This window comes from Oryctolagus cuniculus, chromosome 6 (assembly GCF_051225735.1).
Source record: "Oryctolagus cuniculus isolate XC-2025 breed Fujian yellow rabbit chromosome 6, ASM5122573v1, whole genome shotgun sequence".
NCBI lineage: Eukaryota > Metazoa > Chordata > Mammalia > Lagomorpha > Leporidae > Oryctolagus > Oryctolagus cuniculus.
In genome coordinates, this window is record NC_142872.1 from 21,953,498 (window position 1) to 22,095,297 (window position 141,800).

General features: G+C 46.3%; 1 protein-coding gene and 2 long non-coding RNA genes across 7 annotated transcripts; 1 reads left to right on the forward strand and 2 right to left on the reverse strand.

Moving 5' to 3' along the window:
* Positions 1 to 29,448: 29,448 nt before the first annotated feature.
* Positions 29,449 to 66,166, reverse strand: LOC149126047 (uncharacterized). Its single transcript, XR_016236072.1, has 2 exons — positions 66,042 to 66,166; positions 29,449 to 29,662 (listed from the first exon to the last, which is right to left on the reverse strand). It is a non-coding gene; the product is annotated as an uncharacterized LOC149126047 (long non-coding RNA).
* A 14,115-nt stretch (positions 66,167 to 80,281) lies between these two features.
* P4HA2 (prolyl 4-hydroxylase subunit alpha 2) lies at positions 80,282 to 114,334 on the reverse strand. Of its 5 annotated transcripts, XM_002710196.5 has the most exons (16): positions 114,204 to 114,334; positions 104,155 to 104,253; positions 103,402 to 103,498; positions 102,853 to 103,004; positions 99,665 to 99,802; positions 96,282 to 96,521; positions 93,685 to 93,878; positions 92,544 to 92,720; positions 89,551 to 89,621; positions 89,218 to 89,317; positions 85,456 to 85,509; positions 84,976 to 85,035; positions 84,852 to 84,917; positions 82,827 to 82,895; positions 82,403 to 82,499; positions 80,282 to 80,764 (listed from the first exon to the last, which is right to left on the reverse strand). In XM_002710196.5, the coding sequence occupies exons 2-16, from the start codon at positions 104,234 to 104,236 to the stop codon at positions 80,694 to 80,696; spliced, it is 1,668 nt and encodes a 555-aa protein (XP_002710242.3). In that variant the 5' UTR covers positions 104,237 to 104,253; positions 114,204 to 114,334; the 3' UTR covers positions 80,282 to 80,693. The 5 variants fall into 5 exon arrangements, with proteins under 5 accessions (XP_002710242.3, XP_002710243.3, XP_069932185.2 ...); XM_002710197.6 differs by lacking the exon at positions 84,976 to 85,035 and having other exon boundaries at positions 114,268 to 114,334; XM_070076084.2 differs by lacking the exon at positions 84,852 to 84,917 and having other exon boundaries at positions 114,268 to 114,334.
* A 2,394-nt stretch (positions 114,335 to 116,728) lies between these two features.
* On the forward strand, positions 116,729 to 118,063 carry LOC149126048 (uncharacterized). Its single transcript, XR_016236073.1, has 2 exons — positions 116,729 to 117,139; positions 117,837 to 118,063. It is a non-coding gene; the product is annotated as an uncharacterized LOC149126048 (long non-coding RNA).
* The last annotated feature ends 23,737 nt before the right edge of the window (positions 118,064 to 141,800 follow it).

Sequence of the window (141,800 nt, forward strand, 5' to 3'; positions counted from 1 at the left end):
CAACAGTTGCACAGCAATCTTAGGGGCCAAGGAGAGAGATAAATTTGTGTGTGTTTGTGTCTGTGTCAGTGTGTAGCCAATCTCTGTTCCACTGCTATGATGATGTTATGGCTCCTGCTCATCTGACATCTGCAGAGTGACATGGAAAGGATTAGCACACAGAGGGGTCTGCCTGCCTGGTAATGCTACTGACACAGAAACTCATCATCACATCAGTCTGTCATCTTCACTAAGAAATCTTTGATAAATCTAAAGACCCTGTTAGCAACAGTGAAAGTTTCCTGAAGGGTGAGAAAACCACTGTGAGGAAACTGTTTTGGCATTGATTGGCTCATTATTACTACATAAAGGCAATTGGTGATATTGGCTCAGAGACCCCTAATTGTTCATGCTTTACGAGCCTATATGGGAGAGTGAAACAGAAAGTGACACTTCCTGAGAGCCAGCTATGTGCTGATGGTAAGCACTTTCACATATTATAGTGTTTGAGTCTCACTAGAGCCTGTGAAGTACTGTTATCCCATTTTACATGTTCTCATGAACTCTTGACCTTCCCCTTCACTAGTGTAACATCTGCAGCTTCCTTATCTCAGTTGATGCCATGTCTTTTTTTTTTCAACTACTCAGAGCAAGCCCTTGAAGTCACCCTTGATTCAGCCCTCTCTCATGTTCTGCATAAAATCCATCAGCAACGCATGATGGCTTTTCTCTCAAAATATATCAAGAATCCATTATTTCTCACCATCTCCATCATAGCATCCATAATGGTTTAAGCCACTATTATCTTCTGCTTAGAATATACTGCAGTGGGTCCTATGTTACCTCCCCTGCTTCTACCCATGCCTTGTTCTGCCTTTTGTTCTCACTTTGATCTTGTGATCTTGTTACAATATAGAGTGTATCTTGTTACAGTGTAGCTCAGATCATGCTAATATATTCAAAATTTGGGGCAGGTGCTGTGGCACAGTGGGTTAACACCCTGGCCTGAAATGCCAGCATCCCATATGGACGCCGGTTTGAGACCCGGCTGCTCCACTTCCTGTCCAGCTCTCTGCTATGGCCTGGGAAAGCAGTAGAAGATGGCCCAAGTCCTTGGGCCCCTGCACCCAGATGGGAGACCAGGAAGAAGCTCCTGGCTCTTTGCTTCGGGTTGGCACAGCTTTGGCCGTTGCAGCCATCTGGGGAGTGAACAATTGGATGGAAAACTTCTCTCTCTCTCTCTCTCTCTCTCTCTCTCTCTCTCTCTCCCCTCTCTCCTCTCTCTGTGTAACTCTGAATTTCAAATAAATAAATAAATCTTTAAAAAATATATTCAAAGTTTTCCTGTGGCTCAGTGTTTTACCAGAGCAAAAGCCATAGTTTCCACAATGGCACAAGGTCCAACACCTCCCCCTCCATATTTCCCTCGCCTCCCTGACTTCTTTTCCTGTGGCCCTCCCCCTTCACTCACTCTGCTCCAGCCCCACTGGCCTCCTTGCTGCTCCTTGAACACACCAGTCTTAAGGCCTTTGCACTGGCTTTCCCTTCTGCCCGGAATGGTCTAATCCCTTCATCACCTTCAAGTCTCTGCTTGGATGTAATTTTCTCCAACAGCTATGCCTTGCCTATCCTACTTACGATTATAGCCTGTTCTATCACCACTCTGAACATCCCAAATCTCCCTTCTTTTGCTATTTTCCCATAGTGGTTACAACCTTTCAACATGTTATCAGGTTTGTCATTTATTTTGTACCTCTCATGCTATAATATACATTTCTGAAAGCAGAAATACTTACTGGTTCTTTTTTAAAAAGATTTATTTTATTTATTTGAAAGGCAGAGTTACAGAGAAGGAAAGACAAAGAGAATCGTTCATCCACTGGTTCACTCCCCAGCAGGCACAACAGCTTGGGCTTTGGCAGGCTGGAGGCAGGCATGTAGAACTCCATCCAGGTCTCATCTGTGCATGTCAGGAGTCCAAATACTTGGGCCACCTTCTGCTGTTTTCCCCAGGTGCATTGGCTGTCAGAACTGGAGTAGCCAGGACTTGAACCAGCACTCACACGGAATGCCAGTGTCACACACAGTGGCTTAACCTGTTGCACCACAATGCTGGGCCCATCTGATTCTTTAATGACTACCCCCAAGTGCTTAAACTGGCACCTGGCACATAGAAGATTCCCAAGTAATATATGCTGAAGGAATAAAGTATTAAACTAGGGTTCAGGAAACTTTCCAAGGTCTGGTAACTAGCAGGAAGCAGAATTGGGAATTGGAGTCAGGTCATTTAAGGGTATTTTTACCACATGCCTCTCAGAAAGAAGGAGGCAAAAGCTATAAAAAGCAAGACAACTTGTGAGACTTTTGCCTAAGTGGCAGACAGGGGACTCTCCTGAGGTTGATGCCCATTCAGGCTTGGACCACATCCAGCTGCACCTGTATCCTTGGGTGAATTCAGTGCACAATGGCAGCCTGAGCTGTGCCCCTGAGTCACCCAGAAAGGTATCGGTTGTGGTCAGTACTGTTGATCAAGGTGGGGAAATGTGAGAAACATTGTGAAGAGCCAGCCTACAAAAGGTTTCAGTAATGTCTGGCCTTACACACCTGTGAGACTTAAGAGTCACTATCATATGAACTCAGATCCCTGTTTTTTTTTTGTTTGTTTGTTTTTGTTTTGTTTTGTTTTTATTGAACAGGTAGAATAAAATTGGCTGCGCCGATCCGAAGCCAGGAGCCAGGTGCTTCTTCCTGATCTCCCATGTGGGTGCAGGGGCCCAAGCACTTGGGCCATCCTCCACTGCCCTCCCAGGACACAGCAGAGAGCTGGATTGGGAGAGGAGCAACCGGGACTAGAACTGGCGCCCATATGGGATGCCAGCACCACAGGCGGAGGATTAACCAAGTGAGCCATGGTGCCGGCCCCCAGACCCCTATTTTTCTAAGGACAGAGTAGCCACCTCACCCAGACCCAACTATCCTTCAATTTCTTGGTTTTTGTTTGTATGAAAACCATCATGCATTAAACAACTGACCCTCTAACCCTGTCCTGGACATAGCACTTGCTATAGCATTTGCTACTCCTGTTTCTCCAAGTATGGCAAGCTAGCCTCTTCTTGAATTCTCTGTCCTGAGAATACTGCATGCCCCAGGAAGATGGTACAATATTTGGAGGCTGAGTTCTTTCTCAGCCCTTCTTCTGACCCACAATTGCACCAGGCACCTCGGGAGGGTAGGTGGGTGACCTGTCTTCACAGGCATGAAAAGGGCCCTTGGATGCTCTCAAATATTTGAGACAGTGTCCACACTTTCAGAGAAAGAGGGGTTACTTTCAAACAAACGATTGGAAACAACAAATATTCCTAATGTTCCTAAATAAACATTTAGGAAAATACCACAAGCTGACAAGGCAGGCACGTGACTACCCCTATGGCTTTAGTGACGAGCTCAGGGACCAGCTCTCCCTGTATTCTCAGCTTGGCAGTGCTCTGCCAACTCTAGTAGCAGGGATGTGCCTCAGAGGCATACAGTTGAGCTCAGGAGCTGAGATGAGACAGCCCAGAGCTCGGATGAATGGGCTAACCAGGTGGGATTCTCAGAGAGCTGCACTGCACGTAATTCTCTCTGCCTGTGGGAAGCACGTCCTGGGGAGCCAAGAGTGAATCCACACAGGCTGCACAGCTCCATCTTTCTCATGGGCGAGGGGCCTAAAGCCCTCTCTGATGTTCCTCAAAGCGCTTCATGAACTACCACCATTGTTTGTGTATTCCTTCATTTTAGGATTTTCTTCTTAAAATGAAAGTATCCCAAAAGTGTTACAGATTGGGCTCTCCCAGTTATCAATAACTCAGGGTACACAGGTCTTCTGTTGAAGAGACTTTTTGGAAACTCCTCTACCTACATCCCTCCACTTAAGGGAGGGATCTTAAGGATTTCTTGTCCCCTGGCTAAGTCTCTTAGGTAGGACAAAGTACTCAGGATTTGGGAACAGAGTTGTGAGGCTCCATAAACAAGGCAGACAGAGAGCACCCACCAGCAGTGCTCAGGCCACCACGGCTTCTTGCCCATTGCTGAGGAGGCAGAACGTAGCACCGGAGTGGCACCTCTGTCAGCCTCCTACAGCACAGGGGCTGGGAACCGGGGGTAGGGATCATTTTCATGATTAATAACCTAATCATGGAAAATTACAACTTCCTGAGCTAAGTCTTTTGAAGATGGCCACAAAACTCTTTATGATGTAGCTAAAAATCCCTCCTGCCACCACAGCCTCTGAAAATGGGTCAAAGACACCTTCTATGGAACTCTCAAAGCAGAGGTTAGCTCACACAATCTACTGCTAAGTCACTACTCTGTAAACACTGGAGCTTGTGTGAGAATGCTCTCCTCCTCTTTGATCTGAGCTCAGCCTTGGCTCTGAGGCAGTCATCAGTCTTGTATTGCTCAGTCCTCCTCAGGGTATTGACTGGTCCCTGAAAATGTTCACTTATAACCTCTCTAGGGCAGAAGTGTTTCCTCTCATGCACCAATGAATACCTATATTCCTAGTCTGATCTCTCAAGCCACATCTCACTCCAAAACAGGGCAAGATAGATAAGCTACTGGAGAAGAATTGAATTATGCTTTAACTGGCTTTCCAGAGGCACCAGTGTTTTGTTGCTACCTCAATCACACATGGAAAATGCTTTCTCTAAATACTGGGCATCCCTAAATTCTGGGTAGCACAGTACAAAAGTCAGTGCCTCGGGGCCGGCACTGTGGCACAGTGGGTTAAAGCCCTGGCCTAAAGCGCCAGCATGCCATATGGGTGCCAGTTCTAGTCCCAGCTGCTCCTTTTCTGATTCAGCTCCTGCTATGGCCTGGGATAGCAGCAGAAGATGGCCCAAGGACTTGGGCCCCTGCACCCACGTGGGAAACCCGGAAGAAGCTCCTGGCTCCTGGCTTCGGGTTGGCACAGCTCTGGCCGTTGCGGCCAACTGGGGAGTGAACCAGCAGATGGAAGACCTCTCTCTGCCTCTACCTCTCTCTGTAACTTTTTTTTATTTGAAAGACAAAGAAGTCAGTGCCTTGCCTGGCTCTTATGCTGCCTGTATTAGCTGTGTAACTTTTGGTCATCGCTCTCAGTATGCTGGGGATAGAATTTTCTGCTGCAGGGGTTGCGGTGGAAACCCTATGAGAGGGGACAGTAGATTAAAATAGGCTTTGAAGACTTGTGGAGGTGAGCAGGGAGCCTCACATCCTATCTGCTATACCAAAGCCTTCGCAGAGACAGAAACTACTTGGCTCTTGGGCATCCAAATACGGTGCTTCTGCATCTAGATGACGAGGCTCTCTGAGAATTCTGTGCCTTTTCCTCGGCTTCTTTTATGTCTGCGGCTACCAGCATGAGTTCCAGTCTCCAGAGCTGAAGCTTGGATGGAACCTCTAATGTGCCCATCCTGAGTCAGACAGTTCTCCCTTCTATGAGGCTCAGGACACTGATGACTGGGAGAACATATTCCACCTAAGTGGCTGCCATCCAAAATCATATTTCCTTTAACCCAAAAGCTTCATCTGATCTCTGACCCAGGCCTCACACAGGGTGAAGGTCCTATGCTATCGTGACCTTAGGGAGCCTAAAGGCAGTCAAGCAGCCAGGGAAAAGAGGCTCTGTGTCTGGCCTACAGCCAGGCTTGTTCTGAGTCATAGGATTCTGCCTGGAGCTCCAGGCCAATAACAATGACTCAGCCAGCCTGGAATTCAGGGAAAACCAGCCCCGGCTTTCCACCCAAGCACCCTGTCCAACTGGACATGAGCTCAGTCAGACAGTGACAGGGACAGTGAGAAACTGTCCATCCCTTGTAGGAAAAAGTAGCAGGGGGCTGCGCCTTGAGCCTGAAACATTGCTTGAAAACCCCACAACAACTAATCTAAAATTAGCTTTCAGCATCGAAATCACTTCCTGCTACAGAAACCACAGGCTTGATGCTTCAGTCATCACTCTGCCTGCTTCTAAGGGCAATAGGGGTGCTGCTCAAAGAAAACTGTGACAATGTAAAAGAGATATTGCAGTCAGGAGCCCCTCCTCCACCATTGCAGAAGGGAAGGCTAAGTAAGGCTCCATAAGCCTGTCACTGCAGCAATGAGAACCAGTGTGTGTATGCATGCATGTGCACACACATACATCCCCATATGTATTCTTGTACACACCACCTGTTGCCTTGTCCATTGCTACAGAGAAACTATCACATGGGCAGCCCAAGCATAGGACTCACAAAGAAAAAAAGTCAGGGGTCTGTCCTACCTGGAACACTTGCAGCTCTGACTACTTCTCTTGGAGCTAGTGAGCTATGAATAAGTTTATCTCATAGCTCAGCAGTTGGCCCAATCTCATGGTCTCAGACAACACTTTGTTTGTTTCCTGTGTGTGAAACCAGGTGGGGACTAGGTTAGTGGTATAGAGCAAGACAGAGGCCATTCTTGCACACCAGAGGCTGAAATTGAGGGAACCATCTGAATCTCTTAACCATCCAAAGAGCTCTGTTCCTCCTGCCTGAGGCTGAGCCATGATCCCTACCCTAGACCTGAGCTGAAGGATGCCAGCAGCTATGCACAGAGAAGCAGCAGAAAGAGAAGGAAGACACTGACCACCTGTTACAAACCTGGTGAGTCCAGGATGAAGCTATTCAAACCATGAGAGAATATGGGGTAAAAAAAAAAAAAAGGTAGATGGGGCAGGCATGGTGACATAGTGGGTAAAGCCACTGCCTGCAGCGCAGGCAGCCCAAATGGGTGCTGGTTTGAGTACTGGCTGCTCCACTTCTGATCCAGCTCTCTGCTATGGCCTGGGAAAGCAGCAGAAAGATGGCCCAAGTCCTTGGGTCCCTGCACCTGCATGGGAGACCTGGAAGAAGCTCCTGGTTCCAGGCTTCAGATCAGCACAGCTCTGGCCGTTGCGGCCAACTGGGGAGTGAACCAGCGGATGTAAGACTTTCTTTCTTTCTCTCTCTCTCTCTCTCTCTCTCTCTCTCTCTCTCCTTTTCTCCCTGTGTAACTCTGACTTTCAAGTAAATAAATAAATCTTTAAAAAAAAAAATCAGGTAGATTACACCCTAGAAGCTCCACAAGAGCATGTCCATTTTTGATTCAAAGTTTGCTGTTGTCCCAGTACTTTCAATAGCACTTGGAATGTAGAAGATTTTCGGTCAATACCTGGTAGGTAATAAAATGGAAATAAAAGATTCCACTGCTGAGCACACTGGCACTGATTAGCATGGAATGTCTGCCAGTCCTGGAACAGTGCTGTGCTGTGTGCATCCAGCATATGGTTACCAGATCTCAGTGTACTGGGAATCCCTCAGTTTTCACAGATCAGCTCTAAACCTAGCAAAGAAGGCACTGTACCCTTGAGGAGAGCTCCTGATATGGGGCTGTTGGGACAGAAGGTATCTGCCTGCTCCAAAAGGCAGGGTCCAAATGCTCTCCAGTGGCATCAGCTTCAGAGAGATAAAGGCCTTGCATGAAAGTGTGGGAGTCGGGTGGCTGTGTATGTCTGTAATGATGCTATAGTAGTGGCCATAACTATAATGCCTAGTGACCACTCCGGCCACCATTAACTTCCTGCCAATGTGTCGGAGAACACAGTGGAAGCTAGCTAAAGTACTTGGGCCCCTGCCACCAATATGGGAGACCTGGTTGGAGCCTTAGGCTCCTGGCTTCAGCCTGGCCCAGCCCTGGCTGTTGTGGCCATTTGATAAATGAACCAGTAGATAAAAATCAATCATTCTTTCTCTCTCTGCATTTCAAATAAATACTTTCTTAAAGATTTTATTTATTTATTTCAGAGGTAGAGTTACAGACATAGTTAGGGAGAGATGGAGAGAAAGGTCTACTATCCACTGGTTCACTCCCTAAATGGCCACAATGGTCAGAGCTGAGCCTATCTGAAACCAGGAGCCAGGAGCTTCCTCCAGGTCTCCCACGCAGGTTCAGGAGCCCAAGCATTTGGGTCATCTTCTGCTGCTTTCACGGGCACATTCACAGGGAGCTGGATCAGAAGGGGCAGTCGGGATTCGAACTGGCACCCTGATGGGATGCTGGTGTCCCAGGTGGTGGCTTTATCTGCTACTCTACAGCACCAGCCTTCAATAAATAAATCTGAAAGAGAGAAAGGAAATAATAGAGCATGATTAAGCAAGTATGTCTCAGGAATGCAAAGAAATTTGACTATGAAAAAAATTACTAATGAAGCTCTTTACAAGACTAGATTAATTAAAAGATGATCATCTTAACAGACTAATCTGTTTACAAAAAAAAAAAAAAAAATCCCTTGGCAAGCTAGGACCATCAAAGTGCATCCACAACAATATAAGGCATTGTACCAGTAATCAGTAGCAAGTACTTTTGGCTTGCCCAGCCCTGGCTTTTGGGGTCATCAGGGAAGTTAAAATAAGCAGATAGAAGTTTTCTATCTCTGTCTCATCCTCTTTCTTTGTAACTCTGACTTTCGAATAAATAATACTTTAAAAGAAATACTGAAACATTGAAGAAATTTCATTAAAGTGAGGAACAAGATAGCAATATCAATCATAAATTCTACCTTTCAAATTTGACAACTGAAGGAAAACAGATACAAGAATTAAAAAGAAAAAAACAGATAAACTTATTTTAAAATAAATGATGATAATTATTACTACCACTTACTTTATATGAAATGCTTTGACTCATTTGATCTTTAAAGTCACCTTATGGGCCGGCGTGGTGGCTCACTTGGTTGATCCTCCACCTGCGGTGCCAGCATTCCATATGGGTACTGGGTTCTAGTCCCGGTTGCTCCTCTTCCAGTCCAGCTCTCTGCTGTGGCCCAGGAAGGCAGTGGAGGATGGCCCAAGTGTTTGGGTCCTGCACCTGCATGGGAGATCAGGAAGAAGTACCTGGCCCCTGGCTTCAGATCGGCGCAGTGCCAGCTGTAGCGGTCATTTGGAGGGTGAACCAACGGAAGGAAGACCTTTCTCTTTGTCTCTCTCTGTCTATAACTCTACCTGTCAAATAAAAAAATTTTTTTAAAAAATAAAGTCACCTTACAAAGTAGGCATTAGTATCAGATTTATTTTTTTTTAAAGATTTTATTTATTTATTTGGAAGGCGGAGTTTCAGAAAGGCAGAGGCACAGACAGAGAGAGAGGTCTTTCATCTGCTGGCTCACTCCCCAATTGTCTGCAAGGGCTGGAACTGTGCAGATCTGATCCGAAGCAAGGAGCCAGGAGCCAGGAGCTTTTCCCAGGTCTCCCAGGCAGGTGCAGGGACCTAAGGTCTTGGGCCATCCTCTACTGCTTTCCCAGGCCATAGCAGAGAGCTGGATCGGAAGAGGGGCAGCCAGGACTCAAACTGGTGCCCATATGGGATGGCAGTACTGCAGGTGGTAGCTTTACCTGCTACACTACAGTGCTGGACCCCAGATCTATCCTTAAAGATGAGATGAAATAATAGAGGTGTTGAGTTACTTGGCTAGTAAATGGTAGATCCAGAAAATAAACCCAAGCAGTCTGATTTCAGAGTATGACTTTTTAATCATTATATATATATTATAGTATATAATCATTATATATATATATAGATAAAATCTTGGTGATATGAGAATCTACACATAAAATCCAGAAGTTAAGTGATATGGTCAGATTTAAGATCAACAAACAAGAAATAAGCAACTTTCCCAAATACCACAAGTCAGTTCTCTAGTTATCCTATAAATTCTTTTCCAATTCTACCAAAAACCAAAATATCTATAGAACTCCTCATAGTCTGACAGCTTGTTTCTAAAATTTATGGCAGCACATTCTAGATTGTTTTGAAGAAGAATGAAGTGGGAGATTAGCCCAATATTCTATCAAAATATAAGGCAACAAGAAATAAAACAGCATAAGGCTGATAAAGGGATAAAAATGTTAATATGCTAGAATGAAGAATCCAAAAACAGACCTACATATATATGGAATTTATATATGGAATTTATGGAGTGAGATAAACTCTAGGTTGAGAGGTGGATGAAAATGTTGATAGGGACTCTATTTAAGGTTCCAATTATTTTAGTTGACTCCTGAGAATTTTTTTTTTTTTTTTTTTTTTTTTTGGACAGGCAGAATGGAAAGTGAGAGAGAGAGACAGAGAGAAAGGTATTCCTTTTGCCGTTGGTTCACCCTCCAGACTCCTGAGAAATTTAGCAGTTAGGATACATAGGATGTTAGTGAGGTGAGGATGCATGTGGGTGAGGATCCCCATTGCCTTTCTTACATTCTCATAAAGGCATCCCCCAAGTTCATCAGTTTTGGCAACCTGTACAGAATGAAATATCCACCAGATTTGAGTGCTCACTGCCTTGTACAGCCTTGCCTATTTCTGCACCAGAAACAGATTCACCACTAAATAAAGCATTATCACTGCTTTTCAGTAAACCATGTCACTCAGGCCTAATACACAAGTTCTAGGCCTTGAAAATTCATATTGCCAGTATTTTGGGCAATCTAGTTTTACCTAGTTATAACATCTTAGAGTTTTCCTTTTTATTTTTAAGATTTATTTTATTTATTTGTAAGGCAGACTTACACAGAGAGAGGAACAGGTAGAGAGAGAGAGATTTCTTCCACCCACTGGTTCACTCCCCAAATGGCTACAACAGCTGGAGCTGAGCTGATCCAAAGCCAAGAGCTTCTTTTGAGTCTCTCATATGGGTTCAAAGGTCAAGCACTTGGGCCATCTTCCACTGCTTTCCCAGGAACATTAGCAGGGATGCTGGACTGGAAGTGGAATAGCCAGGACTCAAATCTTTCCTCAGAGAGGACGCTGGCTCCACAGGCAACAGCTTTACCTGCTATGCCACAGTGCAGGGCCTTGGAGTTTTATATTCATGTTTACTTCAGGTCTTTCAGTAATCAAGACTAGACATGGTCTACCACAAGGGGCATTTCATTTCAGTGTAAAATAGATGAATTTTTCAATTAATAGTATTGAGATAATTGTTAAATAGGCTAGGAATATTTTCAGTTTATTAAAAAAGAGTTATTTATTGGAAAGGAAGACTGGCAGAGAGAGAGAGGGAGAGGCAGGAAGAGATTTTCCATCTGCTTATTCACTCCTCAATGCCCACAATAGCCAGGGCAAAGCCAGGAGCCAGAAACTCCAAGTCTTCCAAGAGGGTGGCACAAACCCAAGTACTTGGGCCATCATCTGCTGCTTCCCAGACACACTAGTAGGAACCTGGATCAGAAGTGGAGTAGCTGGGACACAATCCCAGGTACTCTGATAGAAGATGTGGGCACTCCAAGGAGAGGCTTATCCTACTGTGCCACAATACCCATCCCTACTTTCAGTTTTAATTAAGACAAAATTAAGGGCTGGCGCCGCGGCTCAGTAGGCTAATCCTCCGTCTTGCGGCGCCGGCACACCGGGTTCTAGTCCCAGTTGGGGCGCCGGATTCTGTCCCGGTTGCCCTCTTCCAGGCCAGCTCTCTGCTGTGGCCCGGGAAGGCAATGGAGGATGGCCCAAGTGCTTGGGCCCTGCACCCCATGGGAGACCAGGAGAAGCACCTGGCTCCTGCCATTGGATCAGTGCGGTGCGCCGGCCGCAGCGCGCCAGCCGTGGCTGCCATTGGAGGGTGAACCAACGGCAAAAGGAAGACCTTTCTCTCTGTCTCTCACTGTCCACTCTGTCAGAAAAAAAAAAAAAAGACAAAATTAAACTCAAACTGACTTAAAACAATAAAATAAATATACCATTTCACGTGAAAGTGTCTAGAAGTAGGTTATATTTCTGAACAGGATTGATCCAGCTGATTAATGAGAACAGCCAGAAACTGGGTTCACTCCTTCTTCCTTACTGCCTTCCACTCTGTTCATGCATCCCTAAAACCACCTTCTTTTTTTTTTTTTTTTTTTTTTTTTTTGACAGGCAGAGTGGATAGTGAGAGAGACAGACAGAAAGAAAGGTCTTCCTTTGCCGTTGGTTCACCCTCCAATAGCCGCCTTGGCCGGCACGCTGCGGCCGGCGCACCGCGCTGATCTGATGGCAGGAGCCAGGTACTTCTCCTGGTCTCCTATGGGGTGCAGGGCCCAAGGACTTGGGCCATCCTCCACTACACTCCTGGGCCACAGCAGAGATCTGGCCTGGAAGAGGGACAACCAGGACAAGAACCCAGTGTGCTAGCGCCGCAAGGCGGAGGATTAGCCTGTTGAGCCACGGCGCCGGCCAAAACCACCTTCTCTTGTCAGAAATGACCGTCAGTAGTAACTGAGCCAGTGGTTAAAAGAAAGCCTCCTTCTCAAAAGCTACCAGCAAACATTGCTTCATGCATCATTGCCTTCAAAAGGGTCATACCCTTCTGATCTCTTCAGATATAAGAGGCAGGAAATGCTCCTCCTCTAATCATTCTTCCCGGGAATGCACCTGGGGAGGCAGCAGAAGATGGCCCAAATACTTGGGCTCTTGCCAACGACATGAGAGACCCAGAAGTTTTAGGCACCTTGCTTCAGTCTGGCTCAATCGTGAATGCCACGGCCACTTGGGGAGTGAACCAGCAGATGCAAGAACTCTCCCTCGCTCTCTCTCTGCTTCTCTGTAACTTTGCTTTTCAAAGACAAGAAACAAATAAATATTTTAAAAAGAGATACACTGGGATACACTGACTGGTTTAAACCAATTAGCTTCCTGTCTAATAAGTTAGGGTGAAATCAATTCCAAACAAACCAAACAGCTTTAAAATTCTTGATAATGTTAACAAAGAAACACAGAAGAATAGATATTATGGAGATACAAATAAAGCCTCCCTTGAAGTTTTCCCTTAAGAAAAAAATAAAGCTAGACAGCTGCTCATACCATTAACAAAAACAACATCAGATATCTTAATGCCCTAAAAATAAATAAACATATCAGAAAAATAGAAGAAAATATATTCATGATATTTTGGGAGAGGAGAAGCCTATTTATTTATTTATTGTGGAGGAAGCTTTATTTTTTTTCCCCAAAGAAACTGCTTATTTAATGAGTTCAAATTTCATAAGTTTAACTTTACGAATATAGTGATTCTTCCCATCATACCCGCCCTCCCACCCCAGCTCCTCCTCCCTCTCCCATTCCCAGTCCCATTCACCACTAAGAAAAAAAAAAAAAAACTGTTCCTTGACAGTTAATACAAGGACTATTGCTTCTCAATTTCACTTTTACAGACTTCCTTTTAGGTGCTCTATTAGTTATCACAGATCAAGGAAAACATGGTATTTGTCCCTTTGGGACTCGTTTATTTCACTAAGTATGATGCTTTCCAGATTCATCCATTTTGTTACAAATGACCAGATGTCATTTTTTTTTTTTACCACTGTGTAGTATTCTAGAGTACACATCCCATCATTTCTTTATCCAGTCTTCCCTTGACGGGCATTTAGGTTGATTCCCTGTCTTAGTTATTGTGAATTGAGCTGCAATAAACATGGGGGTGCAGATAACTCTTTCATATGCTGATTTCATTTCCCTTGGGTAAATTCCCAGGAGTGGGATGAAGATAATAGGTCTATATTCATATTTCTGCAGTATCTCCAAACTGATTTCCATAGTGGTTTTACCAGTTTACATTCCCACCAACAGTGGATTAGGGTACCTTTTCCCCCACATCCTCAATAGCATTTGTTGTTTGTTGATTTCTATATGAAAGCCATTCTAACTGGGGTGAGGTGAAACCTCATTGTAGTTTTGATTTGGATTTCCCTGATGGCTAGTGATCCTACACATTTTTTCATGTGTCAGTTGGCCATTTGGATTTCCTCTTTTGAAAAATGTCTGTTTAAGTCCTTTGTCCATTTCTTAACTGGACTGTTTTTTGTTGTTGTTGAGGAGTTTCTTGATCTCTTTTTATATTCTGGTTATTAATCCTTTATCAGTTGCATAGTTTGCAAATAATTTCTCCCATTCTCTCAGTTGCCTCTTCACTTTCCTGACTGTTTATTTCAAAGTACAGAAGCTTCTCAATTTGATGTAACCCCATTTCTTGATTTTGGCTTTGATTGCCTGTGTCTCTAGGGTCTTTTCCAAGAACTCTTTGCCTGTGCCAATGTCTTGCAGGGTTTCCCCAATGTTCTCTAGTAATTTGATGGTATCAGGTTGTAGATTTAAGTCTTTAATTCATTTTGAATGGATTTTGTGTAAAGTGTAAGGTAGGGGTCCTGCTTCATACTTCTGCATGCAGAAATCTAGTTTTCCCAGCACCATTTGTTAAAGAAAGTGTCCCTGCTCCAGGGAATGGTTTTAGCTCCTTGGACAAATAAAGTTAGTTGTAGAGGCTTGGATTGATTTCTGGAGTTTCTATTCTGTTCCATTGGTCTATCCATCTGTTTTTATACCAGTACCAGGCTGTTTTGATTATAACTGCCTTGTAGTATGTCTTGAAATCTGGTATTGTGATGTCGCCAGTTTTGTTTTGGTTGTGTAAGATTGCTTTAGCTATTTGACATCTCCCATGTTTCCATAGGAATTTCAGTACCACTTTTCCTAGATCTAAGAAGAATGTCTCTTACTTTGATTGGTTCCACATTGAATCTGTACACTGATTTCAGGAGAATGGACATGTTGATGATACTGATTCTTCCAATCCATGAACATGGAAAATTTTTCTATTTTTTGGATCTTCTATTTCTTTCTTTAATGTTTTGTAATTCTCATCGTAGAGATCTTTGACATCATTGGTTAAATTTATTCCAAGATATTTGATTTTTTTTGTAGCTATTGTGAATGGGATAACCTTAGACGTTTTTTCACAGTGGTATTCCTTTGTATACAAAGGCTGTTGATTTTTGTGTACTGATTTTTATCTCCCACTACTTTACCAAACTATTCTGTGAGTTCCAATAGTCTCTTGGTGAAGTCTTTTGGATCCCATCTATATAGAAGCATGTCATCTGCAAATAGGGATAGTTTGACTTCCTCATAGGGAAGCCCTTTTAAAGAAGAAACAAATCAAAGTCATCTAAAAGCTGATAATTCAATTTATCAAAAATGAAACACTGTGGTATGATACTACACAATAAAAGAAAGGTAAGAGACTGGGAGAAAACATTTTCCACACTTGTAATAGATAAAGAATCTAGAGTATACTTGTTTAAGTAACTTCTAGAGAAAAAGGAGAGGAAGAAGCAAAAATGCCCAATAAATGTATAGAGAGATTCTTAGCACCATTAAAGAACTTGAGAAGCACAACAGCAAGAAATTCTGTAAGAAATATCTGATAACCACAAGACAGTAATTTCCACAAGGTATTAGTTAGCAGGTCCAACTGTTTTATATATATACACACACACACACACACATGTCTCTTTGTGTGTGTAGAGATATGATATAGGTACCTATCTTATGAGTCTGTAATTTCTTATGTTGTGTCCACCCAAGAAAGATAGCTGCTCATGTACATAGTAAGTCATATGCAAGAATATTCATTTAAAGCTATTTGTAATAGCAAAAATTGGGCAAAACTGAATGCCCATCAACTAGGGAATGAATAAACAGACTTAAGCAGGTTCACGCCAGAAGATACTGTGAAGCAATTAAAAAAATGTACATGATCTTTCTGAACCAATATGGAGAAATTTCTAAGATGTCACTGATTGACCACTGTGGGTGATACATACAGTACATTATTTTTTAAAAATGCTGAAAATCACAAAACAGTCCTACCCTCTATGTATTTTCTATAGATATACAGGGTCAGCAAGCAAATCCACAGAAAAATATCTGAACGGTTATATACACTTAGTTAAGAACTAGAATCCACCTTTATTTTCTTCTCTTATGGAATAATTTTTTCTTTTCATAATTTTTATTTATTTGAAAGGCAGAATGACAGACAGAAAGGGAGAGAAAGAAATCATCTATCTGCTGGTTCACTCCCCAGATGGCCACAACAGCCAGAGTTGGGCCAGGCTTAGGCCAGGAGCCTGAAACTCCATCCAGATCACCCACACACATGGGTGGCATGGGCCCAACTACTGGGGTCATCGTCTGCTGCCTTCCCAGGTATATTAACAGGGAACTGCACAGGAAGCAGAGCAACCATAACTGGAACAAGTTCTCTGATAGGAGATGCTGGTGTCACAGGTGGCAGTTTATTTACTTATTTTAAAAGTCAGAGTTACAGAGAGAGAGGAAGAGAATCTTCCAACTGCTAGTTATTCACTCCCCAGAAGGCCATAACAGCCAGCGCTAGGTCAGGCTGAAGTCAGGAGCCAAGAGCTCCATCTGAGTCTCCCACACAGGTGGCAGGGCCCCAAGCACTCGGGCGATCTTCTGCTGCTTTTCCCAGGCCATTTTTAGGGAACTTGATGGGAAACAGAGCAGCTGGAACCTGAATTGGTGTCCACATGAGATGCCAGTGTTGCAGGTGGTAGCTTTACTTGATAACCACAATGCTGGCCTCTAAGATAACTTTTCTTATTTATTTGAGAGGCAGAGTTACAGAGAGTGAGAGGGAGAGGCCGAGAGAAAGGTCTTCCCTCCGCTGGTCCACTCCCTAGATGGCTGCAAAGGCCGGAATTGCGTCAATCCAAAGCCAGGAACCAGGTGCCTCCTCCTGGTCTCCTACGTGGGTGCAGGTGCCCAAGGACTTGGCTCATCATCCTCCACTACCTTCCTAGGCCATAGCAGAGAGCTGGATGGGAAGAGGAGCAGCCGGGACTAGAACCAGCGCAAGAGGCAAAGGATTAACCTACTGCATCACAGTGCTGACCCCTCTAAGATAACTTTTTTAAGGAAAGATTTGTCTTTCCCCAATACCTATTCTTTTACCTTTCTTCTTCTTCCTCTTTTAAGATTTATTTATTTATTTGAAAGGCAGTATTACAGAGATTGGGGGAGAAACAGATCTTCCAGCTACTGGTTCACTCCCCAGGCTGCCCAATGGCTGGGCTGAGCCAGGCAGAAGCTAGGAGCTGGAAGTTTCCTCCAGGTCTCCCACATACGTGGAGGGGCCCAAGCACTTGGGTCATCCTCTGCTGTCTTCCCAGGCACATCAGCAGGGAGCTGGATTGGAAGTGGAGCAGCCAGGATTCAAACTGGTGCCTATATGGGATGCTGGCACTGCAGGCTGTGGCTTAACTCCCTGTGCCACAGCATTGGCTCTTCTTACCTCTTTCTTTGCTATCAGCATTCAGATGGCAGCCAAAATGCATTTATTTAATTTTATAGTCTTAAAGTGCAATAACATAGTTTTACAAATAATGAATATATCCATGCATCATTTGGATAATTAAAAACCAAACTACTTTTTATTAAATTATGAAAAGTCAGTCAAGCAACTTTTAAAGGAGCAGACTTCCAGGGGGCCTGCTGATATGGATGCCTCTCTGTTCTCCCATTACGTCTCTGTCTCTGCCTAAGCATCGTTGCCATGCTCATGGGCCTTCCTGGCTCCTGAGAGTTGGCACAGATCAACTTTCTTCACAGCACTGCTGAATACCCACAATGGGATACGAGGCAAGCACAGGTACTGAATAGCTAGGAGGGCAAGTTATATACTGTTGAAAGCATTTCAACAACAAAAGGAGGGCAGGTTAAGGAAGGTCCAGTCCTGGCAGGCAGTGACCAACATTCAGAGTCCAGATGTCTCTCCCCATGTCCTCTCCTATCCTCTCAGCAGCAGCCTCCTTCTGAGGCTCTGTCCAGAATTGGAGAGATTGTCCCTCAGCTCAAATGAGTCTGTTACAGTGCATACAACAAATGTTAGGGTGCAAAAGAATGATCTGGGATAATTGCAGGGTTAGAAAAATGTGAATATAAGTCAAACAGAATGGGACCTGGGAAAGGATGAGACAGTGCATCAGGAACAGGAGTTTTGTTCACATCTACAAGTATGAGTGAAACCATTTCCTACCTCTTTTTCCAAGGTGAGGCAAAAATGTCTTACCCACAGGGACAGTGACCCTAATTCTCACCTCAATCAAGTAAGAGAAGAAAGAGGCTGCCCTGATCTCCCACCCCACCCCAAGCAAGGGCAAAGACAATCATTCTTTCCATTGGAGATGTAACAAGGCCCTTAGACAGAGAGCAGCATCCTCCCAAAGCATAGTCCAAAGGCCTGACTGAGATGGCTAAAGCTGTTGCTGCCACATCTACAGGAAATGGAATCCCGGGGGTGGTGTGGTTAGGAAAAAAACCCTTTGGTTTTCAAAGATCCACTTAAAAGTTTACCAAGAAAGTTCAGACCAAAGCATCCCCCTCACCTACCTCCACCTACTCTAAAATGACTTCAGAGAACAGTTGTGGAACTCAACTGCTCCATCCCAGGAAAAAGAAGGACTTCCTTTGAGGTGAAGGTGTGAAACGGCAACACTACAGCATCTAAGAAGGCCTTCCCAATGCTGAGACTTCCTATTTCTACCTCCAGAGCTTCAGCAGAAACTGGGAAAAAGGTGAGAACTTAAGTAGGCTCTTAAAAGGAATAGATTAAAACAACTTTTATTGCATGCTTTTGTAGTGGAGTGACCAACTATAAAATGACAAGTTCAGAAATGGGTTTATTGTCTTATGTATGAGAGGCCCAAGGGGGAGTAATCTGAAACAGAGAGATTGTCTACACAATAATTTGAGGTATTAGCTTTGTTATGGATAGGAAAAATTAAGAACAACAAGGAAAATATTTTTCTTTTTCTTCGGGGGTTTAGACTACCCAATTTACAACAGTAAGTGACGGTGTGTATGTCTGTGTGATTGCACATGTGTGTGTGTGACAGAGAGAGACAGACACAGAGACAGAGACAGAGACAGGTATCTAACAGTTATCAGGTAGATAGCTGGAATGACAAATAATTATATGAATAATAACAATGCTTTACACAATAGCAATGGGAGAGCTTCAATGGAATGTTCCTTGGAGTACCTATATCTGCTGGACAACCTGGCTGGAACTTGGCAGTATTATTCTAGATTAGCATTACCCAGCAGAACTTTCTGTAATGATAGGAATGTTGTCTATCTGCAAACTCTAATAGAGAAGCACTAGCCAGATGTGATTACTGTGCCCTTGAAGAATGGGTAAGGCAACTGAGAGTTTTTAAGTTCTAATTTAAGTTGAGTTTATTAGTCATATTTCATTAAAAGCCATATGTGGCGGCTGGTGCCACGGCTCAATAGGCTAATCCTCCACCTAGCGGTGCCGGCACACCGAGTTCTAGTCCCGGTTGGGGCGCCAGATTCTGTCCCGGTTGCTCCTCTTCCAGTCCAGCTCTCTGCTGTGGTCCAGGAAGGCAATGGAGGATGGCCCAAGTCCTTGGGCCCTGCACCTGCATGGGAGACCAGGAGGAAGCACCTGGCTCCTGGCTTCGGATGGGCACAGCGCCCCGGCCATAGTGGCCATTTGGGGGGTGAACCAATGGAAGGAAGATCTTTTTCTCTGTCTCTGTCTGTCTGTCTGTCTCTCTCTCTCTCTCACTGTCTATAACTCTTTCTCTGTCTCTCCCTCTCACTAACTCTGTATGGCAAAAAAAAAAAAAAAAGCCATATGTGGCTACTGTACTGAACAGTACAGTTCTAGATTGAATATTTTTTATCTGGGGTAGGGTATGCCAAAGGCAGGAGAGGATGCATGGTAGAACTCGGCAAAATAAAACACTATTGTGAGAAACAAAGCCCTTACAACAGATGGTGCTAGGAGTAAGCACCACAGCAACAGAAAATGCTTTTGGCATCTTAAATCTTCTTCAGCAACTGCTATACATACAAAAATCTTTTATGAGTTATGCTTTCAGAGAAGCCTGACGAAAGGGATTATTTTAGCCAAAGTGAATGATATGAAACAAGTGCAGCAAACTCAGAATAGTGGAACAGTACACTCCTGCTACCCTCTGGGTGAAACCTTCATCTTCACTCCCACTAGTGAGAAGTGCCATTTTGGCAAGTGGCCAAAAGCAGGTATAGGCTGTGACCACAGCACATAGTGTAGGGATTTGCCTCCCCTGTCTTCCACAGACTGACTCAGGAAGGCATTGATGGTTTGAGAAAGGCCCTCAACTTACTGACCATTAGACTATTCATATATATAAATGTCTCTTGGGTTGTTTAGGCAAGATGGCTCTTGAGAAGAGGTATAAAATTTTCTTGTTTAGGGGTGGGCAATGTAGTACAGTGGACCTGAACAACACCAGAACCTCATATTGAAATGCTGGTTTGAATTCCTGATGTTCTGCATCTGATCCAACTCCCTGCTAATGTACCTGGGAAGGCCACAGGTAATGGCTCAAATAATTGGGTCCCTGTTACTCATACAGGACCTGGATGGAGCTCCTGGCTCCTGGCTTCAGCCTGGTTCAGCCTTCACCACTGAAGATAAATTTTAGGAGTGAACTAGCAGACAGAAGATCTTTCTGTCTCCCCTTCTCTTTCCCTGTTACTCTGCCTTTCAAACAAATAATCCTTCAAAAAAAGAATTTTTCTTGGGGCTGGCACTGTGGCATAGTGGGTTAAACCTTCAAGTGCAAAACTGTTGTCCCATATGGGCAACAGTTCTTGTCCTGGCTGTTCATCTTGTGATCCAGGTCTCTGCTATGGCCTGGAAAAGCAATGGATGGCTCAAGTGCTTGGGCCCCTGCACCCACGTGGGAGACCTGGAAAAAGCTCCTGACTCCTGGCTTTGGATTGGCCTACCTCTGGCCATTGTGGCCATCTGAGGAGTGAACCAACGAGTGGAGGACCCCTCTCTCTCTCTCTCTCTCTCTCTCTCTCTTTCTCTCTCTGCCTCTGTCTCTCTGTAACTCTACCTTTCAAATAAATTCTACTTCAAGTAAATAAAATCTTTCAAACTCTTTTAAAAAATTGCATTTTTCAAAAAAAAAATCGTTTAGATAATTAGTGAGCCCAGTACTCCAGAGAGAGAGAGAGGGAGAGAGAGGTCTTCCATCCACTGGTTTACTCCCCAAATGGCCACAATTGCCAAGGCTGGGCCAGGTAGAAGCCAGAAGCTTCATTTGGATCTCTCACATGGGTCCAGGAGACCAAGCACTTGGGCCATCCTCTGCTGCTTTCCTAGGCACAGTAGCAGGGAGCTGGATCAGAAGTGGAGCTTTACCCGCTGTATCAGAACACTGACCCCCACCCACTCATTTCTAAGGAGGAGGTGACAATGTAATATTCCTTCCATTTGTCACTTATTTTGTTAAGGCCAATTTTCATAAGCCATATGACAAGAATTTTGTCATCCACATTCACCTTGTAGGCCCCAGAACGCAAAATTCCCTTTTGGAAAACTCCAATATGTGCTATATCTGGCATCTTGCAGGCTCAGATTTTAGTAGTTACTAGCAAGTAAATTATCTGATGCTGATCTTGTTACTGCTTTGGGGATAGTAAGAATAGGAAGCCATTCCAGGGAATATCCTAGGAAGCTACTCAATGGTCGGGGAAAGAGAAAAAGCAAAACAAAACAAAACAGAGAAAAGGCAGATGAGGAGAAAAAGACAAGGGAGGTATCTTGTTCCATTATCCAACTCACAGCAACAGAAATGCACCAAAGGAGCTTTCTGAAGAAGTTCCAACCACAGTTCTCTTCTTCCTGGATCAGAGGACACCAGAAGCTTCCTACAGCTTCCTAAGCTTAACCACCAAGATGAACACTTATATAAACTTATATAAACTTATATAAACCACATGTCATGTCTGTCACTAATAAGCTGATCCTTTTATTTCTCCCACATACAGAAAGCTGATTAAGGCCTCCACATCATAATTATCAATTTCTCCTACCACTTTATCTACCCTAACCACATCCTTCCTTTTTCCAACCACTGCCTTAAAAACTAGGTAATATTGACCCCTTCTGAAAGCCTCTCTACCTTCCAGTTTAGAGGAAGCCCTCTCTTCTTTTAGTATATCTAAAATCTTCCTTTATTACTTAATTCTTCAAATGGCTAATATACACTTATAGATGTAGCCTTTTATAGAAATGGACTACGCTTTTATTATCTCCACATTTCCCATAGCACTTATGTCAGAGTCAGGCATATAACAGTTACTCAGTGTGCTTTGGTTCATTTCAAGAAATGTAAATGTATACATTCAGTACCAACTTTTTATCAGAAACTACACTAAGGGTTCCTGCGGAAGTTGGTACTGATAACTAAGAAGTCCCTCTAGTTAATTAGTACACAGCTTCATCTTTAGGGGTGAGCAGCTGGCCTAGCAGCAGACACTGGTTAAGAAGCCCATATCGCATATCAGGGTACCTGGATTTGAGTCTTGGCTCCCTCCACTCCTGATTCAAGCTTCCTGCTAATGTCCACCTTGGGGAGCAGCAGGCTAACATGGGAGACCTATATTGAGTTCCTGTCTTCTGGCTTTGGCGTGGCCTCAGCCACAGCTATGAGTATGTACCAGCAGACAGGAGCTCTCTGTCTCTCTTTATTTCCCTGTTTTTTTGTTTGTTTGTTTTTTGTTTTTTTTTTGTTTTTTTTTTTTTTTGCCTTTCAAATAAACAAAAGAAAATAAAACTATTTAGAAAAGAGAAAAATTTGTAAAGAAAAATATTTACTGTATAACTGCAGTTTTAAAATCCCAAAAGAGGGGCTGACGCCGTGGCTCACCTGGTTAATCCTCCACTTGCAGCGCCGGTTTCCCATATGGGCGCCTGGTTCTAGTCCTAGTTGTTCCTCTTCCAATCCAGCTCACTCCTCTTCCAGTCCAGCTCTCTGCTGTGGCCCAGGAGGGCAGTGGAGGATGGCCCAAGTGCTTGGGCCCCTGCACCCGCATGGGAGACCAGGAGGAGGCACCTGGTTCCTGGCTTTGAATTGGTGCAGCGCCAGCCGTAGCGGTCATTTGGGGACTGAACCAATGGAAGGAAGACCTTTCTCTCTGTCCTCTCTGCCTTTTTCTGTCTATAACTCTACCTGTCAAATAAAAAAAAAAAATCCCAATGGAAACAGTATATAGCAAACTACGAACTACAGAAAACAGAATCAGTGAATTAGTGAGCAAAGTTGAAATTCTCTGACAAATTGAGAGAAAACTATGAAAAGCAGAAAAATATGCAATCTAAAAAATTAAAAAAAAAAAACCCTCCCATAAGGTAAGATGAGAATAAAAGAAATTTTGGGGTGCCAGCGCTGTGGCGTAGTGGGTAAAGCTTCTGCCTGTGGTGCCGGTATCCCATCTGGATGCCGGTTCTAGTCTCAGCTGCTCCACTTCCAATCCAGCTCTCTGCTATGGCCCAGGAAAACAGCAGAAGATGGCCCAAGTCCTTGGGCTCCTGCACCCACATGGGAGACCCGGAAGAAGCTCCTGGCTTCGGATTGGCACAGCTCTGGCCATTGCGGCCAATCGGAGAATGAACCAGCGGATGGAAGACCTCCTTCTCTCTCTCTCTCGCTTGCTCTCGCTCTCACTCTGCCTCTCCTCTCCCTCTGTATGACTTTCAAATAAATAAATGAATCTTTAAAAAATGAAATTTTGAAAGATAATCTAGGCTGGCGCCTAGGCTCAATAGGCTAATCTTCTACCTAGCAGCGCCGGCACACCGGGTTCTAGTCTTGGTCGGGGCACCAGATTCTTTCCCGGTTGCCCCTCTTCCAGGCCAGCTCTCTGCTGCGGCCCGGAAGGCAGTGGAGGATGGCCCAAGTGCTTGGGCCCTGCACCCCATGGGAGACCAGGAGAAGCACCTGGCTCCTGCCTTTGGATCAGCGCGGTGCGCCGGCCACAGCGCGCCAGCCATGGCGGCCGTTGGAGGGTGAACCAACGGCAAAAGGAAGAGCTTTCTCTCTGTCTCTCTCTCTCACTATCCACTCTGCCTGTCCAAAAAAAAAAAAAAAAAATCTAACAAATAAATACCTGAAGAAAACTTCCTTGAAATCTACAGAGTTGGGGGCCAGTGCCGTGGTCTAGTGGGTTAATCCTCCGCCTGTGGAACCAGCATCCCCTATGGGTGCTGGTTCTAGTCCCGGCTGCTCCTCTTCCAATCCAGCTCTCTGCTGTGGCCTGGGAAAGCAGTGGAAGATGGCTCAAGTCCTTGGGCCCCTGCACCCACACGGATACCCGGAAGAAGCACCTGGCTCCTGGCTTCGGATCGGCGCCGTTACAGCCATTTGGGGAGTGAACCAATGGACAGAAGACCTTTCTGTCTCTCCCTCTCACTATAACTCTATCTCTCAAATAAATAAATAAAATCTTAAGCAAGAAAGAGAGAGAGAGAGAGAGAAAGAAATCTACAGGATTATAGATGCCAGCAATACAGCAGTCAACAACTCATAAAACATACCCTAAAAAGTTTGTGGAAAATTTAGTTAAGTAAGTTTGTTTTAGTGTAAGAAATTTTGAGATTCATATATAGTTTTTTTTGTAATATGTTTTTTTCACATTTTGAAGAGCTCTTAAAGTACTCACTTTTGTGGTGTAAACAATAATGAACATTTCATATATTAGTAAATACTTTGAAGAAAAAAATAACACAATGGAGTGACTTGGAGATGGAATGGCTACTCTAGATAGTCAGGAAAGAATTCTCTAAGGTAATAAATGTACTTAATCCTAAATGAAAAGCAGGTATCAGTCATTAAAAGAAGCCTTCTCAGAAAGAAAATATCTAGTGCAGAGGCCCTAAGGTAAAAGCATGACATGGTTAAGAAAAATGAAAAATGGTGAACACAGAGAACAAGGAGAGAGGGTAGGAAATGAGTGAGTAGTAATGTAAGGCATCAGAGGAAGTCTGAGAGAAGCCATGGGAGAGCTTCTAAGTGGACAGTGTTCACTCTGTTGAATGGAAAACAGATCATGATAAAGTAAATGAAGCAAGGAGGTAAACTTAAGGATCTGTTTCAAAAGTCTAGGTAAGCAATGACAATAAACTTGGATTTGAGTTTTATTGGTGACACAAGCAAATGAATTAGACATAGGGAAAAATACATAAAACAAAGAGAAATCAGAAGGAAGTAGTAATAGATTAAAATGGCTAAAAGAAATCAGAGGGCTATTTTTATGACAATCCAAAATAAAGACAAAGATTCATAAATGTGTCCAGGTTGAAAAACAGCTTATAAAGTAACTAGAACAAAAAAGAGGGAAGGAAGAAAGGAAATTTTAGAAAAAAATTGTTAAAACTACAATCATAATGGATACCTTCAATATATTTCGTTCAGTCTTTTTTTTTTTTTTTTTTTTTTTTTGGACAGGCAGAGTGGACAGTGAGAGAGAGAGAGACAGAGAGAAAAGTCTTCCTTTTGCCATTGGTTCACCCTCCAATGGCCGCCGCGGTTGCGCACCGCACTGATCCAATGGTAGGAGCCAGGTGCTTCTCCTGGTCTCCCATGGGGTGCAGGGCCCAAGCACTTGGGCCATCCTCCACTGCACTCCCTGGCCACAGCAGAGAGCTGGCCTGGAAGAGGGGCAACCGGGAAAGAATCTGGCGCCCCCACCGGGACTAGAACCCGGTGTGCCGGTGCCGCAAGGCAGAGGATTAGCTTAGTGAGCCGCGGCGCCGGCCCTCGTTCAGTCTTTAACAGATCAAGCAGACAGGTAAGGACATAGAGAAATTTACTGTTACTGATAATTAAGAGCTTTATTAAATACTATATTAACTATACATTCTCAAAAAGTCATAAAAACATCCTCAACAAATTTCCCAAAGCAGAAATTTTATTACCAACGTTCTTGGACCATAGTGTTATAACAATAGAAATAAAGAACAAAAGGTTAAATATGAATCTGAATGACTGAAATTTCTGAAAAGTCACTATATAAATAACTTTGAATCAAACAGGAAATCAAAACTACAAATAAATAAAAACAAAAAGCAGTAGCATCGCACTTACTAGAAACATTTGGGGTAGATTACAGGAAAAATTTCCAGGATGTAAAAATATGGGGAAGTATTACACCCTAAAAACAATAGCAACAACAACAGCCAGATAAACTACAAAATAATAGCTTTTCCTGAATCCATCAGAGAGCAGAGGTCAAGGGCAATCAGAAATTCTAAAATATCACAGGCATGGAAAGCCAAGACACTGTGGCAAAAACAACCTGAATGAAAGATCTCGGTGAACAAGACCCCAGCAGAAAGAACGGGCCATCAAGAAAGGAGGCACCTTTCTCTGAAGGGAGGAAGGAACCTCCACTGTGATATGGCCTTGACTAAACAAGTTCAGAGTTGGTGAACTCAAGGGGCTTCCACAGCCTCGACAGCTCATGGCAAGAGCCTCGGGTGATTACTGACGTCATAAAAAAGAGTGTCAATTGTTAAATCAACAACGGGAGTCACTGTGCGCATGCTCCCCAAGTAGGATCTCTGTCCTTAATGTGTTTTACTATGAGAGTTAACGATAACAATACTAGTTGAACAGTACTCTGTATCTTGTACGGTTGTGTGGGTGCAATCTGTTGAAATCTTTGTTTAGTATATACTAAGTTGATCTTCTGTATATAAAGATAATTGAAAATGAAAATTGATGAAGATTGGGATGGGAGAGAGAGTGGGAGATGGGATGGTTGCGGGAGGGAGGGAGGTTGGGGGGGAAGCCACAACAATGCAAAAGTTGCACTTTGTAAATTCACATTTATTAAATTAAAAAAAAGAAATTCTAAAATATAAGGAAAGACAGGTGCCACCAGTAAGAGATGGGACATGAGCACTGATTCTCCTGTGGCAGAATACAAAAGGAACTAAGCAGTAACCACTGGGCATCACAAAAGCAGGAAGAAATAATTTACACAAAAAATTTAAAGCACTAAAGGTAAATCATGGGCTAATGTGAGAGTACAGAAGAGGGAAATAACAGACCCAAGGGAAATACACCCATCTCAGATGCTCTTTCCCACAGACTGTCACTGGGTATTCACAACAAAGACTGCCCTTCCGTCCCTGGGGATTTCTCAGTGATCCTGACCCTCTTCTCCATGACACACAAAAGCTTCTTGGGCAGAAGAGAGTAATTTATTCCTCCCATACCAGTAGAAGAACCACTGGTGAGCTGGGACCAGCTAATTGCCTACCCTTTTCATACAATCAGATTTTACATTCTTAAAAATGAGACCAAATCAAGACAACAGAGAACCCTCACTGTTCCCCACCACTGGGCAAGCAAGTATAAATAACAAACAGAAGATCATTCCTTCTTCTGTATAGAAATATAATTTAAAATGAATCTTAATGAAGAATGGGATGGGAGAGGGAGTAGGAGGTGGGATGGTTTGGGGTGGGAGAGGGCAAGTATGTGGGGAAGAACTGCTATATTCCAAAAGTTGTACTTATGAAATTTATATTTATTAAATAAAAGCTTTCAAAAAAAAGATCACTGCTGGAGAAGGGGCAAGAGTACATCAAGAAACATCCCTCTCAAGTACAGGTGTGCAGGTGTACAGGGAAGTCTGAAAGCTACATGTAGCACAGGAACATAGAAAAACAAAATAAAACATCAAGAAAAGAAAAAATATATAGGAAACTCACTCTACAATGTTTTGACAATGGAGTTATGCTGAAAGTAACTACCGCTACAACAAAATCTCAAACCAAGGTCACACACTAATTTTCTGAACTTCCACCATTAATGACTTGGAAGAACCACGCACATTTTCCAAAAACAAAATTTTATTTTCATAATTATATTCCACTCTGTATTATGGCAACATACAATAAAAATTATGAGAAACACAAAAAAGACTAAATTATTATAGAAACAAAGCAATCATCTGAAATAGACTCAGATCCAGATATTGATCCAGATATAGAAACTGTCCAAAGAGAATTTAATATATATATGTAATATGATTAATAAGGTAAATTATCAAGTGAAGAAAATGGATGACATATGAACAGAAGGAGATTTCAACAGAAGTTTGAAAATCATAACTCAAATGAGGATGAAAGCAATTAAAAACAGTAGCTCAAAATGCCTTTGATAGGTTCCTTGTAAAGTCAGCACACTTACAATGATCTGAATGTGTCCCCAAAAATTCATATGTTGGAACCTAGTGTCTACTGTGATAGTATTAAGAGATAGTCAATGATGAAGTCATGAGAGCGAGGTTTTGTGAATAGAATTAGTGACCCTAGTTAGACCCTTTTTGCCCTTTTGTGCTTTCTGACATGGGAGAACACAGCCTCACAAAGTGCCACTGTAGAAACAGAGACTGGGCCTCCACCAGACACTGAATCTGTAGGTACTTTGATTTTGGACTTTTAGCGTTTAGTAATTTTTTTCATTCTTTATAAATTACCTAGGCTCAAATATTTTGATACGGCAGCACAAATAGACTAAGATGAAAGCCAACAAAAGAATCCAGGAACTATGAGACAGTATCAAATGGTCTAACACATAAGTAATCAGAATCCCAGAAGAAAATACATATTTAAAAAATTAAAAAAGAAAAATTTAAAAATATATTACTCAAGAATTTTGATGAAATAATAAAACACAAACTATAAAACCAAGCACCTCAGAGATCACATGGAAAAATACTATCCTCCAACCCCTATACACACACACACACACACACACACACTCAAAGTGCTGGAAACCAAAGAAAAAGGTAAAAATCTTGAAGGCTGGCCGGCGCCGTGGCTCAACAGGCTAATCCTCCGCCTTGCGGCGCCAGTACACTGGGTTCTAGTCCCGGTCGGGGCGCCGGATTCTGTCCCGATTGCCCCTCTTCCAGGCCAGCTCTCTACTGTGGCCTGAGAGTACAGTGGAGGATGGCCCAAGTGCTTGGGCCCTGCACCCCATGGGAGACCAGGAGAAGCACCTGGCTCCTGCCTTCGGATCAGCGTGGTGCGCTGGCCGCAGCGCGCCGGCCACGGCGGCCATTAGAGGGTGAACCAAAGGCAAAGGAAGACCTTTCTCTCTGTCTCTCTCTCTCACTGTCCACTCTGTCAAAAAAAAAAAAAATCTTGAAGGCAGCAAGAGAAATATTACACAGAGGAACAAGAACTATAGTAGACATATTCAGAAACCACAGTCAGGCACCCTCTGTATCTCTAGGTTTTACATCCATTGACTCAATCAACTACAGGTAAAAAAATGTTCAAGAAAATAATTTCAGAAAGTTTCTAAAACCAAAATTTGATTTTGTCACATGCCAAGTGTAAAGCAGAACCTATACAAAGGAAGTGACACGTAACCTCACAGGTCCAGTTTCTATCAGCACAACTGTTTGACTTATGCCTGTGATGATTTCACTATACTGAACACCTACGCTATTTTCTTGCCATTATTCCTTCAACAGAGCAGTCTAACATTCTTTTACACAGAACTTACATTGTGTTAAGCACCATAAGTAATCTGGAGATGATTTAAAGTACATGGGAAGACTGTATAGGTTACATACAAATACTATGTGTTTTATATGATGGACCTTAGCATCCAAGGATTTTGGTATCCAAGAAGACTCCTACAACCGATCGCCAGTAGACACTGAGGGATGCTGTATGTAATCCATAAGATAATGGAGTGAAATCTTAAAATAACTGAAAAAAAAACTGCTGACACAGAATTCTTTTTTTTAAGATTTATTTATTTATTGAAAGTCAGAGTTACACAGAGAGAGAAGGAGAGGCATAGAGAGAGAGGTCTTCCATCTGCTGGTTCACTCCCTAATTGGCTGCAACGGCCGGAGCTGTGCCAATCTGAAGCCAGGAGCCAGGAGCTTCCTCCGGGTCTCCCATGCAGGTGCAGGGGACCAAGGACTTGGACCATCGTCTACTGCTTTCCTAGACCAGAGCAGAGAGCTGGATCAGAAGTGACAACAGAATTCTACACTGATAAAATCTTTAAAATTGAAGGAAAAAACTTTTAAAAATAACTTTTTAGAGCAGTGTTAGGTTGACAGCAAATCTAGTGGAAAGTATGGAGTTCCCATTTAACCTCTGCCCCCACACATGCACAACCTCCTCCACTGACTTCCCGCACAACAGGGAAGTTAAATTTAACAGGTGTTAAATCAACAAATCGACACGGACATGTAAGTACCACCCACAGTGTGTATTTTATATTAGGGTCCATTTTTGGTATTAGACATTCTAGAGATTGACAAATACACAATGACATGCACTGTACCTCTGTAGTACCAAACAGAACAGTTTTACTGCCCTGAAAAATTCTCTGTGCTCTGCTTATTTATCTCTCCTTCCCACTAAGTATTGGCAGCATCTTTTTTCCTGTCTCTATATGAGGTTATTTCAAAAAGTTTAAGAAAATGGAATTAAAAGAAAAATTTATTTTGGTAAAAAATAACTGAAATCTACAGTGTTTTATTAAAAAGCCTTTGGAAAATAAGTAGTATGAGAAAACTATGCACAGATTTCAAAATTTTTGCACCAAAATACTTATTCTTTAATTCTATTTTCCTAGAACTTTTTGAAGAACTTTCATAATTTTTCCTCTTCCAGAGTACAGTGTCATGTAGAGTCATAGATTATGTAACCTTCAGATTGGCTTCTTCACTTAGCAATATGATACATCTCATTCGTTTGTGGTGAATAATCTCTTTAATGTATTATTGGGTTCATTTTGGGAATATTTTGCTGAGGATTTTGCATCTGTATTCAACAAAGAGATTAACTTACAGCTTTATTTTTTTCATTCTGTCTCTGGTTTTGGTATCAAAGTAAAGCTGGCCTCATAGAATGAGTTTGAAAAAAGAATTCTCTCCTTTCTATATTTGAGAATAATTTAAGAAGAATTGTTGTTAATTCTTCTTTAATTGTCTGGTTCAGTTCAACTGTAAAGCCATCTGATTCTGAGCTTTGCTCTTATGGAAAGACTTTTAGTTAGTGATTCAATTTTGCTTATTATTGATCTGTTTAACTACTGTTTCTTCATGATCCAATCTTGGTAATATTTATGTGATCAGGAATTTGTTCTTGAGATTATCAAATCTGTTACCACAGAATTATTCTAGTAATTTTTAAAAATTTTTGTATTTCTCTGTTCCATCAGTCTTAACATCCCCAATTTCATCTCTTATTTCATATATTTGAATCCTCTCCTCTTTTGTCTTAGTCTAGTTAAAGGTTTCTCAATTATTTTTACCTTTTCAAAATACCAGTTCTGTATTCACTAATATTTTTTGCATTTTTTTTGGTATCTATGTCATTGATTTGCACTCATATTTTTTTCCTTCTACTAATTTTGGATTTGACTTGCTCTTATTTTTCTAATATTTATTATTTTCATTGATTTGGTTTTCGGTCTTCATATTAAATGTATGCATGGATTATGTACCATGTTTATAATATTAAAGCACTCTGAATTTGTATAGTCACTTTTGCAGAGTTCAATTATAATAGTTCCTGGGGTAGACTTGGTTGGGTTGAATCTGATTGGTGACCTTTGACCTTTCTGTCTAGATATATTGAACATTTTCTCTTTTCATGCTAAAGCTCCCATAAGCTTTTTTCATTCCTTGATTCATTTTTCCTTTTTTCTCCTATAACTGTGTATTTTTTTAAAAGATTTTGTTTATTTGAGAGGTAGAGTTACAGAGAGAGAGAGAAACAGAAAGGTCTTCCACCCACAGGTTCACTCCCCAAATGGCCTCAAAGGCAGGAGCTGGGCCAATCTGAAGCCAGAAGCCAGGAGCTTCCTCCAGGTCTCCCACGCAGGTGCAGGGGCCCAAGCACTTGGGCGATCTACACTGCTTTTCCAGGCCACAAGCAGGAAGCTGGACTGGAAGAGGAGCAGCTGGGACAAAAACCAACACCCAGATGGGATTGCCAGCACCCACAAGCAGAGGTTCCACCTACTACACGACAGCACCGGCCCCACAACTGTGTATTTTCAAATAGCCCATCTTCAAGTTCACTGATTCTTCTGTTTTATCTATTCTGCAATTCATGCCTTCTATCATGTTTTCTATTTCACTTAGTGTCCTTTTTGGTTGAAATATTTGATTTTTTAAAAATTACTTCCACCTCTTTTTCAAGTCTCTTGTTACAGTACTAAATCATTTCTCTGTGTTCTCTTACAATTTCTTATGTTTCCTTAAAATACATATTTTGAAACCCTATTGAACATTTGACAATTTCAGTTTCCTCGGTGGTTGGTTTCTGGAACATTGAACAGGTGAGGTCATGGTTCCATAGAAGTTTTTGATGCTTGTTGGTATACAACACTGTTCATGTGTTGAAGTATTAATTATAACACTCTGCTTCATTTGTGGCTGTCCTTCCAGAAATTCTAAGCAGTCTGTTTATTCTATAGATGCTCCTGTTATTTTAGCACTTAATGGCATCTAAAATTGGAGCTTGTTGGAGGTTCAGTTAGTGTTTTTTCACTGTTTCAGTACTCTAAAATATCCCCAAGCTCAGAATTACCTCAAATCCTCAGTAGATGTGTTGTTCATAACTAACTAGGGAATTATTTAAAAAGGGGTATACAAGCCTCTTCTGGGGGCCTGGCAGACCCAGATACTGGGTGCTGTAGCCACCAATGCTATTGATGCTAGATTATTCCCAGAGCCCACCACCCACTGAGATTAGCCTGGAGTCAGGACCAAAGCCCACCCTCCTTTGGTTTGTTTGCTACTGAGGTAGACTTATCGCCCAAGGATGCTTCTCCTAGTCATGAATAATGTCAGCTGTGAATAAGACTGACCAGCTGGGGTCATGGGACTCTACTTGGTATCAGAGCAGGAATAGACTTTCCATCTTCAGGCACTAGCACAGGGAAAGGCACAATTAGGTTCTGCTCAATCTGGGATTTTACCAGCCTTCACTGAGTGCCCAGTATAGTCCTGTGGTTCCTTGCTGTCTGTCCAAGGTTGGAAGAGGATGATAGAGGTAGCCTCTCAGCTGCCAGACAGGCACTAGATGGGTCTCACAATTACTGAACCCTTTGAAATTTTAGGGGCACAAGATGGGCTCACATGAGGCTGGTGACAAGACATGATGAAATATGTTTGCACCACCAATGCACAGATCTTCACCTGTACATGGACAAGTCTAGAACCTCCATTCACAGGCACTGGCCTAGGGATAGGGACCATTAGGATCTGCCCAGTATTGGGCTTTACCAGTCTGGCACTGAGTTCTAAGACATGTTTCTTGCTGTCTGCTAAAGGCTGGGGGATGTATGACAAAGGAAGCCCCTTGGCTGTCCAGCCTGGCACTAAGCTGGGTCATACCTAGGTCACACTGTCACCAGGCCCTACAAAGTCTTGGGGGTGCACACCCAGCCCACTTGAGGCTGGTGGTAATACACACTAAAATGATGCTCTCCCATTGGAGCCCAAGTCTCTACCTGCTGCTGGAGCAAGCCTACAGGCTCAGTATGTGAACTTTATCAGGTGCTGGGTCTCATGGTGGGCAGGTCTAAGCTCTAAGGCAGGGTCCTGATCTTCCTGCCCTACCCTTTTTCCCCAGGAGCTGCAGTCTTGCTCTGCTGTCTGCTTGGAGGTTGGGAGAGAGTGGCAGAGGCAGTCTCCTGGCCACCTGGAAATGGAAAGTCCAAACAGTCCACAGATACATACCATGGGGCCCTGTATGACTGAATTTTATTAGAATAGAACTGAAAAATGTCTTTTGAAAAATGCCTGTTGAAGTCCCTCGCTCATTTCTTAACTGGGTTCTTTGCTTTGTTGGTGTAGAGTTCACTGAGGTCATCACAGATTCTGGATATTAATCCTTTATCAGTTGCATAGTTTGCATCTCTGAAGACTGGACTGAATGCCCTCTCCCTCTTGCATCAAGCAGGAGGTAAGGTGCCTCTCTTCATGCTTTATTACTTGGAGCTGGGGAAAGAATGACCTAAGCAACTCTCTCCTTCTTGCCTTCTTCAATGGATTTTCCTTATTATTATACTAAAACTAGGCACTGAGGTCTTTCACCTGGCTGCTATAGTTTTTGTGAAGGTGATCTGGTGCATGAATAGCTATTCAAACTGGTGTCTCCATTGGGAGATGGTCACTGGCGCTTATTACTCAGTAGACATCTTGCTCTAGCTCCTCCTATTCACTTTTGAAGGATAAACTTTTTTTTACAAAAGTATTAATAATATTGTACTTCTGCACCTGAAGGCAATTCAAAGAATTTTAAGAAACATTCCCAGTTGTGAGTGTATCAATGGAAAATTACATGAATAGGTAACATAAACAGTTTTCAACACAATAGTAGAGTAAAAACCTCTTGGTAAATTATTTATAATATAGGAATGATAAGAAATAATGAAAGTAGGACCCTTTCTTCTGTTTGAGAAAGCTAGAGGAATGTTAGCAAGGTTTTAATTTAATCAACCTATGTTGCTTGTAATGCATAACACATTTTTTTGTTAAAAATTTATTTTATTTATTTGAAAGAGTTACAGAAAAACGCAGAGACAGAGAGGGCTTCCACCCACTGGTTCACTCCTCAAATGGCCACAATAAATGGAGCTGAGCCAATCCAAAGGCAAGAGCCAGGAGCTTCTTCTGGGTCTCCCACTCGGGTGCAGGGGCCCAAGGACTTGGGCCATCTTCTAATGCTTTCTCAGGTCATAGCAGGGAGCTGGATCAGAGGTGGAGCAGCTGGGACTCGAACCAGTGCCCATATGAGATGCTGGCACTGCAGACTGGGGCTTCAACCCGCTGCACTACAGCACCGGCCCAACATAACACATTTTTTCCTACGGCATCATCCCCCCAAAAAAACACTTTTATTTAAGATATACAAACTTTATGTATTCCATAAATACAACTTTAGGAACACAGTGATTCTTCTCACCCTATCTGCCATCCCTCCTGCACTCCCACACTTTTTCCTCTTCTCTCTGCTATTCCCTTCTTATTTTTTTGCTAATATCTATTTTCAATTAATTTTATACATATAAGATTAACTCTATACTAAGTAAAGAGTTCAATAAATAGCAGGGAAAAAAAAAAACCTGTTCCTCAACAATTGACACAAGAGTTGTTCAAAGTCTCCACATCTCAAAGCCTCAATTTCATCTATAGATTACCTTTTAGGTGTTCTATTTGTTACCACAGATCACAGAGAACATATGGTATTTGTTCTTTTAGGACTGGCTCATTTCACTAAGTATAATGTTTTCCAGTTGCATCCATTTTGTTGCAAATGACAGGATTTCATTACTTTTAACCACTATTTAATATTCCATGGTGCATAAATCCCATAATTTCTTTATCCAGTCTTCAGTTCATGGACATTTGGGTTGATTTCGTATCTTAGCTATTGTGAATTGAGCTGCAATAAACATGGGGGTACAGATCACTCTTTCATATGCTGATTTCATTTCCTTTGGGTAAATTCCTAGGAGCAGGATGGCTGGGTCATATGGTAGGTTTATATTCAGATTTCTCAGATATCTCCATACTGTCTTCCACAGTGGCTGTATCAGTTTACATTCCTACCAACAGTGGATTAGGGTACTTTTTTCCCCACTTCCTCACCAGCATTTGTTGCTTGCTGATTTCTGTGTGAAAGCCATTCTAACTGGGGTGAGGTGAAACCTCATTGTGGTTTTGATTTGCATTTCCCTGATGGCAAGTGATCCTGAGCACTTTTTCATGTGTCTGTTTGCCATTTGAATTTCCTCTTTTAAATGCCTGTTGAAGTCCTTTGCTCATTTCTTAATTGGGTTCTTTGCTTTGTTGGTGTAGAGTTCACTGAGGTCATCACAGATTCTGGATATTAATCCTTTATCAGTTGCATAGTTTGCAAATAATTTCTCCTATTCTGTCGGTTGCCTCTTCACTTTGAGTGTTTCTTTTAGAGTGCAGAAGCTTCTCAATTTGATGTAATCCTATTTGTCAATTTTGGCTTTGATTGCCTATACCTCTGGGATCTTTTCCAAGAACTCTTTGCCTATGCCAATGTCTTTCAGAGTTTCCCCAGTATTTTCAAATAAATATCTGTTATTCCTGTTATTCAGAACCCTAAGCTGGTGGGTCTTCTTCCTTTCAACAGTTTAAATACTTCACTCTACTCTTCTTATTTATATGGTTTCTTAGGAAAAGTTGGATTTAATTCTTATCTTTGCTACTTTAGGTAAGTTTCTACCCACCCACCATTGGCCTATTTCAAGACTTTTTCTTTCTCTTTGATTTTCTGAAGTTTGAGCAAGATATGCCTAGTTATAATTTTATTTTGCATCCTCTTGGGTGCTCTCTGAGCTTCCTGAATATGTAGTTTGGTGTCTGGCATTAACTTAGGAGAAATTCTGTCACTAATGCTTCATCTGTTGTTTCTGTTCTTTTCTACGTGTCTTCTTTTGGTATTCCTATTAAATACATGCTACATCTTTCACAATTGTTCCAAAGTTCTTGGATAGACTTTTTAAAAAGTCTTTCTCCTCTTTGCTTTTCCTGTTGGGAAATTTCTCCTGATATATCTTCAAGCTTACTGTTTGTTTCCTCATCTGCATCCATCATGGTGAGGCATCAAAGGCATTCTTCATCTTCATTATAGTATCTCTTATTTCTATCATTTTCTTTTGAAAGATTTTTATAGTTTACATTCTGCTACCTACATGACCCATATTAATATCAGTTGTTTTAAATTAAAGAACTAATCATTAATTCCAACATTCCTGCCATATCTAGGTCTGATTCTGATGCCATTTATTCAAGCCGTGTTTTCTGCCATTAGATGGAAGAAGTGAGAAGGCAGGATGTACACTCCAGTGTTATGATTATATCTCAGCCTTTGGCTGAGCGTGAGTCCTTGGATGTGAATTTCACCACTCCTTCTGTTTTATTGCCCCATTAGGTGTGACAGGATGGCTACAGGTGGCTGAAGTTGAGTATTTCCCACATAAGTTAGACTCTGAAAACAGTTTCTCCTTATGGAAGGCTTTCTTAAGAATAAAATGTTAAGAACAGCCATTTCAAAATGGCTCTCTCTTCTTCCTCTCTCTGCCCCTATTTCCCTTACTAGAAGTGTAAGGAAATTTTTCTTTGCTCTTTACTCTGAGAATTGGTAGAGCTTCTGAAGGTCAATCTCACAAAGTGTGAAGTCCTCTCTACAACTCCCCATCCCAGTGACTATGATTATCCCTAGTTTTTGATCTCTTGGGCTTATACAGAGAGAGATGTCAGCAACTTGTCAAACAATTCAGATTTTTCCATCCTAGTGCTGGATCCCAGGAAATGGATTTCTACTCTGATAATCTGTGATTTTTCTCTATCTGCCTCTTTGTCTCTCCAATTTTGGAGGCAGCAGCTTACCCTGTAATCTCAGTTCTCTGACTAATCTAAGAAAAGTTGATGATTCAGTCTGTTCAGCTTTTTATTTGTTGCTAGGATAGAATGGCAACTTCTAAGCTCCCCACTTCTGAGACTAGGAACCAGAAGTCCTAAATATTTTATCAGAGAAATAAAAACTGAAAGAATTAATTACTCATAGACCTGCCATAAAAATGTTAGAGGAATACAAAGAAATAAAAGTATCTGTGAATGAAGAAAATCAAAGATATTTTTTCCTTATTTTTAATCATCTGAAATATAACTAACCAGACTAAAAATAGTAGCAATGACTTGTGATAAAGTAAAATGTATGACTATTGCACAAAATTGGGAGAAACTGGAGTATTATCATAAGGTTCTTAAATTACCCATGAAGTAGTATATTATTTGAAGGCTGACTGTTAACTAATAGAGGTGCTTATATGGGTGCTTCAAAAATTTGTGGAAACATTGAATTAAAAGATTATTTTAGTGCATAAAAACCCCTGAAATCTATGCACAATTTTTCATGCATTTTCCATGAATTTTTTGAAGGACCCTCACATTATAAACTATAGGACATCCACTAAAATTTGTTTAAAAGAGGCGATAAAAACGGAATTATAAAAAAGTCAAAGTACGCAGAAAAAGAAAAAAGAAAAACAAAGAACAGATGGAATCAGTAGGAAAAAACAGAAAATGATATTTTAATCTGGCTGTTTTAATAATTATATTAAATATAAGTTGCCTAAATAAAAGATACAGATTGTCAAACTGGATGAAAAGTCAAGACACAATTATATGCTGTCTACAAGAAAACCACTCTAAGCAAAAAGTCACAGGTTAACAAGACACAGACTATAAGAAAACATTTATTTGCAAGATACATATTTTATAAAGGACTGTTTCCCAAAATATGCACAGAACTCCTAAAATTCAGTAAAAGAAAAAAAACAATTACAAATAAGCTAAATATCTGAACAGACACTTCATCAAAGAAGATATATAGATGGGATAAGAATATAAAAAGATGCTAGAGGATGGCATTGTGGCATAGTGGGTTAAGCTGCCACCTGTGATGCTAGCATCCCACGTGGGCATGGGTTCATGTCCCAGCTGCTCCACTTCCTATCCAGTTCCATGCTCATGCTTCTGGGAAAGCAGCAGATGTCCCAAGTATTCATTCAAGAGACCTGGAAGAAGCTCCTGGCTCTTGGCTTTAGCCTGGCCCATCCCTGGCTATTGCAGCCATTTGGGGAGCCAACCTGTGAATGGAAAATCTATCCCTCTCTGTTTCTCCCTCTCACTCTGTAACTCTGCCTTTCAAATAAATTTTTTAAAATTATTTTAAATATGCTAAAGACCATATGTCATTAAGGTACTGCAAATTAAAATAACAGTAGAATATCACTAAACATTTATTAGAATGGTGGAAAAAAAACAAAGCATGTGCAACGCCAAATGCTGGTGGGCACATGGAACCACAGGAACTCTCATTTATTGCCAGTAGGAGTGAAAAATACTACAACCATTTTGGAAGGTACTTTGGTAGTTACTTACAAAGTTAAACATAATCTTATTCTATGGTTTGGCAATCATGCTGCTTGCTATTTACCCAAATTAGTTAAAAAACCTACATTCACACAAAAACCTGCACAAACATGTTTTTGGCAGCTTTATTCATAACTGCCAAAATCTGCTTACAATCACGATGCCCTCCAAGAGGTGAACAGATAAACTGTGATATTCTATACAATGAACTATCCTTCAGTAATATAAAGCAATGAACCACAAAAATACATGAAGGAAATTTAAGTGCATATTGCTAAGTAAAAAAAGCCAAACAGAAAAGACTACATAATGTATGACTCTAACTACATGACATTCTGGAAAAGGCCAAAGTATTGAAACAGTAAAAAGATCAGTGGATGCCAAGATCTGCGAGTGTGCGGATGGTAGTCATCAACAGATAGCACACACAGAATTTTCAGGGCATTAAAACTATTCTATGATATTGTAATGGTGGATACATGACATTATATTTTTGTCAGAACCAACAGAAACATACAACACAGTGAACTCTAATATAAACAGTGAACTTTAGATAATAATAATGGATCAATTTTGTTCATCAATTATAACAAATATATCACAGGAATGCCAGATGTTAGTAACAGGGAAAACTGGGGAAGCAGGAGACATAAATGTGAATAATCTGTACTGTCTGCCCAACTGTTCTGTAAAACAATTTTTTCTAGAAAGTCATTCAACTTAATAAAAGCAAAATTATGCATTTTATATCACAGAAATACCAACTTAACAGAGCAGTAATGCCTATATTAATACCAGAGAAATTTGACTTCTAAACCAAAAAATGGCCATCTGTAACACTGGTATTACATGATGATAAAGTGGTAAATTAACCAAGAAGGCAAAAGTATATACATTTAACAGAGCTCCAAAATGTATGTAGCAAAAACTAATAGAACTGAGTAGAAATAGACAAACCTACAACTACAGACGTCAACACTCATCAATAATTAATAAGACAAAGTAAATAAGGATATAGAAGACCTAAATAACACTGCTGACCAATCTGATCTAGCTGGCATTTAAAGAACAGTCAACCCAACAATGGCACAATACATATTCCTTTCAAATACATATCAAACATTCACCAATGTATACCATATTCTTAGCCAAAACATAAACCTCAATAATTTAAATGAACTGAAATCTACAAAATCTGTTCTTTGATCAGAACCAAATAAAATCAGAATGATAAAGAAATCTGGGAATTCCCAAATATTTGACAATTAAGCAACATGTTTTGAAATAACTCATGAGTCAAAGTGGAAGTCATAAAGGAAATTAGATAATATTTTCAGTTAAATTTAAATAAAAACACAACATATCAAAATCTGTTGGTGACCTTGACCATTTACTTAACTAGCAATGTCACAGTGATATCATGTGCTTCTCAATGATGCAACAATAAGGGCACATCCTTCCCCCAAATCCATATTGGTAGTCTAATAATAAGAAAACATCTAAGTGAATCTCAGATGATGGTCCTCCTATAAAATATCTGACAAGTACCCTTTATAATAGCTAAGGCCACAGAAACGAAGGAAACAATAGAGACATGATGCTAACAGAAAAAGGGTATCAGAAGAAAAGTTCATGAAATATAAATAAAGTATAGATGACAGGGTAACATTAATAATAAATATTAATTTCTTAATTTTAAAAATGTAATGTGGTTATATAAGTTGTTAACATTAGGGTAAACTGGGAAAAATACAATGTTTATTACTATTACATAAATCTAAAAGTATCCCAATATAATTTTTTAAATGTCCCATGGTATATAGCCAAGATAGTACTTACAAGAAAGTGTAAATCATTAAATGATTTTTTTAAAGATTTATTTTATTTATTTGAAAGAGCCACAGAAAGAGGTAGAGACAGAGAGAGGTCTTCCATCCGCTGGTTCACCACCCAGATGGCCGCAACAGCCAGAGCTTCCCCAATCTGAAGCCAGGAGCCAGGAACCTCCTCCGGGTCTCCCACATGGGTGCAGGGACCCAAGCACTTGGGCCATCCTCCACTGCTCTCCCAGGCCACAGCAGAGAGCTGGATTGTAAGAGGAGCAGCTGGGACTAGAATCGGCACCCCATAGGGATGCCGGTGCCCCAGGCCAGGGCCTTAACCCACTGTGCCACAGCGCCAGCCCCCTCATTAAATGATTTTAAGTTTAGTAAATAACCTAACCTTCTACACTAAAAGAAAATTCTATATAAGGCAAAGAGAAGGAAGGAATTTAATAATAGCAGAATCAATGAAAACTGAAACAGAGAAACAATAGAAAAATGCATGAAACCAGAAGTTAATTATTTGAAAATTTAATAAAATTAAATTGCTGGTCAGACTTACATTGAAAAGAAGACACAAATTACCATATCAGAAATGAAAGAAAGGCCGTCACAATAGATTGTTCTGCATTAATAAATTCAACAATTGGGGCCGGTAGGAATAACTTCAGTAATCCTATACTTATCAAAAGTATATTCCAACAAAGAAAACTCCAGTATAAATGGAGCTCCCTGCTAATACGTCTGGGAAAGCAGCAGAACGGCCCCAGTATTTGGGCCCCTGAACCAACATGGTGGCCCAGAAGAAGCTCCAGGCTCCTGGCTTTGGCCTGGCCTAGCCCTGGCTGCTGCAGCCATTTGGGGAATGAATCAGTGAATGGAAGACCTCTTTTTCTATCTCTGTCTCTGTCTCTCTGTAACTCTGCCTTTCAAATAAATAAAATAAATCTTTAAAAAAAATCAATTAGGAGATGTTCTGTGGCATAGTGGGTAAAGTTGTCACCTGCAGTGCTGGCATCCCATATGGGCGCTGGTTGAAGTTCTGGCTGCTCCACTTCCAATCAAGCTCTAAGCTATGGCCTCAGAAAGCAGTGGAAGATGACCCAAGTCTTTGGGCCCCTGTAGCCATATGTGAGACCTGAAAGAAGTTCCTGGCTCCTAGCTTCAGACTGGCCCAGCTCTGCCTGCTGTGGTCATTTGGGAAGTAAACAAGCAGATAGAAGACCTCTCTCTTTACCTCTGCCTCTCTGTAACTATGACTTTCAAATAAATGAATAAATCCTTTTAAAAAATCAATTAATGTGGGGCGGGTTCTGTGGCATAGCAGGTAAAGCCACTGCCTGCAGTGCCGGCATCCAATATGGACACCGGTTTGTGTCCTGGCTGCTCCACTTCCGATCTAGCTCTCTGCTATGGCCTGGGAAAGCAGTAGAAGATGGCCCAAGACCTTGGGCCCCTGCACCCACATGGGAGACCAGGAAGAAGCTCCTGGCTCCTGGCTTTGGATGGAAACAACTCCAGCCATTGCTGCCAACTGGGGAGTGAACCAGTGGATGGAAGACCTCTCTCTCTCTACCTCTCCCTCTACCTCTCTACCTCTCATTCTCTGTGTGACTCTGACTTTCAAATAAATAAATAAATCTTTAAAAAAATCAATTAATTAATAATAGAATTAAAAAGAAGAAAACTATCTAACATGGGAAGCAGGCCACACAGTAGACTCATAGAATGACAAATGCCCTAAACAGCACTCTGGCCTCAGAATCAGCCCTTAAGGCATTTGGATCTGGCTAAAAAGCCAGCCAGCGCCGCGGCTCAATAGGCTAATCCTCCACCTAGCAGCGCCGGCACACCGGGTTCTAGTCCCGGTCGGGGCACCGGATTGTGCAGTGTGCCGGCCACAGCGCACCAGCCATGGCCATTGGAGGGTGAACCAACGGCAAAAAAAAGGAAGACCTTTCTCTCTGTCTCTCTCTCTCACTATCCACTCTGTCTGTCAAAACAAAACAAACAAAAAAAAACCCATAAGAGCATTTCGGGCATGGAAAGCAGGGACACTGTGACAAAAAATGACCTACATGAAAGATCTCTGTGAGTGAGATCCTGGTGGAAAGAAGGGACCATCAAAGAAGGAGGTACCTTTCTCTGAAGGGAGGAGAGAACTTCCACTTTGATTATGGCCTTGTCTAAATAAGGTCAGAGTTTGTGGACTCAAGAGGCTTCCATAGCCTTGGCAGCTCATGACAAGAGCCTTAGGTGATCACTGACGTCATAAATAAGAGTGTCCAATGTTTTTGTTTGTTTTTGACAGGCAGAGTTAGACAGTGAGAGAGAGAGAAAGGTCTTCCTTCCCTTAGTTCACCCCCCAAATGGCCGCTACGGCTGGTGCGCTGCACCGATCCAAAGCCAGGAGCCAGGTGCTTCTCCTGGTCTCCCACGCAGGTGCAGGACCCAAGCACTTGGGCCATCCTCCACTGCACTCCCAGACCACACCAGAGAGCTGGACTGGAAGAGGAACAACTGGGACAGAATCCGGCACCCCAACTGGAACTAGAACCCGGGGTGCCAGCGCCACAGGCGAAGGATTAGCCAAGTGAGCCGCGGCACCGGCCAGTAGTGTCCATTGTTAAATCAACAACAGGAGTCACTGTGCACTTATGCCCCATGTAGGACCTCTGTCCTTAATTTGTTGTACTATGAGAATTAACAGTAAAACTAGTCTTCAAACAGTACTTTATACTTTGTGTGTCTGTGTGGGTGCAAACTGCTGAAATCTTTTTTAGTATAGAGTCGATCTTCTATATACAAAGATAACTAAAAATGAATTTTACTGAAGAATGGGATGGGAGAGGGAGTAGGAGGTGGGACAGTTTGGGAGTGGGAGAGCAGGTATGGGGGAAGAATTGCTATAATCTCAAAGTTGTACTTATGAAATTTATATTTATTAAATAAAAGCTTTCTATAAAAAAAGAAAAAAGGCGAAATGGTAACAAAAAATCAATTAATGTAATTCACAGTATCAACAGACTAAAGATGAAAAAAATTTATTACATCAGTAAATAAAGAATATCTGATAAAATTGGGGTCAGTGCTGTGGCAAAGTGGAGTGGATAAAACCATTGCCTAAAATACCAGCATGTCTCATGGGTTTGAGACCCAGTTACTGCAATTCTAATGTGCCTGGGAAAGCAGTGGGAGATGGCCTAAGTGCTTGGGCCTCTGCACCCACACCGGAGATCTAGAAGAAGTTCTAGGCTCCTGGCTACAAAATGACCAGATCCATTGTGGCTATTTCAGGAATGAACCAGCTAATCCAAGATTCTCTCTTCTAACTATGCCTTTAAAATAATAATAATTTTAAAAATTCCTGTGAATCAGCTAAAAAAGGACTTTATTTTAAAATGATTTATTTATTTGTTTGAAAGAGTTATATATATATAGAGAGAGAGATCTTCCATCTGCTGGTTTACTCCGTAGATGACCACAATGGCCAGGGCTCAAAGCTGGGAGCCTGAATCATCATCCAGGTCTCTCATGTGGGTGGCAGGGGCTCAAATACTTGGGTCATCTTCCGCTGCTTTGCCAGGCCATTAGCAAGGAGCTGGATCAGAAGTGGAGCAGCCAGGACATTAACTACTGCTCAGGTGGGATGCTGGAGTCCCAAGTGGCAGCTTTACCTGCTATGTATGCCACCAGCCCCCCAAAAAAAGAATTAAAAAGGAATGACCAACAAACATGTGAAATTGTTCAAAATCATTAATAATCACGTTGAAACAGCTAGCATTATACAGGTACTGTGTTAGTCAAGGTAGGGCTGTATAACAAAACACTAAGTTTAAACAGTGAACTTATTTCAGTTTGTAAGGGTGAAAAGTCGAAGATCAGGCGCTAGCACTTTAATGTTTGGTGGTGGCCCACTTCCTGGTTCATAGCTACCTTCCTAATGTATCTTCATAGAGCATAAAGAAGGCTAGAGAGTTCTATGAAGTCTTTTGTAACGGTACTATCTCATTCGTGAGGAGCATTTCTGATCCTTAATATAGACCCTAAAAAAATGTATGTTTATGTGCACCAGTAGTCACCCATAAAAATGCTTATCACAGGGGCTGGTGTGGTAGCGTAACTGGGAAAGACGCCTCCTGCAGTGCCGGCAACCCATATGGCGATGGTTCAAATCCCGTCTGTTCCACTTCTGATCCAGCTCTCTGCTATGGCCTGGGAAAGCAGTGGAAGATGGCCCAAGTCCTTGGGCCTCTGTACCCACGTGGGAGACCCGGAGAAAGCTCCTGGCTCCTGGCTTCGGATCTGCACAACTCTGGCCATTGCGGCCATCTGGAGAGTGAACCAGCGAATGGAAAACATCTCTCTCTCTCTCTCTCTCTCTCTCTCTCTCTCTCTGCCTCTCTGTAACTATGTCTTTAAAATAAATAAATAAATCTTTAAAAGAAAAAAGAACATTAGACAAAATTTAACTTTCCTATGTGATAAATACTCTCAGCACACTAGGAAGGTAAGGGGAACATTCATAACCAGAAAAATCGATCTATATAAAACCTTTGGTTTATATTTAATGGTGAAAACCTCCCTAAAATTAAAAATGGACAAGAATACTTGCCCTTATCATTGCTATAAGAAAATGAAATAAAAGGCACATAGACTGGAAACAAAGAAATAAATGTCTCTTTTTGTAGAACTAGTTTTCTACATTGAAAATTATAAAGAATTTGTAACAAAGCTACTGAGATAATTAATAACTAATTAATAATTAACTACTGGGATAATTAATAACTAATAATTAAGCAAGGCCACATAATAAAAAAACTGCATTTCTGTATATTAGCTATTAACAATGAGAAACTGAAAATTTTAAAATAGTACTATTTTAAATATCACACAAAAATCATGACAGTCAGCCCTCCATACATGGTGGTACCACATCCACAGATTCAACCAACCATGGGTTGAAAATTTTTTTAAAAAATTGCTGGAGGGGCTGGCACTATGGGGCATAGAAGCACTGCAACACCAGCATCTCCTATGGCTGCCAGGTTGAATCTCTGCTGCTTCACTTGCAATCCAGTTCCCTGCTAATTCACCTAGGAAAGCAGTGGGAGATAGTCCAATTATATATGAGTAAGTAACTCAAAGATAGACCCCAAAAATGTATTATTCATTAAACAAAATACATTTAACTGCTGGAATAAATGACAGGACACTTGACCTGACATCACTGGCCCATGAAAACTTAACACAAATAAATATATTAACAATAAAAAAAAGAGAAGTCAATATCCATACATATGAACAGAAAAACATAAAAATGACAATCAGTGCTCACCAGGATCTAAAAATCCTAAGCAATCCAGCTCTAGTCAAAAACCAGAGGAAAGCTGAAATAAAATACTGCAACAAGAATTAAATGTAATTAAGCAAATAATCATTGATAAGAAAGAACACAAGTCAGAAACTGAAAAACTCAGAATGGATACAGAAAATGAAAGATGTGGAATAGGGGCTAGTGTTGTGGCACAGCAGGTAAAGCCACCACCTACAACACTGGTATCCCATATGGGCACTGGTTTGAGTCCCAGCTGCTCCATTTCTGATCCAGCTCAATGCTGGTGGCCTAGGAAACCAGAGGAAGATGACCCAAGTCCCTGTGTCCCTGCACCCCCGTGGGAGACCTGCATGAAGCTACTGGCTCGTGCCTTTGGGCAGTGGTGGGACTATGAGTGGGAGGGCAGGTATGGTAGAAAGAATAACTATATTCCTAAAGTTGTACTTAAGAAATGGGGGGGCTAGTGCTGTGGCACAGCAGATTAAAGCCCTGGCCTGAATCGCCAGCATCCCATATGGGTGCCAGTTCTAGTCCCGGCTGCTCCTCTTCCAATCCAGCTCTCTGCTATGGCCTGGGAAAGCAGTAGAAGATGGCCCAAGTCCTTCCATCCACATGGAAGACCTGGAAAAAAATCCTGGCTCCTGGCTTCGGATTGGCACAGCTCCAGCCATTGCGGCCATTTGGGGAGTAAACCAGCAGATGGAAGACCTCTCTCTCTGTCTCTACCTCTCTCTGTAACTCTTTCAAATATATAAATTTTATAAAAAAGATATGTATTCATGAAATAAAAGGTTCTCTGAAGAAAATAAAAACAATTTAAAATAAATTTTAAAAAACTTTTAAAAGCTTTTAAAAAATCCCCCATGTAGTGAGGATAAAGGAATTCCAAATCAGCTGCATCATCCTAAAATGGAAAATATCTAAATGTATGAGTCAACATTTTTATGAGAGTGACCTAACTTGCACAGGACTTTGCATAAATGAAGAATCAAAATTTTATCCCTCTGTGTCATGAACATTTTAGAATCTGTTTGCACATTACATCCAAACCCAGAGGGAGGGTAAGTTGGTAATGAGGTAAAGGGGCAGACCAATACAGAGCCAATCACTCATTCCACTTTGCTCTCCAAAGTCTTACCAAGACAAAATAGCTGATGAGTAAAGTCCTGTACAGATCTCTATGTGAAAACTTGACATTTTTGGGCCAGCGCCTAGGCTCAATAGGCTAATCCTCCACCTAGCGGCACCGGCACACCGGGTTCTAGTCCCCGTCAGGGTGCCGGATTCTGTCCCGGTTGCCCCTCTTCCAGGCCAGCTCTCTGCTGTGGCCAGGGAGTGCAGTGGAGGATGGCCCAAGTGCTTGGGCCCTGCACCCCATGGGAGACCAGGAGAAGCACCTGGCTCCTGCCTTCGGATCAGCGTGGTGCACCGGCCGCAGCACGCCAGCCATGGCGGCCATTGGAGGGTGAACCAATGGCAAAAGAAGAGCTTTCTCTCTCTCTCTCTCTCTCACTATCCACTCTGCCTGTCATAAAAAAAAAAAAAAAAAAAAAAAAAAAAAAAAAAAAAAAAAAAACACCTTGACATTTTTGAAGTAATTCAGGGCTTGGACCATGGTAATAATGCTTTGCTCCCCTGCATTCAGCTGCTTTGGCATCTGTTGCATCCAAAGAATTGAGTGGTAGTGGTTGCTGATGCTGTGGATGTGTGGCCTATTAACAATTAAGCAATTAACAATACTCAGGGTGGAGCAACACTTAGTCCAAAAAGCAATAACAATGATATTCTTAGGAAAGAACATGAAAGGTAGTATTTGGGATCTATAAAAGTCATTCACCTTCCTTCATTTCCATTCCCCAAATATATCCAGTATTTTCAGTTATTTCCTTTCATATCTTATTTCAAGTATATGCTTCAGAAAGTAGTGAGATTATCTTTAACATAAGAGGTTCAGTCTCAAAGAAGACACTGAAAATACACACATGGCCCAGCTCATTAGTGGGAAAGTAATTTATTTAAAATGCTAGGGAGAGGTGGGGAGAATTATGTGAATCAAGAGATTTGAGCAAGTTCTGATCCAAGGTAATACAAGAATGAGACACTAAGAAGCAAAGCACTAAAGCCATCTGTCACACCATTCAGTAGCAGCTATTTAATTTCTCTTCGATTTCTTAAAATTGGATTTCAGATTCCTGGAACATGGGACCTTCCTAGTTTTGATTCCATGGGTCCCCATGAAAGGTTCAGAGTTCCAAGAGCACATCACAGCTACACTTTAAATGATACAAAAAGCTTATGTAACATTTTTATCTCTGTATTTCTCAAATCCTAAAGGACAAAAAAGGTTGAGTATCCCCTATCTGAAATGCTCAGCACCAGAATTAGTTCAGATTTCAGAGGCTTTCAGATTTTGATTTGCATAGACTTTACTAGTTGCCCAGCCATAATGTAAAATCCAAAATGCTCCAAAATCCTTAAATAAATCTTTTTCTAAAAAAGAAAAAAGTTATTTACTTGAAAGTCAGAGGTACACTGAGAGAGAAGGAGAGGCGCAGAGAGAGAGGTCTTCCATCCACTGGTTCACTCCCCAGATGGCCACAACAGCCAGAGCTGTGCCAATCTGAAGCCATGGAGCCAGGAGCTTTCTCCTGGTCTCCCACGTGGGTACAGGGGCCCAAGGATTTGGGCCATTCTCCACTGCTTTCCCAGGCCATAGCACAGAGCTGGATCAGAAGTGAAGCAGACAGGACACAAATCAGCACCTACATTGGATGCTGGCACTGCAGGCAGAAGCTTTACCCACTACACCACAGCACCAGCCCCAATCCTTAACTTTTCTTTTTTTTTTTTCCACAGGCAGAGTGGACAGTGAGAGAGATAGACAGAGAGAAAGGTCTTCCTTTGCCGTTGGTTCACCCTCCAATGGCCGCTGTGGCCAGCGCGCTGTGACCAGCGCACGGCGCCGATCCGATGGCAGGAGCCAGGTGCTTATCCTGGTCTCCCATGGGGTGTAGGGCCCAAGTACTTGGGCCATCCTCCACTGCACTCCCTGGCCACAGGCGGAGAGCTGGCCTGGAAGAGGAGCAACCGGGACAGAATCTGGCGCCCTGACCGGGACTAGAACCCGGTGTGCCGGCGCTGCAAGGTGGAGGATTAGCCTAGTGAGCCGCAGCGCCAACCCCCAATCCTTAACTTTTTGAGTACTGTATTGTCACCCAAAGTTTTGGAGTTAGAAATCTCTGGATTTTGGATTTGAGGATTAGAGATTTTCCATCTGTATCAAGTTCTGAAGGCAACAAGAACAACTTTGAACATCTATGTATAAATAGAAACCCATGGATACTACTTACCCGCTAGGGGTCCCTTGAAAAAAGCCTTCAAGTTCAATCTGTAAGTAAGCAGAAGGTACAGCAGGATTTTCACAGCCCTAATCTCATTCTCTTTAGGAAAACCTGCTCAGTGATGTGAGCCTAGCAGTACAGTCCTTTATATACCAGAGAAGCAGAGAGTGAAGGGGGAGAGGGAAGAAGGTTACATGAAATTAAAAGGATATATCAAATAAAGAACAAACCAGAGGATATAATCTGACCTCAATGCAATCCACTTTCCACATAACTGAAATCACCCAAACATAGTGGAAACTGGGCCACTGGAGCAATGATTCTCTAAAACTGTTTTTTAACTACTGACCATTTTTTTAAAATTTTTTAAAGATTTATTTATTTATTTAAAGTCAGAATTAGGGGCTGGTGACATGGCACAGTAGCTTAATCCTCTGCCTGTGGTGCCAGCATCCCATATGGGCACCAGTTCAAGTTCTGGCTACTCCACTTCCAATCTAGTTCTCTGCTATGGCCTGGGAAAGCAGTAGAAGATGGCCCAAGTCCTTGGACCCCTGTACCCATGTGGGAGACTGGGAAGAACCACCTGGCTCCTGGCTTCAGACTGGCACAGCTCCAGCCGTTGCAGCCATTTGGGTAGTGAACCAACGGAAGGAAGACCTTTCTCTCTGTCTCTCCCTCTCACTGTCTGTAACTCTACCTCTCAAATAAAATAAAATAAAAAAGACAGAATTATAGATAGGCAGAGAGAGAGAGAGCCAGAGAGAGAGGTCCTTCATCCGCTGGTTCACTCCCCAGATGGCCTCAATGGCCAGAGCTGTGCCGATCCAAAACCAGGAGCCAAAAGCTTCTTCCAGGTGTCCCACGCAGCTGCAGGGGCCCAAGGACTTGGGCCATTCTCCACAGTTTTCCCAGGCCATAACAGAGAGCTGAATGGGAAGTGGAGCATCCAGGACTTGAACTGGCACCCATATGGGATGCCGATACTGCAGACAGTGGCCCTCACCTGCTACGTCACAGCGACTGCCACAGGACCACATTTTGGTTATTAAAATGTAAACTAATTCAAATTAGGTAAAATTTAAAAAACGTATCTCTCTCATACAAATCACATTTCAAACATTCGAACAGTCACATAACAGCATGTAAATGGCTACTTTGAAGTACTGGTTTTAAAACAACTTCTGGAATTAAAAAATGTGACAAAATCCTGTTATGGACTTATGAGGATCAACTTCAAATGAACCATTTGTGTAGTTCCCAGCTAGCTTACTGGCAAACTGCTTCTGGAGGAATTCTCTTTCAAGTAAATTGTACAAAGAATTGTACAGATAAAATTCCAAAGTAAGCAGTTCCCCTTTAAAAAGGGGGGGGGGGACAAGAAATTACAAAATAAATGAGAAATAAGTCATTATGAAGAAGACTGGCAGGGAAAAAAGCAGAAATAGTTCATAAAAGTTCAGATATTATAATTATCTGACACACAGTATGAAAAAAGGGTACTTAATATATATAAAAAATGAAATAGGAGCTCAAAATATGACAAAACTTCAATAACATATGGAGCAAACAATGAAAAACTACCCAAACTGAAGTATTACATAACTAAATGGAAAAATTAATAGATTGGGGCTAACAAAAAAGATGGAGAATAGGAAGGAAGTTTATTGCTCTAGTCTAGAGAAAGACTTTTTTTTTTTTTTTTTTTTTTTAAGTGAAGAGAGTGCCATCTCAGGGAAGAGTTAGGGAAAAAACTGTAGAGGAAATTCTACACGACCTAGAGAGACACTGTGGATCTATGTGGAGGGTGTGGACATACACAACTCAGGACCCCACAGCCAAGAGCCTCAGCCCTAGCTTTAAAGAATGAGTTGAGAACAGACTGCAGCAGCCCAAGCCTGGCGATAAAGCTGCAGGAAGAGCCTGTCTTGAGTCCAGGTTGCAACCCTGTGAGGGACAGTGTACTTGCCAACCTAGAGGAGAAAAAAGGGGGCATGTTTCTCTCTCCCTGACCATCTGGCACTGGCATCCTGTACCTACCAAGAGAGGGCATGCAGCATCTTAGACATCCATAACAGCTGTGCCGCTCGTGTCCATGTGCCCAGCAACCAGCTGAGAGGAGACGCCTGAGTCTGGTTGGGAGAATTGACAGGGGGTTGGGTGCTCGTGACTGTGGAGGCCTTGTGTGATGTGACTGTGAAAACACAGTGACTGCGCGGGAAGGCACAGAATGTGGCTGGGTCTTTGTGCAGTCACTGTAAACGGCCCCACACACTTGGGGTTCCTTGATGAGCACCACTGCTGTGGGATCTATGCTCACAGCAAAGATGGCATAGATCCTTTGTGTGATTCTTGTGGCAGTGCAGATAAATATTGTACCCATTAGGGCTAGTGTCCAGGCATTGGTCTCTTGGAGGAGAGGTGAGCATGAGACTATCCCAACAGAGCAGACCTCTGATTAAAAAAAAAAAAAAAAAAAAAAAAGGATATTTACCTCGTCCAACTTGGATGTTACCTTGGACACTCCCTTCACGCTGGAACACTGAACAGAACTCCCTGTCCAGACCTAGCACATGCCTCTGGGTATTCACTGAAAGAACAGACACTCTACTAAGCCACAGGGGTATAACAGTCCAAAGATAAAAGCCATCACAGGGGAAAAAAACAGTAAGAATCTCCACAAATGCCTAAAAGTAAGTGCAGCAATTCAAGAATAAGTAGAACAACATGATGTCCCCAAAAGCACACAACACTTCAATATTAGAATGTGAAGATGAAGAGACTGAAGAAACATTAAAAACAGAATTCAAAAATTGATCATAGGATTACTTAGAAGTAATCAGAAGCAAATCTACAAATTAAAGAAATCCATACATGATATGAATGAACATTTTTCTCATGAAACTGAGATTTTAAAGAGAAATAAAATGAACTACTAAAAATGAAAAATTCAATAAATCAAATAAAAAATACAGTGGAAAGCCTTAACAACAGACTCAGTGAGGGAGAAGAAAGAATATCCAAGTTAGAAGACAAATCTCTGGAAATTTCACAAAAGAAAGGCAGGAAGGCAGACAGACAGGAAGGCAGACAGACAGGAAGAAAGACAGAAAGACAGAAAGAAAGAAAGAAATTAGAAAACTAAAAACAATGTCAGAGATTTATGGGAAACTATCTAATAACCCAATATAAGGGTCTTAGCAGTTCCTGAAGGTGTGGAAAGAGAGAATGGATTAGAAGGCCTTTTTAGTGAAATAATTACAGAAAAATCCCTAATTTAGAGAAAGAAAGGGACATCTAAGTATAGAAAGCACACAGACCTGACCAAAAAAATCCTCACCACAGCACGTTGTAGTCAAACTCTCCACAGTGAAACATAAAGAAAAATTTCTAAAATGTGCATGAAGAAACACCAGCAAGACCTCTACCTTACACTTTACACAAAAATCCAAACAACATGGATTAAAGATCAAAATCTATGATCTAACACCATCACATTACTAGAGAACACTGGGGAAACCCAGCAAGACACTGGCACAGGAAAAGACTTCCTGGAAAAGACCCCAGAGGCACAGGCAGTCAAGCCAAAATTAACAAATGGGACTGCTTCAAATTGAGAAGTTCTGTATGGCAAAAGAAACAGGAAAGTAGAGCAGCAACTGACAGAATGGGAGAAATTATCTGCAAACTATGCAATTGATAAAGGATTAATAGCCAGAATATATGAAGAGATCAAGAAACTCCATAACAACAAAACAACCCTGTTAAGAGAGGGACAAAGGTCTTAGACATTTTTCAAAACAGGAAATCCGCCAGCGCCGTGGCTCACTAGGCTAATCCTCCACCTTGCAGCGCCGGCACACCGGGTTCTAGTCCCGGTCAGGGCGCCAGATTCTGTCCCGGTTGCTCCTCTTCCAGGCCAGCTCTCCGCCTGTGGCCAGGGAGTGCAGTGGAGGACGGCCCAAGTACTTGGGCCCTGCACCCCATGGGAGACCAGGATAAGTACCTGGCTCCTGCCATCGGATCAGCGCGGTGCGCCGGCTGCAGTGCGCCGGCCGCGGCGGACATTGGAGAGTGAACCAACGGCAAAGGAAGACCTTTCTCTCTGTCTCTCTCTCTCACTGTCCACTCTGCCTGTCAAAAAAAGAAAAAAAAAAAAAAGAAAGAAAACAGGAAATCCAAATGGCCAACAGACACATGAAAAAAATGTTCAGGATCACTAGCTGCCAGGGAAATACACATCAATACTACAATGAGGTTTCACCTTACCCCAGTTAGAATGGCTTTCATACAGAAATCAACAAACAACAAATGCTGGAGAGGATGTGGGGAAAAAGGTACCTTAATCCACTGTTGGTGGGAATGCAAACTGGTAAAACCACTACGGAAGACAGTTTGGAGATACCTCAGAAATCTGAATATAGTCCTACCATATGACCCAACCATCCCACTCCTCAGAATTTACCCAAGAGAAATGAAATCAGCAAATAAAAGAGTTATCTGAAACCCCATGTTTATTGAAGACATGGAATCAACCTAAATGCCCATCAATCAAAGACTGGATAAATAAATTATGAGATATGTACTCTATGGAATACTATACAACAGTAAAAACAAAACCCACAAAATCCAGTCATTTGCAACAAAATGGATGAATCTGAAAAACATCATACTTAGTAAATAAGCCAGTCCCAAACCCAAAAGAACAAATACCATATGTTCTCCCTGATCCATGACAACTAACAGAGCACCTAAAAGGAAACCTTTAAAAGTGAAACTGACACTATACAAAACAATTACTTGAACAGCCCCTGTCTTGACTGTCGACGAACAGTTTTTTTAGTTTTTTTTTTTTATTAGCTTCTTTTTCTACTTAATACCATTGGTCAAACTCTTTATTTAACATAGAATTATTCATAGGTGTATAAATTCAACTGAAAAAATTCCAATAAAAAAATAAGAGTGGGAATAAAAACTTGCCATGGGACTTCAAATCCCATTAAGCTGGGTGGTACTAAGGCCATCTTACATGTTAAAGTGATCATATTAAGTGTGTAACTGATCATGTCAATAGGATTTAGTGTCAAAGGGATCACATAATAAGATGAAGTATATGGTACTAACAATAAATAGAATTAAAAAGAAGAGAATGATCCAACATGGGAAGCAGACCACACAGCAGATTCACAGTATGACAAATGCCCTAAACAGCACTCTGGCCTCAGAATCAGCCCTTAAGGCATCCGATCTGGCTGAAAAACCCATGAGAGCATTCCAGGCATGGAAAGCCAAGACACTGTGGCAAAAAATAATCTCCATCCATGAAGGATCTCTGTGAGTGAGATCCCAGTGGAAAGAAGGGGCCATCTAAGAAGGATGTACTTTTCTCTGAAGGGAGGAGAGAACTTCCACTTCGATTATGGCCCTGTCTAAATACTGACAGCTTGTCAACTCAAAAGGTTTCCATAGTCTTGGCAGCTCATGACAAGAGACTCAAAAGATCACTGGCATCATAAATAAGAGTGCAAATTGTTAAATCAACAACAGGAGTCACTGTGTACTTACTCTCCATGTAGGAATTCTGTCATTAATGAGCTGTACTATGAGAACTAATGGTAAAACTTATCTTCAAACAGTACTTTATACTTTGTGTATCTGTGTGGGTGCAAACTGTTGAAATCTTTACTTAGCATAGAGTTTGGTTTTTTATTTATTTATTTATTTTTTCCACAGGCAGAGTGGACAGTGAGAGAGAGAGACAGAGAGAAAGGTCTTCCTTTGCCGTTGGTTCACCCTCCAATGGCCGCCACGGCCAGCGCACCACGCTGATCCGAAGGCAGGATCCAGGTGCTTCTCCTGGTCTCCCATGGGGTGCAGGCCCTAAGCACTTGGGCCATCCTCCACTGCACTCCCAGGCCACAGCAGAGAGCTGGCCTGGAAGAGGGCAGCTGGGACAGAATCCGGCGCCCCAACCGGGACTAGAACCCGGTGTGCCGGCGTTGCAGGCGGAGGATTAGCCTATTGAGCTGCGGCGCCGGCCGAGTTTGTTTTCTGTATATAAAGATAACTAAAAATGAATCTTAATGAAGAATGGGATGGGAGAGGGAGTAGAAGATGGGACAGAAGTGGGGGGGGCAGGTATTGGGAGGAAGAACCGCTATATTCCTTTTTTTAAAAAAAGATTTATTTTTATTTGAAAGTCAAAGATACACAGAGAGAGGAGAGGCAGAGAGAGAGAAAAGTCTTCCATCCGATGGTTCACTCCCTAATTGGCCGCAATGGCTGGAGCTGCGCCAATCCAAAGCCAGGAGCCAGGAGCTTCTTCTGGGTCTCCCATGTGGGTGCAGGGGCCCAAGAAGTTGAGCCATCTTCTACTGCTTTCCCAGGCCATATCAGAGATCCAAATCGGAAGTGGAGCAGCTAGAACTAGAACCATGTGCCCATATGGGATGCCGGCGCTTCAGGCAAGGGTGTTATCCTGCTGTGCCACAGTGCTGGCCCCAGAACCGCTATATTCCTAAAGCTGTACCTACGAAATTTGTATTCATTAAATAACAACTTTCTTAAAAAAATACTATTTTGAAGTCTCAAGTCCAAGGACAAAGACTCTGCATGGTTCAAGAAAAAAAAAAAAAAACACAAAAAGGTATTCTACAAAGAAACCAGAGTTGGACTGCAGTCATTACCACACCAAATTCTAGAAACAAAAAGAGTTCCTGAGGCCAAACTTTCAGTTTTGGCACACTGGAAGTAAGACAAGACTAAAGTGAATATAAGTATTTTGAACAAGCAAAAGAGGGTTTCCTAGAAAGTTTCTTAAAATAAACTCACATTAACTCACTATATTAGACTAAGAAAATGAAAATAAATGATACTTTCCTTCCACAAAATAAAATCAAAAACATAAAAAACACCCACAGGACTCATGCCTCATCATAAAAAATGCAACAAAAATTAAACAAGTTCTTTCAGAAATTGTAGAAAATATAGAGAAGGACCGATCCTTGAGAAAACAGAAAGCAAGGTGCCAGCATTGTGGTATGGTGGGTTAGGCCACCTACGAAATTGGTATCCCCTGTGAGCACCAGTTGGAGTCCCAGCTGTTCCACTTCCAATCCAGCTCCCTACTAATGCACCTGGGAAAACAGAGTACTATGGCCCAAGGGCTTGGGATCCTGCCAACCACATGGGAGACCAGGATGGAATTCCTGGCTCCTGGCTTCGGCCTGATCCAGCCCTGGCCATTGCAGGCATTTGGGAAGTAAACTGGCAGATGGAAAATCACTCTCTTCCTCTCTGTGTGTAACTCTAACTTTCAAATGAATGAATAAATATTTTTTTAAAAGAAAGAAAAGAGAAACCACGGAAGCCCTATGATAACTCCATCTTTCTGCCTGCAGACAAATTCTGGACGTCACTATACGTACAAGTAACACAAACAGGACTCAGTACTAACTAAAGGAGACATAGTCCAGGGTTTGGAAATGCCAATGAAAACTGAAGAACAGAGTAACAGGGCCAATTCATTTTTCCCATCTCAACTAAGAAAATGCAAACACCCATGATTCCAGGTCCTCTGTGAACTCCTACTAACTAGTGCTTGGTGGATGAGCCACAGGTCAGGTTTGCTGTTCCAATTTTTCATTCAATTAAACAGAAGAAACTAGAGCACAGAAATGATCTCAAACTTTTTCCACATATATGTTGGTAAGCAGGAAGAGAAGTGATAGGAACAGCAGCAGCAAAAGGTCTGTAGGAAAAAAACTTCTACTTTATATATTGGAGGCTGAAATCTTTATATATGCTACAACACAGACAGGACTTGAACAAAACATGTTTAGTGAAATAAGTGAGATACAGAAGTACAAATACTGTGTGATTCCACTTATATGAACTAAATTCATAGACTCAGAAAGCAGAACAGAAATTGCCAGGGGCTGGGGGGAAAGAATGAAGGAGAGTTACCATTTAATGGCTACACAGTACATGTTGAAGGTGATTTTTTACATTGGGTGTAGATAGGGGTGATGGGTACAAAGCATAGTCACAACAGGTAAAATAATGAATATTATGTTATGTATATTTACAATAAAGAACAGAGTAAAAATCAAAAGCTGATTCTTTAAGAGATTTTTAATGGTGAAATGATCAAGAAAAAAAGATGCAAATCAGGAAACAGTGAGCTAAAATGAGAATAATCAATACTAAAAAGAATTTATTTAACATCATAAAGGCATAAATATGAACAAATACTGGCCAATGAATTTTAACACTTAGAAAAATGGAGTGATAAAACTTGTTACAAAAAGAAACAGAATGCTTAAATAGAAAATAAAACATTAAGAAATGGAAATATATCAAATATCTATCTAAATAATTCCAAGATCTTGATATTTTTGAGACACATTAAACTTTCAAGGAATATATTCTCAAATACCTTCACAGCTCAAAAACAGAATAAGAAAAATGAGGGTCATGAACACACATGTGATACATGTATAAACATATACACACAGCACAGTTCCCCAACAGGTAGGTCCTGGAAAGCAGTACTCTTCACCACCAACCAGTCCTTATTTACTTGCTTTAGCATCTCCTTCATGTCCACTAATTCCACCAAATCTTCCTTAACTTTATGGATTACAAGGCTCAATGTATCTCTTTTCTCAGTCCAGCTAAGGGATTTGTTGGAAGGGAAAAGTGAACAGACAAAATTAATTAAATCAAAATTAAGGGATTTTATTATAGCAAAATAAAATGGCAGCTCTATGCTTAGTGTATAAAGTTAACTGAAAATAGATCTTAGTGGGCTGGCTCCATGGCTCACTTGGCTAATCCTCCGCCTGAGGCGCCGGCATCCTATATGGGTGCCGGGTTCTAGTCCCGGCTGCTCCTCTCCCAGTCCAGCTCTCTGCTGTGGCCTGGGAGGGCAGTGGAGGATGGCCCAAGTGTTTGGGCCCTGCATCCGCATGGGAGACCAGGAGGAGGCACCTGGTTCCTGGCTTCGGATCGGAGCAGCTCTGGCCGTAGCAGCCATTTGGGGGTTGAACCAATGGAAGGAAGATGGAAGGAAGACCTTTCTCTCTGTCTCTCCCTCTCCTTGTCTAACTCTATCTGTCCAAAAAAAAAAAAAATAGATCTTAGTAAAAATAAGAATAGGGGCCGGCGCCACAGCTCACTTGGCTAATCTTCCACATGTGGCACTGGCACTCCAGGTTCCAGTCCCGGTTGGGGTGCCGGATTCTGTCCCGGTTGCCTCTTCCACTCCAGCTCTCTGATGTGGCCCAGGAAGGCAGTGGAGGATGGCCCAAGTGCCTGGGCCCTGTACCCACATGGGAGACCAGGAGGAAGCACTTGGCTCCTGGCTTCGGACTGGCGCAGCGCGCCGGCCATAGCGGCCATTTGGGGGGTGAACCAATGGAAAAAGAAAGACCTTTCTCTCTCTCTCTCTCTCTCTCACTGTCTAACTCTGCCTTAAAAAAATAATAAATAAATAAATAAATAAACAAACAAACTCCTAGGCCTGGAGAAAAAGGAAGAGGAGAGAGATGCTTGTGCCTGGAGAGGGTGGAGCTGTGGCCGTGCAGGAGACCTGGAAGAAGCTCCCGGCTCCTGGCTTCGGATCATTGCAGTTCTGGCCATTGCGGCCATCTGGGGAGTGAACCAGTGGATGGAAGGCCTCTCTCTGTCTCTACCTCTCTCTGTAACTCTGTCTTTCAAATAAAATAAATCTTGAAAAAAAAAAATTCTTGGTTGACAATTCTTGGAAATTTTTTTCCAACATTCTGATACCTCATCTCCCTTTTTTCTTGCTTTGTGGTTTCTGGTGAGAAGGCAGAGCTGATAATCTTATTAAGGATTCCCTGTTGCTTTCTCTTTCTGTTTTCAAATGTCTCTCTTGATGTAGATCACTGGCTTTCAATAGTTTCACTTTGATGTGTTGATCTTTTAGGTTTACCTTCACTGTAGTTCCTGAGCTTTTTGGATATGCAGATTAGTGTTTGTTTATTTTTAATCAAGTTTGTAAAGTTTCCTGCCATTATTTCTTCAAATATTCTTTCTGTCCCTTTCTCTTTCTTCTTAAACTCTCATTCAGCATGTACTGATACACTTGATGATTTTCCCTAAGTCTATGAGGCTCCATTCATTTTTCTTCATTCTTTTTTCTTTCTGTTCCTCAAATGGGGGCAATCTCAACTGACCTGCTGCAAATCCATTATTCTTCTGTCAGTTGAAATCTGATGGTGATTTCCTTGAGTAAATTTTATATTTCAGTTTTATTATTTTTAAACTCCAGGATTTACTTTTGGTTCATTTTTTTATAATTTCTTTTTACATACACACCTTAAATTTTTGTCTCTATTGGTAAGACATTCTCATTTAATTCTTTAGACATGTCTTTAGTTCTTTGAAAACATTTATAACTAATGTCTGTTTTTCATAAGTTCAATGTCTGAGCCTCCAGATTTTTTTTCTAAAAGCCACCCTAATGTCCTGTTTTGACATCTAAAATATATGCTATGAGAACTCTGATAATCAGATTTATTGTTGTCCTGCCCCCTATGATTTGTTTTTGCTGTCTGTTGTTGATGATGATGTTTATCTAGCACTGGACTAAACCTGTAAACTACATATTCTTTGTATTATGAGGCAACTAAAGTCTCAGCTCAGGTTATCATAGGGATCAACTAATTATCGGGCAGAGGTTTTCTCAGATACATTGCACCACCAAGCTTCCCAGCCTTTGTCAAGGGGATTACGCACTAGGCAGTGGCTTCAATACTCAGACAAGCACTTTCATTTTTCAAAGGGAGTGTTGATTGAAAGGAATCTAGTTGAATTTCTTTGAAAATAGGAAGTCTTTAGCAACCTATTAACTTCACTCTTATTTTCCATCTCTATATCTCTCTGCACTATAATCTGGTTGATCTCCCCCAGGCAATCTTCTAGATTACACATTTTCTCTTTATCTATACGTAATCTGTTGCATTATTAATCATGGCCCAGTCAGAAAAGAAAAAGGCACAGCATGAAATCAAAGGAAAAAAAAAATTGAAACCACACTGTGATATCAAAGAGAATTCACCACAGGGAATGAAAAAGCCATAAGAGAACAAAAGATAACATAGAAATAGAACTATTAATAGAAAGCAGTTCCCTTTGTTACAGCTAGGGAGACAAAGGGAAGATAGGACTGCTAAATCTAGCGCCTTGATTTAAACATAGGGACCCTACAGAGTTATAACCCAGACCTCAAATGAAGTTGTTATTGTCCAAATATTTCTGGAGCTGGAAAAGGGGGCACCAGAGGTTGTGGATTCAGATTTCTGATGCAGTGGTACTGCTCTCTATGAATTGTTACAATAAAAGTGGTTCTGTAATACTAGGGAAAAACTGAAAACTGTAAACTAACACCTTGGAGTTCAAAACCATTTCTAGATCAACACTGACTAGCAAAACAGAAAAGAGCAGGTCATTTCTTCCTTCTATCACTTTTCAGTCTACCTCTAGTGTACTAGTTGACAGAAAATGACAGCAAGCTGGTTGACAAAAGAGAAATGTAGCTTACCAAATCCTAGTTCCAGAATCAAAAAGCAGAATACAGAAGTCTAAATTTCAATCTGAGAGACAACAGCTTAATAAATAGTGTATGCTGTTTATACTATTCAGTGAGTTTTTGATTTCAAGAACTGTTTACTTTTAGAAAATATATTTGGGGTGGCCGGTGCCGCGGCTCACTAGGCTAATCCTCCGCCTAGCGGCGCCGGCACACCAGGTTCTAGTCCCGGTTGGGGCACCGGATTCTGTCCCGGTTGCCCCTCTTCCAGGCCAGCTCTCTGCTGTGGACAGGGAGTGCAGTGGAGGATGGCCCAAGTCCTTGGGCCCTGCACCCCATGGGAGACCAGGAGAAGTACCTGACTCCTGCCATCGGATCAGTGCGGTGTGCCGGCCGCAGCGCGCTGGCCGCGGCGGCCATTGGAGGTTGAACCAACGGCAAAGGAAGACCTTTCTCTCTGTCTCTCTCTCTCTCACTGTCCACTCTGCCTGTCCAAAAAAAAAAAAAAAAAAAAAAAGAAAAAAAAGAAAAGAAAATATATTTGGGGGGCTGGCACCGTGGCTCACTTGGTTAATCCTCTGCCTGAGGCGCCAGCATCCTTTCTGGGTGCCGGGTTCTAGTCCCGGCTGCTCCTCTCCTAGTCCAGCTCTCTGCTGTGGCCCGGGAAGGCAGTGGAGGATGGCCCAAGTGCTTGGGCCCCCTGCACCCGCATGGGAGACCAGGAGGAGGCACCTGGTTCCTGGGTTCGGATCGGCGCAGAGCTGGCTGTGGCGGCCATTTGGGGAATGAATCAATGGAAGGAAGACCTTTCTCTGTCTCTCTCTCTCTCTCACTGTCTATAACTCTACCTGTCAAAAAAATAAAATAAAATAAAATCCAGTACTAAAAAAAAATTTTTTTGGGTCCTTATTCAAATCTTCCTGAATTTCTTTAAAGAACTGTGTTCCTTTCTTGTGTTTTCTATTTCAGGTTTGACATATTTAATCATTTAAAATGTGCATCTCTTATAAGTGTCTACTATATGAAGTTTTTGGTCTAATTTTAATTCTGCTTTCTATCATCTCTGCTATGGCCTGGGATAGCAGCGGAAGATGGCCCAACTCCTTGGGCCCCTGCACCTGCATGGGAGACCCGGAAGAAGTTCCTGGCTCCTGCTTCAGATCGGCGCAGCTCCAGCCATTGCTGCCAATTGGGGAGCAAACCAGCAGATGGAAGATCTCTTTCTCTCTGCCTCTGCCTCTTCTCTCTCTGTGTAACTCTGACTTTCAAATAAATAAATAAGTCTTAAAAAAAAAAAAGTATGATACTTCCCAACCTAGCCGCTCCAGCCTTCTTTTCACCCTCTTTCCTCCTTTCTTATTTTTCCTTTCATTTTCACAGTGGTTTCTCTACTTACTACTTGTTGAATTCTTTATTTAGTGGAGGGTTAAGCTTGCCCTAGAGATACCCTCAGCAGATGGGTTCTAGGACAACCTTCCTTGTCCTCCACCCCATGTATGCCAAAATCTGAAGATGTTCGAGTCTGTTCTATAAAATAGCATAACATTTGCCTATAACCTCTGCATATCCTATAATATACTGTAATAAATCATTTCTAGATTACTTGTACTATCTAATACAACCTAAATAGTATGCAAATAGTTGTTATACTGTGTTTAGAAATAATACGAGGCCGGCGCCACGGCTCACTAGGCTAATCCTCCGCCTAGCGGCGCCGGCACACCGGGTTCTAGTCCCGGTTGGGGCGCCGGATTCTGTCCCGGTTGCCCCTCTTCCAGGCCAGCCCTCTGCTGTGGCCCGGGAGTGCAGTGGAGGATGGCCCAGGTGCTTGGGCCCTGCACCCCATGGGAGACCAGGAAAAGCACCTGGCTCCTGGCTCCTGCCATCGGATCAGCGCGGTGCGCCGGCCGCAGCGCGCCGGCCGCGGCGGCCATTGGAGGGTGAACCAACGGCAAAGGAAGACCTTTCTCTCTGTCTCTCTCTCTCACTGTCCACTCTGCCTGTAAAAAAAAAAAAAAAAAAAAAAAAAAAAAAAAAAAAAAAGAAATAATACGAAAAAATTTCTATATTACTTCAGTACTCATGCAATTTTTTCCCCAGTATTTTCAATCTGTTGCTGATTGAATTTGTACATGTGGGAACCTGTGAACATAGAAGGCTGACTTTATAATGAGCCTCGTTTGGGCTATATTCACACAGAAGAAATTATCGGCCATTTAAGTAGAGCTGGAGCTGCAAGCTGGAAAGTGACAAAAGCTGGAATTAAAAGTTATCAAAATATAGGAAGTATGTAGAAGTCAGAGCCTTTAGAGTATGCAAGATGACCACAAAGAAACCCTGAGCCATAAATAAGGATAGAGAAAAGCGGACCAGACAGTACCGAAAAGTTATAAAAAGAGGGGAAAAAAAAACCAAACAGAGGAAGCCAAGAGAAGGGTTTACACAGTGTCTCTCTGGATTTCACATTTATAAAAAACATTAAGTAACACACTGACTAAAAAACTAAGAGACATAATGGACCTAATTCAGGAGCATGTGAGGTCAATCTCAAAGCAGCACTCACTGACCATGAAGGAAATATCAAAACTGTGAAGTCACCAGCCCAATAAATCACCAAGGGAAAAAAGTTCTTCTAGAGAAAAACCCTGGAAGCTCAGGCAGTTCTATAAAGGCTTGCTCACTCAGGGCTCCTCTTCCAAGGTACCTGACTCCACAACCTCAACTGTATCCCGTTCCTGAAAAGGAAGGGAGCAGACTACACTTTTACTAGTAAGCATTTTCTGAAAGGTCTTGATTAGTCTCTGATCTTTGAACAGGATAAAGCTGATCTCATTTGGAATTTTTGTTTTTAACATATTTTTAATTTATACTACAGTCAAAGGCTTAATGATCCATCAAATAAAAGGTTTAACAAGTAAAAAGCAAATCAGGCCCTAGTTTAGCAGGAATGTTAGGCAAGGGCTATAAACATCAATTGAATGGAAGGATGACCTATTTCACCCATATACAGCAAATTTTACAGTAACACAGATCATTAAGGCTACATTAATATAACATTCATAATTATTAGTTTGATAAATATATAAAACAAAGGCTGATAAAAACTGTATTTGTAGCAATGCAATACTGATACACATAGGCATTTTTTCTAAATTTTAGTTCCCACATTGAAAGAAAGAACCACTTTTAACTTTAAAACATGCAACCCACAAATTCAGAAATTCTCTTCATAGGGCTCCAGACTTTTCATTCTATGATGCTACTTCTAAAGCAAACCAGTGTAATAAATTAATTAAGGTTACTCTCTGGTGAAGGTCGGATTGCAATGTATTCTCACTAAAAGGTTCTAAATCTGATGGAATGCCTACAAAACCATACTTTTCCATTTTATCGTAATGAACCCAAGTTCTAACCCAAGATGTGAATTCTTTAACTGTAACAGGTTTGAGGCACTCTAAAACTATTGCCAAAAATTAGTGTGTACTTCTTAAGGGACAAAGTCCCCCAAATTTCATAAGATTCTCCAGGGATCTGTCACACCAAAGGTTAACACTCACTATAACTTTTTTTCCACATTCAGCTCTGTTATTCACTGAGTATTCTAGATATATAAGGTGTCTAGAAATGAACTCAAGGGAAAGATTTGAATGCAAAAAGACAACCTAATTAATCATGAGCATAGAAATGTTAAAGCAGTACAGAATGGTTAAGATCCTTCCTTCCAGGGTATATTCTGAATCCTGGAAGTGCACAGTAGGTGAGCAGATGAGGAGGAGCTAGCAGGGGAGGCTGGGAACACAAGAACTATGAAAACCAAAGTGCCCCCCGAAAGGAAAAAAAACATCAAAAATGTCTACTGGGGCCGGTGCTGAAGAGTAGTGAGCTAAGCCTCTGCCTGTAGCACCGGAATCCCATATGGGTGCTGGTTCAAGTCCCAGCTGCTCCTCTTCTGATCCAGCTCTCTGCTATGGCATGGGAAGGCGGTAAAGGATGGCCCAGACTTGGGTCCCTGCACCGGCGTGGGAGACCTGTAAGAGGCTCCTGGTTTCTGGCTTCTGGCTTTGGATCAGCTCAGCTCCAGCTGATGCAGCCATCTGGGGAGTGAACAAGGAGGTGGAAGACCTTTCTGTCTCTCCTTTTTTCTGTAACTCTGCCTCTCAAATAAATAAAATCTTAAAAAAAAAAAAAATGCCTACTGGATTGGTATTTGGCCACTAGGAGGACCCAGAACACTTTCCTACACAACTTCAAGGAATAAGTTCAGGTGGATTCACTCTGTCAAAAATAATGTTCCAAATGACAAGATTTCTTTCTTTTTTTTTTTTTTTTATGGCATGGATGGAACCAGGGGCCATTACGTTAAGTGAAATAAACCAAACACAGGAAGACGAGCTTATGTTAAATGAAATAAGCTAAGTACAAAAGACAAGTATCACATGATCTCGGTCATGTATGCAATCTTAAAACAGGTAATTTCAAAGAAGTGAAAAGTGTAACAGTGCTGGGGAAGGAAGAGGGGAGACAGGATCTAGGAAAGGCTACTAAGTCACAGCTAAGTAGGAATAAAAAGTTCTGGATCTACTGCACAGTAGGGTGACCACTGACCATATGAATATACCATATATTTCTCAATTTTAAAAAAACCCTTAAGATAGGATCTTAGGATGTTTTGATTCTAAAGAAACGTTATGTATTTGAGGAAATAGATACGTTAACCCTGACTGCTTACTGCACAATGTGTACATGTACTGAAACATTACAAGGTAACCCATAAATACGTATAACTTTCCTATGTATCAAAATTTTTCTTTATCAAAATTCTTTAGCATACACACATAAAAAAATAAAGAATGAGAAGAAGAAAGGAAACAGAGAGTCAGGCAAAAACACGGCAAATACAGCAAACGGTTTTAAGCACTTCGCTAGCGAAATTAAGAAAACAGCTGTGCGCCCATCAGGGCCAAGGGGTCTGTGAGGCTCTGTTGCTGCAGGTGGATGAGAAGGGTAGACTGCTTTTCAGAGTGAAATCAGGGAAGACAGCCCCTGGGAGCCTGACGCTCCTCCACACCACAGTAACATACTTTGATGCAGGCTCTGAAAAGCCCCCTTAACACCATAAAGCTTTGGGTTTGCCAAAACCCAAGGCCTTTTCCTACCATTTCCAGTCTCTTATCCCACAACTGCAGTAAAAAAAAAAAAAAAAAAAAGTTTTTGCCAAGTTTATAATTAAAAAGTCACAAACATCAAAACAACCTCTTCAAAGTCCGACCAGCCTTCGGGTCTTCCCTCAGGGCTGCCCCCCAACCCCCCACCCACCCGCGTACCTCTTCCCCGCAGCTCCTGCCCGCCCGCTCCCGCCACGCCTGGAGGGGAGGCCCAGCCACAACCGGTAAGCCAGGGCCTTCGCAGCCACAGCCTCGGCCGCCACAGCCGTGCGGTCAAGCTGAGTCGCCAGTCTCGCCGCCGTACCTCAGGGACACGCGCCAGAGGCCTTTTCCAGAGACCTTTTCCAGAGACCTCTGGCCCTGCCCCTCCCGCGAGATCCCTTAAGCTCCGCCCCCCACCTTCGGCCCCGCCCCCTGACGCCTTCCGCGGTCCCTGAGCCTTGGCCTGCCAGGTGTAGGCCAAAGCCCAGACCCTGCGGATAAAGGTGTGAAAGTACTAAGTCCCTTTCCCTCAGAGCGCTTTAGTACCAGCGGATGAGACGGCTGGAGGCCGGGTGAGGAGGAAGGGCAGGAGGGGCAGTCCCTTCCCGGCCGCCATCAAAGGTGATCTTGGCTAAGTCTTGAAGGGAATGAGGGCGTAAACTCTGGCTCCCCGAAGAAAGAACATTCCAGCAAGAAGGACCAAAAGTCACAAAGGCGCCCGGGAGGCAGCTGGCAAGGGGCTGGGGGGGCGCGGAGAACGCGCTTTCCCGTGGGCCCTTGCAGGGGTGAGGCGCGCAGTCCGCAGACCACGTGAGCCCCGTCCCCAGCGCATCTCCAGCGGCCAGAGACGAGACTCCGGGGGTGCAACAAACTGTGCGTAAGAATTGCACAGGAGGCCCAGTTAAGTGTACATTGTGGATCAACAGTAACTTTAAGTTTCACTTCGCAAAATGATTTTTGGTGTGCTGTATTTTTATTTGCTAAAGCTGAGAACTTGAATGTTCAGGTGCCATGTTATGGAACTTAGGCGCAGTGCTGTGAGAAGCCACACTGGGGCCTAAGGCAAAAGGAAGTGTGAGCCTCGTGTCCAAGTTGTTGTATATTTTTTAATGAAAGATTTTTCTCAGAAACATTAGTTGAAAATAATAAAAAATTCAAAGTTGGTATATTAAAATACAGTATTTCATATATTTTATTTATAGCAATGTCTTTAATGGAAGCAAACTCATCAATTGTAATTTTAAAAATTGTTTAACAAGTGGGGCTCCTAATTTTTAATTAACTCTAGTTTACCAGCATTTATTTTGCAGAATGCCGCTGTGACTGGTATTGTTTAAAAAAAATTATCAAGGCCACTTCCAAATTGGGTAAAACTGTACCCAGAAAAATCCACACATCAGTTTTAGAGAATCCAAACCATGCAGATTTTGTATTAGATTACTGATACTGCATGCTGCTTAGAATTACCATAGATGAAATTTCCATAGCATTTAAATTTCCATAGCTTCAGCAAATCTGAAGCTCCTTCTTGTCCATAAGATGTATTCATGGAAAATCACGTTTTTAGGGTAATAATTCAAATCCGAAGATGCTTCATTTGTTTTTCATATCTCCATTTGTAGGATGTCTATAATCTCTTTAAATTTCTTCATGTTAAACGCTTTTCCCACAGTAATTCAAAGGCATCTTCAATGATCTGTGCATTTCTTATTTCTGTTTTCAAGTATATTTAAATATCTCTTGCTAAAGTTTTACATTAATCAAACATTTTCAGAGTTACTTTCATTTGTTAAAAGCAAAGGGATAGGTCTTTATTAGTCATGCAACTTTGTATATGGTCATTTTTTAAAAGTTATATACCTTTATTAACTTTTTCTTAGTTCACAATATTACAACACAGAAGTTGCAGAGAAATTATAATCTGCACTAAGATGTTTTCTGTTTCAGGATTCTGAATTTTGTCATTTGATGTGGTTTTTTTAATATTTTACAAACATCTGCAATTTGTGTGAAGTGCCTTGTATTTGATTTCATATTGTATTAAAATGCCTTGTATTTAATTTTGTATTAAAGTGTATTGTATTTAATTTTGATGCCTCTGAGTTTTGTTTTTTTTTTTTTTTAACAGGCAGAGTGGACAGTGAGAGAGAGAGAGAGAAAGGTCTTCCTTTGCCGTTGGTTTACCCTCCAATGGCCGCCGCGGCTGGCACACTGCAGCAGGCACACCGCGCTGATCCAAAGGCAGGAGCCAGTTGCTTCTCCTGGTCTCCCATGGGGTGCAGGGCCCAAGCACTTGGGCCATCCTCCACTGCACTCCTGGGCCATAGCAGAGAGCTGGCCTGGAAGCAACCCGGACTAGAACCCGGTGTGCCGGCACCACTAGGCGGAGGATTAGCCTATTGAGCCATGGCGCCGGCAGGATTCGTGTATTTTAAATGTAGTTTTTAGAACAGTGTAACATTCCATCTGCTCACTGTACTCACAAAAAGGTATCTTTGTACAATACTAAAAATATTATATTTGAATTCATGGAAAAAGCATTTTTTGCATGTTAAGATTATGAACTTATTTGGCATAATCATTTTGACAAGGAAAATAACTTTTACATCCTACATCTATACCTGTATACACCTATATATATATACACACCTACTATATGTGTTTCATTATATTTATCGTCTCAAAGATATTTTATGGTAGCCAGTGTTGTAGTGTAGTGGGTAGGGTAGGGCAGCTGCCTGTGATGACAGCACCCCCTATGGGCGCCAGTTTGAGTCCTGGCTGTTCCACTTCTGATCTAGCTCCCTGCTAATGCTCCTGGGAAGGCAGCAGAAGATGGTCCAAGTGCTTGGGCCCCTGCACCCACCTGGGAGGCCTGGAGAAAGCTCTGGCTCCTGACTTTAGTATGGCCCAGCCCTAGCAGTTGCAGCCAAAGTGAACCAGCAAATTGAAGATCTGTCTTCCCCTCTGTATAGCTTTGCCTTTCAAAGAAAAATAAATCTTTAAAAATGTTTTATGTCAGTATTGCCTTTTTCCAGTTATTTCAAAACATAACATCATGTCCCTTTTTTCTAATTTCATTAAAGTCAGTTTCTTTTTATGTTGATGTTATTCTTATTTAAACATACTTAATAACCTGATGTAGTTGTTCATGATGGACCATATCTGTTATACAAAGAATAAGAAAATATATCTTTCTTTTTTTCCCAAAAATTTCATTGTTTTTTGAAATGCAGAGAGAAAGAGACAGAGATCTTCCATCCACCAGTTCACTCCTTAAATGCTTACAGTGGCCAAGGCTGAGCCAGACCGAAGCACAGAGCCCAGTGCTCCCATGTGAATGGCAGGCACCCAAATATTTGCGCCATCAACTGATGCCTTCCAGAGTGTGCATCAGCAGGAAACTGGATGGGAAGGAGAGGATCAGGGACTCGAACCAGGCACTCCAATATATGATGCAGACACCTCAAGGGGAGACTTAATTGCTGTGCCAAATGCCCACCCTCCTTGTATTTTTCTTCTTTCATTCCCAACAGTATTTCAGGTCTAACACAAGTATAATGCTGTGGTCTCCCCAAAATTCATTTTTAAGTCCTAACTAAACATGTGATTGTATTTAGAAAAGGACCTTAAAGATATAAGATAAAATTGACATCACATGGTGGGGCCTTAATTCAGTGTAACTGCTGTCCGCACAAGAGATTAGGACACAAAGTGGTAACAGTCTGCCAGCCAAAAAGAGAAATCTCACAAGAATCTGCTGATAACCTTGCTCTTGGACTTCCAGGCTCTGGAACTGTGAGAAAACGAATCTCTGTTGTTTAAGCCACCTGGTCTGTGGTACTTTGTATGGTAGCCTGTTTTGAATTTTATTGGACAGGGCATATGACTTTGGGTACATTTGCTTTCTCTGACCTGCAGCTTCTTGATTACCTATTCTGAAGAGTGTTTGTATGATGAAGTAACAGACTGTAACATCACTGTCACACTATGAAATGCACACTGAAATGCTCAACAGCTTTGCTGCTCATAATGAACATGTGAACGCCAAGCTAAGCAGTCCCCTGTGCCAAAGGCAGATACTATCCTGTGCTTTCCAGAATCACACAAGACAGACAGACATCAAAATGTAACAGAGTTCCTTAGTGACTGACTCCATGCTTAATGCAGGAAATCTTCAAGATCAATGTAAAACATCTTGTTATAGTAGCTAACAAAGGAAGATATTTGAGATCAGATTTTCTGTGTCTATATTTTATTCTGCATGAAGAAATTGTTTAAAAGTCAAATAGAGGCCAGTGTTGTGTAGTGGATAAAGCCATTGTATGCAATGCCAGCATCTCGTATGGATGTCTGTTTGTGTCCCAGCTGCTCCACTTTTGATCTAGTTCCTGCTAATGGCCTGGGAAAAGCAGCAGAAGATGGTTCGATTGCTTGGGCCTCTTAGTCCCACATGAGAGACCTGGAGGAAGCTCCTGGCTTCTGCCTGTTTCAGCCCTGGCTGTTGCGGCCACTTGGGGAGTGAACCAGTGAACAGAAGACCTGTCTCTCTCTGTCTCTGCCTCTCTCTAACTCTGACTTTCAAATAAATAAATAAAATTTTTTTAAACAAAAATGGAGAGGCTTATGGTAGACCATCTTTCGTGTCAAAAGGAAAAAAGGCCGTGAAAACTGGATAAAATCTGTTTGAAGGCATCACTGAATTGCTGAAACAGAAAGGGATTTGGCATCAAGATCCTAAGAAAAGGGGCCTACACTGTGACGTAGCAGGTAAAGCGGCCACCTGCAGTGCTGGCATCCCATATGGGCACCAGTTCAAGTCCCAGCGGCTCCACTTCCAATCCAGCTCTCTGCTGTGGCCTGGGAAAGCAGTGCAAGATGGCCCAACTCCTTGGGCCCCTATACCCACATGGCAGATCTGGAAGAAGCTCCTGGCTCCTGGCTTCAGATCGGCGTAGCTCCGGCCATTGAGGCCAACTGGGGAGGGAACCAGTAGATGGAAGACCTCTCTCTGGCTCTGTTTGCCTCTCCTTCTCAGTGTAATTCTGACTTTCAAATCAATCAATCAATCTTAAAAAAAAAAAAAAAAAAAGATCCTAAGGAAGGCTGAATCTTATGAGCATGAGCCAAGAATCTGCAGCCATTTTTATCCTTAAACCATTTACTGATTTTAGGCATGGGATAAGAATGAGGAACCAGATAAATGGCAAACTAAGTGCAGTGAAAAACAAAATTAGATTGTGGTTTTCAGAATGCTGAATAGGAGGGGTAGAGAAATGAGTCAATATACCTGAATTCATTCATTTTCTGAATCCTAAAGCTGTATGGAATGGGAAACTAAGAATTTTTCTGCCTAGATTCAAAAATTCAAAATTATTGAAAAAAGGGATTTTTTTTTTTAGGCAAGGTCTAGGTGCTGAGGATATAAGAATCAGAGTTGAGGAACTGCCAGTAAGAACAGATCCATGGAACACTACAGGCGCTCAATTAGAAAACTGCTGGAGGATACATCCTATATGAGGGAAAAGAATAGATGAAGGTAGAGTCTCAGAAATACTGCAGCTCAGCCTTAGAAAGTCAGCTCAGACTCTGACAACATGAAGGTGATCCATCTCCACTCTGCCTAGCAGAGGAAAGGGAAGCCCTTTTCACAGGAGGTTATCACCATCCAGAGCCTCTACAATTTGTTGTATGCAATGTTCAGCATTCAGAAAGTTAGGAAGCATACCAACAGAGTGAACTAAGTGACCAAAAAAATCAAGCGAGGAAAAGATAGAGAACCACAGGAAATCTAAATCATAGGGTCATCAGATAAGAAGTTTCAAGTAACTGAGTCATTGGTCCAAGAAAAACAGGGAGAAAACAAAAGATAAATTCCCCCAATGAATCAGAAAAATTTTTTAAAAATGAATGGGTATTTCTAAACTTGAAAAATGTATGAACTGAAATTAAGAACCCAATATATAGGTTTAGCAGAAAAGATAAATAAATTGCAAAACGTATCAGTACAAACATAGCTGGTTTGGAGCACAAAGGATAAAGGATAGAAGACACAGAGAGAGAACAGGAGATATAAGAAACACAGTAGTTCTAACACCCAGTTTATTGGAGTCTCAGAGAAGAGAGGAAGCAAATGGGACAGAAATAATACTTGAAGAAAAGATGTCTAAGAAATGTCCAAAATTAATTAAACACATCAACCTAGAAATTCAAGAAGCTCTGTAAACACCAAGCAGTAAAATAACAAAAAGAAAATCATACTATGAGCTAGGAACATCACTGTAAAACTACTGATAACCAAAATAAAGAGAAGCGGCAAGATGGCGGAATAGGAAGGGAGCACACTGATAGTCCGGGAAGAGACAGTTTAATAAAAGTAGAGATACTGCAGGTTCAAGGAAGAGTTGAGGAAGAAATAGCAGAGGAAACTCTTCCAGAACTAGTGATTCACGGTGGACCTGCATGGAGGGCATGAGAACCATGGCTCAGGACACCAGCGGCGGAATCAATGCACCAGCGCTGGAACAAGAGGTGAGCTGAACCTCAATAGCCCGAGACACCAGTGGGAAAGCAGAAGGAGGAGCCTAGAGGGAATGAGGCTTGAAGCCCCATGGGGGAAAGTTCACCAGGCTAACTAGAGGAGAGAGGGAAAAAAAAGAAAAAAAAAAGGGACCAGTAGGGACACGAGTTTCTTTCTCTCCACTCACCTCTCAAAGGCAAGCAAGACAAAGAGCAGGCACCATTTTGGACATAAGTAAAAGCTGCGTGACCTCAGGGCTGTGCCCACCCTCAGCCAAGCAGAAAAATCTGACTCTGGGGGGGTGAAATAACAGGAGATTAGGACCTAGTGAATGTGTGGAGCTAATGAACTGAGACTGTGAAAAAAGAGACAGTGGGTGAGAGAACTCACAGAGTTCACGTGAGTACTCTCCAGAGACACTACAATTCGGTAACCTTGACAACCCAGTGAGAGACTGCTGAAGAATTTCAGCCCACACTGAGGGCAGAACAGATTACCTGTGTGGTCCTTGGGAAAGAGCAGGCGATTGTTATACCCACAGGAGCCAGAGATCGGAAGCTGACTACCTTCAATTCCGCTCAGCTGTGCAGAACTACGTCCCTTCTGAATCAAAAGAAAAAAAAAAAAAGGAGAGAGGAGAGATTTACCACACCTAACCTGGGAGTTTCACCTTTGGCACACCCTTAACCCTGAGGAACCAGAGCTCTCTGGCCACACCCATCTCAAGCCTCTAAGGCTCCATCAAAAGCAGACAGTCATAGTGTAACAAGAGAAAAATCTTAAAAGCAGTTGGTAGAGGGTAGAGCGATGGACAGTGCTCAAGAGTTAGCTTTTTAACAGAAATGGTATAAGCCAGAATATACACACACACCTTTAAAGTCTTTATATATATATACCTTTATATATATATATATATATATATGTCATATATATATATAGTCCTTAAGGAAAAAGTCCTAGATTCAAGTAGCAGAACTAGTAAACCATAAAGCAGCCATAAAATTATTTGAAAATATAGGTATAAAAATATAAAGGACAGGTTAAGAGGCAAGAGACAGCATTATATGGTCTAATTTACATTTAATCAGAGTTCCACAAGGAACACAGACAATACTGAAAGAGAAAATGGTTTAACAATTTTCCAGAGGTGATTAAACACACCATCATATATATTCAAGAAGTCCAAAAATCCTGAAATAGGAATTTAAAAAAGAAAAAGAAAAAAAAAAAAAAAACCACTTGTGTGCACTATTTTTCTGTTCTCAGCTGAAGCTTTTTCTATTTTCTATTCTGTTACACGTACTGGAGCCAGGACTGTAAACTGCATTTCCAATTCCAAGTGGCTTGCTTTTAGGTTCTGCTAATAGAAGCCACTAGAGAGAAATTAGATATGTCTACAGATGGATAGCAGTTACCCTACAACCAACGGTTTTTTGCGTGAGACACAGTATTATATATTAAGCCTATAGTTTAGGGATTACTTATTACTTACTGTAGCATAAGCCTATCTGATCTTAAAATGTGCAAAAATTTGTAAAATAGACCCTTAAAATTCGCATCATCTATAAAAATAAAAGACAAACACTGTGTAGCTTTTAGAAGAGAACACAGTAAACAACTTCATAATCTTGGAGTATAGAATTTCTTAAGTAAGGGCTGGCGCCACAGCTCAATAGGCTAATCCTCCACCTGTGGTGCCGGCACACCGGGTTCTAGTCCCGGTCAGGGCGCCGGATTCTGTCCTGGTTGCCCCTCTTCCAGGCCAGCCCTCTGCTATGGCCCAGGAGTGCAGTGGAGGATGGCCCAAATCCTTGGGCCCTGCAACTGCATGGGAGACCAAGAGAAGCACCTGGCTCCTGGCTTTGGATCAGCCCGGTGCGCCGGCCGCAGCGCGCCAGCCACGGTGGCCATTGGAGGGTGAACCAACGGCAAAGGAAGACCTTTCTCTCTATCTCTCTCTCTCTCTCACTGTCCACTCTGTCTGTCAAAAAAAAAAAAAAAAAAAAAAGCATATGTTATAGGGCCGGCGGTACAGCTCACTAGGCTAATCCTCCGCCTTGCAGCACTGGCACACTGGGTTCTAGTCCCAGTCGGGGCGCCAGATTCTGTCCCGGTTGCTCCTCTTCCAGGCCAGCTCTCTGCTATGGCCAGGGAGTGCAGTGGAGGATGGCCCAAGTGCTTGGGCCCTGCACCCCATGGGAGACCAGGAGAAGCACCTGGCTCGTGCCATCGGATCAGTGCGGTGCGCCGGCCGTGGCGGCCATTGGAGGGTGAACCAATGGCAAAGGAAGACCTTTCTCTCTGTCTCTCTGTCTACTCTGCCTGTCAAAAAAAAAAAAAAAAAAGCATATGTTATAAAGGAAAAAAAGTTTGGTAAATTTGACAAAGAAAGAACTTGAGTTTATCAAGACAGAAGTAGGGGCAAACACTGTGGTGTAGCAGGTTAAGCTACCAATTGTGATGCCAGCAAACCCATATGGGAGCTCTGGTTCCAGTCTCAGATCTTCCCTTCTGATACAGCTTCCTGCTAATGAGCCAGGAAAGCAGCATTAAGATGGCCCAAGTACTTGGGACTCTTCCACCCATCTTGGAGTCCAGGATAGAATTCCTGGCTCCTGGCTTTGGTCTGGCCCAACCTTGGCTATTGCGGCCATTTGGAGAGTGGTCCAGAAGATGGAAGGTCTTTCTCTCTGTAGCTCTTCCTTTCAAATAGATGAACCTTCAAGGCAGAAACAAAGGACAGAACTAAAAAGGTGAAAATATAAGCAAAAAGAATTATATGTATTTGCAAAACTTAACCATCAAATAGCTTGTGGCCACAACATATTAAAAATTATGGAATGCACACTGGTGCTACTGATTAAGATGCCAACATCCCATATCAGACAGCCTGGGTTGGATTCACAGTTCCACTCCTAATTCTGGCTTCATGCTAATGCACATGCTAGAAGGTAGCAGGTGATAGCTAACATAGTTGGGTCCCTACCACCCATGTGGGAAAAATGGATTGAGTTAATGGCTCCTGGCTTCAGCCTAGCCCAGTCCAGGCCACTGCAACCATTTTGGAAATGAACCAGCACATAGGATCTCTTTCTGATTGTCTCTCAAATAAATATATTTTTAAAAGACTATTACAAAGGGGATAGCATTGTGACTTAGTAGGTTAAGCCTCCACCTGTGACTCTAGGATCCCATATAGGTGCCTGTTTGAAACTCAGCTATTCTACATCTGATCCAGCTCCTTGCTAATGTGTCTAGGAAAGCAGCAGAAGATAGCCCAAATTTTGGGCCCCTGCACCCACCCAGGAGACCTGGAAGAAGTTCCAGGCTCCTGGTTTCAGCCCCGCCCAACCTGAGCCATTGTGGTTATTTGGGGAGTGAACCAACAAATGCAAGATTCTCTAACTCTGCCATTAAAACAATATTTTTTTTAAAATTCCTGGGGGCCAGCGCTGTGGCACAGCAGATTAACGCCCTGGCCTGAAGTGCCAGCATCCCATATGGGCACCGGTTCAAGACCCGGCTGCTCCACTTCCAATCCAGCTCTGCTGTGGCCTGGGAAAGAAAATGGCCCAAGTCCTTGGGCCCCTGCACCCATGTGGGAGACCTGGAAGACGCTCCTGGCTCCTGACTCCGGATCAGCGCAGCTCTGGCCATTGCAGTCAACTGGGGAGTAAACCATCAGATAGATGACCTCTCTCTCTCCTCTCTCTCTCTCTCTCTCTATCTCTTGCAAATAAATAAATAAATCTTAAAAAAAAATTCATGTGAATCAGTTTTTTAAAAGACTATTTTAGGCCGGCGCCGCAGCTCACTGGCTCACTAGGCTAATCCTCTGCCTTGCGGCGCCGGCACACCGGGTTCTAGTCCCGGTCGGGGCACCGGATTCTGTCCTGGTTGCCCCTCTTCCAGGCCTGCTCCCTGCTGTGGCCAGGGAGTGCAGTGGAGGATGGCCCAAATGCTTGGGCCCTGCACCCCATGGGAGACCAGGAGAAGCACCTGGCTCCTGGCTTCAGATCAGCGCGATGTGCCGGCCGCAGCGCGCCGGCCATGGCGGCCATTGGAGGGTGAACCAACGGCAAAGGAAGACCTTTCTCTCTCTCACTGTCGACTCTGCCTGTCAAAAAAAAAAAAAAAAAAAAAAGACTATTTTAAAAAAATAATTTATTTATTTGAAAGTCAGAGTCAGAGAGAGAGAGAGAGAGAGAGACAGAGAGATCTTCCATCCACTGGTTCACTCCCTAGAAAAATGTAAAGGACAGGGCTGGATCAGGCCAAATCCAAGAGCCAGAATCATCTGGGTCTCCCATGTGGGTGGCAGAGGCCCAAACACTTAGGCCATCTTCCGCTGCTTACCAGGCCATTAGCCAGGAGCTGGATCAGAAGTGGGGCAGCCAAGACATTAACCACTGCCAAGGTGGGATGCCGGAGTTGCACATGGCAGGTTTACCTGCTATGCCACAACACCAGTCCCCAAAAAAAGAATTGAAAAAGAAATCTAATGACCAACAAACATGTAAAGTTGTTCAAAATCAATAAACATGTTGAAACAGCTAGCATTACACATGTACTGTGTTAGTCAAGGTAGGGCTGCGATAAACAGTGTACTTACTTCAGTTTGGAATGGTGGAAAGTAGAAGATCAGGTGCTAGCAGTTTAATGCCTGGTGGTGGCCCACTTCCTGGTTCACAGCTACCTTCCTAATGTATCGTCATAGAGCAGAAAGAAGGCTAGAGAGTTCTATGAAGTCTTTCGTAACAGTACTATCCCATTCATGAGAAGTATTTCTGCTCCTTAATATAGGTCCCAAGAAAACTATGTTTTGGGGCTGGCACTGTGGCATAGCAGGTAAAGGTGCCACCTGCAGTGTTGGCATCCCATGTGGGCACCAGTTCGAGACCCAGCTGCTCCAATTTTCATCCAGATCTCTGCCATGGCCTGGGAAAGCAGTAGAAGATGGCCCAAGTCCCTGGGCCCTGCACCTGCCTAAGACTCAGAGGGAACTCCTGGCTTGGGACTGGCTCAGCTCCAGCCTTTGCAGCCAACTGGGGAGTGAACCAGCAGATGGAAGACCTCTCTTAGTCTCTGCCTTTCCTTCTCTCTGTGTAACTCTTTCAAATAAATAATAAATCTTTTTTTTTCAAAAAAAAAATGTATGTTTATGTGCATGAGTAGTCATCCATTAAAAATGCTTATCACAGGAGCTGGCACTGTGGCACAGTGGGTAAAAGCCGCCACCTGTAGTGTTGGCATCCCACAGGGCACCGGTTCAAGTCCCAGCTGCTCCACTTCCAATCCAGCTCTCTGCTATGGCCTGGGAAAGCAGTGGAAGATGGCCCAAGTCCTTGGGCCCCTGCACCCATGTAGGAGACCCGGAGGAGGCTCCTGGCTCCTGGCTTTGGATTGGTGCAGCTCCAGCCTTGCAGCCATCTGGGGAGTGAAGCAGCAGATGGAAAATCTCTCTCTGTGTAACTCTTTCAAATAAATAAATAAATCTTTTTTTTTTTTTTTTTTTTTTGACAGGCAGAGTGGACAGTGAGAGAGAGAGACAGAGAGAAAGGTCTTCCTTCACCGTTGGTTCACCCTCCAACGGCCGCCGCGGCCAGCGCGCTGCAGCCGGCGCACCGCGCTGATCCGATGGCAGGAGCCAGGAGCCAGGTGCTTTTCCTGGTCTCCCATGGGGTGCAGGGCCCAAGCACTTGGGCCATCCTCTACTGCACTCCCGGGCCACAGCAGAGGGCTGGCCTGGAAGAGGGGCAACCGGGACAGAATCCGGCGCCCCAACCGGGACTAGAACCCGGTGTGCCGGCGCTGCTAGGTGGAGGATTAGCCTAGTGAGCCGCGGCGCCGGCTAAATAAATAAATCTTTAAAAAAATAAATAAAATAAAATAAATGTTTTCTTCTCCAACCCAGGCAGTGGTAACACAGGTGATTCTACTCCTCTTGTTTTTTTATTTAATTTAATTTATTTATTTGAGAGGTAGAGTTACAGACAGTGAGAGGGAGAGACAGAGAGAAAGATCTTTCTTCCGTTGGTTCACTCCCCAAATGGCCACAATGGCTGGAACTGCACCGATCCAAAGCCAGGAGCCAGGAGTTTCTTCCTGGTCTCCCATGCAGGTGCAGGGGCCCAAGGATTTGGGCCACCTTCCACTGCTTTCCCAGGCCACAGCAGAGAGCTGGATCAGAAGAGGAACAGCCAGGACTAGAACTGGCACCCATATGGGATGCTGGCGCCACAGGCGGAAGATTAACCTACTGAGCCATAGGGCTGGCCCCCTCTACTCCTCTTCCTTTTCTTTAACAGAGTATCTCAAAAAGTTTGTGGAAACTGAAATGTAAAGCTTATTTTGGTACAAGACTTTTTTTAAAAAAAGATCTGGTAATTTGAAAAGCAGACTGGGGCAGGGAGTCTCCCATCCACTGACTCCCCAAATGGTCACAACAAGGCCAGGCGGGGCCAGGCCAAAGCCAGGAGCCCAGAATTCCATCCAGGTCTTCCACATGGGTGGCAGGGGCCCAAACACTTGGACTACATTCTGCTGTTTTCCCAGGCACATTAAGAGGGAGCTGGATCAGAGGTGGAGCAGCCATGACTGAAACTAGCACTCATACGAAATGCTGGCTTTGCAGGTGGTGACTTCACCCATTATGCTACAACACTGCCCTAATGCAAGAAATTTTGAAATCTATGCATAATTTTATCAGAAAATACATTTCCTTGAAATTTTTGAAGACTCCTCATATGCACAGATTTTAAAATTTTTTGCACTAAAATAAACATCTTTCATTTAAAACTTTTTTGTCTATTTTATTTATTTGAAGGGCAGACAGACTGACAGACCAAGAACTCCCATTTGCTGGTTCACTCCCAAATGCCTACAATATCCTGGGCTGGGCCAGGCTGAAGGCAGGAGTCAGGAATTCAATCCAGGTCTCCTATATAGGTGGCAGGGACCCCAGTACTTCATATATGCCCTAAAGAAATGTTTATCTGCACCAAGAACCATGGGTGGCAGAGATCTAACTACCTAAGCCATCAAATGTTACCTCACAGGGTGCACATTTGCAGGAAGCTGGAATCACAAGCAGAGCTAAGACTTTAACCCAGACACTCTGATAAGGGATGTGAGTATCCCAAGTAGCATCTTTAAAAAAATATATATTTATTTTACTTGAAAGTTAGAGTCACACAGAGAGAGGAAAGGCAGAGAGGGAGCAAGAGAGGTCTTCCATCCGATGGTTCACTCCCCAACTGGCCACAACAGCCAAACTGTGCCAATCCGAAGCCAGGAGCTTCTTCCGGGCCTCCCACGTAGGTGCAAGAGCCCAAGGACCTGGGCCATTTTCTACTGCTATCCCAGGCCACAGTAGAGAGCTGGATGGGAAGTGTAGCAGCTGGGACTCAAACTGACGCCCAAATGGAATGCCAGCGCTTCAGGCCAGGGTGTTAACCCGCTGCACCACAGTGCCGGCCCCCAAGTAGCATCTTAACCGCTATACCAAATGCCCACCCTAAACTTATCTTTAAATTTCATTTTCCACTAACTTTTTGAAGTATTCCCATACATTTCATATATTTTAAAATGTTAAAATAAGAAATTTCAGGCTATAACAGCATCACAATTGTGATCATACATGTTCTTTACGTTCTCTAGGAGACAAGGAGAGACTATATATTCCAACTTACTTTCTAGAAAAGGACAACGAAGCTTAGAGATGACACAAGTACTGAAACCACATCTAGACCCCAAGGCCAGGCTTCTGCCACTAAAGCCTTCGTTATCTAGATTCTGCCTCCAGATAGCTAACACACGCAAAACGGTCAACTTGGGAAAAGCTTCCCATATTCAAAAAACAAAAAAACAACAACAAAAAACACTCCAAATACAGCTCTTTAAGGCTTCTGGCAGGGACAATTTATTTATTATTTTTTTTTTGTTGTTAAAGCCACAACTGATAGAAATGCCATAACAAACATGTAAACAAGGCATCAGAACTTTGGTTCACTGAAACATCTTACACCTAAAACATCTGAGGTACAAAGGCACCTTGCTTGGCGCTAGACAGTGACTCTGCTGCAGCCGCTCCGACCCTACACTTGAGGCTAGAGATAGCACAGGCTGACCACAGAGGCTGGGGACCAGGGCACCAGGACCCATCCCACTATACCCCACCACTCCAGACAAACGTTCATTCCTCCAAAGACCCACTTGATAGGATCTGGAACACATGAAGGTGTCTGTCACACTGAACTTGGAGTTGACATGGGCTGCGGGGCCAGGAAAGGGAAGGGCAGAAAAGGACATCAGTCAACTTCTGTTGATCCACAAGGTCTCAGGAACTCCTGTCCTCGTTCATGAAACCACTTGTTGGAAACTGTGAACAGAAACCAAGTATATTACCATCCTACTGGTCAGTTCAGCAACCAAAACTAACGATTCATTCATGATAACCCCTGCAATGTGTTCTGGACTCAGACTCCATTACGACATGGTCTCAGGCCTCAAGTGGCTCATGCACTGTTGAGGAAGACACATGCCAGTGACACAAGATATGTGCACGCAGGTTGCCCTGAGAACAGAGTCAAAGGAACATCAAACCATGTCAGGGAACTAGAGACCCCAGGGCTAGAGAAGGAAGCTGAACAGAAGTTATGGGGAAGAAGATGGATATACCAAGATAACTCCCACACCAACGGGGGTCCCATGAAGTGGGAGAAGGATAAGAAATTCAGCAGGCAGGAACTGCCCTGGTGTGTGTCAAGGACCTCAACAAACCTGCTACTGGGAGGTGGTGGGGGAAACTGAGAGGCAGGGGGTGAGGAAGCCCATGAGCACGGAGAAGGGCTCGGCTATCACCTCAGGCACGGTGGGCCGGCAGACCCAACCTGTGCGCTGTGTGCCCCAGAGCAGCAGAGCTGGTGCCATCACTGTCATCTAAGCCGTGTCTCAGTCAGGGATCATGATTCTGTGCCTCCAACGCAGACTCTCTCATGAGTAAAATTGTTTTACTGTACTACTGAAGTCATACAACTTTTTACATATAATTTAAAGTAATACTTGTACTTCATGGAACCACTCAAATTATCTAAAATTTTGTGATAAACAGCAATCTCCTAAAGTACTCCCTCCAAGCCCCAAGCCCCACTCAGAAGACTTCAGCTGTTTCTTCTAATATTTAACCAAATTTTTCTGAATAGCATATTTATAATGCTATTTCTTGATATTAAATTTTGAACTTATTTTCTTCTAACCCTAAACACATACTTGTCCCCATCTATCTTCCCAATATCATTAAACCACAAGCTTTAAAACTAAGATTTCGTGTGATGTTGTTTTGAGCCATGCAGTAGATTATGCTTACATTTCATTTCCTGGTTTTCCCCCTGAAATCAGTGACTACCTCCTTTTCTTTTTCACTGCTCAATGTTCCATAAACCTATCCGCCAAACTCTTGTAAGAGGGCTACAAACTCATCTCAGGCCTCTCAGTGGCTCACCACCACTGCTCCCAGGATGAGGCTCCAGCTTTGGTCTCTGTGGTTTGGTCCCAGCCCCACCTCTTGGCTCCGTGCACCAAGCCCTCCCCCTTCTTCATGTGACAACGACAGCAGCCCACAGGCCCCTGATGCTACTCTGAGCCTGTCCCTTATTCCAGTGGGCCTTGCCCTACTGACTCTTCCTATTCCTGCTTCCAGCTCCTGTCTGCTCCCACAGAGCCCATACCAGAGCCTGCTCTCCTGGAGAGCCATCCTGGACCAACAATAGGTGGCTGGCTGTGGGTGGCCAGCTGTTCTTCCTTGGGGCCTCCCTCCCTCTCTGGGCATCTCTCAAGGGTATTCCCAACTAGATCTCCTGGCACATGACCAGCTGAGTAGTCAGTAACATGGCTGGATGGTGCTGCCACCTAACAGATAAAAACCTTTTGTACAAATGTGGCGGTTGCTGTCTCCTGGCACAGAGTCTAAGGCAGGCCATCAAAGCCCACAAGGAGCCCACCAAAGTCAAGAACTCACCCCACTTGCAACCCACAAGCACAGGGCAGGCGGCGTGTCTTGTTCGGTAGTCACCTTCCCCACTCCGCAGAAGGTTGTACCAGAATACAGCTGTGCCCTGCGAAACAGAAAGCCTGTCAGAAAAAAATCCTTTGAGACTGGGCTCTACGACCTGAGCCCAAGCAGAACCATCACTTTCCTACATACTGGGGGACTCAGGGCTCTGGGACTCCAGCAAGAGGGGAGTTTCCCAAGAGCACTCACCTGCTCCGGAAGGGACTTTCCTCCACCACCCCACCACCCCATCCCCAGGTGGAAGCTTAGGCCAAAGAGAGCACAGGTGGAAAGGAGCCAAGGCGTATCACAGGTGACAGTCAAGCTGGCCAAGGAATGGGGCTGGGGGACAACATCTGAGCCTGGCTTCAACCTCTAACCCAGAACTTACCTTTTTAGGCCAAATCGCAGCCCCCAGATCAGGGAAGACAGTGGCACCACCAGCTTCTACATCACTCATCTGGGAATACAAGGCAGAGAGCTTGGCCCCTCTATCCAGGTCTCTCAGAGCAACTCAATCACAAAGGATGTGGCGAGGTGTGTATATCCCCCTCCTCTGAGCATGAGCGGATCTGCTCCATGGCCAGCCCTACCTAACCTGTGTGGTTCATCAGGACAGTCTCCGCCAAGGACTCGAGAGCAGCGACCCACACCTGAGCTGTCCTCCATGGGAGCAATCTGAGTCCACACTCAGAAAAGAACTGTCGTCTACTCCCTCAAGCCCCCACACAGCTTGGGTTATGTCTAAGTCACTGTGCCCAGCAAACAGCCCTGAGCAGGAGCTCCCAGCTGCTTGCAGCACCAGGCATAGCCGTGCAAGCTGTTTCTGTGGCTCCTGCAGTCTGCTCATCTGGTCACTGTTCCAGAACAGTCACCCTCCTTAGAACAATTTGAGTGGGCAGGTAGAATGCTGTGTCTCCAGGGAGAGGCCTCCAGCTAAACCAGACCCAAGTTACAGAGCAGCGAGGCTGCGCTCCTGCCCACAGCACAAGTCTCAGTGCATGTGCAAAGCACTGCTTCCTGCTCATCCAGCTCACTTCAAGTTTCTGCCCATAGTATACTAAAAACTAGAGCTCAAAAATATGTCCATGGGATACACACCAGACTGACTGAAGAACTCTCTATACACACAGAGCAAATGAATAGGATGAGGATCCTGCTGCCTTCCCACTGCCCTGGGAATCAACCCCAGACCCTTCGAGAACCTAGGCCCTGTCAGTCTCATTTGGCTGTCGTTCCAGACACACTCCCCTGTTTCTATTTTCCCAATATCCCAAGCTCCTTTTCTCTTCCAAGCCTACACATTCTCTCCTCTGCCAGAAACCACGTTACACCAGCTAATTTCCACTCTACCTTCAAGTCTCACCCGGCATGTTACTTCCCAAGGGAGGCCTTTGCTGAAGCCCAGCCTGGGCTACTTCTCAATAGCGCCTGTCTCCATGGAAACTAAACAACGGTCTCTCCTGTGCTTACAGTAAGTCCCCATATTAGACCTCAAGTGCCACGAGAGAAACCACAGATGTCCTGCTCACCAGCATGACCACAGCACATCACCCACACACAATAAAAACGTAAAAGGAAAGAATGAATATGAGCTTCAGCCTTTAAGTTATTTTCCAGCCTCTGTAACTCTTTAGAGCTAAGTAGAGAGGAGAAGAAACTGTTTCTCACAAATGGAGTGGCAGCAGCAGGTGAGAATCAGGCCACCAACCCTCTGGAGAAACAAAGGCAGCTCCTAGCTAAGAGCACCTCATGGCTCCTTGCTCCCTCTGCTCTGAAGAAGGAAATCTTGCAGAGCAGCCATCCCAAAAGTCTAGACCAGCGCTAGGCTTACCACAAAGGAGCCAGAATACAACACAACCTGGATGAACCTAAAAGACATGTTAAGTGAAACAAACCAGCCACAAAGAGACACATATTCCTATATAAGGTTACATTACATGAGTAGGCAAAATCATAAGAGACAGAAAACAGAATGGTGGTTTCCAAGGACTTGGGAGGCAATAAGGAATTACTGTTTAATGGGTGTAGAGTTTCAGTTTTACAAGGTGAAAAGAATTATGGAGCCTGATGGTGGTAAGGGTTTTACAATATGAATGTATTTAATACCACTGAACTGTATACCTAAAACAGTTATGATGGTATGCTTTATTTTATCTGTATTTTACCATAATTTTTTAAAACTGGAAAAATAAAAAATGGAGCCAGGGATGTAAAATTCCTAGTAGAAGCCAGAACCACACGAACAGGAACAAAGGCCAGCTCTCACCTCCAGCCACGAAGCTGCCAGGGCGAGAAGAACCTGGCCTTTACCCAGTGGCTGGTGGGGTCAGCCCTGATGGGGGACAAGTGTGGGAGATTACCCTCTGGACCCAAGCTCCCCTCAGGGCCCATCAGCTGCAAACATCATACTCACGTAGTTTAAGAATGTGGCCACACGATTCCCAGTCCCTAAACGCTTGAAAGCATCTCGTTCATTGTTCTATAAAATTAAGTGAGAGTGAACAGGTGGAACAGATGGGCTTGGATCCGATACTTACATAGTTAAGAAACGTCGCTAACCTATTCCCTTCCGTTTTGAGGCCGCTGTCAAAAGGTCGCTGCAACAGACAACAACTTTCACCCAACTTTGCAACTAATTTCACCCACCACCCACAGAACTGAGAACAAAAAGGGCTCAGAGCAAGGTAATAAATGTGCTTTCCATAACAGCCAGAGGCGTGGGCCAAGGCTGCAAAGCAAACTCTGGCCGGGGAATTGGGGGCGTGGGAAACAGAGAGGGTAGAAATGATCTTCACAATGATCTATTAAGAGCCTTTGCTTTAGAATCAAGGCAGAGCAGGCAGGGTTAGGGCAAGAGAAACAGCCAGTTCCACTGGGTTCCGCAGGCCCATGGTTCCAGACTTGGTTTCATCAATATCAAAGACTTGCCCCAGGTGAGGTGGGCAGGGAGGGATGCAGATGTGGAAGTGGAGGTACTCCTAGGAGCTCCAGCCTAGCACCTGTGATTTGAGTCTTACCCTGGAGAAGTCAAAGTGTGGCTCATACTGTCCTCCCATCCCGTAATTTGCAACCTGGTGGGAAATAACAGCAAGAATCTTGTCAGCAACACAGTCCATCTTGGAGCAGCCAACGTGTCCAGAGATACCATCTCCCAGGGCCAGAAAGCAACCAGAGCCTCCAACAGCAGCCTTTCTAAGGTGCAGGTAGCTGTACCGGCACAGGTAAAGCAAACGTTTCAAGCTTGTCTACGGCAGTGTCCAAGAGGAAGGCTGTGGCACAGATGGGGTTTCCCAAACAGAACAAGATGGTGGACCTGCAGTCGGGCACTGCGGAGAAGCTATCGCTCTTTTGATGACACTTGCACGGCAGCAGAGTGAGCCGTTTCTGAGTTCAGCCCTGGCCTGGGCCTTAGAGGTTTGGGGGAAAACGGGAAAGTGATCGAGAGGAAAGCCAACAACAAACTCAAGACCAAGAAGTTTGTTCATTTTTGTGTTTTTTTAGACACTGGTTTTGGAGCCACTCAGTAACTGGTACTGCTCCTACCACCTCTGCCACTGTCCCCACCACTGTTCTGAAACAGAATGAGTGGGGCACACACATCCCAGCCCTGCCAGTGACCCACGACACACAGCATTGCTCCATCCAAGTGAAGCTGCAGGACGTGGGCAGCCAGCTGCCAGACAGCCAAGAACTGCCGCACGATCTCAGCACTCCAAGCCTGAGCCTGAACCTGAAGTACAGACCGGAGCGATCAGTAGTTACTGAGGCATCATTAATCGGATCAGAAACTGTAAAAGCCTCCATGAACAGCTTATCAGCACAATGTCACAGCCTAACTCAGCAGAGGGAATGAGAGACAAGGTTCCAGATGAAGCACGGAATCTAATATAGAAGCTGATGGAGTGGCATTACCGATGTCTTACTGAAACCTCCAAAACCTTTGGGCCTCAGGCACTAATTCTCACAAAGTTGGCATTTTTTGTATATCCACTGTTAGGGACTCCAAGAGTCAGACAAATGATGCTGCAAACTTGGCAACTATAGAGACCTCTGGATTGGGGGGAGAGAAAGGTAGGGGGAGCTTTATGAGGCAGGAAATCCTCCTGTTGGAGCACAATGTTTGCCAGATGTGATGAGGTGCAGAATTTGAAAGCATGATTCTCAGTGTCTATACAAATAAACCTTGCAATGAAGAATCAGTGGTGAAAATATGCCATAACATACTGCTCTGGCTTTCAAGGTTCCTGTACCAAAAATGCCCAGAAATCCTGTCAACAGTACCAGGAGGACTGTTCAGCAGGTGGCCCTGTTTACAGCTGCAGATGTATCTCAGGAGGGCAGTACTAGAGCAGTTGGCAAAGTGGTATTTCAGATGGTATTATAAATACACCATCTGCTTGTGATGCCAGCATCCCAGATTGGAGTGCAAGTTCAAATCAGCAACTCCACTTTGATCTAGCTCCTGTCAATGCTCCTGGAAAAGCAATGGGAGATGGCCCAAATACCTGGGCCCCTGTCACCTATGCAGGAGACTCAGATGGAGTTCCTGGCTCCTGGCTTTGGCCAGGCCCAACCGTGGCTGTTGCAGACATTTGGCAAGTGAACCAGAGGATGGAAGATCGCTCTCTATTTTTCTCTCTCTCTCTCTCTCACTCTCGCTCTCTCTCTCTGTCACTCTGCCTTTCAAATAAATAAATCTTACTTTATGTCTTCTGGATTCCTATGAGGAGGCATTCATTTCAATCTCTAGACTTGTTGCTGCTACAAAAGTAGTTATCAGTTGTCTGAAAGACTTGGGTATTTATGATGCTACTGCCATCTTGAAGGAAAAAGAAACTTGTAAAGGGCTAGAAATGACTTTTTTTCTTTTGGTGATGCTGGGATATCATGGAGCATTTGAGAATGCTGGACGATTAACAGCCCTTTATCACACAGGCTTTCATCCAAATTCACCAGAAGGCCTCAATGCCCCTTTTATCCCCAGATGGCCCACAGCAAACACATCGACTGCATCTGAGTGTTGACAGGCAGCACAGCACAGCTCCTGGTTTCAGGAACCTGCAGCATCCCCAAAGGGGGCCTGCTGGGATGGCTGCTGCTGGTATCAAGGCATTCGTCCCACTACAAGCAGTGTGCTTGGAGTGCTGAAGTCCAGGGTCCTGGCCTCCAGACCATGCAGATCAAAGCTTTCAACACTGCTAGCTGCCAAAGGACATGTCAAGATGGCTTCCAGAGAAAAGAGTGCAAATGAAAATGGTATCTCAACCCCTAGGCAGCCATGGTCTGGATCCTGCAGAACAGCCTTGACCATACAAGCCCCTCCACTGAGAGTTCTAGCATTCAGACCCCAGTCAACTGAGCTGTAACATGAGAGGCCAGACAAGATGAAGCTGCTGTCTCCCATGGTAGAGTCCACGACAGGTACAGAAAGCTAGCTAGGTAAGCCAGGAAAGCAACCAAGGCACACATCCTGTCAACTCAGCCCAGTGGGCCAGGCTATGGAATCAACCAATTAAACAGACTATTGTCCTTGTTCAGGTCATGACACCCCTGAATACAGGCTCTGACAAAGAAGAAGTCATGACAAATGGCTTTAAAAAAAAAAGCCTTGCTCCAAGAAGACATGAACCAAGATAATGCCAACAGGTACATCAAGGCTCCTATGATTTGTGGAATGCTGGTTCCTGTAGACAAGGCAAGTGGGAGATGCAGCAGAAGTTTTCTGTCCATATGCTTGTCTACAGAACTTACTTAGAAACTAAGCAGCACTGAGTTGAGCCAAAAAAAAAATTATATAAAATCTTCACAAGACCTTTCCAAGGTAATCAGCCATGTTTTTGAAAACTCTGGTAGACACCACACAAATCCATAATGATGACCTTCAAGACTGGTTTTCCAACAGCCGATGCAGCTGCAGAAAAAATACTGAGTGCTGGCTGATTTGTTTGGATGCATAGAGGTAAAAGTTCAAAGAATTTTTTCCAAATGATCTTCCAGCAATATTCTAACAAGATGCATGGCTGATGAGACCCAAAGGCCAACTCAAAAGGTTGTTATCCTTAAATACACAGAGAGATCCAGGAGACACTGGTAAAACTTTGCTGAGAGTACGTCGGGTCATCTACCACAGAACCCCAAAGTCCTGATGTTCAGAAGGAAGCACAGCCAGTGCTAATTTGAACTCAAGACCCGAGAGGACACATCAGTAAGAATGTTTACACCAAACCTGTGCCGTTTGTTCTCAGTCACCTTTGAAATAAAGACAGGAAGCCAGGGATTTTGACAAGAACATTCCACCTTCACAGCGACGGGGTCCAAGTGCCTCACTTGTCCCAGCAGCATATCGCTGAACAGTGTATCTCCAGCTGCATTTGACAGTGACACAGAACCATACCCTCTAAAGATATTTTTAGCTTTTTTAAAAGTGGCCCTGGATCACTTCTCAGCCTTTTAGCTAAGACCAAGTGTAAAAGTGGCCCTGGAATAATTCAGAATGAGAGCTTCTGGGTGCAGATAACATGAAAGAGTCAGCCATGCCTACCACCAATCCCCAGCTCCCAGCTTGACAGGACACACAGCGGATGCTCAGCCAAAGTTTGCTGGACACTCACTGCTGAATACTGGTGAGCATGATTAATTCCAGTTTCCCAACTTGAGACCTGTTTCTGAAGTCAGTTTATTAGGCAAGCCTCCCTAAGCCCAGTCCTGGACACCTCAGGAGACCATCTAGACCAAAATTCCCCCTTCCCAGTTCCTAGGGTCCCAGGGGCCGGCTGTACCTGCAGCAGTTCTGCAGTCTTCACTGTCAACCCTGTGATGTGCTGCATCCGGCGATTTATTCGGGCCACAACAGGGTCATCATCCTCCTCCAGCCAAGAGCTGAGCCAAAAGAAAGGAAAAGAAGAAAGAAAATGGGGACACTGAGCTGAGACGAGGTCCTGCGCACCCTCCCCAGTCAAGGACAATTTAAAGGGCACACAGGGTGAATGTTACAAGATAGGGAGGAGGGGCTGGCAGGCAGCAGAAGCCATGCCACCTCCCTGGGGTAGGCACTGGAGAGGCTAAGGCCGGGGACTGAGCGACCACCCACCTACACCGCTGTCTGCACTTACCTTTTGGAAACTCTATAGCTGGCCACAGTGAGCACACCTGTCTTGGGATCACGAACAGTGGCTCGCGCAAGCTGGGATATAGAAAGAAAAAGCAAAATTTATCTTTTTTCACCTGGAGTGTTTTCCCAAGATGTGCCAGCCATGCCAGGCTCTGCAGGCAGTGGTTCTAGCCAAGGCCCTGTGATCCTGCAGGCCAGGTTGGCATCCAAGGGCTATACAAGGGCTATACATTCCCACTCTGGTATCAGATCTTGGCCCCTGCCTTTCCTCAGACCCAGTGTGTGCCACTTGCAGAATTATGCCTTCAGAGTGTGCTCTGTCTATGTAGCTGCCAGGCCCACACAACTGTCTCTGAATGCAGCCTGGCTGGCTGTACCAACTATACTCAGATGGTGCCACCAGCCCTGGCCCTCAACCTCTTGTTCTCTTGACTTGGAGAATTCTCACATCAGCTGAACCTCCTCCCAACTCCTCTGCTAAAAAACCTATCCAAATGTCTCCCCCGCAACTCCTCACACTGGCTCTCACTGCTGTGGGAAGTAAACACAGAGGCATAGCTTCACTCTCTTGGCCACCTCATAAAGTCAGGTAATAAAACCAGGAGAGGACTGGACAAGTGAAGCAAGTGAACTGCAGCACAGTGGGTTAAAGCCCCGGCCAGCAGTGCTCACATCCCATATAGGCATCAGATTGAATCCTGGCTGGTCCACTTCCAATCCAGCTCCCTGCTAATGTGCCCAGGAAAGCAGCAGAGGATGGCCCAAAACCTTGGGCCCCTACACCCATGTGGGAGATCTGGAAAAAGTTGCTGGCTCCTGGCTTTGGATTGGCACAGCTCTGGCCATTGCGGCCATATGGGGAGTGAACCAGCAGATGGAAGATCTCTCTCTCTCTCTGTCTCTACCTCTCTCTATAACTGTGTCTTTCAAATAAATAAAATAAATCTTTAAAAAATAAGAAGAAATAAGTGAGCTGTTACCTGGAAGCCAGTCACCCCTGCTCCCACATACACAGGCTACCACCCATACATGGATCTGCACACATCCTCAACTCCATCTCCAAAAACAAGCTTAATGACAGTCCCAGGAGGGACCTGCTGCTCAGGCCCAGCCTCGAAGGCAAGGGTTCATGTGCTTCAGCTGTGGGCCATCCTAAAGGCCTCAGGTAGGTGTGTACTCTCACTTCCCTTCAACTTCAGGAAATACCTGATGAGTGCCTACCATGAGCCTGAGTGCCTACTATGAGCCTGAGTGTTGACTGATATGGCCCCTGCACTTATACAGCTCTGTCCAGTGGGGAAGGCAGAAAACCAGGCAGGTAACTGCAGCACAGCATGGGTGAGCTCCATGTCCTGTGGAGGCTCAGTCAAAGGTTAAGAATGGCTTCCTAGAGGAGGGGATCATCTTCTGAGATCTGACAGGTAAGCAAGGATTGACCAAGTCGGGGAGCAACACAGCAACAGGTAAGGAGCAGTAAGGCAGAGGTGCAGGGAAGAAAACAGGTGTGTGCTGACTGTGAGTTAGTGGCTTTGGGAAGAGGTAAGAGACAAGGCTGAGAAGGGTCTGGAGGCAATCTTGGGACCACTGAGCAAAGGGGAAGGCTGCAACCAGGGGAGGGAACTCACAGCCTGAATGTATAATGGACGACTGTGAACACATCCGGAAAGCTGACTGTGCGGCTGAGTGGGAAGGAGGCTGGGCAAGGGGTGATGGTGGCCTGGGACAGGGAGTGCAGAAGGGATGGAGAGAAGATGGACCAGAGGTGCTCAGAGGGTGAAAGAGACCCACCTGGACACTGCACTGCTATTGCCTGTCTTCTAAGACGGCCAGCACACCCAGGACAGACAGCTTCCCTGAGCTCGTATCTATGGGCCCTCCCTGAGCTCCAGCTCATTCCAGTCTGTCCCCATCTCCCACTCCACGACGCCTGCTGAATGGCCAGACTCTGCACAAGTGTCTGAGGCCCAGTGTTGGCCTGGCGCCCACAAAGAAGCTCTGAATGGCTGTGCTCTGCCCAGAGGGGACACATAGGGCTATTTTGAACGCAGGCCAGCTGCCCAGCATTCCCCACAGGCCAAGTTAAGCTCATTGGCCCCACTTCAAAGCCTAAATGGCATCTGTCCCTCATGGCCTCCGGAAAGAAGAGGTCAGCTTATGATGGCCAACATGCTTGGCTCACACACAGCTTCTGTTCAAAGGCAAGTTTTCCCAGTGTTCCTTCCCCTACCCAGCCACTCACACTGACACACACACACGGACGTTCTCGGTCTGCGAGTCTGAAACACAGGTGAGGAATCTCTCAGAAGATGCTGCCACAACTGTGCCTCCCTCATCTGGGGACAAGGGAACACATTTCCTTCCTGGACGACTTTGGAGCTGACCCAGGCAGTGGAAAGGGGGGGTCCCAGTCCTCATCTCCACACTACTGGCTAGCCCCTCTCAGCCACATCAGTGGTGCCAACAATGGACTCGGAGCCCTAGATGCTCTAGACCTGCAAGTCAAGTCTGTTCCAAGGCGAGATACAGGAGCCAGCATGGATCCAACACCAGGTCTCATCTCACCCAGCCCCCTCGCCCACAATTCTGCTCGAAGTCCTCTTTGAAAGACATCAAATGGGAGCAAAGCTTTGAGGAACTAGAAATAGAAGAGTAATTTTACACTATGATGCATAACCAACAGCCAAGTGCACACTGGGCACCCAATGCCAGGGGAATTTTCGGGAAGTTCAGGAACAGACAAGGATGCATACTCTGACAGTTCTCTACAAGTTTTGGGCAGTTCAAAAAGAATAAAAACAAAGGCCCTCGGAAGTATTAAGAAGGAGACAGCAACATCTTACTTATTTGCAGGTGATAATACTATACAGACCACTCAAGGACGCTGGATGCTGAGAAAGGCCACAGTGTAAAGCAAATGTACTGCCCCTTGGCACCAGGGATGAGGGAGAGGGCCCAGGCTGCAGTGCCCCAAGGAGGAGACGCGGAGACACCTACTTTGGGTTTCGCAATCTCCTTGATCCTCTCGATCTCCTCATCAGACATGACGTCGTAGTACCTGACGATGTGCGGGCTGTCCCACTCGTCCTCCTCCTTGAAGGGGGCGATGAGCAGCTGCGGCGCCCCATTGCCATCGTGGTACCTGCAGAAAAGCCTCTTCTGTCTCCGGGGGGTCTGGGGAACACAGAGTAGTGGCCCGTGAGTGTGGTAAATCCCGACACTCAGCCCCAGCCCTGTCCCTCACAGCCAGCAGCTGCTCCCGCACGCCCCCAGCACAGAGATTTGAGTGGGTCTGAAGGGCTGGGCCAGGCGGAAGAGCTCGTGGGGGCTAGCAGACATGGCAGGCGAGCGCCTGACGCACCCCGAGCTTCCGTGGATAAGCGCTGGGATTCCAGGCTCTCGAAGGCTGGCTGGGCACCAAGCCCCAGCACACGCCATGGCTTTACCAAAGAGACAAACTTTCCACTCAACCACTTCCCTCTTCACAATCGTCAATCAAGCAAAGGCTGGCCACAGTGGGGTGGGGAGGGAACTCAGTCAGAACTCAGAGGATCAAAACACTGTCTGGGGGCGGCGCCACGGCTCACTAGGCTTATCCTCCGCCTTGCGGTGCCGGCACACCGGGTTCTAGTCCCGGTCGGGGCGCCGGATTCTGTCCCGGTTGCCCCTCTTCCAGGCCAGCTCTCTGCTGTGGCCAGGGAGTGCAGTGGAGGATGGCCCATGTGCTTGGGCCCTGCACCCCATGGGAGACCAGGAGAAGCACCTGGCTCCTGGCTCCTGCCATCGGATCAGCGCGGTGCGCCGGCCTCAGCGCGCTGGCCGCGGCGGCCATTGGAGGGTGAACCAACGGCAAAGGAAGACCTTTCTCTCTGTCTCTCTCTCTCTCACTGTCCACTCTGCATGTTAAAAAAAAAAAAAAAAAAAAAAAAAAAAAAAAAAAAAAAAAAAAAAAACACTGTCTGGGGCTTTAGAGGAGACAGTCTCCTATCCCATAATGCTGAGAACACCCACACGCTAGGCCTCAGCAGATACTGAGAAGAAGAGTACCTGCAGAGAGAGGTATGTCCTCCCCAAACCTGCCTCCCCACAGCCAGAGCCAGGTCCAAGCCTGGGCACCCAGGGCCCACACACATCTCACCAGTTTGACGCCCTCCCCACGACACAGGCTCTCATACACATCCCTCTCGGGCAGGTAGTCCACAGGCCTCTCGTAGACGCCTTCCTGGGTCACTGCCACAGCTTCTGTCTGATTCAATAACGACTTTCCTCTTTGTTCCTCCAACAACCGCTCAAAGTACCGCAGATTCCCTCCAGCTCGCTCATGGCTTGGATCTAGAAAAAGCAAAGAACAAGAAGGAAAAGGAAACCACAAACATCTGTTAGGTCATTTAGAGGAATTACCCTATAAGCGTTTTCTCTCCAGCAGCTCACTTGCACGCGGCGCTCTGCCTTCTGTGGCACCTGACCAGGCTGTACCGGTCAGAGCCTAAAACCAGCAGAGGCTCTCCCCACCCTGGTCAGAAACGAAGGAGGAGCATCATCCACAAGGGAATTTGTCCCACCACCAAGAGGCATCCTTCCCAAGGCCCCAGGACCAGGGAAGCAGTAGAGTTCTGCATTCTCCTGAAGACTGGCTGTGCCATTTGCAGCTGTTTGCCAGAGTACAGCCATTACTAGTGACTACAATGCGCACTGGAAACAGCAGGGTGCGTGGAAGGCAGGATGAGATACCAGCAAGAACAGCACATACAGCTGGAGTTGGCACAGTGGTTTGATCTACCACTTTCAATAGTGAATTGTTTTTTTTTTTTTTGGAAAGCTTCGTTAAGATTCATTGTTAATTATCTTTATATACAGAAGACTACCTCTATACTAAGATTTCAACAGTTTGACCCACAAAGACACACAAAGTATAAAGTACTGTTTGAACCAAGTTTTACCATTAATTCTCATAGTACAGCTCATTAAGGACAGAGGTCCTACATGGGGAGCAAGTGCCTAGTAACTCCTATTGTTAATTTAACAATTGACACTCTTATTTATGATGTCAGTGATCATCAGAGGCTCTTGTCATGAGCTGCCAAGGCTATGGCAGCCTTTTGAGTTGACAAACTCCATCAGTATTTAGACAGGGCCATAAGCAAAGTAGAAGTTCTCGCCTCCCTTCAGAGAAAAGTACCTCCTTCTTTGAAGGCCCCTTCTTTCCACCAGGATCTCACTCACAGAGATCCTTCATGTAGGTCATTTTTTGCCACAGTGTCTTGGCTTTCCATGCCTGAAATGCTCTCATGGGCTTTTTAGCCAGATCGAATGAAGCACTGGTTTGAATCCCAGCTATTCCACTTCAATCCCAATTCCTTGGTAATGCAGCTGGGAAGACAGCAAGATAATGACCCAAATGCTTGGGTCCTACGTTACCCAGATTGGAGATGAATTCAGATGGAATTCCCAGCTCCTGGGTTTGGCCTGGCCCAGCCCCAGCTGTTTTGGTCATTTGGGGATTGAACCAGAAGATGGAAGATTTCTCTCTCTTCTTCACCCTCTCTCCCTGTCACCTTGCCTTTCAAATAAATAAATATTAAAACAAAACAAAACAAAAACACGAAAATCCACAGCTCTGTCTAAGCAACCTATCAATACCAACCCAAGAAGCAGGTGTGGTGTGACAGGATTTCTGTGCCACTCCTCAGGTAAGGAAAGTGAGGCCAGAAGACGTTAAATGACTTAAGTTAAGACTATTCAGAGTAAGAATCAATCCAGATGCCCTGATTGCCTGTCCAAGGCTCTTAGAGAAGCCACACAGCTCTCTTTCCACATCAGCCCTGAAGGACACCATGTTAGCTGACATCAAACTCAGAGCCTCATAAAATGCAGCAGCCTAAGAAAGCCTTTACTGGGTGTGAAATCTCAGATGACTGTGTCCCCAGGTATCAGTAAAAGGTGGGGGACTGGTACTGTGGCATAGTAGGTTAAGCCTTTGCCTGTGGTACCAGCATCATATATGCCACCAGTTCAAGTCCCAGCTGCTCCACTTCCAATCCAGCTCTCTGCTATGGCCTGGGAAAGCAGCAGAAGATGGCCCAAGTCATTGGGCCCCTGCACCCATGTAGGAGACCCAGAAGAATATCCTGACTCCTTGTGTTGCTGTTGTGTTCATTTGGAGAGTGAACCAGTGGAAAGAAGAGCTCTCTCTCTCTCTCTCTGTGTATCTCTCCTTCTGTCTGTAACGCTGCCTCTAAAATAAATAAATCTTTAAAGAGAGAGAGAGAGAGGTAGAGCACGTGGGTCTTAAAGCCATACTGTTTGTGGCTACTTCAGTATATCGCAGGACACACAAAGCACCAACGCCATGGAAAGTCTGACTGCCAGACCTCTGGCCTCTGATGGTTCACTGTAAAAGCACGGCTCATCTCTCGAGCTATTCCTAATGCAGTGAAGGTCCCACCCTGCATGGTGACAAAAGCACCACAGCCCTGGGCACCTTATTTAAAAAGGAAACACGCAGAGCCAAAGGTGCCACAAGCCTGAGAAGGCAGGGGCTAACTGCAGGATGAAGGTGGTTAAGGAGCTAGCTGCCAGCTCTATCAGGGCTGAGCAGTATGGCATTAGTCACTGGCCTGCTGACCAGCCAAACAGACTCAATTCCAGGAGCAGGATCAGCTAATGGGGCCAGCAGAGTCCAGTTCCTCGCCCAGCACCCCATCTCCATCCTGCCTTCCCCTAGAATCTCCTTACCAAGTGAGAGCAGGCGGCGGGTGAGCTCCAGGGCACGATGCAGGTCACCCAACTGGAAGACGGCATAGCTGAGGTAGTCCAGCACCTGAGATTTGGTCGTGGTGCCCTCCTCGCCAGCATCGAGCTGCTTCAGCACCTGCTCCATCCACAGCACCGTGTGATAGTAGTCCCCTTCATTGTAGGCCGAGCGGCCCATCCCGAAGCAGTCGTCCACACTCAGCGTTGCCTGGTACTTAGTTCCTGCGGCAGCAGCAGAAGCTGATGGTCAGGCTCCAGAGCCTCTGGGTTGGGGAAGGAAATTCCCCCTTCAAGGAAAAGCCTGGGCCCCTGGAAAGGAGGCAGCGGCCAAGTAGAACCCCTGCAAGGCTATTAGACCACAGGTACTCGACTGATACAGTGAGCAGACAGGATGGCCTTGCCCCAGGCCATCTCCTAGCCTCAGAATGCGCTTATCCAGGAAGAGAGCAACCAGTAAGTAGCGCTGAGGGGAGTGTGAGGCACAAAGGAGACTCCTGCAGGGCAGCTGGCCATGACAGTCTGGAGGACAGAACCATTAGCCGAATATAAGAAACAGGAGTAGGCAGCAGCGAAAGCCTGAGATAATTACCTGTGGGCAGAACCTGAAGGGGGAAGGTAGCAGAGCCCAGAACCCCAGGGCACAGCTAGTCAACAGTCCTGAGAAGGAATCAGGTGGTGGGGAAGTGGCAGTGTGACACACAGTGAGGCCAAGAGCTGAAGCTGCACTGCCAGCTTTGCCACTTGGGCAGCAGGATCTATCTTGGTGAGCACCAGCTCTGCAGGTGTTATGGCCATAGGTCATCTGCTAAGGGCTGAGCACTTGAAAGTGACCACGAAGACAGTCATTCACCAATGAGAAACAGCAGCTACAGGGAGATGCAGGGCTCAGGGCAGGTTCAAGTCGGCAAGGACTATGTGGATGTTCCTCAGAAAATAACAAGAAATCCTCTGGAGAGCATCTGGGCAGGGCTGACAGGAAAGAGCTGCCGACCACGGGACTGCTCCTGCCTGATACCCAAGCTGGGCCTCTGCCCAAACCACTGCCACAGCGAGTTAGCTGGTGCCAAGACCAGGGTCTGCTTGCCCTGGAAGCTCAGAAATCAATAACACAGAAAGGGAAGTTGGAGAGAAAGACACAGACAGCCAGGAACTGGGGGAGTACATGAGGATCCCCTCCCATATTCTGGGCCTCCCCAGATCTCCTCTGGCTCAGCAGATGCAAGATGCACTGATGGAGACAAAGGAGTGAGCCGCGGCTCTGGAGCTGGGCGAAGCTGTGTCTGTCTGGGGCCTTGCTATGGGCTCACCAGCTGAGTGACTACAGACAGGATGCCCAGCCTCTCGGCAACTCAGTCTCCTTACCTGTAAGTGGAGATAATGCCATCAGATTTAAAGAACTCATGCCAAGAATTCAATGAGATGACCTGCGACTCCAGGACACTAATGGCCAGCAGCTATCATCGACATAGCTCACGGATGCCAAGAATGGAAGAATGCAACACCCTCTGCAGAAGCCAACGCGCATATCTACTCCCTGGCAAGTGGCAGCTGAGTGCTGAGGGGCAAGCAGACACAAGGAGCAGCCCAGCTGATGTGGGACCAACAAAGGAGCCAAGCTGAGACACTGAGGATAAAGACTACACATGGGAGGAGTTCGGGTTTGCTCAAAAGTTACCCACTGCAACGAGGACCCATGCAAGCAGACATGTGCTGAAGGCCACATGGAGGCAGTCTTAGGGAGCAGTGAGAGGCAGGAAACAACTCAGACTTAATGTTCAGTGAGAAGGCAGTGGCTGAGAGGCTGGGGTCAGGGGACAAACACAGAAGACATTCAGGCGGCAGAATCCACAGGCCTTGGGACTCTGGCTTAGGCTACAGGTGGGTGATGCTGCTTTTGGCTGAGGCAATGGGTTTGCGGGGAGGAAAGTGAACAGTTCAAAGAAGGATGAGGACTTCAGTTTGGGACACATGAAGTTTAGGAATCCAAGGAACATCCACACAGATACGCACCACATGCATTTGTCTACACTGCTCAGAAGCTCAGGAGACAAGCATGGATGGGAAACACAGATCTGCACGTGATCCAGACAGGCAATACCCAAGTGATGTAAACAGCTGGACTCACCTGGGGAAGGTGCTAGGGAGAATTATGAGGCAAGCTGAGCCCTGGAGAGCCCTTCTGCCCCTCATCTCCAGCCAGGACACACATGGTGTGTTAACTGAGTGTGAAAGGTCAGTGCTAGGGTGTGGCCCCCATTTACGAATCTCACAGCCATGGGCTAAACACATCTTGCAAGGTGCCCTAGGCTACATTCCCTCTCTGGACTCATGGCCAGGCTTGGTCCAAGACCTGACTGAGGCAAGAAGAAGCTGGCTCCGATTCCTCTACATTAAGACCCCAAGGCTTGACTAGCCAGTAACGGTGCCTCTTTATTTCACCACCCTGAGTCCCCTGCAGTGTCTCCTGCAGGTAAGGTGGCTTCTAAGCTCCTAGCAATGGCTTACTGAATCTCGGGGTTTACTGTTCTTGAACAGCACCCCCAAGCTCAAGACACCTTCTTCTAAACACCAACACTGGGGCAGTCAGTGGGAAAGGGGCCAGTTTTAAAATAGAGAGACATCAGCTGATCAAACAACCAGACAACCCAAAAGAGAAACAGCAGAGAGAGACCAAAGGAGGAGAGAATACCAGGCAGAACAGGACAAGCCAACATGCTGTGAGTTGCAGAAAAGTTCAAGAACATTACGGCTGAAACCCGTCTGTTGCTTTACCAATCCAGGGCCACGGGTGAACTCACAAGGCCGGGTGGGGAAAAGGCCAGACACCACTGATTCAGGAATACATGGGCAGTAGGTCAGTGGGGAAAGGGTGGGGATCACTCCATCCAGCAGCCCCAGCAGCAGGGGGAAGAGATGAATCAGCAGCAGAGACTCATCAGAGCCTGGGACCCAGACGAAGGCAGGAGTGGGAAGGAGCTTGGGTGTGAGCTGGAGCAGAGATTAACTGAGGGGACAGAGAACAGGGGCAGTGAGCCAGAGACCAGCCTAAGACAGAAGGAGGGGTGGGACTGGACGCAGGTCTGGGTGTGGATCCTTGTGTTGCTCTGGGGGCAGAGGCTGGCAGGTGGGGGTGGGGAGTTCCTGAGCAGCAGCCTCGGCTTTCTTGAGTCACCAAAGGCAAGGGCCTCAGCTAAGGCACAAGGGAGGCAGCCGTGGGAGCTGGACACTGATACCAACTGGGGACCAAGAGAAGATCACCACTAGAAGTGACCACCCAAAGGGAGAGACCACAGTTGGTCATGTTCAAACCCATGCAGCCACCACCGGGACACACACAGGGCAGGCAAAACCTGGAGGTGGGTTACCTGGAAGCTCCCCTCTGGAAATCGTGGCTGGGTCCAGCTTGTAGGTGTCCTGAAGTCTCATCAGGGCCTTGGCGGCTCCAGCCTCATCCTCATCAGTGGGAAAGAAGTGCCGCTGCATTGAGAGGTTGGCAATGAAACCTTCGGAACAGAGCAGGACCGAGACGTGACCCTTAATTCAAGAGCACAGTTCAGCCTGGGACCAGACAGCAGCCACTGCCAGACTTCTGGCTATCAAATCTCCCAGCCCCTTCCCTCAAAGGCTTTTGTCCCTTCTGCCAGGAAGTCCTCCATGACGGCTCCAGCCATGGGGATTTCTCCTTTCCTATCCCTCACTGGACTACTACTACCTGTGCTGCTCATTTGGAAATGGACAGAAATGGTCCCCCACACTGGTTAACATCTGGGAGTCTAGGGGTCTTGGCTGCACAGCACTCAGCTGGACCTCATAGAGACAGAGACAAAGAGGACAGAGAGGCCATCTGCGAGGAGCACAGGGCCACTCAGGGAGGACCTGCCAACTGCTGTTTCATGTTCATGAATCCCATGGAAAAACCTCGGAATCTGCTGATGCTTCTCAGGTTAAAGACTCCAGGGACAAAGGCAGTCCCAAGACCCTGCTGCCCACTGTCCACTGACCACAAGTCCTTATCATAGAGAGAGGTGACGATGACAGTCCTGGAGGATGTGGTACTACCCTTATTCCACAGACTACTGACTTGACCCATCCGGTCCAGCCAAGCACAGGGCGGGGGCCTGCACCAGCCTGGCATGGTCCCCTGAAAGACCTCACAGGACCTTTTTCTGCTCTGTAGGCTACTCTCACCTCAAGACCACAGCCCAGGGCCTGGGCAAGTCCCTGACCACACAAAGACCCCCAGGAACCTTTTCTTGGACTTCAAGCCCTAGCTACAAGAGATGCACCTCCTACAATCCCAGAATTCAAGTGAGAGCCAGGCCCTGCCATGCTGATTCAGGCCCTTTGGTTCTGCCCACCAGCTAAGAGCTGGAAAAGGAACTCCAAGGCCATTCCTTTTCAGTCTCTCTCCAAGAGCGGCAGCAGCCCCTGCCACTGACTCTCACAAATTTGGGCTCAAACACTCGCTTCTAGCCAAGCCTGGGGACCCAGGGACCAAGAAGCTGCAATCTTGTCTTCCTTACAGCAGCAGGGAGAGACTCTAAAGAGTTTAGAATCCAGGAGAAAGAAAACATGCACCTAGAAAAAGCCACGCTGCACTGTAAGCACGCTCCCTCACTTCAGGGGCAAGAACGCAGAGTTGAAAACAACCAATCACTCTCCAGGCCTGGCCTATCTCCTTCCAGATAATTCTAAGGCTTCCCCCAGCAAACCAGATGTTGGCAGTGGGGGAAGGGGCTGGGGAGAACAAGATCAGAGAGCGGAGGCCGACTGAGCAGGCAGAGTCTTCGGCAGCACAGCAGGACAGCGTGTTCTGAGCCACAGGCCCAGGCTGGGCGGCGGGGGTCTGGGAAAGGCAGCCGCGGTTTCTGGAGGCAGTGAGCTCACTGGGCACAGCTCCAGGACGGCTGAGCTCACCAATCCCTCCCTGGAGGCCTCCCTGTCCCAAGCCAAGCCCAGCCCAGTCTGGCCGAATGGGCCGAATCCTCTCAGCCAGAGAGACAGCTCGTCTGAAGTTCATGAGCACTCCCTGCTCGGGAGGGGAGGCGGTGAGTCCAGGGGACTGAGCCCAGGGCTGGGAGTCAGGCGGGCCCACCTCTGGGCCCACGCTGACCTCTCTTTGTGTGGAAAAGAGGAAAGTGTTACAGTGCGGAAAGTCCCATCACAGTAAAGCACCGAACACAGCTAAAAACTTTTAAAAAATCACTCTGACCAGTAAGAACCACTACTAGGAATTTAGCCTAAAATATTATCAGAGGTAGTCACAAAGAAGCATGTAAAAGACTGCTAACTTGGAAACAATCCCATATCCAGTGGTTTGAGCACCTTTACAGGATATCAGTATATGAGACTACAACAGTGAAGTCACGTGGCTGAAGAACATTTAACGGCAGATGGAGAAGCTGGGAAATTCAGGATGCGAATATATGCTTATGTCATGTTTATTTGTGAAAGATACGAACACAAATGAATTCTGATGATGCATAGGCTCCCAGCTTGCTGTGGCCCCATCACCAAGCCCAAAAGACTCATTTTTGTTAATTCATTTGTCCCTCAAAGCAGTTACCTTTGCATCCCCTAGTATATATGCATAGTTCCTTTTTTAAGTGTATATGCACATGTAGAAAGACTACAATCATAACAGCACTTATCAATAGGCAATTAGATTAAGAATTATACTTTTCGGGGCCAGATTTGTGGCGTAGCAGGTAAAGCTGCTGCCTGCAGTGCTGGTGGCCCATATGGGCGCCAGTTCAAGTACAGCTGCTCCACTTCCAATCCAGTTCTCTGCTGTGGCCTGGGAAAGCAATGGAAGACAGCCCAAGTCATTGGGCCCCTGAACTTGTGTGGGAGATCCAAAAGAAGCTCCTGGCTTTGACTGGCACAGCTCCGGCCGTTGCCAACAACTGCAGAGTGAACCAGCAGATGGAAGACCTCTCTTTCTCTCTCTGCCTCTCCTTCTCTCTCTGACTTTCAAATAAATAAATCTTTAAAAAAAAAAAGAATTTTGGGAGACCAGGAAAAGCACCTGGCTCCTGGCTCCTGGCTCCTGCCATCGGATCAGCGCAGTGCGCCGGCCGCAGCGCGCCGGCCGCGGCGGCCATTGGAGGGTGAACCAACGGCAAAGGAAGACCTTTCTCTCTGTCTCTCTCTCTCACTGTCCACTCTGCCTGTCAAAAAATAATTAAAAAAAAAAAAAAGAAAAAAAAAAAGAAATTTACTTTTCTGAGTTGACTGCTTTTGTGTTTCCAAATTTTCTATAACAGTATATATTACTAAAATATAATTAGAAAAAAATGGCATTACTTAATAGAAGCGGGAAATAAAAACACTATGAAAACCAATTATTTTCAAACATGAAAAAACAAGGACAGGCAATTGCCAGGTCTTCACAGAGAAGGGGGAGAGCGGCGGCCTGACGGGTCCATGGTCACATACTCTACCTGCCCCCACCCCCGACACACACATCCTCAAGGCAGGCTCAGACATAGCTGCCCAGGCACAAGCCTGCAAACAAACGGGCTCCCCTGAACACCTGCTCACTATCCCTCACCTGTGGCTGGGTCTTGCAGCACAAGGTCTTCCAGCGCAGGCCAGTCTGAGTTCAGTCGCTTAACCAGTTTGTAGGCGTTCACAGGATGGGCAAGGTAGCCCTCGGGGTCAGCAGCTGACTTGCTGGTAAGGGCTTCCATCTTGCTTGCCCAGCTATGGAACAGAGGAAGAGGAGGATTAACATTCCAATCCACCCGGTCCTGATCCGCAGAAACTTCCCTAGGGAGATCCAGAACCCTTCTCATCAAGAAGTAGTAAAAAATAAATACAGACGCTCCCTGCAGATACTTCTTTCTGGCCCTTTAATCTAGACAGAGCCAGGAATCCCAATGTCAGTTTCAAAAAAAAAAAAAAAAAAAGGGTCTTAGAAAGTGAGAAAAAAATGTGACCCTTAGCCTGTGTGTTTAGCTCCTCCGGAGTTCTGTCACAAATAACCTCCAGGACTGCATCACATCCCTTCTCAAGGGATTCCCTTAAAGACACCCTGGATGGGGCCCTGGGAGGAGAGGGGCTGACTGAGGGTGGGCGTGGGGACTCGGGCGAGCGGTACCTCTTGATCTTAGAGAGTTTGGCCTCCTCCGCAAGGATGTACTCCTTCAGTGCGTGCACCAGGTCTTTCTCAGCATAGATCAGGTCGGTCATGTGCCCTGCAGGGGAGAGAAGCAGTGCTGATGAGATGTGCATGGGAGATGTACAGCTCCCTTCCTTGGAGCACAGAACACCCTCACAGATGCGAGTTCCCTGGGCCAAGGACATTCAGCTCTCTGGGGATCATGGGAACGTTGAGTTAAAGGGTGCCTAGGCACTCACAGGGTCCTGGCTCCAGCCTTCAGAGAGAGGCAGACAGGATATGGGAATAAATGCACTAGCAGCTACTCAGCTAGAAACTCCCAATCTCATTCTCCCACCGTGAGCCGGCTGGCTTGTCACTGGGCATGCACACGCTAGCATCTCTGAAACTTCAGGTGAGGGAGAGGGGAGGGTGGGAGAGTGCACTCAGAAACTCTAGGTCAGGTTAAATGGTCAGAGACCAGAGAGACCAACTGAAGCCTGCACAAGCCAGGCAGGAGGGCCCAACTTAGGCGGTTAGCTCCTAGGACACCCAAGTTAACCGGAGCTAAGGTGCTGTCCAGGGTGGGTGGGGGGAGGGGGTTGCGGAGAATGTGAACAGCAGCTCTAGAAGCTTTGGTCACAAGCAGTGGGTGACACCAACCCCCCCTCAGTGAGAAACCTGTCAGGCAGGGCCAGCGCCGGCATTTGAGCCGAGGGCTGCTCAGGCAGATGAAAACTTCTCGGCACATACCAATAGAGGTGAAGAATTCAGCCCATGCACAGCTCAGGGCAGCAAACCAGGCCATCAGCAACGTGGACACCCAGGGTTTCATGGTCACTGAGGCAGTATCTGCAGGGCATTCAGTGATATTTATTAGATTTACATAGTGAAAAACAGCATCACGGATCACATGGCACGCACACACACACACACATCCATACAGCAATCCTGGCCTGGCGCACACACACACACACACACACACATCCATACAGCAATCCTGGCCTGGCATACAGAAGCTATGACAGCTATTTGGGCAAGAACACAAGGCTGTAAACTCTGGCCATTCCTTCTCATTTCCAGACTGCTTCTCTGTTCCTCTCTTACCTCCTGACATATGTGCCAGGTGCTACGGACCCAGTCCCTGCCCACAGGAGGGGGGATAACGCATGAGAAGCTGTGGATGGAAAGAGAACTTGACATGACATTCTCTGGGAAACACAACCCCAGCTAAGGTGTACAGGAGATAGTCAGCAAGAAGAGGAATAAAACTGACCCCTGCCAGTCTGCACCTGCCAAGGAGAGAGCAGTTGGGACACCACACCTGGACAGACACTACTCTTCCTGCTGTGAGGCTTCTCCACAGGCACTGTCCTCGCTGGCCAGACACCATGTGTTCACAAGTATTTACTGAAGAACCACAGGGGCCAGGCACCGAGCTAGGCACTCGGGACATAAAAATGAATCAGCCGCACAAGGACAAAACCTCAGGCAAGGCTGCTGCTATGGGGGAGAGGCCAGCTGCTGCCTTCTCAAGAACCCAGAGATCGCCAGACCCAGCTCTGAGGCAGCAGACACAACCTGGGGCAGGCCCTGCTGGCAGTGGACCTAAGTACACAACAGGAGCTTCAGACCTCGTCTCCCAACTCAGCTATGCAGACCGGAACGTGCCGGAGGACCAGTACTCATCTGAGCCCCAGCTCTGTAAGCCCTGCCCCTTCCTGCTCCACCCAGCTAAGGCCCACTCGAGTGCTTGAGTGGAAATTTACTTGGAGAAAACAAGGAAAATAAAGGATATACAAGAGCTTCCCAAAAACATCAGCCTCCTCTGACAGAAATTCCAAGTCTGAGTTACTAATGAATGCCCATTCACCGAATTCATTCTGCCATGGTCCACTGGACACAGGGTCACTCCCACTGCTCCTCCTCTCACCCCGTCAGAAGAAACCCCAAGCCGCCAGGATGGGCTCAGAAGCAGCCAACCACAAGGTCACCCTCAAACAGGCTCCTCCTCCAACAAGATGGGAGAGTAAATGAAGGGTGCCAAAGTGCCACGTGTGCACACCCCTGCCAAAGACTGCAGAGCTAGTGCACGCCCGTCACAGGCTAGGGATTTTTGGGATTGGGGACACGGGACAATTATCTTACAAGCCAGACCTGCTGCAGGGTAGAGAATGTTGAGGTAAGGAGACGATTATGGACCCAGGATAGCAGAGGAAAGACAATCACTGCAAGAAGGCCAGTAGGCCTGGGGTAGCTCTGAGGCTTAGCCCAGGCCCTCCTGGCTCCAGCCAGAGGCCTGCCCTCGGGCCTCACCACACTGTCTTCTCCACGGTGCTGGAGGGGCCTTCGTCGTGCCTCCACAGTCCCTTTCAGCAAGGGGGTAAGCGTCCGTTCCCCACCTGTCAACAGGCTTGACTTAGCAGAGCACCTTCTGTACGTGTGTAGGGAGGGTACAGGAGAAACACAGAACCCATGGACAGTCAGGGAGCAGACACTGCTTGCAAAGTTGGCATGGCTGGAGCATTGGTTGGGGCCCAGCACGTCTCCTGGGGGTGTCACCAGCTGTGGCTGCACACTTCCTCAGAGATCAGCTAATCAGTACAGAGGAGGAGAAGCCCCTCCACTCCTTTCCAATCACGGGCACACCTTACAGCATTCAGGAGAAAACAGCCAGGTTTCTTCATTACATGAATACCAGCTGTCGTTTCTCTGGAATGTGCCGTCTGGCTTAGACAGAGTCCATCCACAAATCCCAGCTGCAGGCAGAGCCCCAAAGAATCGCAGATGGGTTTTGGGAAATAACTTAACAAGAGCTGCAGAGGCCTGCTCTGGCAGGAGAGAGGGTGACAACCGCTGCAGCCCAAAGAGCAGGGGCCCCCCAAGCCACTTCCAGACTGCTCCATCCTCACTGCCATCTCCGGCACAGCACTTGGAGCCCCACACCATTTCTCCTGATCCCCAGCCCTGGAATACAAAAGGCTTTGCACAAAAGGTCATCTAATTAGGGACAAGTTAGTCAAGAGGGACATGGGAAAGGCCAATTCCATCCCATCTCATACCTACACCCAGGGTTCACTTAGGACAGAATAGCTAGGGGGAAAGGGCTGCCCTGCTGCCCAGGGCCCCCACCAAGGTGTCCAGTGCTGCCAAAAGCCCTCCCAGGATCCCTCCCAATCCCAGCAGAATGGGCCTGGAGAGCAACGGTTTTCCTGCAACACAAAGCAGCATCAAGCTTGAGCAGAAAACCTGAATTCTGTGTTATCTCAGCTACATCCCCAGAGTCTAGAACAATGCATCAGGCCCCCAACAAAGAAGGGTTTCTTCACAGACTTGTTCAAACCCGGAAACTGAAACAGTTACACTTCTTCCAAACAGTGAACTGTTGTAAGAACCACAGAACAGCACCTGGACAAAATCTCTTCAAAAAGTTCAAGGAAAATAAATACATACGATGAGAAAACTACACACGGATTTCAAAAGTCCTCTGTACCAAAATAAACTTTTAATTCTTCTTTCCACAAACTTGTGGAAACACACTCATATATCGTTTCAAAGCAACCAAAACATGCCGTTAAGGGACAAAAGCAGACCCCAAACAATATGTACTCTGATTTCACTTTTGCAAAGAAAATTCATGTATGTATACATATGTACTCATATATATGTGTGCAAGATAGGCACACATCTACTTGCAGCTTGGTGAAGTAATTTTATTTTTCTTTTTAAGCTTATTTTCCTAATCTTTCCATGAGGAATTCTACAGCAGTTCTTAAAAATAGTTTATAACACGCTTAAAATGTAACTGAAACAAAGCACCCTTCTCAACTGGATTCCAGAGTCAGGACCCCCAGGGGGAGGACCTGCAAAGCCTGCCAACACCCTTGCGACAGTGATTCACCCACCAGGCGGCCAGCCCTGCTTCTAAGCACAGGCAACTCCAACACATACAAGCAGAGGTCCCACCAAGCCTGCTCTTTGGAAAGGACAGTGACAACCTGGCCAGATGGCTGCGAAAGATGTTTCCAGCTGCAAACCAGAGGGCGTCCTTAGCTTCTCCCCTTACCTCATCAGGCAGGACCCTCTGCCAAGCTCCCTCTGCAGCCCAAATGCAGCAGGCTGAGTTTAACAATGCATTTAAACAGCTTAGAGACAGAACATGGGTTCGCCAAGAACAAACAGGTCTCCCTTGGCAATGAACAAGAGGCTGTCTGCTTTTGGGGGACTGGGGAGGGGTGCAAATCCAGAACAGGACTCCTGGCCCTGAGTGCCAGTGCTGTGACCAACTCCATGGGAGTAGAGCTAACAGGTTCTGTGTGTTCAATCTAGGAGAAGTGCAGAGGCCCCAGCAGGCCACGCCACCAGAGCACAGAGACAGGCTGCCGCTACTGCACTCCAGGGAAGGATGGAAGGCTCCCTCTCTTCCTTATCTGATGCCTGGTGGGCGGCACCCCCAACCCCAGTCCTCTACAGCCATGCTGCTCCCTAGCCACACTGCCTTTTCCACGTCTCCCCCAGCCTCCCTGCCAGCCCCACTTTACAAACCAGTGTGGTTGTGAGGGGCTCCCCTTTGGGTGCTCTGCTGCCATCAGGATCAAGTCTGAACTCCGTAGGCCAAGGGGCCCCTTGGAGTCTCGTGTGACCTGGCTTTGCTGCCCTCTTCAGCCTTGCCTCACCATTCTGGATTTCCTTTTTTCACCAACTACGTCACCAAGAAGCTACTGGAACCCAGACGTGTGTCTGGATCTAGCTTTACGTGTTCTTTAGCCACCACTTAAACACGGGGATCTCCACTTCCCCACTCAGGTACCACCAAACTACAGTCTCCTGCTTCTGTGACGACATGAGGCAGCACAGAATGCTGTTAAAATCAACACCCAACAGCCACTGTCACGGTCTTAGCAGGACTGTGGCAGCCCGGGTGTCGCTCCCCCTCTTCGTGGAGGAACGACACTAAACCCTGCCTAGGTTTCCTATCCGAGTCACGGCACCATTATGTCGCTCCCCTTCTTCGCGGAGGAACGACACAGGACCCTGCGCTGTTCTTTTGTCTGCTCGGCCCTCCCCGGGTTTGCTGCTGGTTCTTCCCGGGTTGGCTACCGTCCCTTCCACCTCCGTGGAAGGGCGGTTCCCCCTGCCACTTTCCCCACTTCCGCGGGGGAGCGGCACACCGCCGGCCGGCTCTCTCAGGGGCTTCTCTCGGGGGCTTCTCGGGGGCTGCTCAGGTGTTCCCCTTAGATGTTCCTGGTGCATGTTGTCTCTCTCCTCCTTTATAGTCCTCTTCCACCAATCCCAACTCTGCTACCCACACGCCGAGTACGCTGCTCTCCTCCAATCAGGAGCAGGATCAGCTCCTGCAGGTTACTGGTCGAACTGGAGGCAGCTGTGTAGAAGCTGTTTCCTCCTCTCCCAGCGCCATATTGTGGGAGAGCAGATGCAGAGAATAAGTCTTAATTCCAGTAACTCAGTCCAGTCCGAGTTGCTCCCCACACCCGGGTAGACTGGCTCATCAGGAGGACACAATCAGTAACATGGGGCACGGGTCTGATGCTCCACCTGGAATTCTCTTGCTCTCATCTCTTTCCTGGACCCTGCCCGCCTCAACCCAGTGAGGAGATTGTGCAAGCTCATGCCTGCTGCAGCCCTGGCTCCTCCCACTACTTCTGGACTTCCAGGAAGCACCTCCCTGGCCTCTCCAGTGGCCGGTCAAAGTAAGGAGTGGGTGGGGGACGGGTTTAACTCCTCCAGTGGGTAACCATGGCCAGTGAAACACAGCAGACAGAGGCGGCCAGCATACACACCCACTCCTTGGGCTGCCCACGATACATCGCTCTGGGGCATGGAGTTTCCACAGCAATGGCAGAGCGTGATCCTGCAAGGCTGGACACCTGGCACCTCTCTGCACCGAGAGGCCAGCTTGCAAACACTCCACCTTCTGTTTGCTCGTCCTTCTTTCCACTTCCATCTGCTTTTCCCTCACCCTGGCTGTCCTGCAATTACACTTTCCCGTAAGTACTTCTGCCTCGGGCGCTGCTTCCTGGGAACCTAGTCTAAGATAACCACAATTGATGTTTCCAAAAAGTTTTCATTTCTCCCATCTAATTCTCACCAAAACTTTGTAAGCTAGATAATCATCTGTATCTCAGAGGGAGCAGTCCTCCCGCAGGCCCTGGTGGATGCCTAAAACCACAGAAAATACCGCACCCTGTTACATTATGTGTTTACCTGTAATGTACATACCGATGATAAAGTTTAATTTATAAATTAGGCAGAGTGAGAGATGAGCAACAAGAACTAATACAATACAGAACGATTACAAGAATACGCTGCTATAAAGTGGCCAGCTTCACTACTGTGTACTTTAGGACCATCTGAAGTACAATAAGGATCACTGGAACACAAGTACCACGACAGTGGGGCGGATCACCAAGATGGGATGACCAACGGGCAGGCAGCGTATGCAGCATGGACACTCTGCAGGTAGTCACAACCTGGCAGAAAAGGGCAGGATGGCGCAAGATGACATCACATGGGGCCGACGCTGTGGCGCAGTAGGCTAAGCCTCCGCCTGTGGCACCAGCATCCCCTGTGGGCGCTGGTTCAAGTCCTGGCTGCTCCTCTTCCAGTCCAGCTCTTTGCTTGTGGCCTGGGACAGCAGTGGAGGATAGCCCAAGCACTTGGGCCCCTGTACCACATGGGAGACCGGGAGGAAGCACCTGGCTCCTGGCTTCGGATCAGCTTAGCTCCAGCCATTGTGGGCATTTGGAGAGTGAACAAGCGGATGGGAAGACTTTTCTCGCTGTCTCTCCCTCTCTCTGTCTGTAACTTACCTCTCAAATAATTTTTAAAAAAAGGATTACATCATACTACATGGCATACTATTTAAAATGTACATATTAACTGTTTCTGGAATTTTCCACTTAATATTTTCAGATCATGGTTAAACATAGGTATCGGAAACCACGGAAAGTGAAACCACAGATAAGAGGCTACTGTACAAGGCAGACACGTAAGATAGATAACAGAGGCCAAATGACGGTTTCCTGCACACCTGACAGCAAATCAACAGCAAAACCAAGACTCAGACCCAAAACACACTCAGCTAAATATCGCTGCCAATCCTCTCTGTAATATCTGTTACCTTACCACACAAGGGCCTTCCAAACATGGGAGTCACACGTGGCCCCCAGCACAGCATGCCTGCCCAGGTTAGTGACTTTATCATGGGCTGGCCCTGAGACTCACAAGGCAAGTTTATGGCATCCCTGGTTGCATTCCAACAAAGGGAGGAGAGCAACATGGACTCAGAAAACACCACGGCACTGTTCTGGGTTCAGAAGGGCAGTAACTTCTACTCTGAAATCACAGCACTCACAAACAGCCATTGACCCAGCTCCATGCAAGGCACTACCGCCGAATGGGTAAGGACAACTGTCCTGGAGTCAGACAGACCCAAAGCTCCAATTCTACTTCCTGCTTTTGTGACCTTGCCTAAGTTACAGGCGTCTCTGAGCCTCTGTTTCCCCCTCTCTGTAACAGAGATAACACCAAAACATTTCACAGGGCTACTGTGAGGGCTGAATGAGATGACAGATGTCAGCAGGTAGCCTAGCACCAAGCACCATATATATGCCCGTCATCAGTACCCAGGGCCGCAGAGGGAAAGCAGTGGTCCTAAAGAGGCAAGTTGCCCAGTCCAAGTCAGAGGTAAGAAACAAGAATAAGGTAAAAATCAGGCAACCTCCACATCCCAGCAATGGCAAAGACATGAAACACTTAATTCAGGCAAGGCCCAAGTCAGGTACAATGCAGCACACTGATTGTCAGGTAATCCTGGAAATGGCCAACCGCTGGCTCTAAAGCCCATCAAGAAAGTCCTCTGGGAAAAGGCAGTGGACAGGACCAACACTCTGGGGCGCAGGTATTTCTGTGCCTCTGACCTGCTGCTATTCCAGGCTCCTACAAGTACCAGGCCTCCGGCTCTGCCATTGTCTGGGCCTCAGGAGAGCCAGGTACAGAGCAAGCGCTACTCTAGCAATCACCTCTTGAGAGGGCTGGAGCAGATGCTGGATTATGACCAGGCCCAGACAGATCCTATCCAAGCTGGAGCACACACATCCCAAACACTTAATCCTCTGCCCTACAAGGACACCAATCAAAAGCTCAAAAAAGCTCTCTTCAAGGGCTACAGCAAATCTGGTCCAGATTCTTCATTCCTTTCTGCTTTTTTTATTTTTTATTATTTTTTTTTTTTGACAGGCAGAGTGGACAGTGAGAGAGAGAGACAGAGAGAAAGGTCTTCCTTTGCCGTTGGTTCACCCTCCAGCTGTGGCTGGAGATCCAGCTGCGGCCGGCACACTGCGCTGATCCGATGGCAGGAGCCAGGTACTTATCCTGGTCTCCCATGGGATGCAGGGCCCAAGGACTTGGGCCATCCTCCACTGCACTCCCTGGCCACAGCAGATAGCTGGCCTGGAAGAGGGGCAACAGGGACAGAATCCGGCGCCCCGACCGGGACTAGAACCTGGTGTGCCGGTGCCGCAAGGCGGAGGATTAGCCTAGTGAGCCACGGCACCGGCCTTCTGCTCTGAGAATAAAACTGTCCATCCTTCAGCCTACGTCCTAACACAAAAGCCACAGCCCACAGGACCCAGCCCTCGTTGCCCCAAGAGAGGCTAACATCCCACCTTAGGGCACTTCAAAAAGACAAACAGCAGATTTTGAGCAATTTTCTCAACGTTTAACTCTCACTCTAGCACTCTGCTGGGCTTGCACGTGCCTGCATCCCCACATTTCCTGCCAACCTCCATCTGCATAAAATTAAAGTCTTGACAGATCCCAGGAGCCAGGGACACACCCTCCAGCCCTCTGCACACTATCAGCCAGCGTGGCCACAAACCGGCCAAGGACTTGCAGCCAGCCCCAGACCCTCCCAAGGATGTGGGAAGCACACAGCCCAAAAAAGAGGCTTTCTTGGGAAATGAGGAGACCTTAGATTGCCTCATCCCACTCATTCCTCAGAGCTGCACCCACGCAGTCCCTTGCTTTGGTGAGCACCCACATGCTGGGCTCCTCCCCTGGCACATGGCTGGCCGCCAGGGTGAAGCTGCAATCTCAGAGGGATTATGAGCTCCCCGAGGGCAAGGAGAGTGCCTCAGCCTCCTCCCCTTCCCCCTCCCTCACTCCAGCCCCAAGCACTAAGGAGGTGCTCAAGGAATGAATAGGGATCAGTCATGGCCAGTCTAAGCCAGGGGCAAAGTAAGCGCTCTCTTGAGCACCCCACAGCAGAGCCTTTGACAGATGGCAGGGCCTGTCACAAACCACAGACAACGCTTCAGCTTAGCTGTCACCCCGTCTGCCTGCTGAGCCCTCAGAGAATGAGGGTGACCCCACTAGGACAGCATCTTTAACATCAGGCCCCCAGCCAACTTACTCCATCCTTGCTACGTGGCTTCAACGGATGGGCCGCGGTGGACATGCCCGACTGTGTGAGAACAAGAAAACCCCCAGGAGAAAAGAATTCAAAGCTCACTCATCCTGCAAAGTGGGGAGAGGCCAAGAGAGTCCAGGCCCTGAGAAGCAGAACTACAAGGAGAGACAGTACCCTGAACACCTCCAGGGTGGCTGAATCCCAAGTCAAAGGGAATCCTGGTTCATTTAACAGAGAACTGAATCAGGAATGTATTATTTCAGATGTGACACAGGTTGATAATAAACAGCAGCTTTCAAAATACCCTGCAAATTTTTAGGGGCACATGGGTCTCTGCCAAGTCTGGGGCGTTTACAAAGTGAACGTCCCCCAACTCTGAGGGCTAGGACCTCCCGGACAAGGGTCATGTCTGACAGGCTTCAGGTGGTCTGCATCAAGAAGTCAAGTGTCACCCTAGAGCAAAAGACAACAGTCCCACCCTCGGGCAACCTCAGTGTGCTCCTACTACACCTTAAAGGTGTCAAATTAGAATGCAGGGACCACCTGTTACCCAGCAACACCTGGGAAAGGAGGAGTTCACACAGCACTTGCAACTTCAGGCTCTTGGGGACAGGTACCCCAGGGCAGGGAGCCCCTATAGTGGTTCTTCCCCATCACCTTACTTCCACTAGACAGCGACAAAGGACCACGCTGGCCCAGGTATGCTCCCACTCAGACAGGCTGTTGTTCTATCCATCTACCCTCTTTCTGCCAGCTCGGCGTCACCTCCTCCAAGAAGTCCTCTGGCTTGAGACATTCAACCCACAGCCCGCGCTCCCTGCAGCATGGCACACACCACGCTGCTCTGGACCTGGATTTGTCCGTCTTCCACTCCTCCAGCCCTACTCTTGGCAGTTTCTGGCACACAGAGCCGTCTCTTTGCTGAATTAGTTAACCAATTACAAGTCTCCGGGCTGAGGACGAGCCACGCAGGATGCACCCCGGAGGGACGACGCCCAGATCCAGCAGCCCACACAAGCACGCCAGGGGCTCTCTCAGCCTCTCCTAGAGGGGCCTCAGGTCAAGCGGCCCCCTGGGGCAGGCCGACGCCCCCACCTCCGCTCCCGCCTCCAACCGCGGCCGGCCGTCGGGTCAGGCCGGCCCCTCCCCGGGAGCCTGACAGGGCTCCGCCTGGCCCGGCCGGGCCGCCGAGCTCCGGGCAGGAAGGGCGCCACTGACCCCGCCGCCCTGAGGTTGGAAGGGCCGCGGGCGGGACAGGAACCCAGGCGGGTTCAGAGCCGCGCGAAGGGCGCCGGGCTGTGCCCTGGGCTGCGCTGCGGACTGCGGGCGGCGCAGGGCCCCGATTCCCACCCCCGCGCGGGGCAGAACGCACCCCAAGCCTCCGGTTCGCCCAGTCCCCGCCGTGGGCACGTCTGCCAAGCGGGCGGCTCGCTCACCTGGACACGCGCCGCTCCCGGCGTTTCCAGAACCTCCCGCGGCGGTGCCCAGCCCGCTCGGCGCCTCCCCCTCCGGGGCTCCGCCTCCCGCCAGGCCGGCTCCGCCCGCTTGAGCCGCTGCCACGTCCCCACCTCCCGCTCCTGGGCCGGCCCGCCCACTGGACCCGCGGTTCTGGAGCTCGCGCTGGGGTCGCCGCCGCCTGGAAGGCTAGGCAGCCCCGCCGCGCTCGGGGCGGAGCGGGCCTCCGGCGGGCGGGAGCCGGCCGCGCGCGCCGTTCATGCCGGCCGCCGCGCGCCGCACGTACGCCGCGCCCGCCGGCCCCCCTCGGGCGCGGCCACCTGTGGAAGGCGGCGGGTCTCCAGAGCCCGGAGAGGGCGACGTCGCGATGCCGGGCGGGCGCCGCCAGGACGTCCCACGCTGCCCTCTGCTCAGGCCCATTTCCTCGGTGGTCCCGCTGGGTACATGGGCCCTTCCTCCCCCCATCACGGCCGCTAGGTTCCAGGAGGCCAAGGGCGCCCGGGCGAGGGGCAGGCCGGTGGCGAAAGAAAGACCGAGGGCCTGGAGATCAAGTCCCTGGAGGACTGAGACCGCCCTGAGCTGAGGCGGAGGCGCTCCTGGTGGTGCATGTGGGCCTGAGGTGCGGACAGAGGAGCCACCGAATGCTGGGCTGCCTAAACTATTTCCTAGAACACGGCCCGGAGAGGACGGACGCCTTGTGTAGCCTACTAGGCCATTATTACGGCGGGGAGGCAGCACACCTCGGCCTGAGCTGGAGCAGGCCCTGGCGGCCAAGCGCGTTCCCACGCCTCCTCTATGAACTTGCTTCCTCATGAATGAGGGGAAACCCGGTCTGAGAATCTCATCAGGGAGCCGAGCCCAGACCCAGGGTGGATATTCCCCGTGGCACACTGGGCAGGCAGGCAGCCTGGAACCGGGGGGAAAACGGACAGGCGGAAATACGCAGGACGCACACAAACAGGGAAAGGCCACTGTGCCGGCGTGTGCCAGCCGTGCCTGAGCTCAGCGAAAACCCAACCGAAGCCTTCCTGCGTCTGCTACCTCCTGCGACGCACAAAAGCTGCTCTCTGCCTGCCCAGGCCTCCCTGTCTCCTTCCCCTGCTCAGGAGCTGGCCCTGTGAATCGCCCCTTTTCTCTGCTGGTTGGCCCTTTCCCGTGGGCCTTTAAAATATGCTCCCTGTTAGGGAGACCCACCCTCCTGTGACCCACCAACCCATGGGTGTCTGCCTCCTCGTTCAGAAGAAAACTCAGTCAGATGGGGCCGGCGCTGTGGCGTAGCGCGTTAAGCCACTGCCTGCAGTGCTGCCATCCTGTATGGGTGCCGATTCGAGTCCTGGCTGCTCCACTTCTGATCCAGCTCTCTGCTATGGCCTGAGATAGCAGTAGAAGATGGCTTAGGTTCTTGTGCCCCTGTACCCACGTGGGCGACCTGGAAGAAGCTCCTGGCCCCTGGCTTCGGATTGGCACAGCTCCAGCCGTTGCAGCCAATTGGGGAGTGAACCAGTGGATGGAAGACCTCACTCTCTCTGCCTCTCCTTTCTCTGTGTAACTCTTTCAAATAAATATATAAATATTTTTAATAAATAAGCAAACCTCTGCTAAAAAAGGAAAGAAAAGAAAACTCAGTCAGAATCTATCTTCTCGGCCTCATCTCCCTCCAGCCCCTCAGGTCCTGCAGTCAGCCTTCCAGCTGCCAGGGACCACCAAACTAGGTCTTAGTAAACTCTGTGCCCCCTCCAAGTCGCTAAATTCAACGGCCTTTCTTCAGTCCTCATCTGCCAAGGCCCAGAGCAGCATCTGACACCCCAGCAGGGACCCCTTCCTCCTGGGAACCTCATTTCCCTTGGTTGCATCCAATCTCTCTGGCCAACTCTGGCCAGCTTCTTCCCACTGGTCACCAGAGGTTTTGAGTTCCTCAAAGCTCAAACCTAGGCTCTCTATTCTTTCTAGAGTTGGTTTTTTTTTTGGTTTTGTTTTTTTTTTTTCCTATACACAGTGACTCACATATTTCCCTCTTGGCCCTGGCCCTTCCCCCTGACTCCCAGACTCACATAACTAACTGCGCCATCTCTATCTCTCAAGCACCTCAACCTTTATTTATTTATTTATTTATTGACAGGCAGAGTGGACAGTGAGAGAGAGAGACAGAGACAAAGGTCTTCCTTTTTCTGTTGGTTCACCCCTCAATGGCCGCCGCGGCTGGTGCACTGCGGCCGGCATACCACGCTGATCCGAAGCCAGGAGCCAGGTGCTTCTCCTGGTCTCCCATGCAGGTGCAGGGCCCAAACATTTGGGCCATCCTCTACTGTACTCCCAGGTCACAGCAGAGAGCTGGACTGGAAGAGGAGCAACCAGGACAGAATCCGGCGCCCTGACAAGGACTAGAACCTGGGGTGCTGGCGCCGCAGACGGAGGATTAGCCTATTGAGCTGCGGCGCTGGCTTTTTTTTTTTTTTTTTCTTGAAGATTTAATTTATTTATTTGAAAGGTAGAGTGACACAGAGAGACAAAGACAGAGACAGAGACAGATCTGCTGGTTCACTCCTCAAATGGCCACTGCAGTTGGGTCTTGGACCAGGCCAAAGCCAGGAGCCAGGAATTCATCTTGCACATGGATACAGGGGTTCAAGCACTTGGGCCATCTTCCACAGCTTTCCCAAGCACACCAGCAGGAAACCAGATTGGAAGCAGAGCAGGGGCCAGGGTTGTGGCACAGTGGGTAAAGCTACCGCCTGCAACGCCAGCATCCAATATGGGCACTGGTTTGAGACTTGGCAGCTCCACTTCTGGTCCAGCTCCTTGCTAATATGCCTGGCTTCAGCCTGCTACAACCCTAGCTGTTGTGGACATTTGGTGAGTAGATGGAAGATCTCTCTCTCTCTCTCTCCCTCGCTCGCTCTCGCTCGCTCTCTTCTTTCCTCCTCCTTTTCCTCCCTTTCAAATAAGTAAAAACATAACCTGAGCAGTTTATTCTCTCACAGTTCTGGAAACCAGGAGTCCAAATCCGAGATGTTGACAGAGCTGTGCTCCCTCCAACGGGAGAATTCGCCTTTGCCTCTTAGGGTTTCTTTGGCTTTCACTGCATTACACTAATCTCTGCTTCGAGCTTCACTCGGCCATCTCCTCCTTGTGGATGTCTTCTCTTCAGCTTGTGTTCTTATAAAAATACTTGACACTGGAGATAGGGGTAGTTATGATAACCTCACCTCATGACTGTGACTTAACTATGTCTTCAAAGTCCCTTTTCCCAAATAATGTTACATTCACAGGGCCCAGGTATTGGGATACAGATGAATCTTTTGGGTGGCCGCCACTCAGTGTGCTATGTTAAATATTCCCACATGCCCTCAAGTGAGGTTGAACCCATGTAAACCCATTTACCTCAGTTCTGCATGTCCAGCAGGGCCACTCCTGACCCATCGTCACAGCCTTTTCTTTAGAACCCCTTGATCAGTGAATTCACCTCCTGTAGGGTTTCCCAGCTTCCTCCATGTTTTTCTGTCCTAAGAAATGCAAAATAACCCAACATGATGCATGTTTTCCTCTGCAGGTTTAAATCCAAGCTGTGGCCTTGACCATCCAGGAACTGATAAAGGCATTTAAATTGTTGCCCGAACACTGAAAGAAGTTGCCCCCAACTCTGAGGCAGAGTCACCGATGCTCACATAAACTCCATACTGTGAACCCCTCGTGGCAGATGCTCCCAAGTAGGACATCCTCTGTCTTTCTGCAGCCTTCTCTTCATGTAACTTCCCTTAATAAAAGCTTTCAACTGACCACCCTGAGGTTTTGGTGTTTCTTTCTCTGGAATCCCAACTGGCCACATCTCAGGACAACTGGGGGAAGTGCTTTATGGGAATTCCCCTGCTGCTACCTTTGGGGCAAAAACTCCAGCCATAGATTCGGCAGAAACAAACTGTCTCCTCAACCTCACCTCACACCACCCAAACTAATTCTGTTCATGCATTTCCTGTATCTCAGGAAATGAAGTCACCATCTCCCAATTGCTTCCTTTTCCTCCCTAGTGTATCCTCACACTGGAGATCTTATCTGATGGATGTGACTCCATCCTTTTACCTCTCTTCACCCCTGCCGTCATATGCCAAATTCAGGACAGTACCACCTGTCACCTGGAGAAGGCCCACCACTTCCTCCTCTCCTTCCTCCACTCTGTAGGCAGAGGAATATTTTAACATGATTCTGCGAAGCTGGCATTATGGGATAGGAAGTTAAGCCGCCACATGCAATGCTGGCAACCTATAGGGTCGCCAGTTCAAGTCTCAGCTGCTCTACCTCCCATCCAGCTCCCTATTAATGTGCCTGGAAAAGCAGCAGAAGATGGCCCAAGTGCTTAGACCACAGCAACGATGGGGGAGACCTGGATGAAGCTTCTGGCTCCAGGCATAGGCGTTGTGGCCATTTGGGGAGTGAACCAGTGTATGGAAGAACTCTCTGTCTCTCCTTCTCTGTAACTCTGCCTTTCAAATAAATAAATAAATGGTTCTGATCATGTCATTTTCACATATTGAACCCTTCAAAGGTGTCCCACTGTCCCAAAGATAGACTCAAATCTTTATCCAGTCCTGATGTCCTCTTTAATCATGTGCAGCCTCAAACTTGATGCCCCAGCCCCTCCAGGCACTCTCCAGTGTCCTGACCTTTGGATGTGTCCTTCCTTCCACCAAGAACACAACTTCCAGCAAACGCTTTGTTCTTTCAGTAGTCTTCTCTGGGCCTGACCTGAGTCAGGTTCTGCCATGGCCCCACAGCTCCTCATGAATGATGTCATGCTACCTGGCAACATTCAAAGGCATTTTATTCATCATGGTGTCTCCAGCTGTAGCATAGGACCTGGCGTCTAAGGCCTGAACAGGAAATAGTAAACAAAAATATATACATGAGTAGATACCCCACACTCTTACAGCTTCCAACAGAGCTCATTGAACACGCCAGGTTGTGTCACTTACTTAACACTTATTCCTGGACAACTATCCATACAAGTACATTAGAGAGATTCACAGCCCTTCTCCCTAGATCCATTGTCTGAACAAAGCCACACACCACACTGTTGATAACCTTTCTGTTGTGTTCATTCATGCATTCACTCAACAAACATTTGCTGATAGTCACCTGAGGCCTAGCTGGTGATTCCAGGACCGTGAATGTCAAAGGGTCTCTATTTAATGTGGAAAACTGGCAGGTGCACAGAGGCCCACCTCGTCCAGGGAGAGAAAGGCCCATCTCTTTCCAGCTGGTGAAGGCTGCTGATAGAAGGCACTATATGCCTGAGATTTATGAAACGACCCAGACTGAGAGACTCTCCTCAAGCTCAAGACCAGGCACAGCCTGTGACCTTTGACCTCAGCATAGCCAGCACATTGCCAGTAAGGCTTAGCCCCCATGCGGCCCCTAGGCAACATCACCGTCCAGTGGCTTCTTGAAGCAACATGGACTTATGTGCCCTCCACTCCCATCCCAAGAGGAGTGCCTGGAGGTCCCCCATGAGTTGACAACAGAAACTTCTGTGCTGGATGGAGTAAGCATCTAAACTTCCAGGAAATTTTCCAGAGCAGGGTTCCCAGGATCAACCAAGGCCACACACAGGGCTCTGTGTATGTTAGCATCTGTCTCTGCTCTTCAGCACCTTAGGCACGGAGCTGTCCACTGAACCTCGGAAGCAGCCCGCAGCCCACCCCAGCTTCCTCCACTGGGACCAGGGAAAGGCCGGTTGCAGAGGGCAGGAAGTGCAGCTGGAGAGGGGCCACCTAGTGGTAACCTTCAAGCTTCAGAAACAGTCTGTCTGGGACTGTGGTCCTATGGCCTGGTACTGGACCCTAGAGGAGGAAAAGGGAATCTGACAAAATTTCTAGAAGCCTGTGTGGCCAGCCCTGGGCAGGGCCAACTGGACCCCAAGAGGCTGTCCTTTACCAACCCCTGAGCCCACTTGTGGGTGCAAACCTGAATCAGACCCCTAGAATGGCTACAAGTTCATCCCAGCTGCCTCCCCAGGGGACCCCTGCCATCTAAGACGGCAGGGCAGCACTGGCTGAGCAACTGCTAAAGCACCCAGGCCCTTCAAGGGAAGTAACTTCCCAGTAGGCCCAAAACAGACTCCTCACAGTAAAGAGCGGGCTTGGACATTAGCCCCACCTTATCAAGTCTCCAACCTGTATAAAAGGCTCTGAACTTGTGCAAGTCCCAAATATCAGGTGTCAGATGGGTATGGTGCTTACAAGTGCTGATGTTCTCATGCATACAGCGTGCAGCACACTTTTTTTTGACAGGCAGAGTGGACAGTGAGAGAGAGAGACAGAGAGAAAGGTCTTCCTTCCATTGGTTCACCCCCCAAATGACTGCTACAGCTGGCGCGCTGCGCCAATCCGAAACCAGGAGCCAGGTACTTCCTCCTGGTCTCCTATGCAGGCGCAGGGCCCAAGCACTTGGGCCATCCTCCACTGCCTTCCCAGGCCACAGCAGAGAGCTGGACTGGAAGAGGAGCTACCGGGACAGAACCGCGCCCCAACCGGGACTAGAACCCGGAGCACCGCACCACAGGCAGAGGATTAGCCTAGTGAGCCGTGGCACTGGCCAAGCACACTTTTTAAATGTTTACTTTTTCAGAATTGCACCTCCCTCTCTTCTCTCTCAGCTCTAAGCCCTATTGAGGCTGCTTGAGGACTAGGGCTGGGTGGGGGTGAGGCTTGAGGAGAGCTGCTGGGCACTGGACTTAATCTGCTATTCAAATGGCCTGGGCTTCGGAGGGATAACAGTGTTTTAGGCATTGTCAAAAAGTCTGGGAGCGGGCTGGCACCGTGGCTCACTTCGCTAATCCTCTGCCTGCGGTGCCGGTACCCCAGTTTCTAGTCCCAGTCGCTCCCTTCCAGTCAGCTCTCTGATGTGGCCCAGGAGGGCAGCAGAGGATGATCCAAGTGCTTGGGTCCCTGCACCCACATTGGAGACTGGGAGGAAGTACCCAGCTCCTGGCTTCGGATCGGCGTAGCGCCAGCCGTAGCGGCCATTAGGGGAGTGAACCAACAGAAGGAAGACCTTCTGGGAGCAAGAAGAGTAGTGGTGGTGGTGGGGTAACGACAGGTAAAGCTTCAGATGCCCCAGAGGTGGACGCCTGGGACCTCAAGGGACCCAGAAAAAAATCTGAATCAGATGCTGACAGCATGAAGCAGCCACCCCAGAACAAAAGCCAGAAAAGGGCAGGCTCAGCCTGGGATTTCAGAGGAGCACCTCCTCCATCGTGCGCGCAGGAAGGGGAAGAAGGAAGAACAGGGCTTGAGGGTGACTGGGGAGGGGGCTGGAGCCATCCAGGTGATGTGAATTGAGGAATGGCATCTGGAAGAGCAGTAAATAGATTTTCTTAGAGATTTATTTTTTATTTATTTGAAAGTCAGAGTTGCAGAGAGAGGTAGAGACAGAGAGGTCTTCCATCCGCCGGTTCACTCCCCAGATGGCTGCAATGGCTGGAGCTGCACTGATCCAAAGCCAGAAGCTTCTTCCAGGTCTCCCACATGGGTACAGGGGCCCAAGGACTTGGGCCATCTTCTACTGCCTTCCCAGGCCAGAGCAGAGAGCTGTATCTGAAGAGAAGCAGCCAGGGCTAGAACTGGTACCCATATGGGATGCCGGTGCTTCAGGCCAGCATTTTAACCCACTGCAACACAGCTCCAGCCCCGTGCAGTAAATAGATTTAAGAGTCAGTGAGTAGGGGCCGGCACCGTGGCACACTAGGTTAATCCTCCGTCTGCAGCACCTGCATCCCATATGGGCACGTGGCCTGGGAAAGCAGTGGAAAATGGCCCAAGTCCTCGGGCCCCTGCACCTGCATGGGAAACCCGGAAGAAGCTCCTGGCTCCTGACTTTGGATCGGTGCAGTTCTGGCCGTTGTGACCATTTGGGGAGTGAACCAACGGAAGGAAGACCTTTCTCTCGCTCTCTCATTGTCTGTAACTCACCTGTCAAATAAATAAATAAAAAATCTTTAAAAAAGAAAAAAGAGTGAGGAGTCATCAGCCTTGTGGTACAGCAAATTAAGCTACTACCTGTGATGCTGTTATCCTTTAAGGGTGCCTGTTGAGGACTCTACTCTGATTCCAATCTGGCTCCCTGTTAATACACTTGGAGAAGCAGTGGGAAACGACCCAAGTAGTTGGGCCCTTGCCACTCTCTTGGGAGACCTAGATGGAGTTCCTGGCTCCTGGCTTTGGCTTGGCCCAGCTCTGTCCATTGCTGTTTTTTGGGGGAGTGATCCAGCAAAAGAAAAATTTCTTTCTCTCTCTCTCTTTCAAATAAACAAATCCAAAAAAAAAAAAAAAAGCATTAACAAGGAGTCTCTCTCGGTTTTAGGGCTATCTTCTTAGAAACCTCCATGCCATGAGAGCCAAGAGGAGGAAGAAGTGAACACAAGGCTGAAATGTAAAGGATGAGGCAGAAGTCCAGTTACACTGTGAGTTTGTGTACCCATCATGGCCAAAGCAGCAGAAGTTAGGAATGCGGCCAGGTGCAAGTTGGGCACAAGTTGCTGGGCTGCCCACTACTATCTACAGCTTTTCCCCTGAAGGATCTGAAGCTCCCAGCACCACTGGATTGCCAAAATCACCAGTGAGACACCCACCTTGCTGATACCAAAATACCTGATGGCCCTTTACCCTGGGCCTGTGGCATCCCGGGCCAGTTCTGTTCTCACTTGTGGCTAAGGGTACCACAGGTACAATAAACCATTTCTGTGCTGGTTAACCAAAGAATAAAAAAAATAATAATAAAGAATTAATGAGGCGGTAAAACAGGAGAGGCTGTGTGCCTACACTCACTCGTTAGTCAGAATGCTCTGACCCCCAAGCTAAAATCCGTTTTTGGAACGAGGCCCCCACTCATCATCCAGACCCCCTCAACCCTGTCACCCTACAGCAGGTCCCACTCACTGAAGTAGTGGCAGCCCCGAAACAACGCCAGAACAGGGCAGGGGCGGAGAAACTGGTTTCCCTGAGAGCACACGTCAGCACTTCTGGGTTTCAGGCTGACATGGAATCCTCATCACCACATCTCCTTCCCTCAGTTGCAGACTGCTTGCCTTGTAAGGTAACCACCCACTTAATGATGGCTTCAGCATCTACTCTCCTGGCGCCACCCTTCCTCTCCCCGAGGCTCATTACCCACCCCCCTCTTATTTTTAAATGAATGCACTTCATCTTGCTGCAGTGACCCGTGAGTGAGGCAATGGGTGTCCTTTTTTCGGAGTGAGACAGTTCACATGTGCCTAGGCTGATCAAGTCGTAGAGTGCTGCCCTGTGTGGCCCAGGGGCTCGTTTGTATCCCAGACATCCTGGATTTGCATAGTCATTATAACCACTTTGCAGCAAAGGGAAACAAAGTGAACTGAAACAGGACCTGGCTTTTGCTACATTGCACAAAATCACAATGTTCTAGCAGCTGCTGGTCCTGACAGCAAACTCCCACCATATAATCACAGGAGCCCAAGTCACCAGTTTCACAGAGGCCAACTCACACCTGCCTCAAAGACCCCACCCTCCATGACCCTTTCCTGTCCTCAACTACTCTGCTGATTTCAATTCTGCTTGTGCCTCTGACCCTCCCCCGTCACTTGAGTAGACATCATCATTTGAATTTGCTCTGAGAGCCCCGTGGGACACTGTGCAAGGACTCTGACCCACCACAAGGAGGCCAGGGCACTCATTCTTCTAGAAGCTAGATGACTCACACCACTTCAAACATATCCCAATACACCACATCCTGCAGAAATATGTTCCGTGCATGACCAGGAACACATGGCTGGGCTTCAGGTGACAGTTTCCATGATGTAATGTTACATTTATTGGCATTTAGCATTTTTCCAAGTCTCAAACACTGGCATATATCTGTGAGAAGCTTGATTCTCGCGCCTGAAAAACAGTGACCTAGTGAGACATGACTCCTAGAAATAGGGCCCTTACCCACGACACACACATGCACATGTGTGCACATGCATGCACACAGAGAGGGAGTCACAGGCAAACACAAGCCTCTCCTATGATGAGGAGGAGGTTCTATCGTTTGTCCTCTGACTGCATTTAACCTTGACTCTGGTCCAGAACCTGATGTTGATTTGAAACAGAATCTGATCTTATTCCTTATCCTGAACCTGCCTGGAATGAGGAAGATGTTTACCTCCGTTATCTGCTGTAATCAGAGACCCCAGAGAGTGCACACAGCATGGACAGCATGCTTTCCTGGTTGAAGAGTGGTGAGGGTAGAAAGATGGCTTTATTAAACTGGCTGAGCCATCAGACACCACCATTGGTGGTATCAGTCATGAGGGCAAGCAGTGCTCCCATCCTGACGTTGCCCACAGCTAACAGGCCAGGGTGACCCCCTGCCTTCATTCCCGCGCACCCCACTCATGGGGCCTTCTGCGAGCTTTGCTGCCCAGACGGCTGTGTCTGCATAAATGAGGATGGCCACCAGAGGGCGCACGGAGCCCTCCACGGGACACCCAGCGACAGGCGCTGCCCCGACCTGGCTCTAAGAGACCTTTAGGGGCTTAGTCGGTGGCCCCGCCATCCCCCACCACCACCACTTGCCAGGATTTAGCTGTAACCCTTGCCTCGAGCTGCGTGAGTATAAACGACTGAGCGGATGGAGTTTTCCAGGCCCCAGGGAGCGACTCCAGTGCTGAGACCCCTAGTGGAGAGGAAGACACCGACGACGCCGGGAAGGCCCAGCCAGTAGCGTTGCGGTACAGCCCTGGGGAAGCCTCAGGCCGCAGGAACCAGGGGCCCTGAGGACCGAGGGCTGGCGGTGCACCGAAGCTGGGGAAGGAGATGGGATAGGGAGGCTGTCACAGGAACCCGGACCCGCGCGGAGTCCCGTGGAGCTGAGCTCCTTGAGGACAGGGGCAAAAGGAACATGACATGGCGTCCTGGGCTGGCTTTCTGTGAGGCCCGGCTGCTTCTGCGAGCTGTCCGGGCACCGAGTAACCTAACGGCAGATGGGCAGTTCTGTGCGGGAACCCGCCTGCTTGTCCCTCGGTTCCCTACCTCCGCCCCGCCCCCGCTCTGTGCCCTGACTCCCGACCTTGCACTGTGGACATCCACGAGTCACTTGGGGGTCCACCAACGGAGAGAACCGAGACAAGGTCTGCGGGCAGGTGGAGGCCGGCACTGGTCAAGCGCCTGCGGCCTGGCTCAGTGACCGGCCAGCCCCACGACTGCCTCTGAGGGAGACGCCGGCTGCCCTAGCCGGGCTGGGGCGCCGCAGACGCATGCGCTCTGGAGCCCTCTGCACCCGCACTTCCCCGCAGGTGGCCAGCCCATAATCATCCTCTGCTGCCCAGACTGGCCAGGCCGGGGCCCCGGGGACTCAGGAGTCAGACAGAACTCCTGGCTGCGTGGAGTGCGTGTTGGTTTTGGGTGTTGAGAGGAGAGGAGGCACAGGCGAGGAGACTAACGGTGAACCCCGGGGCCTGAGGGGACCCTCGGAAGGGGCACCCCCTGTGCTGGGTGGTCGGCGTAGGCGTGGACCCCCCTGAGGAGGCACCCGGCGGGAGGGCTGGCTGTCTGGGAGAACCGTGGTGTTCTGGCCGAGGAGACGGGGGAGGGCTGGCCCAGAAACAGGGAGGCCGTAGGACGTGGTGCTGCTCACCACTTAGACGTGTTGTAAATAACACGGTGTGTTGTTATGAAGGAATGCGCTGTCACTTTAAATAGTCAATATTCCTTTATCTTACCCACTTATTTGCGTTTTCATAATGTTGTTTGTTGTCTTACATGTTTCCATATGGAATTCTCTTCCTTTGGCCTGACAAACATCCTTTAGAATTTCTTACAGTGAAGTTCCGCCTGTGACAAATTCAGCCTTGGGTTGTCAGAAATGTCTTTAATTTGCCTTCATTTTGAGGGATATTTTCACTGGGTAAACAAATCCATGTTTCCAGGGTTTTTCTTCCTCTAATTTAAAGATGTCATTCCACTGTCCACGAATCCTGTCATTTCTGTCTAAAAGATAGTTGACAGTCTTAGAATGGTACTGAAAGTAATAGGCCTGCTTCCTCACTTGGACAACTTTCAAGATTTTTTTTCTTTGTTTTTCAGCAATTTGACTATAATGCGCCTGCAAAACAAAACAAAAACAAAAACAAAAAACCCTACAAAGCTTTCTTTTTTTAAATCTGTGAGTCGATGTCTATTTTTTTTTTAAGATTTATTTATTTACTTGAAAGTCAAAGTTACACAGAGAGAGGAGAGGCAGGGAGAGAGAGAGGTCTTCCATCCGCTGGTTTACTCCCCAATTGGCTGTAATGGCCGGAACTGCGCTGATCCGAAGCCAGGAGCCAGGGGCTTCTTCTGGGTCTCCCACATGGGTGCAGGGGCCCAAGAACTTGGGCCATCTTCTACTGCTATCTCAGGCCATAGCAGAGAGCTGGATCAGAAGTGGAGCAGCCGGATCTCGAACTGGTACCCATATGGGATGCTGGCGCTTCAGGCCAGGGCATTAACCTGCTGAGCCACAGCGCTGGCCCTGATGTCTATTTTTTTTTTTTTTAAGATTTATTTTATTTATTTGATAGGCGTAGTGACATACAGGGAGAGAGAGATCTTCTATCTGCTAGTTCACTCCCTAAATGACCACAATGGCCAGGGCTGTGCCAGGCCAAAGCTAGAAGCCTGAAACGCTATCTGGGTCTCCCATTTGGATGGCAGGGACCCAAGTCCTTGGGCTGTCTTTCCTGCCTTCCCAAGAGCATTATCAGGGAGCTAAAGCAGGCTAAAGCAGGCTTCTGGAACTTCAACGGGTACTCTGAAAAGGGACACAAGTGTCTCAGGTGGCAGCTTAACCTGCTGTGCTACCAAATCAGCCCCTTCTACTTTTTTCTAGAGATTTATTTATTTGACAGGTAGAGTTATAGACAGAGAGAGGGGAGAGAGAGAGGGAGACAGAGAAAGAGAGAGAAAGATCTTCTATCTGCTGGTGCACTCCTCAAATGGCCTCAATGGCCAGAGCTGGGCCAGTGCAAAGCCAAGAGCCAGGATCTTCTTCCTGGTCTCCGACACGGGTGTAGGGACCCAAGCACTTGGGCCATCTTCTACTGCTTTCCTAGGCCATAGCAGAGAGCTGGATGGGAAGAGGAGCAGCGGGACATGAACTGGTGCCCATATGGGATGCTTTACCCACCACACCACAGCGCTGGCCCCAGCAATTATGTTTTTATATCATCCTGATACTTTGTCTCATCTCCTTCTGGGATGCAGATTACACCTGCATCAGTCCTTTTGCTCCTGTTTCTTTCTTTCTTTCTTTTTTTTTTTTTTTTTCCGGACAGGCAGAGTGGACAGTGAGAGAGAGAGACAGAGAGAAAGGTCTTCCTTTGCCGTTGGTTCACCCTCCAATGGCCGCCGCGGCCGGCACACTGCGCTGATCCGATGGCAGGAGCCAGGTACTTCTCCTGGTCTCCCATGGGGTGCAGGGCCCAAGTACTTGGGCCATCCTCCACTGCACTCCCAGGCCACAGCAGAGAGCTGGCCTGGAAGAGGGGCAACCGGGACAGAATCCGGCCGGCGCCGCAAGGCGAAGGATTAACCTACTGAGCCGCGGCGCCGGCCCTTTTACTCCTGTTTCACAGGTCTCTTATTCTCTGCTGTATTTTCTTTCCTTTTGTTTCCTTCTGTATGCTTCATTCTGGAGATTTTCCTGTTTACTTCCCCTGTCTTCTGCCATATCCAGCCTGCTGCTACATCTCTGTATACTAGGAGTTCTTACTTTCAGATGTTATATTCTTAGTTCTGTATTTCCATTTGACTCTTTTTATATACTATAATTCTTTTTTTAAATTCTCCAATTTTCATCTATTTTATTCTTTTCCCCTACTGACCATTTTAATTATGACTAGTTAAAGGCACTCGTGGGGCTGGCGTTGTGGTGAAGTAGGTTAAGCCTCTCCCTGCAAAGCCTGCATCCCATATGGGTGCCAGTTTGATTACTGGCTGCTCCACTTCTGATCCAGCTCCCTGTTAATGTGCCTGGGAAAGCAGCAGAGGATGGCCCAAGTGCTTGGGCCCCTGAGCTCAACTGGGAGACCCAAAGAAGCTCCTGGCTCCTGGCTTCAGATAGGCTCAGCTGTGGCTGTCGCAGCATTTGGGGAGTGAAGCAGAGGGTGGAAGACCTCTCTGTGTGTATTTCTCTCTCTCTGTATCTGTAACTCTGGCTCTGATAAATAAATAAGTCTTAAATACACACACACACACACACATATATGTAAATCTACTAATTTCTGAAACATCCATAGGCCTCTTTCCATTAACTGCTTTTTCTCTTGATTTTCATTTTTTTTAGCATGACTCATACTTTTCTATTGGCTGAAACACATTTTGAATACAAAATTAGAAAACTCTGGATGATGCTATCTTCATCCAGAAAAAAACAGTATTAAGTAAACAGGTTGACGAACAGTGTTAAGAATGCATGATGCTGTGCCTTCTTATCTGTGCCTCCGTGGCAACCAGGCAAGTCCCAGTGATAGATATGTTTTCTACTGGTCCACAGGCCCAGTAAGGCTGATGCATTTTCTGCTGGGTAAGTCCTTGGCTAATGGCCACTGCTGAGTAGCCCATATGAAAAGAACCAGCCGTGTGGGCTGCTGCTGCTACTGCTGCTGCTGCCTGAGGCAAGAATCACCCACCTCCCACAGCTCTGCGAGTGGTCTTGCAGTTCTCACCTCCCCGTGCCACAGTGGCCCCCGTGACCGAGCGCCAGTCCGACAGCCGGGTTCTGATAGATCACCTTACTGCTTTTGAGGCTTGGTTTTTCTGCTGTGATTAGGCTGACATGGCTCACCTTGGTCCTAGGGCATAACTCAAACTCTTTCCTAGGGTGTGACCCTTCCGGGGACTCAGGTGAAAACCAAGGTGTTTACCCAGGCCTCTCCACCTTGAAAGAACTTCAGTTCCAATTCGTCTCCCCAGCACATTGAGGCTTTCTAACACCTGCTTAGTTCTTTGGACTTTAAGCCGCTGTTCCAAAGCAGGACAATCAGTTCTGAGGTTTGTGTGCAGCTGTTTGGCTCCATCTCTGTCGTTTCCTCCTCTCTGCAAGGTTCCAGCCCCTTTGGCAGCCCAGCTCCAACCTCTGTGTTCTCACTCTAGTAAGATTGATGCTTTCTGCATGGAAAAGCCAGAACATACGTGGACCCCACCACACAATGCTCCCTTTTCTCAAGAATCAGAAACCCTCAGTTCTCACCTGAATTGGTTGTTCTCCCATGGCTTCCAACAGCTGGCATCAATGTTTTGTCCAACTCTCATAGCTGTTTTTGACAGGAAGGTTAGTCTTGATGCAAGACTGACTTCTATCTGTCTTGTCTGGAGCTGGAAGTTGTATTCAGTCCAATTTTGTTGCCAGGTCAGAGAGAACTGAAGAGGGGTAGGCCCACCTGGCCCAGCTGCTGTCAGCGAAAACTTGGATCTCAGACTCCCGAGGCCTCAGATCCACAACCCGAGTTCAGGCTCCCTATTATGCTCTCCTCCCCATTCCCCTTTTAATGTTTAAACTTTTCTTGGGTTTCAGTTATGGTGGAGCAACAGGTAATAAACTTACCTCCCATTGCAAACAACTATAAAACTAGATAAAATGTGTATAGCAGTTGAACGAAGGCACTGGACGTCAAAGAGTGCTTATCCTCGAACAGAGCGAACTGCACAAGATGAGCTCCTCATTCACCCAAGTTCTTTGCCTGGTATCCCTTTCAAACCGTGGCAGAGAGAGCTGGAGCCCACGCAGACAGCAAGGACTTCAGTGCAGGCCACCAAGGTAATCGCTGGAGGGTGCTGAGGAGCTGAAATGTGTTGTGGAAGGAACCTGAGGAGTGAGCCGCCCAGAGCAGGAGCACCAGGGAGCTACACAGGAAGCCTCACCAGGCCTTGCCTGAGTGGCACACACGCAGGACAGGATCTCCTGATGCCTGGCAGACAGAAACTTCCCAGGCTTCTGTGAACTAAGTGGGGGCTCTGGAGGTCACACAGAGCTGACATCTGTTCTCAACAGCAAGAGTGGAAAGATCTCACTGAATATCCTGTTTTGATTAAATTAACCCATTAGCAAGTCCGCACCTTAGGAACAGAGCTACTTTACCCCTACAGTATGCACTGCTTTAGACCTGCCCCAAACTTCAGTAGGACAAATCGAGCCTCTTTTTGCTGCCCAACAAAACAAACTCAACACTCTTCAAAGGACACTACGTAATCCAGACTCTCAGCAACGAATTAATTCCCAGCCTTATAAAGAGAAGAGGGATCAGTTACTGAGAGGAAAACAGTCAACAGAAACAGATCCAGAGGCAACACCAACAACTGCAATTAGCAGATGAGGGCTTTGGGACAGCTATTATAAATATGTTCAAGAATCTTAAATGACAAAATGAACTTAATAAATGAACACATAAGCCGTCTCACCAGAAAATGAAAACTACCAAGAAAAAAAAAAAAAACCTGAATTGGAAATTCTAGAAGTGAAAAATATCATGTTAAAAATGAACACTTTGGGGTTCTGTGTTGTGCTGTAGCGAGTAAAGCCACTGCCTTTAGTGCTGACATCCCATGTGCGTGCCAATTCGAGTCCCAGCTGCTTCACTTCTGATTCAGCTCCCTGCTAATGTGCCTCGGAAGGCAGAAGAGGATGGCTGAAGTGCTTGGGCCCCTGCACCCACATGGGAGGCTTGGAAGAAGCTCCTGGTTCCTTGTTTCAGTCTGGTTCAGTCCTGGCTGTTGGGCCACTTGTAGAGTTGAACCAGCAGATGGGAGCTCACTTTCTCTCTCTCTCTGTCTCTCTCTCTCTCTCCCTCTCTCTCCCTCTCTCTCTCTCAATCTGCCTTTCAAATAAATAAAATAAATCTTAAAAATAAATGAAGAGCCGGCGCAGCAGCTCACTAGGCTAATCCTCCGTCTTGCGGCACCGGCACACCGGGTTCTAGTCCCGGTCAGGGCGCCGGATTCTGTCCCGGTTGCCCCTCTTCCAGGCCAGCTCTCTGCTGTGGCCAGGGAGTGCAGTAGAGGATGGCCCAAGTCCTTGGGCCCTGCACCCCATGGGAGACCAGGAGAAGTACCTGGCTCCTGCCATCGGATCAGCGCGGTGCGCTGGCCGCAGCGCACCGGCCGTGGCGGCCATTGGAAGGTGAACCAACGGCAAAGGAAGACCTTTCTCTCTGTCTCTCTCTCTCACTGTCCACTCTGCCTGTCAAAAATAAATAAATAAATAAATAAATGAAAGATTTGCTAAATGCACATAAGAGCAGACTAGACATTGCAGAGAAAAGATCACTTAATTTGAAGTAAAGTCAGTAGAAACCATCTGAATAGAAACAGGAAGAGAAAGTACTGAGAAAAATAAACAGCACTTCAATGAAGTGACCACGAAACAATATCAAGATCTCTCTCTCTCTCTCTCTCTCTCTGTTACTCTGCCTTTCAAATAAATAAATAAATCTTTAACAAAAAATATCTAATGTACATAAAATTGGAGTCCCAGAAGAATGGGGGGGGGAGATAAGGGGAAAAAAAGAAACAAAAACCTTTTAAAACAATGAATGCAATTCTAAATATGGTTTTAAAAATTATTAACTATCCATCCCAAGAAGCTTGGGATTATAAGACCCCATGTAGGATAAGTACAACAAAAACCAAACTCAGAACATTGCGGTCACATATCTTAATACCAAAGAGGGATTGATCCTTGGTAAAGAGCCTAAGATGCCATTTGGGATAGCCACAACCCCTGTCAGGATGCTTAGTTTGAGTCTCAGCTCCACTGCCAACTCCAGCTTCTTGGGAATGCCCACCTTGGCCTACAGCAGGTAATGGCTTATGGACTTGGGTCCCTGCCACCCACTTGGGATACCTAGAGTGAATTCTGGGCTCCTGGCTTTGGCTTAGCCCAGCCGAGCTGTTGCAGGCATTTGGGGAGTGAACCAGTTGATGAAACACCCCCCCCACTTTCAAATAAAATGAACAATTAAATACATTATTTAAGACAAAAATGATACAATACATACAAATAACATAAGGACAACAAGATAAGATTTACCATTTAGAGACATGTTTAATGGCATAGTCAGTTAAGCCACTGCTTGGGACACCCACATTTCATATCCCAGTAACTGGATGAAGTCCTAACTCTGCTGTGCTTCCAATTCAACTTCCTGCTAATGCGCCTGGGAGGCAGAAGGTGATGGCTCAAGTGCTTGGACCCCTGCCACCCATGTGGAAAAACCTCCTGACTCCTAGCTTCGGCTTGCCAAACCCTGACTGTTGTGGCCGTGTGGGGAGTGAACCAACAAATGGAAGATCTCTCTCTCTGTCTCTCTCTCTCTCTCTGTAACTCTGACATTCAAATAGAAATAAATACATCTTTAAATAAAAAGAAAAAAATAATTTTTGGATTAAACAAGTGGAACGAATTTATCATGAGTAGTTCTGCACTACTGGACATGTTAAAGGAAGTTCTTAATGCTGAAAGGAGATGACGCTGAGGGGAATTCAGCTGTCCACAAAGTAAATAAAACTAGTAAATAGGAAACAGAGGTTCTTGGTTTTTAAATCACTTAAAAGGCAGTCGAGTGATTAAAGAAAAAATTGTCGTGATAATTTATGTACAATTACATAAATCATGGTAATTTATGTGCAGTTTACAGCATGTGTAGAGGTAAATGCATAACAGCAGCACAAAGGAAGGGAGAGATAGTGAAAATATATTATTGTAAGGTTCTTACCTAGGAAGTAATTCTGATCCTTTTCTTGTCTTTGTTTTCCTTTTGATTATCTTTATTTTTCTAGTCACAGACATAATGCAAATTTATTTATGTAAAAAAACACTATAGAGGCCAGCGCTGCGGCTCAATAGGCTAATTCTCCGCCTAGCGGCGCCGGCACACCAGGTTCTAGTCCCGGTTACCCCTCTTCCAGGCCAGCTCTCTGCTGTGACCCGGGTGGGCAGTGGAGGATGGCCCAAGTGCCTGGGCCCTGCACCCCATGGGAGACCAGAATAAGCATCTGGCTCCTGCCTTCGGATCAGCACTGATCATTGGAAGGTGAACCAATGGCAAAAGGAAGACCTTTCTCTTTGTCTCTCTCTCACTGTCCACTCTGCCTGTTTAAAAAAAAAAAAAAAACACTATGTAAATACATAATATGTAGGAAAGTAAATGTCCCAAAATACCACACCCAGATATCACAACTATCAATAATTCGCAGCTTGTGTCTCTGATATTTTAAATCTCTGTGTAACAGAAAAACATGAAGAATTTATCTTGATGGAAAAGACGTTTCCCACACTAACATTATAAAATATTTATCCATATTCTCCATCAGTCCTTTTTTGAGTCTAAGTATCTGGGTGGTTTACAAACACATTCATGTTGGAAAAATTGAAATACATAGGTCATTAATACACTTGAAATTCATTTTATAGCTTGGAAAATTTTACAGTACAGAAAATTATAATTTGTTTTTCTTCTGTGTAGATAAGTGACAGACCATATTTGCTGAATAAACTGTCCCATGAATTACAGTCACATGCTATGCGCTCTCTTGTTTTCCATGGATATATTTGTGTTTTCTTTTGCTGCTTTCTCACTCTGAATTATTTTTAGCTTTATTTCATATGTGCTTTGATGTCTGAAGGACAAATCTCACCTTGTTAGTCTTTTAATCCAACATTTTATTTTTCTTCCATATTTAATTTTTTAGTTGATCCTTAGAATTATCTTAACTCCTTCCACCCGAATAAATTGAATGGAGTTGATTAGAATTTATCAATTAGTAAATTGAAAATATTAAGTTTTCTTTTTTTTTTTTTTTTTTTTTTTGACAGGCAGAGTGGACAGTGAAGAGAGAAAGAGACAGAGAGAAAGGTCTTCCCTTTCCGCTGGTTCACCCCACAATGGCCGCTCCAGCGGCGCGCTGCGGCCGGCGCACCGCGCTGATCCGAAGCCAGGAGCCAGGTGCTTCTCCTGGTCTCCCAGGCGGGTGCAGGGCCCAAGGACTTGGGCCATCCTCCACTGCATTCCCAGGCCACAGCAGAGAGCTGGACTGGAAGAGGAGCAGCCAGGGCAGAATCCAGTGCCCCGACAGGGACTAAAACTCAAGGTGCTGGCGCCGCAGGCGGAGGGTTAGTCCAGTGAGCCGCAGTGCTGGCCGAAAATATTAAGTTTTCTAAGAGAACTGCATGCATCTCCATTTATTTGCTTCTTTTAAATCTACCCTAGATAAAAGTTTATAGGCTTTCAATGTGCCCTAAATTCATTTCAAGATATTTTTCATGGTTTATTGTTACTATGAACAGTGAACGGCTTTGGTTTTGCTTCCAAAATGGTTTTGATTTAACACTTCTAAAAACGTATATGCATAAATGAATTTACCTTACTCTGCTGTGTCCTACTGAATCCTCCTACTGGTCATAACAGTCTCTCAAGTGATTCTCTTGTGGAGGTACAATCATAGTGACATCTGCAAACAATCATCATGTTGACTTTCTATTATCTAATACTTGTTTTGTTTACTTTTCCTTCATTTCTTTTTTTGACCTGATTGTGCCAGTTAGGACCTCTAGAGCAACACTGAGCAATAGTCATAGAAGGGACGCTGTTTGGATTCCCATAGTTTTTTTAAAAGACTGATGTGTTTATTTGACAGGCAGAGTGAGAGAGAGAGAGAGAGATGGAAAGAGAAAGATCTTCTGACTGCTGATTTACTCCACAAATGACTGCAACAGCCAGGTCCCGGCTAGGCCACAGCCAGGAGCCAGGAGCCTCGTCCTGGTCTCCCACATGGATGGCAAGGGCCCAAGCACCCAGGCCATCCTCCGCTGCCTTCCCAGGTGCACCAGCAGGAAGCTGGATTGGCAGTGCATGATCAGGACTTCAACAGACGTCTAATATGAGATGCCAGTGTTGCAAGCAGCGGCTTAACCCACTTGACCACTATACCAGCTCCTGCGTTCCCATACTAATGGAACTTTCTAGACCGTTAAGTCCAACACTGGCTTTGATTTCTGATATATGTTCTTTATTGTTAAGATCAATTCCTTCTCCTTAGTTTCCTCAACTTTTTAGTGTGAAAGACTGATGAAATTTATCAAATGCCTTTTGAGATGATGGAATCTTCCTTTTAATCTGATGGATTAATCATTTGATTTCTTTCATGAGAAAAGTCTCCAATTTGGTAATAGTGTTTTAACATACCATGGAAACCGATTTTAATTTGCAATACTCACAAATTAGATGTGTCCACCGTTTTCTTACCGGTGTAAGGACAAAGAGGTCTTCCCAAAGGTTGTGGAAACTCTCCCTGTCTCTCCAGCTCCAGAATGCCAGGATCCCCAAGGGAGAACATGCGTGCTCCTTCCCTGGGCCAGCAATGCTTCATGCTTCAGTGCTGCATGTCACAGCTCTCTGTGGTCAGCTTGTCTTAGTCCTAGATGCAGCTACTTCTCAGGCTCTGCCAGTCCCACAGTGCTGAACTCCCACCCCCACCCCCAGCCCAGACCAGCATTTTGTCCTCCTCTTTGCTGAGATGAGACAGCTTCTTGTTTAACTCTCATTATCCTGGTGCTTATTATTCTCGTACATTCTCTTGGAGCAATCTGGCTTCTGGTTCAGGTGAGGCGGGGCAGGTCTACCTTCCCATTAAGACAGTGATCTCATAGGCAGCAAACCGTCTGACAGCCACCCTCCTGGTGGGGGCAGGCTGGAGTCCCATGAACGCACCTGCCATTGTGGGTGGGTGCTAGGAGTTCGGCCTGACCTGCACGGAGGACTCTGCCCCCCACTCCACACCACTGAGCCTGGGTCAGCAAGCTATGGATCTTGCTTTGGAAGGGGAAGTGGGAAAGAACTGTGAAGACTCTTGGGAGCCAAGAGATTAGCCACCCGGGACATGAAGCTCTGTTTTGACCCATTCTCCTGTTGGGCCTCCAGCAAACTCAGCCCAGCTCCATCCTCCTGGGCCTGGATCTGGCTCTCCCAGCTCTAATCCCCATGGCCCCCTGCACCTGGATTCCCAGACCTCTGGGCCAGCTGGCAGCCTCTGGACTCTGGTAGCCTGGCTCTGCCCTGCTCTCCCAGCCACACGGGCAGCCAGGCTCACACCAGGTGGCCACAGCTGGGGTGTCCAGTGGCCAGGCCCGGAGGTGAGGTCAGCCAGAACAGTGCCTGCCAGCCTGTGATTCATTCCCCACTGGCAGTGCTGGGCACCACTGGACAGGACACATCCCCAAAACCAGTGGCTCAAGGAGCTAACCCTACATGGGAGCAGGGCGACCATCAAGGACAGAAAGAAGTGTAGGGGTCATCGCTGTGGTGTAGCGAGTAAAACTGTTGCCTGCAGTGCCAGCATCTCATATGAGTGCTGGTTCAAGACCTAGCTGTCCCACTTCCAATTCAACTCTCTGATACGGCCTAGGAAAGCAGTGGAAGATGGCCCAAGTGCTTGGGCCCCTGCACCCATGTGGAAGACCCAGAGGAAGCTCCTGGCTCCTGCCTTTGGATCAGCGCAGCTCCAGCCATTGTGGTCATCTGGGGAGTGAACCAGCGGATGGAAAACCTCTCTCTCTCTCTGTGTAACTCTGACTTTCAAATCAATAAATAAATCTTTTTTTTTTTTTACAGGTGGAGTTATAGACAGTGAGAGAGAGAGAGACAGAGAGAAATGTCTTCCTTCCATTGGTTTACTCCCCAAATGGCCACTATGGCTGGCGCTGTGCCGATCCGAAGCCAGGAGCCAGGTGCTTCTCCTGGTCTCCCATGCGGGTGCAGGGCCCAAGCACTTGGGCCATCTTCACTGCCCTCCCAGGCCACAGCAGAGAGCTGGCCTGGAAGAGGAGCAGCCAGGACTAGAATCCGGCGCCCATATGGGATGCCGACACTGCAGGCAGAGGATTAACCAAGTGAGCCATGGCGCTGGCCCCTAAATACATAAAAAAAAAAAAAAAAAAAAAAAAAAAAAAAAAAAAACACCAGGAAGTAAGCAGTGTAGGCTGGAGGCAGGTTGACGCTAGCAGGACTCCTGAGCAAGCATTCGCCGCCTGTCCATCTGCATCACAGCCCCTGTGGCTCTCAGAAGCAGAGGAGAGAGGCCTGATGTCAGGGGGAAGCCGAAAGCTGAGAAGCACAGGGTTAGGCCTCTAGCTGGGGCTGCAGGTCGAATGGAAGCTTTCTTTTGCTGGGGGAGGGTGAGTGATCTTGGGCAGGCTGCCTGCACCTCAATGAGAAAGGAAAGCGTGTAAGGAGGAAGGGGCTCCTCGGGGCGGGGGTGAGGCTGGGCACCTTGACAGCTGCTTTCCCGAGGCCCCAGTTGCTCAACACTCCGAGACATGGGCCTCCTGCCTCTGTGACAGCCTGTTCTGTGGCTTCCCTGCCTGGGCTGGGCCACGCCGCCTCTGGCGCTCCCACCTGTCTGCTGCCTACCACTGTGTGAGACACCACTCCTTCCAACACCCTTCTACTCCCAGGCCTCAGGCCCAGGGCCTCCCTGGACCCAGCTGGGTAAACCTGCCCCCGCCCTGTCACCTGGCAGCCCCTTTGTTTCTAGTTTTCTCTGTGAAAACAGAGACGGAGCAGATCTGCCAGGGGTGCTATGGGCTGAGACACATCCAGTCCCTTGTGCAAGGGGTGTGCACAAATGCAGCAATACAGGGTCCCAACCCCACACCTACTGTTTGAAGCAGTGTGAGCCTGCAAGGTCACTCACCCTCCCCCAGGCTGAGTTTCCTGAAGAGAATCGGTTCTGTTTTTGTGTGGTCCCTGGATTCTGGCAGAATCGGCTTTGTCCCTGTTTGGACCCTCGGAGGCGGGCTCCCTCCAGAGCGCCCATACTCTCCACCCCCAGGGAAGTGTGGCAGCGTGGGGAGTCCCCACCACACCCCCAAGTCTGGCTGACCAGGTCTACGCTGAACACGGAGTGCTTGGTGTTTGTTCAGGGGTTGAATGGCGCCAAACGAGCTGGGGAACTCCCTTGGTCACGCCCGCTGTGTGTGCTCTGCAGAAGCAAACACAGCTCAAAGACCAGCTTTGTTGCTTCCTGGACCGAGTCCTGTCCTCCAAGGACAAGCTGGCCATCAGTGCCCAAGCTGCTTTGCAGGCCCCAGACCTTCCTTCTGGGTGCCCACTCGTGCCTATGCCCCTGGCTGCCTCCAAGCCTTCCAGAACCCCTTCCAGATTCTCCTAGGGCCTAGGCTCCCTTTCTTCATAAGCTCCAAGTTTATTTCATTTTATTTTTTAAGATTTATTTATTTACTTGAAAGAGTTACAGAGAGGGAGAGACGGAGAGAGAGAGACAGACAGACAGATCGATCTTCCATCTGCTGGTTCACTTCCTAGAAGGCCACTACAGCTAGGACCGAACCAGGCTGAAGTCAGGAGCCAGGAGCATCATCCGGGTCTGCCACATGGGTGGCAGGGTCCCAAGCACTTGGGCCATCTTCTGCTGCTTTGCCCAGATCACAAGTAGGGAGCTGGGTCGGAAGTGGAGCAGCAGAGACTTGAATCAGGGCCCAAATGGGATGCCAGCACTGCAGGCAATGTTTTTACCTGCTCCACCACAACACAGACCACATAAGGCCCCAGTGCAGCCCTGTGGGAGGCCCCTACATGCAGCTCTGCCCTTCAGCAGACTCACAGGCTCTTTGCCATGACCAGCAGGCAGACCTCTTGGAGAGCAGACCCCCAGGGAGGCAGGGTTCCCGGAGCCTGGAGCTGGGCCAGACAGACCACACTAAAATAAGGACTTCTTGAATTCTCGCCCCTGACTGCTCTCCGGGGCCCTGGAGTGGTCAGTGCTGCAGACAGGGTATTCTAAGAAGGAGGAAACCAGTGATTCAGATCTCTCTGGAATCTAGGCTGTTGACTGGAGGAAAGGAACTGGCCCTTGAAGGAGGGAGATGTCAGCACCCAGGAGCTGAGCCTGAGTGGGCGGACTCCATTCAAAGACCTGTGACCCCTGGCCAGGGTCCAGCAGGTGTCTGAGCTGTCTGGGCAGCCCCACTGCCTCACCGGAGGCACCCTCAAGCACAGGCTCACCCTCACCCAAGGCTTGGGGCAGTTTCCTGGGCTGGCCTCTAAGCTGAACTCACGGTCAGCCTGAGGTTGTTCCTGCCCCACCCCTTCCCTCTCCCTCCCTCTAGGCTCAGGCCCAAGGGCATCTCCCAAGGGTGTCTGCTCTGGCTGGAGCCTGCCAGCCCTGTCTGCACATGGAAGAAAGAGCCTCGTGGTTTCTCCTGACCTTGGACAGATCTGGCCACACACAGGCGGCCTGAGCATTGCACCCTGAGCCTCTTGGGGTTCCCCGGAAGAACGAGGTTACCGAGTATGGCCCCCAAGGCAGCAAGAGCAAAAGCCTGCACCCTGTTAAATCTCCCTCGTGGGGCCAGCGCTGTGGTGCAGCGGGTTAACACATCCCTATGGGCACTGCTCTGCTTCCAATCTAGCTCTCTGCTATGGCCTGGGATAGCAGAAGAAGATGTCCCAAGTCCTTGGGCTCCTACACCCGCGTGGGAGACCCAGAAGAAGCTCCTGGCTCCTGGCTTCGGATTGGTGCAGTTCTGGCTATTGCGGCCAATTGGGGAGTGAACTAGTGGATGGAAGACCTCTCTCTCTCTCTCTCTTTCTCTCTCTCTCCCTCTCTCTGCCTCTCCTCTCTCTGTGTGACTCTGACTTTCAAATAAATAAATTTTTTTTTAAGCACCTATTTCAAAATCAAGAACAACTGCTAAGAAGCAGTGTTTAAAAAAAAAATCTCCCTCATGCCTTCCCTCTCTCTGGGTCGTGGCCAAGGGGTGAGCTAAGATAGTAACTCCGTAACAGTGATAATGTTGTTAATAGCACATGTTGGTGAACACCTTGTGTGTGCCAGCCTCTCTGCTGGGTGCTAGGGAAACAGAAATAAACAGACACAGCCTCCGCCTCCGTGGATGCTTTGGCCCAGCCATGGGCAGGCACAGGCCTTGATATATGGACAGCACTCAATACATATCTGTTGAATGAACGACGAATGCATGAAATGAGCAGTCTGGTTGTACTCTGGAGCACAGATACCTGGTGGGGTACACAGCAAAGATGTGAAGCCTGTGAAGGCACACGGGAGGCAGGACCCTCCACCACCCATCCCCACTTTGGAGAGGGCTCCCAGACCCAGTGGTGGTGCCCAGTGCCATACAGACTCAGCAACACAGCAGTCCCGGAGAACCAAGGCCATGAAAGGGGAAAGGAAATCCTGAGCGCTTACTGGAGGGAGTTTTGGGGGGAAATGGTAGGATCTGCTCTCTGGAACCCAAGCAACCTCAGGAGTGCTCTGCAGTGTGGACCTTAAGGTCTGCTCCAGCCTCTGGGCACACAGCCTGGCCAGGCCTCTCTCAGAGGTGAGCCTCTGATGTTCTCTCAAGTCAGAGAGGCTGTCAGGGGTCCATGTGGGGGACAAGAAAGCATGGACCTGGGCATCTTGTGTATCAGATTCTCTAGGGGTCATTCCCCACCCCACCCATTGTCCAGGGGGCAGGAAGAACATGCAGAGTACCCCTGCTGGGAGGGGTTACACACTGCCCCAGACAGAAGCAAGCAGGCACCAGGGGATTTCAGAATTGGGGGAGGAAGGGAGCAGTCCTGGGATGTACTCACTGGGAGAACAAAGCCAAGTCTGAGGTGGAGATTCAGGAGTCCACTAAGGGGTACCCAGGATGGAAGCCATCAGACTGCCACATGTCCCTTCTCCAAGCAAGGTTCTGAACTGTTTGCATTCACCATGGCTCCTGACCCAGAGGACAGTCTCAGACCATGGCAGCCAGTGACGAGGGGTGGTTGCCCTCTCCACTTCCTTTGCTGGGCCTTGGTTCTGGAGGGCTTCTGGGCTATGGACCTCAGAGAGACCGTCTCCTGCAAGCCCTTCCCCCTGCATCTACCTGGGCCCAAGAATGCAGGGGGCTGAGCAAAAACCTCCTCCACCACAGAGTACTGAGAGCCCTGTGGCTGCTGTTCTGGGGGTCCAGACATCCCCAGATACACAGTACACCCACTACACACACACACACCACAGCCGCACACACCACTCATGGGGCTTTCTCTCCCCGCTGAACGCAGAGCAGCACCCCACCTCCCAGGAAGGCATCCACATTCCACCCGGAAGGAACCCCCTTCCTTGGACCACCCTAGCCTTGCACTTCTCAAGTCTCCCCCCTCCTTGGGTGTTAGAGACCCAGGGGCCATGCCTCACCCTGCAATCAGTGAGCATCCTCAGAGCAGCACAGCCCTTACAGGAGCTTGGATAAGAGGACACGGACCCCTCAAGAACATTGGATGAACTGGGGCCTCAAAGAGCTGTGCAAAGCAGCAAAGCGTTCCCTGGATGTAGCCACACAGAGTGCCCAGCCAGTCAGTGGGCCTCGGCCATGCCAGGGGCATCCCTGGAAGCTGTTCAAGGACATATGTGGAGGACAATGGTTGAGAGTGGAGAAGGGCTCTGGGAAGGGCTGCCCACAC

What these genes read in the sequence shown, in the direction of transcription:
- P4HA2 (XM_002710196.5), bottom strand. Translation starts at nt 104,236, where the DNA reads ATGAAACCCTGGGTGTCCACGTTGCTGATGGCCTGGTTTGCTGCCCTG. An exon ending in CCGCCGCCTGCTCTCACTTG is followed by an intron (nt 93,879 to 96,281) that starts GTAAGGAGATTC and finishes TGCTTTTTCTAG; the next exon opens with ATCCAAGCCATGAGCGAGCT. An exon ending in AGCTATAGAGTTTCCAAAAG is followed by an intron (nt 89,318 to 89,550) that starts GTAAGTGCAGAC and finishes CTTTTGGCTCAG; the next exon opens with CTCTTGGCTGGAGGAGGATG.